The sequence below is a fragment of the Odocoileus virginianus genome, chromosome 17 (genome assembly GCF_023699985.2).
Source record: "Odocoileus virginianus isolate 20LAN1187 ecotype Illinois chromosome 17, Ovbor_1.2, whole genome shotgun sequence".
Taxonomy (NCBI): Eukaryota; Metazoa; Chordata; class Mammalia; order Artiodactyla; family Cervidae; genus Odocoileus; species Odocoileus virginianus.
This window is the reverse complement of record NC_069690.1, coordinates 7,896,656-8,040,834: the sequence shown is the minus strand read 5'-3', so window position 1 is coordinate 8,040,834 and position 144,179 is coordinate 7,896,656. Positions and strand designations below refer to the sequence as shown.

The 144,179-nt window shown below is 42.7% G+C and overlaps 2 protein-coding genes, 2 long non-coding RNA genes and 2 pseudogenes across 6 annotated transcripts; 4 read left to right on the top strand and 2 right to left on the bottom strand.

The window, feature by feature from the left end:
* Positions 1-4,027: 4,027 nt before the first annotated feature.
* LOC110152879 (olfactory receptor 4D2-like) lies at positions 4,028-4,963 on the top strand. The gene has a single exon (XM_020916694.2). The coding sequence runs from the start codon at positions 4,028-4,030 to the stop codon at positions 4,961-4,963; it is 936 nt and encodes a 311-aa protein (XP_020772353.2).
* A 35,546-nt stretch (positions 4,964-40,509) lies between these two features.
* On the top strand, positions 40,510-41,892 carry LOC139038991 (leucine zipper transcription factor-like protein 1 pseudogene; annotated as a pseudogene).
* A 6,830-nt stretch (positions 41,893-48,722) lies between these two features.
* On the bottom strand, positions 48,723-49,653 carry LOC110152988 (olfactory receptor 4D1-like; annotated as a pseudogene).
* Positions 49,654-96,701: 47,048 nt separating this feature from the next.
* Positions 96,702-114,472, bottom strand: DYNLL2 (dynein light chain LC8-type 2). Of its 2 annotated transcripts, none has more exons than XM_020912679.2 (3): positions 114,387-114,472; positions 100,924-101,062; positions 96,702-98,734 (listed from the first exon to the last, which is right to left on the bottom strand). In XM_020912679.2, exons 2-3 carry the CDS (start codon positions 101,053-101,055, stop codon positions 98,597-98,599), a joined length of 270 nt encoding a protein of 89 aa, XP_020768338.1. In that variant the 5' UTR covers positions 101,056-101,062; positions 114,387-114,472; the 3' UTR covers positions 96,702-98,596. The 2 variants fall into 2 exon arrangements, with proteins under 2 accessions (XP_020768338.1, XP_020768339.1); XM_020912680.2 differs by lacking the exon at positions 114,387-114,472 and adding an exon at positions 103,853-104,134.
* LOC110149947 (uncharacterized) lies at positions 114,238-121,381 on the top strand. Its single transcript, XR_002317585.2, has 3 exons — positions 114,238-114,669; positions 114,827-114,978; positions 120,392-121,381. It is a non-coding gene; the product is annotated as an uncharacterized lncRNA (long non-coding RNA).
* A 1,807-nt stretch (positions 121,382-123,188) lies between these two features.
* On the top strand, positions 123,189-124,774 carry LOC139038930 (uncharacterized). 2 transcript variants are annotated; one of them, XR_011492040.1, is made up of 2 exons: positions 123,189-123,494; positions 124,350-124,774. It is a non-coding gene; the product is annotated as an uncharacterized lncRNA (long non-coding RNA). The 2 variants fall into 2 exon arrangements; XR_011492039.1 differs by having other exon boundaries at positions 123,189-123,508.
* The last annotated feature ends 19,405 nt before the right edge of the window (positions 124,775-144,179 follow it).

Genomic DNA, 144,179 nt, shown 5'->3' with positions numbered 1-144,179 from the left:
AGTATGGTACTGGCACAAAGACAGAAATATAGATTAACGGAAGTCAGATAATTTTTACAGCACATCAAAATTACAATGCCAGTTAATTCCAATTTTGAGCAATTCCTCATAATGAAAAAAAAAAGTGGGTTTCCTGTACCAATCCTTGTGCCAGAGGTGGTAAGAATTCACATGTAAAGAATGTTGACATCGGTACAGGTGGTTAATCAATTTGGGGGCTTTGGTTGGCAAAATAAGGGACAAGGTTTACAGGGCAGTAAGTTAACACTGTAGTCTACAAGTATTTTTCCACCTACAAATTTCCCTAGGAAAATATCAGTTAGGCTTAAAAGTAAGAGAAAAAGATGAAAAGAAGAAGAAGGAAAGAAATCAGGCTCAAAGATTGCACAACAGAGAGCTGTCCCTGTGCAGATGAGAAAGTCCATGGGTCTCAAAGTGTGGTCCCCAGAACAGGGGCATCAGTATCATCTGAGAACTTGCTATAAATGCAAATTCTTGGCCTTATCATTGACCAATTAAATGAGAAAGTCTGGGGCAGGAGCACAGTCGTTTGTCTTTTAAGAGGCATTCCAGGTGATTGTCTCACAGGTAAGAACCACTGTTATAAGAAGTAATTTCTTTTAAAACTTTCAGAGAGTTGGTTTCTTTTGAAGAGACTCTTGTCCTTTTGAATCTTGGCCTGAGAATCCTATATTTTACAAATCTATAAAATTATACTGTCAAAAAAATTATATTGCCCTTGGTCCTTTTGACCCCAAGGGAATAGCTCTTAATGAATATATGTTTTTGAGGCATTTTGAAACTTTTTAATAACTCCCATTGCTCCCTTGCCCCCAGTGGTAATCGGCCCAGCCTTGTTTCCTGAGTGAGTCCAGTAGTTTCTCCCTGAGAGTATTCCCTCCTCCTTAGGTCACACCCCTTGTTGTACATGTGATGTATGGGCAGTGGCTGGTAAACTAAAACTAAAGCAGAAAAAGGATCTTCAAGAAGATGTTAGACATGAAGACTCTCTACCATTGTGGGCTGAAAGAAGGTAAGAGATCCAGGCTTTCCTCACCTATATATAGAACGGCTGTAAGAAGCATCCAGAAACACTTGATGGAGGGTGGAGAGAGTAAACAGATGATATAGACTTGATAGAAGTAATTCATAAATGTGATGAGGGCATCAAAAGGCAATGCAGGGAAAATGAGGTATTGAAAACAGATTCCTCAAGTTGCATGTGCAAAACCAAGCTTTTCACAACCAAGTGAAAACTTGGTCTTGTGATTTAGAGGGAGAATGCTGAAAGCAAAGGATAACAGAATACACCACAAAATTGTCTACGTGGTCACACTGAACAAGATAACACAATTACCTACTCATACATTATGTTAGCAAGCTTTTTGAGCAACTGCTAGATCAGAGTTGTTATTCTAGATGATGGGGCTACTAAATAACTGAATTTACAATCTAAGTAAGTGAGACAACAGTAAATAGATGATAAAAGCTATAACTAAGAGAACTTATAAAATATTATTGGAACCCTGAGAAGTTAGAAGTTAATTCTGCATGGGAGAAATGGAAAAGGAGTCACAGAAAAGGTGATATCTGGAGACTTCTAAGTTGAGAAGGTTATAGAAGGTATTTCAGGAAACACAATTCATTCCCAAAGCTACAGATATAACCAAGCATATGGCATATGTGAGAGACTATGGATTCCTTGAACAACAATCAGTCCTGGGTAACAGGGATACCGATGACAAAGGCAGACAGAGCCTACATTTTAAAGTTTGGTGTGACATACTGAGAGGGAGTTACATGTATGTAAGCATGTATGTCAACCCTGAATTAACCCATTAGATCACTTTTAAGAGTTTGAGTTTTAAGCTGTGGGCCCTCAATACTCATTAAAAGATTATTGAAAAAGTTGGCTTAAAGCTCAACATTCAGAAAACTAAGATCACGGCATTAGATCCCATCACTTCATGCAAATGGATGGGGAAACAGTGGCTGACTTTATTTTTCTGGGGTCCAAAATCACTGTGACTGGTGATTGCAGCCATGAAATTAAAAGACGCTTACTCATTGGAAGAAAAGTTATGACCAAATTAGACAGTATATTAAAAAGCAGAGACATTACTTTGCCAACAAAGGTCCATCTAGTCAAGGCTATGGTTTTTCCAGTGGTCATTTATGGGTGTGAGAGTTGGACTGTGAAGAAAGCTACTGCTGCTGCTGCTAAGTCACTTCAGTCGTGTCCGACTCTGTGCAACCCCATAGATGGCAGCCCACCAGGCTCCCCTGTCCCTGGGATTCTCCAGGCAAGAACACTGGAGTGGGTTGCCATTTAGTGAAGAAAGCTGAGCACTGAAGAATTGGTGCTTTTGAACTGTGGTGTTGGAAAAGACTCTTGAGAGTCCCTTGAACTGCAAGGAGATCCAACCAGTCCTTCCTAAAGGAAATAAGTCCTGGGTGTTCATTGGAAGGACTGATGTTGAAGCTGAAACTCCAATACTTTGGCCACCTGATGTGAAGAGCTGACTCATTTGAAAAGGCCCTGATGCTGGGAAAGATTGAGGACATGAAGAGAAGAGGATGACAGAGGATACGATGGTTGGATGGCATCACTGACTCAATGGACATGGGTTTGGGTGGACTCCAGGAGTTGGTGATGGACAGGGAGGCCTGGCGTGCTGTGGTTCATGGGGTCACAGAGTCAGACACGACTGAGCGACTGAGCTGAGTTGAACTGAATAAGGGAGGAAGACGATGAGATATGAGTTTAGAAAGCTTTCTGTGACAGTGACATAGAAGATGGACTGGAGTGGCTGCAGATGGAAGCAGAAGGATGAGATTAAAATGACCTCTGCTGGACAACAGATTGTAGGAGGCAGGTGAGGGAGGGGAGTGAGGCAAGACGGGGGAGTGAGGAAGCCCCTTAACTCTCACCTATCACCCCTATCTCTCATTCTCCATGTCCTTCTTCATTTTGTTCCCATTCCCACCCCTGTCTCTCCTCCTTTCCATTCCTCTTCCTTCTTCTCCCTTCCTTTTAATCCACCTTCTTTATTCCTTTGCCTATTCTGTTTCTCTTGTGTCAATATTTTCCTTTGTCTTCTCCCTTGTAATCAGTAATATCTTCTAAAATTGTTTCTTTGAGTATTCCAGTCTCCCTTGTACAAGATCCATCACCCATTTCTTAATCCAGAGAACCCCTCTCCCCCTTTTCTTGTCTCAGGACACATATCATACGTGTCCTGTTATCGCTCCCAGTAAGGGACCACCTACATCAGTCAGAGGAGGCACTCCCTATAACTTTTCACTCACCCAGAATCAACACTACATACTTTTTGAATATTGACTATCAGCAAAGTGTGCATGGTAGGGCACAAATAAATTATAAGATACATATTTATACCTCTTGGAGCTTAGAGTTGAATTATAGAGGGAAAATATAGACTTGTGAAAAGTCCATTCATATTATAATATGTTAACTGTTGCTTGATAAATGAATGGTACAAAAGATGTGTTAGAGACTGGAACATGGGTTTATTTAGATTAGGACACTACACAGAGGAGAGTGATGAACATGTATTATTCCAGGCACTGTTCTAGAAACCTTATGTGTTATTTAATTCCAAGGAAAATTTCTAGAAAGGAAAATTTCTTAGAGATGTGGAAACAGACTCAGGTAAATAACTTACTCAAGGTAAAATCTCATGGAACATAAAGTTCTGAAATTTGACTCTGGTTCTGTTGCACTCTGTTTTCCCACCTCTATATTACACTGAATCTTTGAAAAGCAGATAGAGTGTCCCTGGATGGCTTTAAGATATCTCATGAACGTGTATTCCAGCATCAACTAGTGAAATCTCCAAAGACAAGGCCACTTATATCAGAACGTGGTATAATGATCTACAGATGAAGGTGTCCATCATTTGGACTTGGACAATTGCTTTGAGCCTCTGAGCACTAGAACAGCATTTAGTAACTTCATGCATCTCTGCCTGTGGTGTGTTTTCTTTAGGTGTATGGAGAAGACATCATGGCATCAGGGAACCACACATGTGTGTCAGAATTTATCTTCCTGGGGCTCTCACAGATTCAGGAGCTCCAACTCATCTTGTTTCTGGTGTTCCTATTTGTCTACACCACCACTGTCATGGGAAACCTCCTCATCGTGGTGACAGTGACCTCTGATTCCAGGCTCCACACACCCATGTATTTTCTGCTCAGAAACCTGGCTATCTTAGACCTTTGTTTCTCCTCAGTCACTGCTCCAAAGATGCTGGTGGACCTCCATGTTGAGAAGAAGACCATCTCCTACCAGGGCTGCATGACTCAGGTCTTCTTCTTCCACTTTCTGGGAGGTGCCATGGTCTTCTTCCTCTCAGTAATGGAATATGACCGCCTTGTTGCTATATCCCGGCCCCTCCACTATGTCACCATCATGAACACTCAGCTCTGTGTGGGGCTGGTGGTGACAGCCTGGATGGTAGGTTTTGTTCATTCCATTTCCCAACTGGTCCTGATGCTCCCACTGCCTTTTTGTGGGCCCAATGTCCTAGATAATTTCTACTGTGATGTTCCACAAGTTCTGAGACTCGCCTGCACTGACACTTCTGTCCTGGAGTTCCTCATGATCTGCAACAGTGGGATGCTGGATGTCATCTGGTTCCTCCTCCTCCTGGTCTCCTACTCAGTCATCCTGGTGATGCTGAGGTCCCACTCAGGGCAGGCGAGGAGGAAGGCAGCTTCCACCTGCACTACCCACATCATCGTGGTGTCTATGGTCTTCATTCCAAGCATTTACCTCTATGCCCGGCCCTTCACCTCCTTCTCCATGGACAAGGCTGTATCCATCAGCCACACGGTCATGACTCCCATGCTCAACCCCATGATCTACACCCTGAGGAACCAAGAAATGCAGACAGCAGTGAAGAGATTAGGGAGACACCGGCTGCTTTGTAAAAGAGAGTGATAGTGGGTCACTTCTCTTTGACTTTTTTTCTATTTTTAAAGTGGAGAAAGAGCTGTCACACCTGTCCTCTTCATAGCTTGTGGATGTGCTGTGAGGGTAATTGTAGAAGTGAATGAGTATCAAAAATAAGCAACTTATTCAGATTTTCAGGAAAAAGGAAAATATCTTTTTTTTTTTATGTGGTGGATTGTTTGAACACTCCTACAACAATAAGATGCATTGCCACGGAAACATTCTGGAAAGCCACATCCTCCTTTCTGCCTTCTTGGTGGACAGTTTCCTCTTAGGATGACAGCATTTCCCCAGAAGAGCAGTTCTGTTTTCTGTATGTGACCTGTTTTTTCTGTACCCCATTTAGGTGTGAGTCTGGATTATTGGAAACTGTACAATGTTTAGAGTCTTAAGCCTTGGAGGCCCTAACCCATCACTTACCAAATAGATAAGCTTAAATGAGACACTTGGCCTCTCTTGAACTCATAACTTCTTCTTCAACAAAGTTATTGAAATTAGTATCTGACCCCACACTTCCCAGATTTATTATAAGAATCAAATCCAAAAAATAGTGAGAAAACACTGAGTAAACCATATATTTTATTTGATTCAATTTTCAAGCTTGAAATTATCATGAATATGTAATTTTTTCTCTTTACCTTTTAATATAGAATAGTTATTACAAGCAAAAGATTATGTGTAAAATGCATGTAAGTTGTAAAACACTATTATGTGGACATTCATACACCTGCTGCTCAGTTCAAGAACCATAGGGTACCAAAAGCTTATACCTACCTACCCATAGATTCTCTCATCACATCACTTTTCCACAGATGAAACTGTGTTTCTGAATTTTATGTTTATCATTCTGTTGCTTATAAAAATAGCTTTACCACATTTTTACACAGTTTATTGTAATGTTTTGCTTCTTTGAGTTTTATAAACATATCAAACTGCATATAATATTCTGTTTTTTTCACTCAACAATATGCCTTTTTAAAATTCATTTATTTTAATTGGTGGCTAATTACTTTACAATATTGTAGTGGGTTTTGACATACACTGACATGAATCAGCCATGGGTGTACATGTGTTTTAAATGCTGCATATTATTCTTCTTGGATTAGTTTTTTCATTTGTACTGCTGTATAATATCCCATTATGAAAATTAGCTTTGGGGATTGTGCCCAGTTTTCATTCTAGCCAACAGTACTATTTTGCATATTCTTTTACTTGTCTCCAGCTATTTTGTTGAGGAGCTATGGGCCTTTACCTTGAAGTGAAATTGCTGAGTCATGGCATCTTCAAACATTTACCTTTACAAAAAAAGTGCCAAATGGTTTTCCAAAGTTGTATCTCATTCATCTTCATCAGCAGTGCTGAAGTGGTCCCATTAATTCATGTTCTCCTAACAGTGAATATTGTTGAACTTCTTCATTTTTGCCCATTAAGTGGGTAGAAATGGTATTTCACAATAGTCTTAATTTGAATTTCTCTAACATTTCTTTCCATATTTTTTATTGTATTCAGGTTTCCCATGAATGCATTTTGTTCAGTTTTTCTATTAACATTTTCTAGTTTGTGTAGGAATTCTTATACAATTTGTTGATGATCTATTTTCAGTTATATTTATTACAATGTGTGTGTGCCTGCTAAGTCGCTTCAGTCATGTCCGACTCTGCTACCCTATGGACTGTAGCCAGCAAGGCTCCTCTGTCCATGGGAATCTCCAGGCAAGAATACTGGAGTGGGTTACTGTGCCCTCAACTGGGATCTTCCAACACAGGGATCAAACCTATGTCTCTTATGTGTCTCCTGCATTGGCAAGATTTATTACTATAACTTCTTCCAGTTTGTGATTTGTCTTCTCTATTTTTGTTGTTAGTTTTCATGTAGTCAGGCATATCAATCTTTTATTTTAGTATTAGTTCTTATTGAGACCAGATTTTTAAACATTTTTTTTCTTATTCAAAGGACAGAAAAATATTTTGCTACATAGTTCTTTTAACTTAAAAACGTCCACTTTAAAAACATTTTAAGCTTTTTGAAAAATGTCAGACTTACAGTAAAGTTGCAAGTATAGTATAAAGGACTATTTTCCTGACCATTTGAGGACACTGCTTAAGTTGCCAACCTGATGCCCACCATTCCTTAATATATGTCTGCATTTTCTACAGAGTCATTTCCCTCTGTTACTGCCATATAGTCATTAAAATTGATATGCTATCAGTATATTGCTATAATTTTAGCCTCTACTCAAGTTTTGCCAAATATCCCAATAAATTATCATAGAAAGAAAATCTGCTTCAAAAACAAGTGTTGCATTTAGTTGTCATGTCTCTTCAGACTTTTTTGATCTGGAAGATCTTGATTTTGATTATCTTGGAAACTTTAAAAAATTATTGGCCACTTATTTTGTAGGATATCCTTCAGTTTGGATTTGTCTGATGTTTCATGATGATTAGACTCAGGTGATGTATCTCTGTCACTTTACCAGAAACAACCCACCAGTCACGCTCTGTTCCTATTACAGCCTATGAGGTGTGAATGTTTTTGTCCTGTCACTAACGTGCCATCACTCTGACTACTTGACCAACAGGTGTTCACTAGCTTTCATCCCTGATTTTTCTTTAATTACCTTTTAATCCTCCTCCTTCTTTCTTGGGTCTCACCTCCTTTTCCCCTTCTCCTCTAGCTCTTCACCCTCCTCACATCATTAATGATTTTGAAGCTGATATAGGCTGAGTCCTGAACACAGGAAAATTATACCCTTTAACTGCCTCCATTAAGTCTTTGCTGAAACAGGATGGGAATATGAATAAACAGAGAAGCTGTATACTGCTCTGTCCATCCTCAGCTCTCCCCTCTTTCCTCCTCCCTGCTGCCACAGAGGCCCTCATCTGTACTCTTTTGCGAACCTCCTTCAGTGGCTTCTAACCTCCCTCAAGGTAAAACGTAAATGTAAGCACCTGATATCTTAACATTATTCAGAGTGATTCCGTGCCTCCTCTCCACTCTAATGTCCCACCACTTCCCACTGTGCTCCAGCCTTGTCAAGGCTTTCAGGGTTCATAAAGTGTATGCTGTACCATTTCATCTCTAGATCCCTATTCTGCCAGATACACACTTCCCCTCCTTTGTCTGCCTAACATACTTCTGTCTGAATGTTGTATCCTCTGGGAAGCCATCCCCTCTCTCCCAGTCATGGTTACTCAGTCTTTTAACCTTTCGTGTTCCTCTCGTTAAGCTATCTCCCCTGTGAAGTACATTTTTACATTTCTGGGTCTGTTTTTCCCATAAGCCTGTAAGTTTGTTGAGAGGAGAATGTATGTCTTCTTTTTGAATTCTCAGCATTAAATATTGAGGTATACCCAACTTGCCTTTTATTGCTCTCCTGCTCTTATAAAAGGATTGCTTTCAGTTATGTTAACAAATGTTGACCTAAAACAAATAGATAGCAAATATTTCTCCAGCAAAGATGGGTTTATTCAGGATCAGCAGAGAATTGCAATTCAAGCTCTGCACCCATGGTGAATGGAAGAGCACCCATGTGCAAGTCCTTCAAGGCAAGAGAAGAAGACTGTTTTTATGGAGAGGGAAAGGAGGGTGAGAAGGCAGGAATAAACAAAGAGTTCGTAACTTTACACTGGCTGAGTCCTTGTCAGGAAAGAAGAGGTGTCTTTCTTTTTCCTGTTGGGCTCTGCTATTGTCACACAGTGTGAGAGCTCCCTGCTCTGGTCTCCCAACTTTACTTAACTGAGGTTTCAGCTTATTAACCTTTTACATTTATGAACTTTCAAAATAGTCCAATACTTCAAAATTACAAGCCATATTAGAACCATTTTCTAAAACAGATAAGTTATCCACAATCCTGATCTGAAGAATCAACTTTGAATTTTAGATGTGGTTTGGTAAACATTTTATACTTATTTATGTGCCTTGAGAGGACAAATATATAAACTAGAATATACAAAGGCTATCTTACTGAGAATTAAATCAGAATCATAAGAATTAATTCAGGCAATTAATTAGTCACTTTATCAATAGTAACATCTGACGGTCAAGGAGATTGACAAGACATATTCACTTCCCTAGCATAAATTCAGGCTATCTTGTTTTTTATTTTTTCATTAGTATTTTTTTAATTATTATTTTTTTAGCTACAGTGTGCAATTTGTGGGATCTTCGTTCCCCAACCGTGGGTCAAACTTGGGCCCTTGCGGTAAAAGTGCTGAGTCCTAACCAGGGAATTCCACCATGGAATTCCTCAGTCTGTTTTACTAAATGGTTGGATATTAAAATGAACTAAAGGAATGATGCTGAAGCCGAAATTCCAGTACTTTGGCCACCTTATGTGAAGAGTTGACTCATTGGAAAAGACCCTGATGCTGGGAGGGATTGGGGGTAGGAGGAGAAGGGGACGACAGAGGATGAGATGGCTGGATGGCATCACCGACTCGATGGGCATGAATTTGAGTAAACTCTGGGAGCTGGTGATGGACAGGGAGGCCTGGCGTGCTGTGACTCATGGGGTTGCAAAGAGTCAGACACGACTGAGCAACTGAACCTAACTGAACTGAAAGCCAAGTGTGTGAGATGAGTGCAACTGTGCAGTAGTTTGAACATTCTTTGGCATTGCCTTTCTTTGGGATTGGAATGAAAACTGACCTTTTCCAGTCCTGTGGCCACTGCTGAGTTTTCCAAATTTGCTGTCATATTGAGTGCAGCACTTTCACAGCATCATCTTTTAGGATTTGAAGTAGCTCAACTGGACTGCCATCACTTCTACTAGCTTTGTTAGTAGAGATGCTTCCTAAGGCCCACTTGAGTTCACATTCCAGGATGGCTGGCTCTAGGTGAGTGATCACACAATTGTGGCTATCTGGATCATGAAGATCTTTTTTGTATAGTTCCCCAGTTTCCCCCATTGTCAGTCTCTCCTATCATGAAGCTTCCATAAGCCTCATCCTTCTCCATCAGAGGGCAGACAGAATGAAAAGCACAATCACAAAAAAACTAATCAAACTGATCACATGGACCACAGCCTTGTCTGACTCAATGAAACTATGAGCCATGCCATGTAGGGCCACCCAAGACAGATGGGTCATGGTGGAGAATTTTGACAAAATGTGGTCCCCTGGAGAAGGGAATGGCAAACCACTTCAGTATTCTTGCCTTGAGAACCCCATGAAAAGTATGAAAAGAAAACATACAGATGGCTAATAAACACATGATAAGATGTTCAACATCACTCATTATCAGAGAAACTCAAAAAACACAATGCAATAACATTTCACACTGGTCAGTATGGCTGCCATCAAAAAGTCTACAAGCAATAAATGATGGAGAGGGTATGGAGAAAAGGCAACCCTCTTAAACTATTGGTGGGAATACAAACTAGTACAGCCACTATGGAGAACAGTGTGGAGATTCCTTAAAGAACTGGAAATAGAACTGCCATATGACCCAGAAATCCCACTGCTGGGCATACACCCTGAGGAAACCAAAATTGAAAGAGACTCATGTACCCCAGTGTTCACTGCAGCACTGTTTACAATAGCTAGGACATGGAAGCAACCTAGATGTCCATCAGCAGATGAATAGATAAGGAAGCTGTGGTACATATACACAATGGAATATTACTCAGCAATAAAAAAGAATGCATTTGAGTCAGTTCTAATGAGGTGGATGAAACTGGAGCCTATTATACAGAGTGAAGTAAGTCAGAAAGAGAAACACCAATACAGTATATTGATACATATATATGGAATTTAGAAATACAGTAAATGATGACCCTATATGCAAGACAGCAAAAGAGATGCAGATATAAAGAACAGACTTTTGGACTATGTGGGAGAAGACAAGGGGGGATGATTTGAGAGAATAGCATTGAAACATGTATATTACCATATGTAAAATAGATGACCAGTATTACAAGTTTAATGCATGAAACAGGGGACCCAAAGCCAGTGTGCGGGGACAACCCAGAGGGATGGGGAGGGGAGGGCAGTGGGAAGGGTGTTCAGGATGGGGGGACATATGTTGATGTATGGCAAAAACCACCACAATGTTGTAAAGTAATTAGCTTCTGACTAAAATAAATATTTTTTTAAAAAGAAAAGACAAAAAAAAAAAAAAAGCCATCTCACTTCTTAGAGCTTTCTGAACTGTATAGGATTTCCAGGTTGGTCTGAATTCTTTGCAAATATTTATACTTGGCAAAATAAAGTATCTGCCTATGACAGATAAGAATATACTGTGAAACTCTTCCACATACAAGAGATAATAGATTTTTAAGCTATTTTTTAATTGATGTAATAGTTGCTGTATAATAGTATGTATGTTACAGGTGTACAATATTCTGACCAACAATTTTAAAGGTTATACTTCATTTATAGTTATTATAAAATATTTGTTGTATTCCCTGTGTTTTACAATACATCCTTGCTCTCCATGTCCATTCACATTGCTGAAAATGGCAAACTTCTATTCCTTTTATGGCTGGGTACTTCCTGGGTGTTCATTGGAAGGACTGATGCTGAAGTTGAAACTCCAATACTTTGGCCACCTCATGCAAAGAGTTGACTCATTGGAAAAGACCCTGATGCTGGGAGGGATTGGGGGCAGAAGGAGAAGGGGATGACAGAGGATGAGATGGCTGGATGGCATCACCGACTCTATGGACATGTGTTTGAGTAAACTCCAGGAGTTTGTGATGGACAGGGAGGCCTGGTGTGCTGTGATTCATGGGGTCTCAGAGTCGGACATGACTGAGTGACTGAACTGAACTGAATTGAACTGAGTATTCCACTATATATATATATATATATATATATATATATATATATATATATGCATAGTCCATGGAGTCGCAGAGTCAGATACAACTGAGCAATTTTCACTTCACTGCTACATATAGATGCCCAGTTTTTTCAGCACCACTTATTGAAGAGACTGACTTTTCTCCATTGTATATTTTTGTCTCTTTTGTTGTAGATTAATTGATCATAAGTGCATGAGTTTATTTCTGGGCTCTCAATTCTGTTGCATTGATCTATGTGTCTGTTTTCATGCCAGTGTCATGCTATTTTGATTACTGTAGCTTTGTAGTATAGTCTGAAGTCAATAAGTTTGACTCCTCCAGCTCTGTTCTTCTTCCTTAAGATTATTTTTGTTCTTCAGGGTCTTTTGTGTTTCCATACAAATTTTTAAATTATTTGTTCTAGTTCTATGAAAAATGCTATTGGTATTTAGATAGGGATTGCATGAGTCTGTAGATTGCCTTGGGTATTATGGTCATTTTAACAATATTGATTCTTCCAGTCCAAGAACACAGAATATCTATCCATCTGTTTTTGTCATCTCTTTCTTTCATCAATATCTTACAGTTTGCCAAGTATAGGTCTTCTTAGGTAGGTCTGTTCCTAGGGGGTTTTTTGTTTGTTTTTTTGTTTTTTGATGTAATAGTAAATTGGATTATTTACTTAATTTCTCTTTCTGATAGTTTGTTATTAGTGTATAGAAGTGCAGGAAATTTCTGTACATTAATTTTGGTTTTTGCAATTTTACCAAATTCAGTGATGAGTTCTAAAAGTTTTCTGGTGGTGTTTTTAGGATTTTCTGTGTATAATATCATGTCATCTGAAAAGAACAACACTTTCACTTCTTCCTTTCCAATTTTGAATTCTTTTATTTCTTTTTCTTGTCTGATTGCTCTGGCTAGGACTTTGAAAATTATGCTGAATAAAAGTGATGAGAGTGGACATCCTTGTCTTGTTCTTGATCTTAGAGGAGATGCTTTCTGCTTTCCACTGTTGAGAGTATGTTAGCTATGGGGGTTGGGGGTGGGGGGGATCTCTTCTTTTATTTAGAGGATTAGTCTATCTTAAAACTGAGTCACCTGGGAAAAGCACCCTGGATTGATTCTGGGGAAGGGGACAGAACTTGTCTATCTCTTTGATTATCTTATGGGTGATTTTGATTCTGATTTACCTTTCAATAAGAGAAAATTGATATGTTCCAGTTAATATATTTCCCCTGTCAGGGCACAAGTGACTGTGCAAAATGTCCCCCAGGCCTCATCTGTTCACTGCATGCCCTAGTCAATAATTGACTTCAAAAACCCTGAATGACCCAAATGGAGTAATTATGTTAAAGACCCTGTCAAGGACACTAAGCTGAGAAAATTATTTCCCTATATACTACATATGAAGGAAAATTTTTTTCAGACTTAACTTCAAACTGTTAAATTGATGCAGGATATACATGAAAAGAACTTCATTCACATCTTCACTAAGGGATCTCAGTGTCACTGATGATTAATAATTCTCCCCTTGCAAAGGTCAGTTTTATTTTATAACTTGACTAGTCTATAGTTCTCAGTTATGCAAACATGAATCTAGGTGTTGCTGTGAAGGTATTTTGTAGGTGTAATTGATTCTATAATCAGTTATTTTGATTTTACTTTTTTATTAATTTATTTTTTCTTGAAAGATAATTTCTTTACAGAATTCTGTTTTCTGTCAAGCCTCAACATGAATCAGCCATAGGCACACATATAATTACTCCCTTTTGAACCTCCCGCCCATCTCCCATCCCATCCCACCCCTCTAGGTTGATACAGAGCCCCTGTTTGATTTTCCTGAATCATACAGCAAATTCCCATTTGCCATCTATTTTACATATGGTAATGTAAGTTTCCATGTTATTCTTTCCATGCATCTCACCCTCTCCTCCCCTCTCCCCATGTCCATAAGTCTATTCTCTATGTCTGTTTCTCCATTGCTGCCCTGTAAATAAATTCTTCAGTACCATTTTTCTGGATTCTGTATATATGCGACAGAATACAATATTTATATTTCTCTTTCTGACTCACTTCACTCTGTATAATAGGTTCTAAGTTCATCCACCTCATTAGAACTGACTCAAATGCATTCCTTTTTAAGGCTGAGAAATTTTCTATTGTGAATATGTATCACAACTTCTATATCCATTCATCTGTCCATGGACATCTAGGTTGCTTCCATGTTCTAGCTATTGTAAATAGTGCTTCAATGAACAATGGGATACATGTATCTTTTTCTTTTTTTTAATTAATTTATTTATTTTTTTTAATTAGTTGGAGGCTAATTACTTCATAATATTGTAGTGGTTTTTGTCATACATTGACATGAATCAGCCATGGATATACATGTATTCCCCATCCCGATCCCCCCTCCCACCTCCCTCTCCACCCGATCCCTCTGGGTCTTCCCAGTGCACCAGGTCCGAGCACTTGTCTCATGCATCCAACCTGGGCTGGTGATCTGTTTCACCCTAGATAATACACATGTTTCGATGCTGTTCTCTTGAAACATCCCACCCTCGCCTTCTCCCACAGAGTCCAAAAGTCTGTTCTATACATCTGTGTCTCTTTTTCTGTTTTGCATATAGGGTTATCGTTACCATCTTTCTAAAGTCCATATATATGTGTTAGTATACTGTAATGGTCTGTATCTTTCTGGCTTACTTCACTCTGTATAATGGGCTCCAGTTTCATCCATCTCATTAGAACTGATTCAAATGAATTCTTTTTAATGGCTGAGTAATATTCCATGGTGTATATGGAACTGGAGGAATCAATCTGCCTGACTTCAGACTATACTACAAAGCCACAGTCATCAAGACAGTATGGTACTGGCACAAAGACATAAGTATAGATCAATGGAACAGAATAGAAAGCCCAGAGATAAATCCACGCACCTATGGTCACCTTATCTTCGACAAAGGAGGCAAGGATATACAATGGAAAAAAGTCAACCTCTTCAACAAGTGGTGTTGGGAAAACTTGTCAACCACTTGTAAAAGAATGAAACTAGAACACTTTCTAACACCATACACAAAAATAAACTCAAAATAGATTAAAGATCTAAATGTAAGACCAGAAACTATAAAACTCCTAGAGGAGAACATAGGCAAAACACTCTCCGACATAAATCACAGCAGGATCCTCTATGACACACATCCCAGAATATTAGAAACAAAAGCAAAAATAAACAAATGGGACCTAGTGAAACTTAAAAGCTTTTGCACAACAAAGGAAACGATAAGGAAGGTGAAAAGACAGCCCTCACATTGGGAGAAAATAATAGCAAATGAAGCAACAGACAAAGGATTAATCTCAAAAATATACAAGCAACTCCTCCAGCTCAACTCCAGAAAAATAAATGACCCAATCAAAAAATGGGCCAAAGAACTCAACAGACATTTCTCCAAGGAAGACATACAGATGGCTAACAAACACATGAAAAGATGCTCAACATCACTCATTATAAGAGAAATGCAAATCAAAACCACAATGAGGTACCACTACATGCCAGTCAGGATGGCTGCTATCCAAAAGTCTACAAGCAATAAATGCTGGAGAGGGTGTGGAGAAAAGGGAACCCTCTTACACTGTTGGTGGGAATGCAAATTAGTACAGCCACTATGGAAAACAGTGTGGAGATTTCTTAAAAAGCTAGAAATAGAACTGCCATATGACCCAGCAATCCCACTTCTGGGCATACACACCAAGGAAACCAGATCTGAAAGAGACACGTGCACCCCAATGTTCATCGCAGCCCTGTTTATCATAGCCAGGACATGGAAGCAACCTAGATGCCCATCAGCAGATGAATGGATGAGGAAGCTGTGGTACATATACACCATGGAATATTACTCAGCCATTAAAAAGAATTCATTTGAACATGTGTCTTTTTCAATTTTGGTTTCCTCAGGGTATATGCCTAGGAGTGGGATTGCTGGGTCATATGGTGGTTTTATTCCTAGTTTTTTAAGGGATCTCCACATCATCTTCCATAGTAGCTGTATCAATTTACATTCCCACCAACAGAGCAAGAATGATCCCTTTTTCCCACACCCTCTCCAGCATTTATTTTTTGTAGACTTTTTGATGATGGCCATTTGGACGGGTGTGAGGTGATATCTCATTATAGTTTTGATTTACATTTCTCTAATACTGAATGATGTTGAGCATCTTTTAATGTGTTTATTAGCCATCTGTATGTCTTCTATGGAGAAATATCTGTTTAGATGTTTTCCCCACTTTTTGATTGGGTTGTTTGTTTTTCTGGCATTGAGTTGTATGAGCTGCTTGTATATTTTAGAAACTAATCTTTTGTCAGTTGTTTCATTTGCTATTATTTTCTCCATTCTGAAGGTTGTTTTTTCACCTTGCTTATAGTTTCCTTTGCTGTGCAAAAGCTTTTAAGTTTAATCGGGTCCCACTTGTTTACTTTTGTTTTTATTTCTGTTACTTTAGGAGGTGGGTAATAGAGGATTTTGCTTTGATTTATGTCATTGAATATTCTGCCTAAACTCTCTAAGAGTTTCATAGTTTTGGTCTTACATTTAGGTCTTTAATCCATTTTGAGTTTATCTTTGTATATGGTATTAGGAAGTGCTCTAGTTTCATTCTTTTACATATAGCTGTCCAGTTTTCCCAGCACCATTTATTGAAGAGGCTGTCTTTGCCCCATTGTATATTCTTGCCTCCTTTGTCAAAAATAAGGTACCCATAGGTTCATGGGTTTATTTCTGGGCTTTCTATCTTGTTCCATTGGTCTATATTTCTGTTTTTGTGCCAGTACCATACTGTCTTGATGACTGTAGCTTTGTAGTATAACCTGAAGTCAGGAAGATTGATTTGGTTATTCAGGGTCTTTTGTGCTTCCATATGAATTGTGAAAGTTTTTGTTCTATTTCTGTGAAAAAATGCTGTTGGTAACTTGATAGGGATCACATTGAATCTGTAGATTGCATTTTGTAGTATAGTGATTTTCACAATATTGATTTTTCCTAACCAGGAATATGGAATATTTTCCCATCTGTTTGTGTCACCTTTATTTCTTTCATTCAGTTCAGTTCAGTTCAGTCACTCAGTTGTGTCAGATTCTAAGACTCCATGGACTGCAGCACCCCAGGCCTCCCTGTCCATCACCAACTCCCAGGGTTTACTCAAAGTCATGTCATTTGAGTTAGTGATGTCATCCAACCATCTCATTCTCTGTCATCCCCTTCTCCTCCCACCTTCAAACTATCCCAGTGAAAGGTTGTTGTTGAACATGCAAAGATGCTGGGATTCTTGGCCTCCAGAGGAGAAGAATTCAATCTGGGGCCAGAGACGAGGCTTGATCACTCAGAGCTTTTGTGTAATAAAGTTGTATTAAAGTATAAAGGAGATAGAGAAAGCTTCTGACATAGGCATCAGAAGGGGGCAGAAAGAGTAGCCCCTTGCAATTGTTAGCAATGGAATTATATTCTCTCTAATTAGTTAATACAGTGAATCAAAAGAATGTCTGGAGGTTGTAAAGACCTTGCTAGACCTACTCCCATAATATACACCTTAAGATAACAGGATTAGCCAGAAGGTTTTTCCAGAGACTGTCCTTAAGCAAGATACATTATTGTTATATAATCCTAAGGAATATAGAGGGACAAAAAAACGTTTGTCCTTTCTTCCTCCTTGAGAATTCCAGACCCCTCTCTGCTTGGGGACCCTTAGACTTCCTATCAACCTGCCTAGGAAATGACTCTCTCATTCCCCCCCCCCCCCCACCTTTTCTTTTAGGAGAATTATTTTGCCAAGGGAAAGGGGTGTCATTCTCATTCCATAACTACTTCCTGCTGTTCAGGGGTGTGGTCCCTAAATTGTTAAGGAATCATATTCTCCTAACCCTCATATTGAGGGTCTCTGATCCTGGGGCCCCTTGTAATAGTTGGAGGAAGCTGTGGCCCTCGTAGGAGCTTAGACAACCATTGTAAATTAAAAGCTTTTAGATGGTTAGAAAATCCCATTATACATTATACAGTTACATACATAAGGCAAAATAGTCATTAAACCAAGTTTATTTTTTTTTAAATCAAAGTGAAAAGTCACATTATGTCTGTAGTTACATCAGTCCATCTTAAGGTTGTTAGATGTCATCAGATGAAGAAGAGTCATCACATATGATTGTTGTTGAAGGTATTTGCAGACTTGGAGAATGCCTTTTCCTTGAAGAAGAGATGTCCACCACAGGAAGACTTCCACTGATGAAGAGGGGAGTGCTCCACAGACCTAGCAGTTAGACCGATTATTTAATGCAGCATAGGAATGAGTCCAGGACAGGAAGGCATTGTCTTGAGGATCAAATGGCAGACTCAGGGTTTTTGGAGTCAGCATAAGTAGGCTTACATAGATTATCACGCCTATCTGAAAAGTACAAAGCCAGAGAATAGAAAGTAAAGACATAAAATGAAGTCCCTTAGTTCTGTTCAGGGTGCCACCTCTTAACTCAAGTGTGATGTACCCACGAATCAATTCCTGGCACTTTGACAGCTGTGGGAGAAGAAAGAATACCCTGGTAAGGGCCTTCCCAGAGGGGCTCGAGGGATGGGCCCCCAGACCCCAATGTTTTTATGAGGACCTTGGTTCCTGGCTCAAATAGAGGCTTGCTTGACTCAGAGGCTGGGTCAGGAGTAGTCTCCCGGAGTTCTGTTAATGTCTGTTGAAAAGCTGAGAGCTGAGTTACATAACTAGTTAATTCCAAGTCTTCAGGGTCTATAACAATGTCTGTGTGTAAGAAAGGCCTTCCATAAATACATTCAAATAGAGACAGTCTCTCTTTTTGGGGGGCAGTCTGAGCCCTCATTATAGCTATGAGTAGGACTTTAAATGAATTGTCCTGTGTCTCGAGTTAATTTACTCAGATGTCTTTTGATAATGTCATTAGCTTTTTCAACCTTCCCTGAGGATTGGGGTTTACAGGAACAGTGTAAGTGATATTTTATTCCTAGAGTTTTAGACAGCCCCTGAGTTACAGCAGCTCCAAAGGTGGAGCCATTATCATTCTGAAGGCTCCGTGGCAGTGCAAACCTGGGGATATTAAAATCTTTATAACCTCCTTAGCTTGTTCACTACGACATGGAAAAGCCTCAATCCATCCAGTAAAATTATCCACCCAAACTTTTAAGCAAGAATACCCATTAGCTTTAGGCATATGAGTAAAATCAATTTCCCAGTCCTCTCCAGGATACTTTCCACTTCGTTGTAATCCAGATTTTGCTAGCTTTTCAGTCTTTGTGTTATTTTTCTGACAAACCTCACACCTTTTGATAATGTTCTTCAAAGTTTTCATTACATTTTTACCTTCAAACAAACGAGAAGCCATCTGGTAAGTACTCTCTCCACCCAAATGAAAATTCTGGTGTAAACCCTTAAGAATTTTCTATTGAGCACTCATAGGAATTATTAATTGTCCATCCTCAGACTGTAACCATCCTTTATCAGTAATCTTTGCTCCTCTTTTCTCATTCTTTCTAATTCTTCCTCAGTATGTTGTGGTTTTTCCTGTTCCACAGGACCTGTCCAGACCAAAGGCGTCTGTAGCAAGGAGATTTCATAAAGTGCCGCTTTTCTGGCTTGACTGTCAGCCAGCTGATTCCCTTCAGCTACTTTACTACCATTCCTATTGTGTTCTTTGCAATGCGTAACAGCTACTTTTTTAGGACAATATATAGCAGTTAAAAGTCTCTCAATCTCTCTGAAATGTTTAATGGGTTCTCCTGTTGCTGTTTTAAACTGTCTCTCTTTCCATATTGCAGCATGAGCATGTAAAGTCAAATAAGCATACTTAGAATCAGTGTAGATATTTACCCACTGCCCTTTGCTTAACTCTAGAGCTCGGGTCAGAGCCACAAGCTCCACTAACTGAGCACTGGTTCCCTGGGGGAGAGATTTTGCTTCTAAAACCTGTTCAGCAGTCACCACAGTGTAACCTGCTTTATGCTCTCCATCCCGAACAAGAGAACTGCCATCAGTAAATATTTCCATGTCAGGATTGTCTAATGGGGTATCCATTAGATCTTCCCGAGCTGCATAGTTTAAAGTTAGGAATTGGGAACAATCGTGATCAGGTGTTTCATTTTCCTTCCCAGAAAGGAAAGTGGCAGGATTTAAATTTCCACAAATTTTAAGCTTAGTTCCTGGTCCTTCTAACAACAATGACTAATATTTAAGAAGCCTACTGTCTGTCATCCAAATATTAACCTTAGAATTTAATATTCCACTCACATCATGGGAAGTCAGTACAGTAAGGTCTCATCCATTAATTATTTTTAAAGCTTCAGGTGCTAATAAAGCCGCTGCCCCAATTACTCTTAGGCAGTGGGGCCACCCATGTGAAATTACATCTAATTCTCTGCTTAGATAAGCAATAGGTTGCTGGTAAGGCCCTCGGGGTTGTGTCAAAACTCCCAAGGCCACACCTTTTCTTTCAGTGACAAACAAATTAAATTCTGATCCTGTGGGCAAGTTCAGAGCAGGAGCTTGCAGGAGAACAGTTTGAAGAACCTTAAAAGCCTTTTGAGTATCTGGAGACCAAACCAGTTTGTCAGTTTGGGCCTGCTGAGTTTCAGATATAAGTTTATATAAAGGCCGGGCAAGTCCCTTATAACCCAGAATCCAAATGTGACAGTAGCTTGTGATTCCCCAAAATCCTTTCAATTGTCTTAAAGTCATAGGTAAGGGATGATTTCAGTTCAGCACAGTCGCTCAGTCGTGTCTGACTCTGCGATCCCATGAATCGCAGCACACCAGGCCTCCCTGTCTATCACAAACTCCCGGAGTTTACTCAAACTCATGCCCATCGAGTCGCTGGTGCCATCCAGCATCTCATCCTCTGTCGTCCTCTTCCCCTCCTGCTCCCAATCCCTCCCAGCATCAGGATCTTTTCCAATGAGTCAACTCCGCATGAGGTAGCCAAAGTATTGAAGTTTCAGCTTCAGCATCAGTCCTTCCAATGAACACCCAGGACTTATCTCCTTCAGGATGGACTGGTTGGATCTCCTTGCAGTCCAAGGGACTCTCAAGAGTCTTCTCCAACACCAGTTCAAAAGCATCAATTTTTCGGCACTCAGCTTTCTTCACAGTCTGACTCTCACATCCATACATGACCACTGGTAAAACCATAGCCTTGACCAGACGGACCTTTGTTGGCAAAGTAATGTCTCTGCTTTTTAATATGCTATCTAGGTTGGTCATAACTTTCCTTCCAAGGAGTAAGCGTCTTTTAATTTCATGGCTGCAGTCACCATCTGCAGTGATTTTGGAGCCTGAAAAAATAAAGTCTGACACTGTTTCCACTGTCTCCCCATTGATTTCTCATGAAGTGATAGGACCAGATGCCATGATCTTAGTTTTCTGAATGTTGAGCTTTAAGCCAACTTTTTCACTCTCCTCTTTCACTTTCATCAAGAGGCTTTTTAGTTCCTCTTCACTTTCTGCCATAAGGGTGGTGTCATCTGCATATCTGAGGTTATTGATATTTCTCCTGGCAATCTTGATTCCAGCTTGTGCTTCTGCTAGCCCAGCATTTCTCATGATGTACTCTGCATAGAAGTTAAATAAGCAGGGTGACAACATACAGCCCTGACGTACTCCTTTTCCTATTTGGAACCAGTCTGTTGTTCCATGTCCAGTTCTAATTGTTGCTTCCTGACCTGTGTACAGGTTTCTCAAGAGGCAGGTCAGGTGGTCTGGTATTCCCATCTCCTTCAGAATTTTCCACAGTTTATTGTGATCCACACAGTCGAAGGCTTTGGCGTAGTCAATAAACTAGTATGGTTTAATTCTCTCAGGGCCTATGGCCCTAGTCCCTTCTGATATGATTAGGCCCAGATATCTAACAGATTGTTGACAAAGCTGAGCCTTGGAATTAGGGTGATGGTGGCCTCATAGAATGAGTTTGGAAGTTTACCTTCTTCTGCAATTTTCTGAAAGAATTTGAGTAAGATAGGTGTTAGCTCTTCTCTAAATTTTTGGTAGAATTCCACTGTGAAGCCATCTGGTCCTGGGCTTTTGTTTGCTGGAAGATTTCTGATTACCGTTTTGATTTCCTTGCTTGTAATGGGTTTGTTAAGATCTTCTATTTCTTCTTGGTTCAGTTTTGGAAAGTTATACTTCTCTAAGAACTTGTCCATTTCTTCCAAGTTGTCCATTTTATTGGCATAGAGCTGCTGGTAGTAGTCTCTTATGATCCTTTAACCATTACAGTATACTAACACCTATATATGGAATTTAGAAAGATGGTAATGATAACCCTTTATGCAAAACAGAAAAAGAGACACAGATGTATAGAACAGACTTTTGGACTCCGTGGGAGAAGGCGAGGGTGGGTTGTTTCAAGAGAACAACATCAAAACATGTATATTATCTAGGGTGAAACAGATCACCAGCCCAGGTTGGATGCATGAGACAAGTGCTCAGACCTGGTACACTGGGAAGAGCCAAAGGGATCGGGTCGAGAGGGAGGTGGGAGGGGGGATCGGGATGGGGAATACATGTAAATCCATGGCTAATTCGTGTCAATGTATGACAAAAACCACTACAATATTGTAAAGTAATTAGCCTTCAACTAATAAAAATAAATGAAAAACAAAACAAAACAAAACTGAGGGTCTCAGCAATACCACTTCTAGGCATATACACCAAGGAAACCAGATCTGAAAGAGACACGTGCACCCCAATGTTCATCGCAGCACTGTTTATAATTGCCAGGACATGGAAGCAACCTAGATGCCCATCAGCAGATGAATGGATGAGGAAGCTGTGGTACATATACACCATGGAATATTACTCAGCCATTAAAAAGAATTCATTTGAATCAGTTCTAATGAGATGGGTGAAACTGGAGCCCATTATACAGAGCGAAGTAAGCCAGAAAGATAAAGGCCATTACAGTATACTAACACATATATATGGAATTTAGAAAGATGGTAACGATAACCCTATATGCAAAAAAAGAAAAAGAGACTCAGATGTATAGAACAGACTTGTGGACTCTATGGGAGAACCCGGGGGTGGGATGTTTCAAGAGAACAGCATCGAAACATGTATATCTAGGGTGAAACAGATCACCAGCCCAGGTTGGATGCATGAGACAAGTGCTCAGGCCTGGTGCACTGGGAGGACCCAGAGGGATGGGGTGGAGAGGGAGGTGGGAGGGGGGACTGGGATGGGGAATACATGTAAATCCATGGCTAATTCAATGTATGACAAAAACCACTGCAATGCTGTAAAGTAATTAGCCTCCAACTAATAAAAATAAATGGAAAAAAAATTAAATAAAATAAAGGCAGTGCTATCCAGTAGAAATACAAAAAAAAAAAAAAAAAACAAAACAAAACTGAGGGTCTTTTCTCTTGGTGCCTTGTAACTGCAGCCTGCCAGAAAGTTTAAGAAGTCTTCTGAGGCCCGTGAACAAGCTTCCTCTGTCTCAGCACAGAGCAAAATATCATCTATATATTGTAACATCACTGCTTTAGAGTTATTAAAGTTTTGTAGATCCCGTGACAAACTTTGTCCAAATAAGTGAGGACTGTCACGAAATCCCTGGGGCAAAACTGTCCAGGTTAACTGAGAGGCTGGCTGTGTAGGGTCCTCAAAGGAAAATAGAAATTGACTTTCCTCCGCCAAAGGCACTGAATAGAAGGCATCTTTCAAGCCAATTACTGAGAAATATTTGACTCGTTTAGGAATTTCAGACAATAGAGTATAAGGATTAGGCACCACGGGGTGTAAAGGAACTACAGCCTCATTTATTATTTGTAAATCTTGACCTAGTCTCCATTTACATTTGATTTCTTTATACCCAAAATAGGAGTGTTGCATGGACTGTTACAGGGAATTAATAGTCCCTACTCCTTTAAAGGGATTTGATTTAGGCCATACCTGAATGGTCTAGTGGTTTTCCCTACTTTCTTCAATTTAAGTCTGAATTTGGCAATAAGGAGTTCGTGATCTGAGCCACAGACAGCTCCTGGTCTGGTTTTTGCTGACAGTGTAGAGCTTCTCCATTTTTAGCTGCAAAGAATGTAATCAATCTGATCTCGGTGTTGACTATCTGGTGATGTCCATGTGTAGAGTCTTCTCTTGTGTTGTTGGAAGAAGGTGTTTGCTATGACCAGTGCGTTCTCTTGGCAAAACTCTATTTACCTTTGCCCTGCTTCATTCCGTACTCCAAAGCCAAATTTGCCTGTTACTCCAGGTGTTTCTTGACTTCCTACTTTTGCATTCCAGTCCCCTATAATGAAGAGGACAACTTTTTTGGGTGTTAGTTCTAGAAGGTCTTGTAGGTCTTAATAGAACCGTTCAACTTCAGCTTCTTCAGCATTACTGGTTGGGGCATAGACTTGGATTACCGTGATATTGAATGGTTTGCCTTGGAAATGAACAGAGATCATTCTGAAAGATTGTTGCTGAATGATAAGACACCGGAATTCTTGGCCTCCAGAGGAGACGAATTCAATCTGGGGCCAGAGACAAGGCTGGATCGCTCAGAGCTTTTGTGTAATAAAGTTTTATTAAAGTATAAAGGAGATACAGAAAACTTCTGACATAGGCATCAGAAGAGGGCAGAAAGAGAATACCCCTGCTAGTCTTCGGCTGGATGTTATATAGTCACTAGCAGTCTGTTAATGAAAAAGAAGAAATGTGTTAAAACTCAGAATGGCACAAGATAATTCACCCCAGGCCATAAAACTTGAATCTTGTAGGAGGGCAGGTGACTATACAAATAGTTTCATTTACATATATTAGGGGAACAATATCTGAGTATAACATACTGGTTTGTCAAGTAGGTTTTGAGCCATTTGGCAGAACCAACTTGAAGATAGAGTCTGGGGTAAATGCATAGTACATTAACATAGCTTAAGACAAACATTTCCATAAGAAAAATGTATTGGTTAACTCAAGGTTTGAGAATAGTTAGCATCAGGTGAAACCAGGTGTCATGGCAACACAGTATTTTAAGAGAAAACACCTTTTAAATTTGTATAGAGAAGAAAAAAAATATTGCTAGTTTGTTTCCTCCTGGCGTTTAAGAAAGATAAAAATGTCTGACATTTGCAGCTTATTTCCTCCATTTGGAGACCCCTGGCCTTCCTGCCTGTTACCCTCTCAATTCTGTCATTTTTGAGATTGCATCCAAGTACTGCATTTCATACTCTTGTTGACCATGATGGCTATTCCATTTCTTCTAAGGGATTCCTGCCCACAGTAGTAGATATAATGGTCATCTGAGTTAAATTAACCCATTCCTGTCCATTTTAGTTTGCTTATTCCTAGAATGTCAACATTCACTCTTGCCATCTCCTGTTTGACCACTTCCAATTTGCCTTGATTCGTGAACTTAACATTCCAGGTTCCTATGCAATAATGCTCTTTACAGCATCAGACCTTGCTTCTATCCCCAGTCACATCCAAAACTGGGTATTGATTTTGCTTTGGCTCCTTCTGTTCATTCTTTCTGGAGTTATTTCTCCACTGATCTCCAGTAGCATATTGGGCACCTACCGACCTGGGAAGCTCCTCTTTCAGTATCCTATCATTTTGCCTTTTCATACTGTCCATGGGGTTCTCAAGGCAAGAATAGTGAAGTGGTTTGCCATTCCCTTCTCCAGTGGACCACATTCTGTCAGACCTCTCCACCATGACCCGACCGTCTTGGGTGGCCCCACATGGCATGGATTAGTTTCATTGAGTTAGACAAGCCATGGTCCTGTGATCAGATTGGCTAGTTTTCTGTGATTATGGTCTCAATGTGTCTGCCTTCTGATGCCCTCTCGCAACACCTACGGTCTTACTTGGGTTTCTCTTACCTTGGACGTGGGGTATCTCTTTATGACTGCTCCAGCAAAGTGCAGCCACTGCTCCTTACCTTATGACTATACAGTGGAAGTGAGAAATAGATTTAAGGGACTAGATATGATAGACAGAGTGCCTGAGGAACTATGGACGGAGGTTTGTGACATTGTACAGGAGACAGGGATCAAGACCATCCCCATGGAAAAAAAATGCAAAAAGGCAAAATGGTTGTCTGAGGAGGCCTTACAAATAGCTGTGAAAAGAAGAGAAGTGAAAAGCAAAGGAGAAAAGGAAAGATATTCCCATTTGAATGCAGAGTTCCAAAGAATAGCAAAGAGAGATAAGAAAGCCTTCTTCAGTGATCAATGCAAAGAAATAGAGGAAAACAACAGAATGGGAAAGACTAGAGGTCTCTTCAAGAATATTAGAGATACCAAGGGAACATTTCATGCAAAGATGGGTTTGATAAAGGACAGAAATGGTATGAACCTAACAGAAGCAGAAGATATTAAGTGGTGGCAAGAATACACAGAAGAACTGTACAAAAAAAGATCTTCACCACCCAGATAATCATGATGGTGTGGTCACTCAGCTAGAGCCAGACATCCTGGAATGTGAAGTCAAGTGGGCCTTAGTAAGCATCACTAGGAACAAAGCTAGTGAATGTAATGGAATTCCAGTTGAGCTATTTCAAATCCTGAAAGATGATGCTGTGAAAGTGCTGCACTCAATATGACAGCAAATTTGGAAAACTCAGCAGTGGTCACAGGACTGGAAAAGTTCCGTTTTCATTAAAACCCCTAAAAAAGGCAATCCCAAAGAATGCTCAAACTACCACACAATTGCACTCCTCTCACATGCTAGTAAAGTAATGCTCAAAATTCTCCAATCCAGGCTTCAGCAATACATGAACTGAGAACTTTCAGATGTTCAAGCTGGTTTTAGAAAAGGTAGGGGAACCAGAGATCAAATTGCCAACATCTGCTGGACCATCGAAAAAGCAAGAGAGTTCCAGAAAAACATCTATTTCTGCTTTATTGACTACACCAAAGCCTTTGACTCTGTGGATCACAATAAACTGTGGAAAATTCTGAAAGAGATGGGAATACCAGACCACCTGACCTGCCTCTTGAGAAACCTGTATGCAGGTCAGGAAGCAACAGTTAGAACTGGACATGGAACAACAGACTGGTTCCAAATAGGAAAAGGAGTACGTCAAGGCTGTATATTGTCACCCTGCTTATTTAACTTCTATGCAGAGTACATCATGAGAAACACTGGGCTGGAAGAAGCACAAGTTGGAATCAAGATTGCTGGGAGAAATATTAATAACCTCAGATATGCAGATGACACCACTCTTATGGCAGAAAGTGAAGAGGAACTAAAAAGCCTCTTGATGAAAGTGAAAGAGGAGAGTGAAAAAGTTGGCTTAAAGCTCAACATTCAGAAAACTAAGATCATGGCATCCAGTCCCATTACTTCATGGGAAATAGAAGGGGAAACAGTGCAAACAGTCTGACTTTATTTTTTCAGGCTCCGAAACCACAGCAGATGGTGATTGCAGCCATATCACATATAAGTGATATCATATATTTGCCTTTCCCTGTCTGACTTGCTTCAGACTTAGCTTGATAATATCTAAGGCAACTTTCCTCTATTTTGTGCATTGATCGCTGAGGAAGGCTTTCTTATCTCTCCTTGCTATCCTTTGGAACTCTGCATTCAAATTGGAATATCTTTCCTTTTCTCCTTTGCTTTTCACTTCTCTTCTTTTCACAGCTATTTGTAAGGCCTCCTCAGACAGCCATTTTGCTTTTTTGCATTTCTTTTCAAAATCACTGCAGATGGTGATTGCAGCCATGAATTTAAAAGACGCTTACTCCTTTCAAGGAAAGTTATGACCAACCCAGATAGCATATTTAAAAGCAGAGACATTACTTTGCCAACAAATGTCCGTCTAGTCAAGGCTATGGTTTCTCCAGTAGTCATGTATGGATGTGAGAGTTGGACAGTGAAGAAAGCTGAGCACCAAAGAATTGATGCTTTTGAACTGTGGTGTTGGAGAAGACTCTTGAGAGTCCCTTGGATTGCAAGGAGATCCAACCAGTCCATCCTGAAGGAGATCAGTCCTGGATGTTCATTGGAGGGACTGATGCTGAAGCTGTAACTCCAATACTTTGGCCACCTCATGCGAAGAGTTGACTCATTGGAAAAGACCCTGATGCTGGGAGGGATTGGGGGAAGGAGGAGAAGGGGATGACAGAGGATGAGATTCCTGGATGGCATCAGCGACTCGATGGGCATGAGTTTGAGTAAACTCTGGGAGTTGGTGATGGACAGGGAGTCCTGGCGTGCTGCGATTCATGGGGTCACAAAGAGTCGGACACGACTGAGCGACTGAACTGAACTGAACTGAACTGATCCTTTAAATTCTCAGTGATGGGTTTTAACCCTTCCTTAACCTCAGGTTTCAGTGTATACTGCTTCTTATGTGGAAATAAGTGTGGGTCTTTGAACTTGACAACTACAGGAAAAGCATTTTGTGCTCAACCCACAGATTTTCCAACAGCCCATACTCTAGGATTTACATTTTGTTCAATTAAAGGGAGAGAAAGGAAAAGCTCCATATTCATGAAAACAGAGGCATAGACCTTGCTCAGTATATCCCTCCCCAAAGGGGTGAGGGAGACTCTGGCACAATCAGAAACTCGTGTGAAAATAGCACAGAGTAACTCACAACTTACAGAAAAACTGAAGTAGTACCTTTTGGCTCGTCTAGACAGTCCCATTATGGAAGCGGATTGGGAAGAAAGTAGGCCAGGGTCACACGGAGTAAGTTGCTCCTGTATCTAAAAGGAAATCGACGGATTGGCCCCCTAAAGTTATTAATACCCGGTGTTCCTCAGGTGTAATTAGGAAGGGAGCTTGTGCAGGGACCCCCGGGCACCTTCAGTCCTGATTGCCTTGAGAGTCTGACCCCTGAGACCTACGCATCTGGGGGCAGTCTCTCTTCCAGTGTGGTCTTTTGCAGACCGGACATGGAGCCAGGGCGGCTTAGATGCCTGAGGACAATCCCGCTTGAGGTGCCCCTCCTTTCCACAGTAGTAGCAAGCCCATCCCTTTTCACCTGGGTCCCTCTGGGCATTTTTCTCAGGCTGTTTAAGAACGGTTTTCATAGCCATTGCGAGGGCTTCTGCCTGTTCCTTTGTCCTTTTCTGCCTTTCTTTCGTTTCCTCATATTCCCTTCCATAATAGACTGTCTGAGCCAGTTGTAACAGTATCTAAAGGCTGATTTGGTCCACACACCCATTTTAATAGCTTACAGCGGATATCTGGAGCCAACTGAGAAATCTATCCTTTAAGATCACTTTTCCCTCTTCACTTTCGGGATCAATCTCAGTGAATCTGCGAAGGGCTTCTCTCAGTCTCTCTAGGAATTTACCAGGAGCTTCCTTCTCCTCCTGTTCTGTGTCTGCCAATTTGCCATGGTTTAAAGGCTTAGCACAAACCTGCCTGAGTCCTTCAAGAATACATCTGACAAAATGACTCTGATCCCGTCTTCTTTTGTCTGTGTTGTAGTCCCAGTTTGGTTCTGTAGTTGGGACCACCTGACTCCCAGTGGGGAGGTCAGTTATCTCGTCCTCCCTTTTCCCTACTGATTCATTACCAAACCATTCATCTCCATAAGCAACCGCTTTTCCCAAAACTCGAGTCTTTGAGTTGGGAGTCAGCGTTTGTCCCAAGATATACATCACATCCTTCCAAGTAAGGTCATAAAGCAGAGTAACACCTTTAAAAGCTCTAATATATTTTTCTGGGTCCTCTAAATAGTCTCCCAGATCCTCCTTGATTTTTTTTATTTCTTGATAAGAAAAAGGCTTATTAACTTTCACAGACTGATTATTTCTCCTGGTGGGTGCTTCATGAAGAGACAACAGCTTGTGTGGCTGTTCCTCAGTCTCTCTGCTTCTCTGCACATATGACCCCAGGATAGATTGGAGAAAACTGATTTTCTTTATCTCTTTGTCTCCTGTCCTCCATCTCATCTAGCAAAGTAGGAGGACAGGAGGGAGCTGAAGGTGTCACACCCAAATCTATACCCTTAGGATGTAAGTCTGGCATATTTCACAGAGAGGAAAGGGGCAACACATATGCTACTTCTACCCATTTCCCTTGTTTTCTACAGAACCGGTCTAATTGTAAAACAGTATTATACTCAAGAGACCCTCCAACCGGCCACCGTTCACCATCCTCCAGTGGATACTGTGGCCATGCAGTATCACATAGGAAGACCAGGTGTGTCTTCTTTAAGCCCTGGGGATCAAATCTATCCCAGTTTTTCAGGATACAGTTCAAAGAAGTGAGGCTGGAATTGTTAGCTCCCATCTGTAAGAGAGAAAAAAGGGACCAGCGCCCGCTTTCTACTGGAAGCGTCCCTCCCTGCTCTAGATGGGGCTGTAGACAGATCTTACACCAAAGCTTTTCTTTCCCAGTCGGACTTAGTCTGTCCCTTACCAACGCAGGCGTCACACTCGTCCCTCCTGGTTCTACCACCCAGATGGGGTGGAGATGCACCAAGGGTAGACCTGATGGCATCCCCGACTGATGTCCAGCTCCTCACCATTAAAACCTTGCTTACCTCTGATGCCACCCGGGGTGCAATCAGAGTAACCTTCCAGAATGCCTCCCAGGCTAAACCGCTGGGGGAAATATTCGTCACCTGAGTGCCTGTGCATGACCCTGAGTATATTCCTGACCACAATAAGACCGATACAAACATAAAACTGAGATGTTCCTTCCAAGCATCACCACACCACTATAAGAGCCTCCTAAGCGTCACCACACCAGTATAAGAGTCTCCTCTTGTCCACTAACAGCCAGCGCTACCAAAAGGAAAAAAAAAAAAAAAAATCCATTGTGGTCCAATCTGAGTAAACTTTAACCTCAGAGATGATCTTGGAGTTAGAGCTCCATCTAGCTTCCAAACTTTCCATGCCTAGCAAGGCTAGGCGCTTCCTGACTACCAATCCAAGTTTGGGACCTAAGTCATAGTATGCAGTAACAGCATAGATCACAAGTCCCTTGAGAGTCTATGATCCAATAGATTAGGTTAGTACTTCTAATTCCAAGGAGTTATGAAATGGTGAAAGAGACTGAAAAGTTTGACCAAGAAAGGAGAGTTCAGTCCACACACTTTGTCCATTTCTGGTCGGTCCCTAAAGCAGATATTGAGTGCCTCTTGGCATTGGCAAGTCGGTATAAACCCCCCGACAGGGTTTTGCCGTAAGCCGAATGAGGTCACCACAGAACTGCAGAGCAGGGCTCCTCATTTGCTTCACGCAGGGTGTTTCATTCATTTACACAAGCACACCGTAGAGTTAGTAAAGTACAGCAGAAAACGTGTCCGCTAGGCGAACAAAGAACTAGAGCTCCAAACATCCTTACCTAGTCCTGAAGAATCCTGGACAAGCCCCCAGGATGAAAGGTTGTTGTTGAACACGCAAAGGTGCCGGAATTCTTGGCCTCCAGAGGAGAAGAATTCAATCCTGGCCCAGAGATGAGGCTTGATCGCTCAGAGCTTTTGTGTAATAAAGTTTTATTAAAGTATAAAGGAGATAGAGAAAGCTTCTGACATAGGCATCAGAAGGGGACAGAAAGAGTACCCCTTTGCTAGTGTTAGCAAGGGAATTATATACTGTCTAATTAGTTAATACAGTGAATCAAAAGAATGTCTGGAGGTTGTAAAGACCTTGCTAGACCTACTCCCATAATATACACCTTAAGATAACAGGATTAGCCCAAAGGTTTTTTCCAGAGACTGTCCTCAAGCAGGATACATTATTGCTATATAATCCTAAGGAATGTAGAGGGACAAAAAAAGTTTGTCCTTTTCTTCCTCCTTGAGAATTCCAGACCCCTCTCTCCTTGGGGACCCCTAGACTTCTTATCAACCTGCCTAGGAAATGACTCTCTCACCAGCATCAGGGTCTTTTCAAATGAGTCAGTTCTTCACATCAAGTGGCCAAAGTATTGGAGTTTCAACTTCAGTATCAGTCCTTCCAATGAATATTCAGGGCTGATTTCCTGTAGGATGGATAGGTTGGACCTCCTTGCAGTCCGAAGGACTCTCAAGAGTCTTCTCCAACACCACAATTCAAAAGCATCAATTCTTCAGTGCTCAGCTTTCTTTATAGTCCAACTCTCACATCCAAACATGACTACTGGAAAAACTATAACTTTGACTAGATGGACCTTTGTTGACAAAGTAATGTCTCTGCTTTTTAATAAGCTGTCTAGTTTGGTCATAACTTTTCTTCCAAAGAGCAAGCATCTTTTCATTTCATGGCTGCAGTCACCATCTGCAGTGATTTTGGAGCCCCCAAAAATAAAATCTGTCACTGTTTCCACTGTTTCCACATCTAGTTGCCATGAAGTGATGGGACCAGATGCCATGATCTTAGTTTTCTGAATGTTGAGCTTTAAGCCAACTTTTTCACTCTCCTCTTTCACTTTCATCAAGGGCTCTTTAGTTCTTTTTCACTTTCTTCCATAAGGGTGGTGTCATCTGCATTCCCAAGGTTATTGATATTTCTCCTGGCAATCTTGATTCCAGCTTGTGATTCATCCAGTCCAGCATTTCTGATGAGGTACTCTGCACAAAAGTTAAATAAGCAGGGTGACAATATACAGCCTTGACATACTCCTTTCCCGATTTGGAACCAGTCTGTGGTTCCATGTTGAGTTCTAATTGTTGTTTCTTGACCCACATACAGATTTCTCTGGGGGCAGGTCAGGTCGTCTTGGATTCCCATCTCTTGAAGAATTTTCCACAGTTTATTGTGATCCACACAGTCAAAGGCTTTGGCATAGTCAACAAAGCAGAAGTAGATTTGGAACTCTCTTGCTTTTCGATGATGCAGCAGATGTTGGCAATTTGATCTCTGGTTCCTCTGCCTTTTCTAAATCCAGCTTGAATATCTGGAAGTTCACGGTTCACATACTGTTGAAGCCTGGCTTGGAGAATTTTGAGCATTACTTTGCTAGCTTGTGAGATGAGAGCAATTGTGCGGTAGTTTGAGCATTCTTTAGCATTGCCTTTCTTTGGGATTGGAATGAAAACTGACCTTTTCCAGTGCTATGGCCACTGCTGAGCTTTCCAACTTGGCTGGCATATTGAGTGCAGCACTTTCACAGCATCATCTTTCAGGATTTGAAATAGCTCAACTGGACTTCCATCACCTCCACTAGCTTTGTTCATAGTGATACTTTCTAAGGCCCAGTTGACTTCACATTCCAGGATGTCTGGCTCTAGCTGAGTGATCACACCATCGTGGTTATCTGGGTCGTGAAGTTCTTTTTGCATAGTTCTTCTGTGTATTCTTGCCACCTCTTCTTAATATCTTCTGCTTCTGTTAGGTCCATACCATTTCTGTCCTTTATTGTGCCTATCTTTGCATGAAATATTCCCTTGGTATCTCTAATATTCTTGAAGAGATCTCTAGTCTTTCCCATTCTGTTGTTTTCCTCTATTTCTTTGCATTGATCACTGAGGAAGGCTTTCTTATCTCTCCTTGTTATTCTTTAGAACACTGCATTCAAATGCGTACATCTTTCTTTTTCTCCTTTGCCTTTTGCTTCTCTTCTTTTCATAGCTGTTTGCAAGGCCTCCTCAGACAACCATTTTGTCTTTTTGCATTTCTTACTCTTGGGCATGGTCTTGATCATTGCCTCCTGTACAATGTCACGAACAACCATCCACATTTCTTCAGGCACGCTATCAGGTCTAATTCCTTGAATCTATTTGTCACTTCCACTGTTAGTCATAAAGGATTTGATTTAGGTCATACCTGAATGGTCTTGTTTTTTCTCTACTTTCTTCTATTTCAGTCTGAATTTGGCAATAAGGAGTTCATGGTCTGAGCCACAGTCAGCTCCTGGTCTGGTTTTTGCTGACGGTATAGAGCTTCTCCATCTTTGGCTGCAAAGAATATAATCAATCTGATTTCAGGGTTGACCATCTGGTGATGTCCATGTGTAGAGTCTTCTCTTGTGTTGTTGGAAAAGGGTGTTTGCTATGACCAGTGCATTCTTTTGGCAAAACTCTGTTAGCCTTTGCCCTCCTTCATTCTGTACTCCAAGCCCAAACTTGCCTGTTACTCCAGGTGTTTCTTGACTTCCTACTTTTAGATTCCAGTCCCCTATAATGAAAAAGACATCTTTTTTCTTTGTTAGTTCTAGAATGTCTTGTGGGTCTTCATAGAACCGTTCAACTTCAGCTTCTTCAGCATTATTGATCGGGGCATAGACTTGGATTACTGTGATATTGAATGGTTTGCCTTGGAAACAAACAGAGATCATTCTGTCGTTTTTGAGATTGCATCCAAGTACAGCATTTCAGACTCTTTTGTTGACTATAATGGCTACTTCATTTCTTCTAAGGGATTCCTGCCCACAGTAGTAGATGTAATGGTCATCTGAGTTAAATTCACCCATTCCAGTCCATTTTAGTTCGCTGATTCCTAAAATGTCAATGTTCACTCTTGCCATCTCCTGTTTGACCACTTCCAATTTGCCTTGATTCATGGACCTAATTCATTCCAGGTTCCTATGCAATATCACTCTTTACAGCATCAGACTTTGCTTCCTTCATCAGTCATATCCACCACTGGGTGTTGTTTTTGCTTTGGCTCCATCTCTTCATTCTTTCTGGAGTTTGTTCTCCACTGATTTCTTTCATTAGTGTCATAATTTTCTGTATACAGTCCTTTCATCTCCTTAGGTAAGTTTATTCCTAGATATTTAATTCTTTTTGTTGCAATGGTGAATGAGATTGATTCTTTAATTTCTCTTTCTGATTTATCATTGTTAGTATATAGAAATGCAAGTGATTTCTGTGTATTGATTTTGTATCCTGCCACTTTGCTAAATTAACTGATTAGCACTAGTAATTTTTTGATACTATCTTTAGGGTTTTCTATGTACAGCATCATGTCATCTGCAAACGATGAGAGCTTCTTTTCTGATCTAGATTCCTTTTATTTCTTTTTCTTCTCTGATTGCTAGAGCTAGGACTTCCAGAACTATGTTGACTAATACTGGTGAAAGTGGACACTTTTGTCTTGTGCCTTATAGGAGGAATCCTTTCAGCTTGTCATCATCGAGATAGTGTTTGCTGTGGGTTTATCATATGTGGACTTTATTATTTTGAGGTAGGTTCCTTCTGTGTCCATTTTTGAAGAGTTTGAATCATAAATGGGTGCTGAATTTTGTCAAAAGCTTTTTCTGCACCTTTTGAGATGATCATATGATTTTTATCTTTCAATTTGTTAATATGGTGTATCATACTGATTGATTTGCATATATTGAAGAATCCTTGCATTCCTGAAATAAACCCAAGTTGATCATGGTGTATGAGCTTTTTGACATGTTGCTGAATTCTGTTTGCTAAAACTTTGTTGAGGATTTTTGCATCTATGTTCATCACTGATATTGGCCTGTAGTTTTCTTTTTTTGTGTTGTCTTTGTCTGGTTTTGGTATCAGGGTGATAGTGGCCTCATAGAATGAGTTTGGAAGTGTTCCTTCCTCTGCAGTTTTTTGAAAGAATTTTAGAAGGATAGGCATTAGCTCTTCTCTAAATGTTTGATCTAATTTTCCTGTGAAGCCATCTGGTCCTGGGCTTTTGTTTTTTGGGAGATTTTTGATCACAGCTTCAATTTCACTGCTTGTAATTGGGTTGTTCATAATTTCTATTTCTTCCTCATTCAGTCTTGGAGGATTGAACTTTTCTAAGTATCTGTCCATTTCTTCCAGGTTATCCATTTTATTGCCATAGAGTTGTTCATAATAGTCTCCTATAATCCTTTGTATTTCCTCATTGTCTGTTGCAACCTCTCCTTTTTCATTTCTAATTTTGTTGATTTCATTCTTCTCTCTTTTTCTTGATGAATTTAGCTAAAGATTTGTTAATTTTGTTTACCTTCTCAAAGAACAGCTTTTAGTTTTATTAATCTTCACTATTGTTTCTTTCATTTCTTTTTCATTTATTTCTGCTCAGATCTTTATGATTTCTTTCCATCTACTAATTGGGGGGGGCTGTTCTTTTTCCAGTTGTTTTAGGTGTCAAATTAGTTCGTCTATTTGGTGTTTTTGTTGTTTCTTCAGGTAGGACTGTATTGCTATAAACTTCCCTCTTAGAATTGCTTTGGCTGCATCCCATAGGCTTTGAGTTGTAGTGTGTTCATTGTCATTTGTTTCTAGAAATTTTTTTATTTCCCTTTTGATTTCTTCAGTAACCTGTTGGCTATTTAGAAAAGTGTTGTTGTTTTTTTTTTTTGGTTTTTTTTTTTTTTTCCCCATTTATTTTTATTAGTTGAAGGCTAATTACTTTACAGCATTGCAGTAGTTTTTGTCATACATTGAATTAGCCATGGATTTACATGTATTCCCCATCCCGGTCCCCCCTCCCACCTCCTTCTCCACCCCATCCCTCTGGGTCCTCCCAGTGCACCAGGCCTGAGCACTTGTCTCATGCATCCAACCTGGGCTGGTGATCTGTTTCACCCTAGATATACATGTTTCGATGCTGTTCTCTTGAAACATCCCACCCCCGGGTTCTCCCATAGAGTCCACAAGTCTGTTGTTTAATCTCCCTGCGTTTGTGTTTCTTACAGTTTTTTTCTTGTAATTGATATCTAGTCTCATGGCATTTTGGTCAGAGAAGATGCTTGATACAATTTCAATTTTGTGACCCAAGATGTAGTCTATCCTAGATAAAGTTCCATGTGCACTTGAGAAGAAGTGTTCTTCTGCATTTGGATGGAATGTCCAGAAGATATCAATGATATCCATCTCATCTAATGTATCATTTAAGACTTGTGTTTCCTTATTAATTTTATGTTTTGATGATCTGTCCATTGGTGTGAGTGGGGTGTTAGTCTCCTACTATTATCGTGTTACTGTCAATTTCTTCTTTTATGTCTGTTAGTGTTTGTCTTATGTATTGAGGTGTTCCTATGTTTGGTGCATAGATATTTACAATTGGTATGTCTTCCTCTTGGATTGATCCCTTGATCATTATGTAGTGTCTTTCCTTATCACTTCTAATCTTTATTTTTAAAGTCTGCTTTGTCCAATATGAGGACTGCTACTCCAGCTTTCTGTTGCTTCCCATTTGAATGGAATATATTTTTCCATTCTCTCACTTTCAGTCTATCTGCATCTTGAGGTCTGAAGTGGCTTTCTTGTAGACAGCATATATATGGGTCTTGTTTTTGTATCCATTCAACCAGTCTGTGTCTTTTGGTTGGAGCATTTAATCTATTTACATTTAAAGTAATTATTGATATATATGTTCCTATTGCCATTTTCTTAATAATTTGAGGTTAATTTTGAAGATCTTTTTTCTTCTTTTGTATTTCTTGACTATATAAGTTCCTTTAACATTTGTTGTAAAGTTGATTTGGTGGTACTGAATTCTCTTAACTTTTGCTTTTCTGATAAGGTTTTGATTTTTCCATTAGTTTTGAATGAGATCCTTGCTGGGTAGAGTAATCTTGGTTGTAGATTTTTCCCTTTCAGTACTTTAAATATATCCTGCCATTCCCTTCTGGCTTGCAGAATTTCTGCTGAAAGATCAGTTTTTAAGCATATGGGGTTTCCCTTGTACATTACTTGTTGCTTCTCCCTTGCTGCTTTTAATATTTTTCTTTGTGTTTAGTCTTTGTTAGTTTGATTAGTATGTATCTTGGTATGTTTCTCCTTGGGTTTATCTTGTGTGGGACTCTTTGTGCCTCTTAGACTTGATTGACTATTTCCTTTTCCATGTTGAGGAAATTTTCGACTATAATCTCTTAAAAAATTTTCTCATACCCTTTCTTTTTCTCTTCTTTTTCTGGGACCCTTATAAGTCAAATGTTGGGACATTTGATATTGTCCCAGTGGCCTCTGAGACTATCTCAGTTCTTCTCATTATTTTTACTTTATTCTGCTCTTCAGAATTTATTTCCACCATTTTATCTTCCAGCTCACTGATTCGTTTCTTCTGCTTCAGATAGTCTGGTATTGATTCCATCTAGAGTATTTTTAATTTTAGTAATTGTGTTGTTTTTCTCTGTGTGTTTATTCTTTAACTCTTCTAGGTCTATGTTAATTGATTCTTGCATTTTCTCCATTTGGTTTTCAAAGTTTTTGATCATCTTAGCTATCATTTTTCTGAATTCTTTTTCAGGTAGTTTGCTTATTTTTTCTTTATTTATTTGGACTTCTGTGTTTCTAGTTTGTTCCTTCATTTGTGTAATATTTCTCTGCGTTTTCTTTTTTTTTTTAAACTTATTGTGTTTGAGGTCTCCTTTTCCCAGGCTTCAAGATTTAATTCTTTCATACTTTTTGTTTCTGCCCTCTTAAGGTTGATCCAGTGGTTTGTGTAAGCTTCACATAGGGTGAGATTTGTGCTGAGTTTTGTTTGTTTGTTTGTTTGTTTGTTTGTTTTTCCTCTTATGTGCAAGGTTGACTGAGGTGGTAATCCTGTCTGCTGCTGATTGAGTTGGTATTTATGTTTAGATGAGGTGTCCTGCACAGGGTTCTACTGGTGGTTGTGTGATGCTGGGTCTTGTATTCAAGTGGTTTCCTTTGAGTGAGTTCTCACTACTTGATACTCCTTAGAGTTAGTTCTCTGGTAGTCTGGGGTCCGTGCTCCCACTCCAAAGGCTCAGGGCTTGATCTCTGATCAGGAATGAAGATTCCACAAGTGGTTTGTTATGGGATTAAATGAGATTAAGACAAATATCCAAAAATGAGAGGCCAAAGATGAACCCCAGAAAAATGGCAGTTACAAATTCAGGCAAATATTAATTAAAATAATGGAATATATACATATACACCCTATGTCAATCCTAAAGAAAATTGGTCCTTAATATTCACTGGAAGGACTGATGCTAAGGCTGAAACTCCAATACTTTGGCCACCTGATGCGAAGAATTGACTCATTTGAAAAGACCCCGATGCTGGGAAAGTTTGAAGGCGGGGGAGGAGAAGGGGATGGCAGAGGATGAGATGGTTGGATGGCATCACTGACTCAATGGATATGGGTTTGAATAAAATCGGGGAGTTGGTGACAGACAAGGAGGCCCTGCTGCAGTCCATGAGGTCGCAAAGAGTCGAACATGACTGAGCGGCTGAACTGAACTGAATATATACACCCATGAGCAAAGTCAAAACAGTCAGAAAAAAAAAAAAGTACAGTAGATTGACACAGTGAACAAGGGAAATCCAAAATTTTATTTATCAGTTAAGAACAAAACTAGCTAAAGCACAAACTGGAAACAAAACTAGAGCAGGGTACCAAATGGGGAATAAAACAATGAAAACAAAACTAACAAAGATGCTGAAAGGAAAGTAAAGAAAGAAAAGAAAGAAAGAATAGATATTCACAGTTAATTTGAGGTAGATAAAGAAGATTTATATATATTACAGATTAACTGTAAGGGGAAAAGAACAGTAGGGAAGGCAAGCAAAGGAATGAATGTAGAAAAACTACAATAGGTTTAAAAAATTAAAAACTAAAATTATAAAAAAGAGAAAAGTAAAAAAAAAATGGAAAGAGAAAGAAAAAGGAAGGGGAAAAAAGCAAAACTACACAGAACTGGCACCTTGTTTTAGTTTTGTTTTCCAATTTGTGCTTTAGTTTTGTTCTTCACTGGTAGATACAATTTTTGGTTTCCTTTCTTCACCAGGTCAATCTATTGTACTTTATTTTTGTTGGACTGTTTTGATTTTGCTTATAGCTGTATGTATAAGTGTATATTCAGACACACTTTTTATTGTTATTATAAACCTCTGTATCTACGTTGGATTTTGCAGTTCTGTGTACTTTTCCTTTTTTTTTTTTTTTCTTTCTTCTTCCATTTTTTCTTTACTTTTCTCTTTTTTATAATTTTAGTTTTTAATTTTTAAACCTACTATAGTTTTTCTACATTTATTCCTTTCTTTCCCTTCCCTACTGTTCTTTTCCCCTTACAGTTAATCTTTAATGTATATAAATCTTCTTCATCAACCAGAATTGAAAGAGACATGTGTACCCCAATGTTCATCACAGCACTGTTTATAATAGCCAGGACATGGAAGCAACCTAGATGTCCATCAGCAGATGAATGGATAAGAAAGCTGTGGTACATATACACAATGGAATATTACTCAGTTATTAAAAATAAGGCATTTGAATCAGTTCTAATGAGGTGGATGAAACTGGAGCCTATTATACAGAGTGAAGTAAGTCAGAAAGAAAAACACCAATACAGTATATTAATGCATATATATGGAATTTAGAAAGATGGTAACAATGACCCTATATGTGAGACAGCAAAAGAGACACAGATGTAGAGACTTTTGGACTCTGTGTGAGAAGGTGAGGGTGGGATGATTTGAGAGAATAGCATTGAAACATGTATATTACCATATGTGAACCAGATCACCAGTCCAGGTTTGAGGCATGAGACAGGGTGCTCGGGGCTGGTGCACTGGGATGACCCCGAGGGATGGGATGGGGAGGGAGATGGAGGGGGCCTCAGTATGGGGAACACATGTACACCCATGGCTGATTCATGTCACTGTATGTCAAAAACCACTATAATATTGTAAAGTAAGTAGCCTCTAATTAAAATTAATTAATTAAAGAAAAAAGATTTATATACATTAAAGATTAATTGCAAGGAGAAAAGAACAGTAGGAAAGGTAAACAAAGGAATAAATGTAAAAAATATATAGGTTTAAAAAATTAAAATTAAAAAAAAAAGAGAAAAGAGAGGGGGAAAAAAGGAAGCTCCACAGAATTGCAAAAGCCCAATGTAGAGGCAGAGGTTCATACCAACAATAAAAAATGTGGCTGAGGTGAGGCTGAGCTTGGCCTCTCCCGCTTTTCCAGACCGCTGACTGCCCCCCGCCTCAATGGCAGAGTTGGGTCTAAATGAGCACCATCAAAATGAAGTTATTAATTATATGCGTTTTGCTCGCTCAAAAAGAGGCTTGAGACTCAAAACTGTGGATTCCTGCTTCCAGGACCTCAAGGAGAGCAGGCTTGTGGAGGAGACCTTCACCGTTGATGAAGTCTCTGAGGTGCTGAATGGGTTGCAGTCTGTGGTCCACAGCGAAGTGGAGTCTGAGCTCATCAACACGGCCTACACCAATGTGCTGCTTCTGCGGCAGCTTTTCTCACAGGCCGAGAAGTGGTACCTCAAGCTGCAGACAGATATCTCTGAACTTGAAAACAGAGAATTATTAGAGCAAGTTGCAGAATTTGAAAAAGGGGAATTTACATCTTCAAATAAAAAGTCCATCATAGACAGCATGAAGCCAAAACTTGCTCCACTTCATGAAGGTGGAGCAGCAGAACTCCTGAACAAGGAAATTGTAAGACTTCAAGAAGAGAATGAGAGATTGAAGTCAAGACTGAAGACCATTGAATCACAGGCAACAAATGCGTTGGATGAGAAGTCAAAGCTGGAAAGAGCACTGCAGGATTTACAGCTTGAGCAGGGGAATCAGAAGGATTTTATAAACGCCCAAGACTTGAGTGACTTGGGAAACACAGTTGCTGCTTTAAAGAGTGAGTTTCAGAAGACACTTAATGACCAGACAGAAAACCAGAAATCCCTGGAGGAGAATCTAGCGACGGCCAAGCATGACCTACTCAGGGTGCAGGAGCAGCTGAGCATGGCTGAAAAGGAATTAGAGAAGAAATTCCAACAAACAGCAGCTTATCGAAACATGAAGGAGATTCTTACCAAGAAGAATGACCAAATCAAAGACCTGAGGAAAAGACTGGCGAAATATGAACCTGAAGATTAAAAACTGATGATTTCATCTGGAAGCTGCCACAGTATGAAAGTACAAGCCCTTTCTCACCTCAGGCATGTATTTGAAGCAGTTTGTTTTATTCCCTCTGTTTATTTTCCTGAGATTTAGATTTTGCTTATGATATTTAGAGCTAGAGTGCCTATTTCAGTTGCCTGACTGAGAAGAGAGAAAACCTCCTGACTGACCCTGGCTGGTCGTCCCAAACTCCTCTCTGCGAGTGCCCCAGATTCTTAGTTCAGATGCAGTGAGAATTCTTTACAGTAAAGAAAGCCTTACCGTTTTGCATTCATATAAAGAGTACAGCTTTTCAATAAATGTTAAAGCTAGCTTTGCCTACAGTTGTGCATTCCCTAGAATAAAAATATAGAATTATTAAAGATAGTTTATTATAAATAAACCTTATTTTTAAAGATGAAAAAAAAATGTGGCTGAGAAAAAAGAAAAAAAAATGCTCAAAAGCTTAATTAGATTTCATAGTGTCAATAAAATCGACAACTACAGCGGAGGGTGAAAAAAAATCCAAAAGAATCTACAGAACAAGTCAAAACATAAGACTAATAAGAGTTTTTCTTGAGTCACTGCTGTCAGAGTCCTTTCCCTCACTGGGAGTCACAGTCCACCTCATCTCCCTAGGATGCCCTCCAACACTGTGCTGATCTCTGGACCTGCTGTGGGGCAGTTCAGATTCTAATCTGGTCCTTCTCCTGTGTGTTCTTGCCTCCAACATCCACAGTTAACTAGTGTGCTTTCTTTTGTGGCTGCTCTCAATGTCCTCTTATATATTCCATAGACACAGTCTACCTAGTTGATCATGTGGATTTAATCTGCAGCTTGTACAGCTGGTGGGAAGGTTGTGGGTCTTCTTCCTTAGCCCCACTGCCCCTGGGTTTCAATTGTGGTTTTATTCCCACCTCTGCATGTGGGTCGTCCACTGGGGTTTGCTCCTGAGGCTGCCCTGGAGGACTTGGGTTTGCCCCTGTGAGGGCCAGCTGTGGAGGTGGTGCAGCTACTTGGGCTGCAGGGGATCTGGCAGCACCAGGTACTCAGGGGAGTTGGCGGCTAAGGAAGAAGGGGATAAAGTGATCTAGAAGGGTATGGCAACCAGTATTGGCCAATACACTCCTGTATTCTTGCCTGGAGAATCCCCCTCCCTGACAGAGAAGCCTAGCTGGCCACAGTCTACAGGGTCACAAAGAGTCGGACACTATCGAAGCGACCCTGCCCGTATAGATGGAAGACATTTTTTGCCTGTGGCAGCTCTGCCCCAGTGAGAGTTGAGCGAGAAGGTGGTGCAGCTGCTTGGCTTTTGGGGACCCTGGCGGTGCCAAGTGGGCAGGGACATGGACTGCCTCCGCTGAAGGACTTGTGACCTTCTCAGAGTCTTTTTTTCAGGCCTCTTGTAGCTGGCGACCAGAAGGTCTCTTTGGCCAGTCTTTCTCTGTAGCTCTGCCTGTTCAGGCACTTAGAGGGCTCCCTTGCCTGGGGTCCTTCTCTGTAGATAGGTGCATCAGGCACTTAAAGGGGCACCCTGGGTGGGGTCCTTCTCTGTAGATAGGTGCATCAGGCACTTAAAGGGGCACCCTGGGTGGGGTCCTTCTCTGTAGATAGGTGCATCAGGCACTTAAAGGGGCACCCTGGGTGGGGTCCTTCTCTGTAGTTCCCTATGTCAGGTGTTTGATTGGCCAGCCTCTATTGTTCAGCTGCCATACCTGGCGTGCGGGGAGAGAGAGGCTATGGTGATGGCTCCACCCACTACGTGTGACTTAGCGGTATCTCCTTGCTTCAGTGGCTGCCTGACTTTCCTCCACAGGCATTCCCCACCACAGTCTCCTCCCTCACATCCCCTCAATCCATCTCTGCAGTCAACAGCAGCCCTCGGCCTGGGATTGCTCTACAATCCCTCAACTCCAGCTCCCAGCCACTGCATCTTCCAGGGGACCTGCGTCCCTGTCCAGACTATGTATGGCTGCAGCAAGGACTCTGATTCTCATTCCCTTTAGTTTGCTGCAGACGAGCTGTTTCATTCTCAGCCTTAACTGTTTCTCCTCTGACTCAGACAGTTGCCCCGATGTGGGGATCAGAGTTCTCCCACCTGCCAAGGTCAGGTCGAGTCCTACTAACACTCCTGTTTTTCCGCCTGGTTCCTTCATCCTACCTAGTTTTGCATGGTTCTATATATTCTTTTCTACTTGTCAGGTACTCCTGTCCTCTCTCAGCTGGTGTTCTGCAGGCACTTTTGTGTCTGAAGGTGTAGCCCTGATGCATCCATGGAAAGAGAAGTGCTCCATGTCCACCTATTCCTCCTACATCTTATTCTCTATTTTTACTTTTTTTTATAATCAGGTAATTCTAAGTAAAGAAAATCATTCTAGCTAATCTGCATGTAGCTGATTCGATAAGTTAAAAGACCTTAAGAGCAGGACCAAGGTTTCCTTGAGAAAGATGAAATCCTGGACTGCAGCTTCATAGCTAAGAGTTTCAGCCTGCTCTTCCTGTTGGCCTGCTCTACAGATTTCATGCTTACCTCACCAGTCTCACAATCAGGAAGGAGTTCCTTGCAATGAATCTCTCTCTCTCTCTCTCTGTCTCTCTCTCTCTCTCTCTCTCTCTCTCTCTCTCTCTCTCTCTCTCTCTCTCTCTGTCTCCTCAGCATGTGGATTATTTTGAGGTGAAAACAATAAACCCAAAAGACTCAGGAAGAAACTTTGACCTTCCTCTTTAATTTCTAAACAAATTTAGATGGAGGACCTTTTCCCTGAATGGAGATACCACCAGAAACACCTGCAAATAATGTGGGCTAAATATTGAGTGGGCGGAGGGGGGTGGGATGGGGGGGCAGGCCTAGATACTGTCCACTCTGCGTTCCATTTTCTCCACATGGCCTAGCAAGCATTTATTTACCAAACACTTTCTTTTCCATCTCTGTACAAACTGTCTTTCTCCCTTTCGGAGTCCCATACCCCTTCCTCCAACACCTTCTTTTGTCTTTAGCTGATGATAGTATTTAAGTGAGGGTTCCAGCCATTTTGTTGAGAAACTCAGTTTGCCTGGATCTCTCCCATGTATACATGTTCTCAAACCTTTATTTTCTTCTGTTAATCTGTCTCATGCCATTCTCATTCTTAGACCAGCGAGAATAACTTAATAAAGTAAAATTTCTCCCTCCCCAACATTTCCATATCATACTAGTCCTGCTTCTCTGGTGGAATTCTGGCTGATACAACACTTTTAATGGATTGCATGTGAAGTAAACTTCATAGGTAAAGTTATTGAGGTTATTTCTTTCCTTACATTTAAATTACCCCTAAGCTTGATTATTAGTACAAGTGGAATGGCAAGATCAAGGGATTAATGAGGCTGTTTGTTGTTGTTAAGTTCCTAAGACACGTTTGACCCTTTTCGATTTCATGGACTGTAGCCTGCCAGGCTCCTCTGTCCATGGGATTTCCCAGGCAAGAATACTGGAGTGGGTTGCCATTTCTTTCTCCAAGGAAATTCCTGACCCAGGGATTCGAATCCACTGGCAAGTGGATTCTATACCACTGAGCCACCACAGAAACCCAATGAGGTGAGAACAAGTGAATTATTCTCTGGACCATAATTATTCAAGTAGAATCATATATAGCCTTCTCTCAGCAATTTTTAAGAGAGCTGCTTTCACTAATCATGTAAACAAAATAACTGAAGTGAAGTTCTTCATTTGATTGTTCAGATCCTGAGGAACTAGATGCCTAACTATCTTGGCTTAATATTAAAATATTGATGGGAGTTTTTTTTAATGGTGTGAATGGGAGTGTGTGAAAAATTAATACTAATTGAACACTTACTATTAATATGTGTTAAGTGCTCTGCTGGGTGTTTTACATTTACCTCATTGGTACACACCACGCTGTGAGATGAATATTATGTAAATTTTGCAGCTAAAAATGTTGAGGTTGAATGATCTACAAGGGGCTTTTTTGGTGGCTCAGTCAGTAAGGAATCCACCTGCAAAGGATGCAACCCCTGTGTTGGGAAGATCCCCTGGAAAAGGAAATGGCAACCCACTCCAGTATTCTTGACTGGGAAATCCCATGGACAGAGGAGCCTGGCAGGCTGCAGTCCATGGGGTCACAAGAGTCTGACAGAACTTAGTGACTAAAGCATCACAAGAGGAGGAAGGCCTGGGGGTATCTGAGTCCCATAGCCTCATAGCCTATAATTGTCCCACTGTACTCTTCAAGACAGATTTTGTTTTCTTAGGCTCCAAAATCACTGCAGATGGTAACTACAGCCATGAAATTAAAAATGCCTGGTCCTTGGAAGGAAAACTGTGACAAACCTAGATAGCATATTACAAAGCAGAGACATCATTTTGCTAACAAAGGTCTGGATAGTCAAAGCTATGGCTTTCCCAGTAATCATGTACAGATGTGAGAGCTAGACCATAAAGAAGGCTGAGTGCCAAAGAATTGATACTTTTGAACCATGGTGCTGAAAAAGACTCTTGAGAGTCCCTTGGACTGCAAGGAGATCAAATTAGTCAATCCTAAAGGAAATCAACCCTAAATATTCATTGGAAGGACTGTGCTGAAGCTGAAGCTCCAATATTTTGGCCACTGATGTGAAGAGTTGACTCACTGGAAAAGACTCTGATGCTGGGAAAGATCAAAGACAAAAGGAGAAGGGATGGCAGAGGAAGAGGTGGTTGGATGGCATCACCGACTCAATGGGCATGAGAGTGAACAACTCTGGGAGACAGTGAAGGACAGGGAAGCCTGGTGTGCTGCAGTCCACAGGGTCACAAGGAGTTGGACAGGACTGAGCAACTGAACAACAGAGGAGATGGCCAGGGCAATGGAATCAGGGAATTTGTCACAATAGGAACAATTAAAGGAATGTAGATGCTGCATCTGGAGAAGGGAAAAATTAGAGGATGAGAAAAGTATCATCAGACAGTTAAAGGACTTTAGTGTAGAAGGGAAAATGCTGTTTTGAGGGACACTCAGATTAAAAATGCACAGTCCATTTTCTCTCCCCTCATCTCCAAACACCCAGCATGAATGGGGAAAATGTGTGAAATGGGGCAGGGAGGTAGAGGTGGAGAAAGAATGAACTCAGAGCTGCCGTGATGGCTTGAAGAGCCTGTAACTTTTATTTCCGATGGGATGGTTGCTGGGAGGCAAGCAGAAACAAAAAAGCTCTGCATTATCTTCTTAACTTCAGATCAATATTATACATTGCTCAAGACTCTCACAAAGGAAGGATACCTCAAAGGAGATAGAGTAAATATATATAAGCTATAGAAAGATAAATGAAAAGTAGATTTGAACTTGACAGGGAAAGAACAGGGTGCAGGAAAAAGTAGAAATGCCTCTCTGGATAAGATACTGGTCAATGTGCTGAGCAAATTTAAAAGTGAATAAAGCATGGCCCCACCCTCAAGGAGCCCTCATTCCAAGGCAGGAAGTCAAAGAGAAAGGCAAAAACCCGTAAGGTGGCAGCCTTGGATTGAACCCATATCTCAAATCTGGACCACTAGTAGACATGGCTTTGTCCTCGCTGGCCTTGGCTCCTCAACCATACTACAGGATCCTCCTCTCAGCCATATTATGCAAGTGATGTGAAGATTAGGTTGGGAAACTAGAAGAGCTTTCAGATTACCCAAGGAGTTTTTGTAGAAAAGGAAAAAATCCAAAAGGAAAGTACTCATATGGGAAATAGTTAGAAAATGTTAAAAGTGAGACCACTTCCAAAATACCACAGTGAGGAAGGAGGCAGAGAGCAGGGAGCAGAAAGAAATGTGATTGTTCCAGAGTTGAGAGGAAAGTGCAGGCTATAATTAGATTGAGAGAACATCAAAATGTAAGGATTGATAGGATTATTAAAGTTGGAAAGTTTAAACGGGTTTTGTATAAAGAAGTTGTGCCTCCTTTACCTGAATATTTTAGGGAAATGGATATTGTGTTTGGCTTGGGGAACACTTCCTTTGCCTAGTATTGTAAAACCAAAATCTATTGGTTGGCCAAAAAGCTCATTTGATAAGATGTTATAGAAACTAACTTTTTCTTGGCTTATGTCTAAAATATTTAACAAAATACTTTCTATATAATGGAAAAAATATAACAAGTGTCTATGTTGGTTATCAAACATAATTACAAAAGACACATCTGAGAACCATCTCTTAAAAACCAGACAAATACCTTTGAAATGACCTAGATGTTTCCCCCTGATTGGTTGACCTATGATAAGGAAAATTCTAAAACTTGTGTTCATCATTGCACCATTTAAAAATGGTTTACCTGTATATCTTTAAGCAGTACTTGGTTTGTTTTTGAGCCTTATAAAAATGGTGCCATAATGTATATATGTGCAATGGAATATTACTGAGCCATGAAAAGGAATGAAATTGGGTCATTTGTAGTGATGTGAATAGGTGGACATAAAGTCTGTTATACAGAGTAAAGTAAGTCAGGAAGAGAAAAACAAATGTTATACATTAATGCATATGTGTGGAATCTAGAAAGATAGTACAGATGAGCCTGTTTACAGGGCAGGTATGGAGACACAGAATAGAGAATAGACACGTGGACACAATGGGGGAGGGGGCAGAAGAACTGGGAGAGTAGAATTGACATATACACACTATGGTGTGTAAAATAGATAGCTAGTGTGAAGCTGCTGGGTAGCACAGGGAGCTCAGCTCAGTGTTCTGTGACCTAGAGGGGGGGGATGGGAGTGGGTGGGAAGGAGGTTCAAGAGGGCGGGGATATAAAAATCCAATTAATATTTTGGCCAGCCCAATATGACTAAAGTCCTAACGGAGGCTACAAAAAAAAAAAAAAGAATGAAAGTGTTGAGCATTCATCACAGATATTCATCCATAGATGAGGAACTCTCTATGTGACTGTGATTAATTGAGACTCTGAATTTCAAATTCCATCCATACCTCCTGCCTCGAAACTTGGAGTCAGAGGAACCATCTCCTGGCCAAGCTCTGCCCCTCACTTGCTCTTCATTGTTGAGCAAGTCACTTCCCTCCTAGTTTTCTGGCTTGTTAAAGTGTTGAATATGATAATAGCATATTCACTGTCAGTTTTGTGAGAATTAGCCAAAAGTACAGTAGTACCTAACATAATATCTGACACAGGAGTAGGTACGTAGAAATATTAGCTTAATCTCAACTGCTGCACTCCATAAAGACTTTCTTCCACTTCTTACATGGGAAAACAAAGGTTCAGAGAGATTTGTCATTTAAATTACCTATTTTAAGTTCACTCCTTGTTGGAAATCACTAGGCACTTGCCTAATCTCTCCATGGTTGCCTGCATCTCCTGTTTCCTCAGGGTGTAGATGATGAGGTTGAGCACAGGGTTCAAGGCCCTGTAGCTAATGGATGCAGCCTTGTCTATGGAGAAGGTAGTGAAGGGTCGGGCATAGATAATAGATACAGGGAATAAAGCTCAGAGACACAACAATGATGTGAGCGGTGCAAGTGGAAGCTGCCTTCCTCCTCGCCTGCCCAGAGTGGGACCTCAGCATCACCAGGATGACTGTGTAAGAGATCAGAAGGAGGAGGAACCAGTTGAAGACCAGCATCCCACTGTTGGAGATCATAAGGAACTCCAGGAGGAAGGTGGCCATGCAGGCAAGTCTCAGCACTTGTGGAATGTCACAGTAGAAGTTATCTAGGATGCTGGGGCCACAGAAAGGAAATGCGAGCATGAGAGCCAGCTGGACAATGGAGTGGACAAAGCCCCGTACCCAGGCAGCCACCTCTAGACCCACACACTTTCAAGTGTTCATGATGGTGACATAGTGGAGGGGCCGGGAGATGGCTATGTAGTGGTCACAGGCTAACACTGGAAAGAAGACAGTCCCACCTCTCAGAGAGTGGAAGAAGATCTGGGTCATGCAGCCCTGGTAGGGGATGGTCTTGGTGCCATGCAAGAAGTCCACCAGCATCTTTGGGAAAGTGACTGTAGAATAGCAGATGTCTATGACAGACTGATTTCAGAGAAAAAGATACATGGTTATATGGAGCTGAGAGTCAATAGTCGCTGTGACCCTGATGAGGAGGGTTCCCACAATGGTGATGACATAGACAAATGGGAACACCACAAACAGGGATTTCTGGAACTCCTCCATCTGTGAGAACCCCAAGAGGACAAACTCTGACACCTGTATGATATTCTATGTTTCCATGGGACCTTCCCCACATGCCTAGAGAGAAACCATGCAAAATGAAAACTGTAACAGAGAGTCAGGATTCAGTTGATCAAAGTCACTGTTGAGTACCACTCCCCAAGTGGAATTTAGAGGAGCCTTTCAAGGAGATAAATATATATTTCAAGGCTTTCACGCTCATCTCCCTAACCACACCCTACATTGTATTACAAGCATTAATACATTACATTAATTGTACAATGCTGTCCTCGTCCATGGGTCATGTCTGATTCATACTTGCTGTGTCTGTGAGCCACAGGCTTCACAAATATAGTTGAACCAATCAATGGATTGATACACATGTCACCAAGTACCTATGACCACAAACATAATCAACCTAGGTGCATAAATCCTAAGAAGATATTGAGATTAATGATTAATGAAGTTAGATAAACAGGTAGATGTTCTTCATGGTGAATATTTGATGGGCTTCCCATGGTTCATTTGCTAAAGAAAGAGAGATGTGTACTAGAAGAAATTGATGTGTACAAATTCAGAGGAAAATGTAAAGAAAAATAAGCAGTTGATTTTGGCCATAGTGAAGCTGGGATGATTAGAGTTTCTCAAACCTTCCCACGTAAATAGTTCTCAAGTGGTGTTTGTTGTCATGGAGCCATCTGTGGGATAACTCCAAGCAGCCCAGAACAAGTGTAAAATCTTAAATCCTCCTGTGTTATATTTTAAAACTTTTGTGAATTTTCTATTAAACACATATCTCTAGATAATCTTTGGAAGTCAAATTTTGTGGCTTGTAAAGCTTTGTAAGACCAAAATATTAAAGAAAAATAGGATAGGGGAGGGAGGGGGATCAAGATGGTGGAGGAATAGGATGTGGAGTTCATCTTCTCCCACAAAAATATTAAAAACATATCTACAAGTGGAACAATTCACACAGAAGAGCTACTGAATGCCAACAGAAGACCTCAGGCATTCAAAAAGGCAAGAAAACTGGTAAATGATATTTGACTAATAAATACAAATAGGAAATCACAATGGTCAAGAACATTTAAAATATATATATATTTATAAATAATACTCTACTAGAAAAAGGAAAAATGAAAAAAAAAGGATGAAATGTCACTGACCAATATATTAAAAAAAAATAATGCAGATTCTCTATCAATCAAAGAAATCTAAATTCAAATCAACATTTTTAAAAATCCACTTATAAAGGCTTATTGAGATAGGCTTTCTCACACCCTACTGGTAAAAGCATAAATTAATATCACTTATCTAGAATGCAATTTGTCAATCTACTTCTGGGTTTTTAATATATACAAAATCTATTGTGACTTCAGGAACTTGAGCCTGTAAAAATACCAAAAATGTAAACAAACACTTATGTAAATAGATGTAAAGTTCACTATTATTTCTAGAAGAAAAACAGGAAATAATGTAAAACCTAACTACAGAAGAAACAGAAGAATCTACAATAATTAATCCCCCAGTGAAAGTTGCTCAGTAGTGTCTGATTCTTTGCAACCCCCATGGACTATACAGTCCATGGAATTCTTCAGACCAGAATACTGGAGTGGGTAGCCATTCCCTTCTCCAGGGGATCTTCCCAACCCAGGAGTCAGACCAGGGTCTCCTGCATTGCAGGTAGATTATTTATCAGCTGAGCTATCAGGGAAGCCTTAATTGTTTCTGTTTACTGAGATTTCATAACATGCCCACTTTTGTCAAGGGCTTTGTAGACGTGATATTATTTTGTCTTTACAATGACACAGAGAAGTAGGACTCTTCACATTTTATACTCAAAAGAGTGCTATCAGAGCAGGTCAGGATCATAATGGACATTACCAAACTCACACCTGGTAAGGTTTGTAGTCATGTGATTGAAAAGTGAATGTTCTTCAATATTATGTCAATACTTCTTTACTGTATAGTAATACTGTACATCCATTTTAAATGAGCTGTTTCTTTGTTGAACCATCGCTAAATTGACCTAGAAAAAAACATTGGGTCAAATACAAATGTTATTTCATTAAAGTTTGGTTATTGATACCTAAAAACAGAAAGAACGAAAATATAGAATGGGGAAGAAACATTTCTTTAGTTCAGTAAGTGAAAGTTCTAGAAGACATCTATTTGAAAAATAAACTGAGCTCTTTGGTGTTAAATCTGTTCCCCTTGGGGACTTCTCTGGTGGTCCAGTGGTTAAGAATCTGCCTTGCAATGCAGGGAATGTAGGTTCGATTCCTGGCTGGGGAACTAAGATCTCACATGCGGCAGAGCAACTCAGCCCAGGCACTCAACTAGAGAATCCTTGCACCACAAGGATTTATCTCATCACAAACTCACTTTTGTCCTCAAATATTTGTATAAAAATGTTTCAGGAACATATACATTACCATATGTAAAATAGATGACCAGTGAAAATTCAATGTATGAAGGAGGGCACCCAAAGCTGGTGCTTTGGGACAACCCAGAGGGATGGGTGGGGAGGGAGGTGGGGGGAGATCCAGGATGCAGGGGACAGATGTATACCTGTGATCAATTCGTGTTGATGTATGGCAAAAACCATCACAATATTGTAAAGTAATTATCTTCTAATTAAAATAAATAAATAAAATTGTTTTAAATGTTGTTTCAGGAAGATGCATTTTGTTCATTCTGTGCCTGCATCAACTCTCAGCACAGGACCACTGGAAAAGCATCCTCATGGGCCACCGAGACCCCTGCAAGACCTTGGGAGGGAAATGATATGATGAAACAGGGTAAAAAAGGGCTTATCCTAGCACAGTAGGGCAGGAAGCCCTGAGACAGGCAAGAGCAAAATAGTACTTCCTAGGACGTTGTCAGAACCACCCCAACAAAGGGCAATATGCTTTAGTCTAGCTTTGTGTCTTTGCTCCTCCGCATGGTGTCAAAGTCAGACTGGGTAGACAGCAGCTTAAATAGCATGGTTTGGCCTCTCAGAGGAAGTCCCTGACCCCTAACCCTTCATCCTCAACTCTCCCACCTGTTCACTGATTTCTCAAATGCCAATGGCACAGCTTTATTATACCTATTTTTGTCTTTACCCATAGTAAGTTGACAACTATCACACTTTTCTATGCCTTTATCAAAGAAATGCTAGTGTGCAACATTATAAATAAACTGACTTCCTGAAAGACATTTTCCCTCTCCTTTGAAGTTTTCTCAAAAGCATTTCCAGGGTTCTTCATTGTCTACAAGGAGAAATTTCCAGGTTTCTGGTGGGTTTTCAGGGGCTTCCATACAAACTGGCTCCTACCTTTCTTTCCAGACCCAAATGCCACTTAATAGTGGTAAAAACAGTAAACACTCATTGTAGCAGTAGTGGTCATAATTGTAAACATTTACTGTGTGTTTATTATGTGCTAGGCACTATGCTAAATATTTTATAAGCATTATCCTGTTTAATTCTCACATATCATTCTCATGCTTAAAAATTATAATAAGTACTATTAATTATCCCCACTTTACAGATAAGTAAACTGAGGCTTAAAGAGGTTAAATAATTTGTCCCATGTGACACAGAGAATAAGTAACAGAGCTGGAACTCTGAACAAATCTGCACCCTTAACTATTACTCTCTTCTTGCTTGCTCCCCTCTAAGAAACCCCTTGGCTTCAAAGAATCTGATCTTCTCCTTGGTCTTCCATCAGGCTAGTGCCCCACCTGGATTGCCTTCCCATCCTGTCCCCCTGTCTGAACTGGACCTCTCTTCAATTCCCAAGCGTAATTAGCCCCTCCATGCATTGCCATCTACTGGTATTTTTCCATTAGAATGCTTCTGCCATCTCAGGTGTGTTTGTAATTTTACTGAAAGTCTAACATGTTGAGTGCCATACAACTCTTAGGCACAGAAGACCTTTCTCATAGATGGTCCCCAAAGAATGCTTGATTGCTTGGTGTTGGGTGGAGTGCTCATATGGGCTGACTTCTGTGAGAGGTGAGAGGAGAGAGGAGAGAGAGCAGCCACTGAACAAAGGGATTCAATTTAAGGAACCTGGAAAAGAATCCAAGCATCCAAGTTCCCAGCACTGCCAGGTTTACAACCCTGGAAGCATCATCTCAGCATGGCCAGGATTCTCTACTAACTCATAAATAATCTTTGGAAATGATTCTTCCACCTGCACCCTAGAAAGAGATTTAGAGGGATTCTAGATGGGAAATCAAGTAAAGAGACAAGAGGAAGGGGCATTGTCGGGTAAGGTAAAGATTCCAGACCCTTTTCCATGGTTGCTCAGTCCCCGTCTCCCATCTGTCCCGCTCTTGGGAAGTTAATTTACACAGGACTAAGAGAGAGAAGGGAAGGAGAAATAAGTGGTTCCAAAAATGGGGATGAACCTACTCTGTGGTCATCTTGGGAACACTAAGCGTTTTTATTAAATACAAGATGTAAGAGAAAGGAAAAGATGGAGGATTAGCAGTAAAGAGGAAATGAAAACCTGGAGTGGGAGAGGCAGCGAGTAGGAGGAGGAGGAGGAAAATAGGCTTAAAAGGGAAACATTTGAGGGTGGGAAGGAAGAGAGAAAGGCCTGGTTTGTTTTCTCTTTGGTGTGGGAAGGAGCTATAGCACATGTGTGTGGGAGGTGGAGGAGAAACCAGTGGAGTCTATATACTGCTCTCCCTCCCACTTTCTGTCCTAAATTTCACCCAACACACAAGCTGGTACAGACAAAAGTCCTAGTCCCAGATAAAATCAACTGTTCTCCAAATCCCATTCCCCAGCATTCTTGCCCAAAGACGTCTCCATGGCTTCCCTTCACACCATGCTTATGTTACAGTAGGCTTTGGCGGGATTTCAGTGCCGACCTGTCCATGGGAAGGACCCTGGGGCCATGACCTACCTCCAACCCAAGGAGGCCAGGGAGACTTAGAGCTTCCCATCATCCAGGCCACCCTTTTCCTGTAGCTCCATTTACCTCCTGGCCTCTCTCAGACCAGAAGCACATATCGTATTGGTCTTAAGGGGAAGGGCAATCCTCAGAGGACAAAACTCAAGCTTAATTCATGAAATAAGGTTAGGCTTAGGCTGCTGAGGGCAAGAGCAATGGGAGTTATTAAAAAGAATGTGAGCTGTTGCATCATATGTACAGTATCACTGAGAAACTGTCTTGGGGCAAAACACTTCAGGGGCACTGATCATAGGACCAAGATGAAGAAGGATAAGAGTGCTTAAGGGAAATAAATTCCCAGGGAGGTTTACAAAAACCAGATTCCTTGAGGTCAGCACCATGGACAGTGCAAGGCCCCGCCCCTCTCCTGCCACCGTCAATGAAAAAGTGAGCTAAGTCCTAGGACCTGGTCCAGGTCATGCCCTCTATAGTGAAAACTCTATAGAGAAGCCTTTTTCACATGTACAATTGTTTAGGTATCTCTCACCCCAGCCTCTGATCTGCTGTCCTTTCAGTCAGACCGAATTTCTCAATATAAATCAACTAAGTTTACTCTCAAGATACAATTCATATACCATAAAATTTGGGCTTCCCAGGTGGCGCCAATGGTAAAGAGCCCACCTGCCAATGCTGGAAACGTAGTGAGTTCCATCCCTAGATAGGGAAGGTTCCTTGGAGGAGGGCATGGCAACCCACTCCAGTATTCTTGTCTGGAGAACCCCATGGACAGTGGAGCCTGGCGGGGTAGCGCTGTCCATGGGGTCGCAAAGAGTCAGACACTACTGAAGGGACTTAGCACGCACGCTCGCAGACCGCTATCCGAGTCCCAGACCGGTCACTAGGTGGCGCCCACCCGGCGCAGACTCAAAAGTACTGCGAAGGCTTTGAATAGCGGCTAGCATTGGAACCACCCCTGACACCAGACAGATGAGGACTCCACGGGGCTGACAGCTAAAACAACAAAGAAACAAAATCACCGTTCTGCAGAGGAGGTTGACAAGAATAAAAGTCTTACAAAAATAATATTTCCAGGATACAACACAAAATTTTCAACTTAAAAAAAAAGGATAACTTCAATAACTTAAAAGGAAAAGACAACCACAAAGAAAGACCAGTTCTAACGTTATGCTGATGCTGAAATTATAAGACTTTGAAGTAGGCATTATTACCAGGCTCCCTGCGATAAAAGTGAATACCGTTGAAACACATGGAAAGATAGCAATTCTCAACAACAACAACAAAAACATGAAAGCTGTTTTTTTTTTTTTAATGGAAATGTTAGAATTGAAAAATACAAAAATGGAAAAGAAGTTCTCTGAAGGGGTTTAATGGAGATGGCAGAGAGAAGAGTCAGTGAACTTGAGGACAGAGCAATAGAAAATATCCAATCTGAAAACAGAGACAAAAGATCACAATCATGGTTGAGTTCATGCGTGGTCAGAGTTCACCTTAGAGATAATGTGTCTGGGTCTGATGATCTAGACTCACCACCTTCCCACTTCTCCAGGGTCTCATTTCCTTGTGCCTGCATGCGTGTGTGTGTTCTCTTTTCTGCTTTAATTGTCCCTCCTTGCTGTAGAGAATGGGAGTTCATGGGAGCTCAAGAGCTCTGAGGTCTCTGAGCTTCTCTGGGCAACTGCCTTGGATTAGTTTTCCTTATCCAAAGGCTCAGCTCATTCCTGCTTTAACTTCAAGGCTATTTTACAGATTCACCAAATTTCTGCATCTGCCCTTGGATAGGTGCCTCTGCTATCTCCCTGCCACACATTATCTTTCAAAGATTGTCTCTGTTCATGAAATCAGCGTTATTCTTTTCTCACTCTTTTAAAATCTGCCTTACTCAAGTAGTGCTGGGAAAACTGGTCAACCACTTGTAAAAGAGTGAAATGAGAACACTCTCTAACACCACACACAAAAATAAACTCAAAATGGATTAAAGATCTAAATGTAAGACCAGAAACTATAAAACTCCTAGAGGAAAACATAGGCAAAACACTCTCCGACATAAATCACAGCAGGATCCTCTATGACCCACCTCTGCGAGTAATGGAAATAAAAGCAAAAATAAACAAATGGGACCTAATTAAACTTAAAAGCTTTTTCACAATGAAGGAGCAATGAGCAAGGTGAAAAGACAGTCTTCAGAATGGGAGAAAATAATAGCAAATGAAGCAACTAACAAAGAATTAATCTCAAAAATATACAAGCAACTCCTGCAGCTCAATTCCAGAAAAATAAATGACCCAATCAAAAAATGGGCCAAAGAACTCAACAGACATTTCTCCAAGTAAGACATACAGATAGCTAACAAACACATGAAAAGATGCTCAACATCACTCATTATCAGAGAAATGCAAATCAAAACCACAATGAGGTACCATTTCATGCTGGTCAGAATGGCTGCTATCCAAAAGTCTACAAACAATAAATGCTGGAAAGGGTGTGGAGAAAAGGGAACCCTCTTACACTGTTGGTGGGAATGCAAACTAGTACAGCCACTATGGAGAATAGTGTGGAGATTCCTTAAAAGACTGGAAATAGAACTGCCATATGACCCAGCAATCCCACTGCTGGGCATACACACCAAAGAAACCAAAATTGAAAGAGACACTTGTACCCCAGTGTTCATCACAGCACTGTTTTCAATAGCCAAGACATGGAAGCAACCTAGATGTTCATCAGCAGACTAATGAATAAGAAAGCTGTGGTACATATACACAATGGAATATTACTCAGCTATTAAAAAGAATGCATTTGAATCAGTTCTAATGAGGCAGATGAAACTGGAGCCTATTATACATAGTGGAGTAAGTCAGAAAGAAAAATACCAATGCAGTATATTAATGCATATATATGGAATTTAGACAGATAGTAACAATGACCCTATATGCAAGACAGCAAAGGAGACACAGATGTAAAGAACAGTCTTTTGGACTCTGTGGGAGAAGGCAAGGGTGGGGTGATTTGAGAGAATAGCATTAAAACATGTATGTTATCATATGTGAAATAGATCACCAGTCCAGGTTCAATGCATGAGATAGGGCGCTCAGGGCTGGTGCACTGGGAAGACCCAGAGGGATGGGATGGGGAGAGAGGTGGGAGGGGGTCTCAGGATGGGGAACACATGTACACCCATGGCTGGTTCATGTCAATGTATGGCAAAAACCACTACAATATTGTAAAGTAATTAGCCTCCAACTAAAATGAATAAGTTAATTAAAAAATAAAATAAAATCTGCCTTACTCAAAATTAAGAATATGTGACAAAGCTTCATTCCTTTCCCCAAAAAGTGATTTGACCACTTACCACCCAATATTTCCACCAATAATACCCTGGATCATGCTTCCTTACAGCCCAGATTTGTTCTTTTTCTTAAATCCATCCTTCCATCCCCTCCCCTTTTCCTTCCCTCCTGTCAAGTCTTTCTACCCCAACAATGGGCAGGGAAGAAGGAGATAGAAGCCACAGTACCCAGTCATCCTGGAGGAAATTCTCATGGAAGAACTCAGATTATCTGTGGAGTGATCAGATAAGCATGGCACTAGGAACCCAAAACTGGATTCTTGCCATGGTTCTGCCACAAACAAGCCACGCATCCTTGCTGCTGCTCTTGCTGTCGCTAAGTCGCTACAGTCGTGTCTGACTCTCTGTGACCCCATAGACGGCAGCCCACCAGGCTCCCCTGTCCCTGGGATTCTCCAGGCAAGAACACTGGAGTGGGTTGCCATTTCCTTCTCCACACACAACCTTGAACAGGACATAAAGTCATAGAATTTTGAAGCTCTATGAAGCCTTAAGCCTAATTAGCCTTAAGCCTAGTCCAACTTTCTACTTTCACATATGCAGACACTGAGGCCTAGAAACATGATACAACCTGTTTCAAGTGACATGACTGGCTAAGGGCATAGCTGGGCCTTACACACAAGGACAACTATAGCAATGCGTTTTCCATCACCCTTTGCTGAGTGTCTCCATCCCTCAACTAACAATGGGCAGGATGAGGATTACAGATGAGAACAAATGAGCTAATGCTGCTGTAAGAAGATGAAAAACAGAAAACAGTATTCAGATGAGAGGTTATTAACTTCATTGACAATCCCTCCTGGAAACTGACTCACTACTGTGCCTCAGTGGAAGGTCAGAACCCAGGGGAGGGCTAAGATGGCTCATCCACCTCTCTTGGGGCCCGTAAACTTTTAATGGAAACAGCGGGCAAAGAGCCATGGCCACCACAGCTAATAAGGCTCACTGGAATCACTTTAAAAGTTTTGTTCTAAAATATCCATAGTAGATACCCAGATCTTAACAACAAATATGTTAAGGGATGTGGCATTGTGGATGGTTTATCCTCTTCTTTTTTCTATTTTACAAATTGATCACAACTTGACTTATTGTTTTGGCAGATCAAACCTGGTCTATTTGGGCATTTAGCCAATTTTGTTCAGTTTGGTATTAATAAGTTGAATTTCATGAAGAGTTAAAAAGCAGTGAGAGGCAGTTGGGGTCACATCTCTCTGTTCAGTGTTGAGGGAACAAAAATAGGACTTACATTCTGCTCTCAAGGAACTCACAGGCTGATGGGGAAAACAGATCCAGAAACATATAAATGTACCTCAGGAAAGAAATAGCTCTACTAGGAGAATGCTCAAAGTTAAAGGTCTGAGCAACTAACTATGCTTGGGAGAGAGGTGAAGGTTTCCCAGAGGAGGTGACATGTGAACAAAAGGGAAGTTTATGTTTGTAGGTAGAACTGTGTTTCTGGCAGGGAGAACAGAAGTCCAAAGACTTAATGGCACAACACACTTACACTCCAGGAACCTGAAGTGTCTCAGCAAGGCTGGAGAACAGAAGCGGGCTCTGGAGAGCTTTGAGGGAGTCCGATTAATAATATAGACTTTATCCTATAGGACTGAGAAGCCAGTAGAGACCATCATATAGAAGAATGGCCTATAGACGAAGGCCCCTCTGGTAGCAGGGAGGAGGAGAGATGGGACGGCTGAGAGGATGAACATAGCAGTGAAGCTCCTCTGTTTATTCATACTCCATTTTGTTTCAGAAGAGACTTAAAGAGGGCAGTTAAGGACCTGTAACTTTTCCTGTGTCCTTGTGTCCTGCATGTCCTGAGTTCTTGTTTCAGACCATCTCAGCTTCAAAATCATTAAAGATGTGAAGAGGGTAAGAAGAGAAGAATAAGGGAAAAGGAGATGGGAGCTCAGAAAAGGAGGAGGATAAAAAGGTAATTAAGAACAATCAGGAGTGAGACCCACAGCTCACTGATAGCAGGACACGGGTTCAGTGAGTCTGTGGTGCCCTTGGCCTCTCCCTCATGAATCAAGATGGCCTCCATGCTTCATTATGGTGTGTCTCCTCACACATCTCATTCAAAGGCTGGAGGGGAGTAACGGGGAGTGGGACAGAATCTTTTTCTTTCTGAATCTCTTGCCTTTAATCATGGAAGAGAATTCTTTCCCCATAATTCTTTTCCCCTATGTCTTATTGGCTGATACTAGATTGATCACATGACTATTCCTAACTACCAAGTAGTTTGGGAACATAAATACTTGGGGTTTTGGTAGGAGGCAGGCAAGAGAGAAGGATTTTGAATGGAAGTGCTGGGTAGGCAACTTTCAGCGTCTGCCATGTTGTCATAAACTACCTGGCAACAAGAATGGATATGATTGGACAAAAACAAGAGAATCTTGAGAATGATACAAAGTCTATCTTGTACCAAAAAAAAAAAATTCTTATAATATCATGGGTCACAAACTCAAATGTAGATAACATAAATGAGAGAATGTAGGTGGGAGCTTCCTTGATTAAAACAGGACTTAGTTTCATCTCTCTCCTTCAATTCAGTTCAGTTGCCCAGTTGTGTCTGACTCTTTTCAACCCCATGGATTGCAGCAACCTAGGCTTCCCTGTCCATCACCAACTCCTGGAGCTTGTTCAAACTCATGTCCATCAGGTCAATGATACCATCCAACCATCTCATCCTCTGTCATCCCCTTCTCCTCCTGCCTTCACGCTTTCCCAGCAACAGGGTCTTTTCCAAAGTCAGTTCTTCACATCAGGTGGCCACAGCATTGGAGTTTCAGCTTCAGCATCAGTCTTTCCAATGCATATTCAGGTCTGATTTCCTTTAGGATGGACTGGTTGGATCTCCTTGCAGTCCAAGGGACTGTCAGAAGTCTTCTTCAACACCACAGTTCAAAAGCATCAATTCTTTGGTGGTCAGCTTTCTTTATAGCCCAACTCTCACATCCATATATGACCACTGGTAAAACCATAACTTTGACTATATGGACCTTTGTTGGCAAAGTAATGTCTCTGCTTTTTAATATGCTGTCTAGGTTGGTCATAACTTTTCTTCCAAGGAGCAAGTGTCTTTTAATTTCATGCCTGCAGTCACCATCTGCAGTGATTTTGGAGCCCAGAAAAATAAAGTCTGTCACTGTTTCCACTGTTTCCCCGTCTATTTGCCATGAAGTGATGGGATCAGATGCCATGATCTTAGTTTTCTGAATGTTGAGCTTTAAGCCAACTTTTTCACTCTCCTCTTTCACTTTCATCAAGAGGCTCTTTAGTTCTTTGCTTTCTGCTATAAGGGTGATGTCATCTGCATATCTGAGGTTATTGATATTTCTCCTGGCAATCTTGATTCCAGCTTGTGCTTCATCCAGCCTGGCATTTCACATGGTATACTCTGCATATAAGTTAAATAAGCAGGATGACAGTATACAGCCTTGATGTACCCCTTTCCCAATTTGGAACCAGTCCATTGTTCCATGTTGAGTTCTAACTGTTGCTTCTTGACCTGCATATAGATTTCTCAGGAATCTTTGGTCTGATATTCCCATCTCTTGAAGAATTTTCCACAGTTTATTGTGATCCACACAGTCAAAAGCTTTGGCATAGTCAATAAAGCATAAGTAGATGTTTTTCTGGAACTCTCTTGCTTTTTCTATGATCCAACAGATGTTGGCAATTTGATCTCTGGCTTTTTCTAAAGGGACCCCAGTGACCCTAACTGAAAGTGAGGGATTGGAAAAAAAGAACTCCTTGCAAATAGAAATAGAAAGAAAGCTGGGGTAACCATACTTATATCAGACAAAATAGATTTTAAAACAAGGACTGTAGCAAGAGACAAGGACATTACATAATGATAAAAGGATCAATCCAACAAGAAGATACAGCAACCATAATACATATGTATAAAATATCAGAGTACCTAAATATATAAAGTGAATATTAACAAATATAAAGGGGGAAACTGATAGTAACACATAATAGTAAAGGATTTTAACACCCTACTTATGTCAAAGGACATATCATCCGGGCAGAAAATTAATAAGGAAACACTGACCTTAGATGACACATTAAATCAAATGGACTTCATAGATACATATAGAAAGCAGAAGAATACACATTCTTTTAAAGTACACATGAAACCAGCTCAGTATAAATAACATGGTAGGCCACAAAACAAGTCTCATTAAAGAAAACTGAAGTCATATCAAGCATATTTTCCAACCATGATGATATGAGACTAGAAATTAACTACAAGAAAAATCTGCAAAAAAACACAAACACGTGGAGGCTAAACAATATGCTACTAAACAATCAATGGCTCACTGAAGAAATCAGAGGAAAATTTTAAATACCTGGATACAAATAAAAACAAAAACACAGAAAATTTTTACACAGGATGCAGTAAAAAAAAAAAAAAAACTTATAAAAGTGAGGTCTATAGTGCAAGCCTACCTCAGGAAACAAGAAAAATCTCAAATAAGCAATCTAAACTTAGCTCTAAAGAAAATACAAGAAAGAGAACAAACAATAGGCAAAGTTAGAAGAAGTAAAGAAATAATAAAGATCAGAGCAGAAATAAATGGAATAGAGACTTAAAAATAGAAAAAAATCAATGAAACCAAAAGCTGGTTCTTTTAAAGGTAAACAGAATTGATAAACCTTAAGCCAGACTCATCAAGAAAAAAGGGAGCAGGCCCAAACAAAATCAGAAATGAAAGAGAAGTTTTATCTGATACCACAAAAATACCAAAGGTCTTTGGGATTAACATACTACTATATACAAAACAGATAACCAACAAGAACCTACTGTATTCAATATCTTGTAATAGCCTATAACAGAAAATATGGTGAAAAAGAATATGTATTATTATTGTTCAGTCACTAAGTCGTGTCCAGTTCTGCAGCCCTATGAACTGTAGCATGCCAGACTCCTCTATCTTCCACTGTCTCCCAGAGTTTTCTCATATTCATGTCCATTGAGTCAGTGAGGCTATCTAACCATCTTATCCTCTGCCTCCTCCTTTTCCTTTTGCCTTCAATCTTTCAAAACATCAGGGTATTGTCCAATGAGTCAGTTCTTTGCATCAAGTGGCGAAAGTGGAGCTTCACCTTCAGTATCAGTCCTTCCAATGAACATTCATGGTTAATTTCCTTTAGGATTGACTAATATGATCTCCTTGCAGTCCAAGGGACTCTCAAGAGTCTTCTCCAGAACCATAATTCAAAAACATTGATTCTTTGGCGCTCAACCTTCTTTATGGACCAACTCTGACATCTGTATGTGACTACTGGAGAAACCATAGCATTAGATTATACAGACCTTTGTTGTATATATGTCATGTATACATATATATGTATATGTGTGCATGTATAATTGAGTCACTTTGCTGTACATTTGAAACTAACACAACATTACAAATTAACTATGTGCTGCATGCTGAGTTGCTTCAGTCGTGTCTGACTCTTTGTGACCCCATTGACTGTAGCCTGCCAGGTTCCTCTGTCCATGGAATTCTCCAGGCAAGAATACTGAAGTAGGTTGCCATACCCTTCTCCAGGGGATATTCCCTGGAGAATTAACTGTACTTAAATTAAAAAAGAAATGCTAAAGATTATAAAAGATTACTATGAACAGTTATGTACCAATTAACTTGTCAATGTAAAAGAAATCAATAAATTCCTAGAAACATACAATCTCCCAAGTCTGAATCAGGAAGAAACAGAAAATATGAACAAACCAATTACCACTATTAAGACTGAATCAGTAACTTAAAGTCCCCTCAAAAAAAAAAAAAAAAAAAAACCTCCCTGAAAGCAAAAGTTCAGGATCAAATGGCTTTACCAGTGATTTCTACTGAATATTTAAAGAAGAGTCAACACCTCTCTTCCTCAAACTATTCCCAAAAAAGTTAAAGAGAAAGAAATGATTCCAAAATCATTCTACGAGGCCAGGATCATCCTGATACCAAAAGCAGACAACTATACCACACACAAAAAAAAAAGTTACAGGCCAATATCACTGATGAACATGTATGGAAAAATCTTCAACAAACTACTAGCAAGCTGAATTCAACAATACATTAAAAGGATTATATGCCATGATCAAGTGGGATTTATCCCAGGGCTATAAGGATGGTTCGATATACGCAAGCCAATCAATGCTATACACCACATTAACAAAGTGAAGAACAAAAATCATATGATCATCCTAACACATGTTAAAAAAAAAAAAAAGCTTTTTTCCCAATAGGTCTTTTTTAAAATTGGGGTTTAGTCACTTTACAATGTTCTGTTAGTTTCTGCCATACAACGAAGTGAATCAGCTACATGTAGACACGTATTTCCTTCTTCTTTGACTTCCCTCCCACCACCTCGACCCCAGAAAAAACTTTTGACAAAATTAAGCATCCATTTATGATTAAAAAAAGAAACTTTCAACAAAGTGGGTATAGAGAGAACAAATCTCAACATAATAAAGGCCATTTATGACAAACCTATAGTCAATATCATATTCAGTGATGAAAAGCAGGAAGTTTCCTCTAAGATCAGAAAAAAAGATTCACTCTCATCACTTTTATTCAACATAGTATTGGATGATCTATAATCTTCCACAGTAATCAGACAAGAAAGAGAAATATTAGGTTGGCCAAAAAGTTCATTCTGGTTTTTACATAAGATAGTATAGGAAAACCTGAACAAACATTTTAGCCAACCCAATAATATGAATCTAAATTGGAAAGGAATAAGTAAAACCGCCACTGTTTGTAGATGACAGGATATTATGTCTGTGTGTGTGTTAGTTGCTTAGTTGTGTCCAACTCTTTGCAACCCCATAGACTGTAGCCCACCAGGCTGCTCCATCCATGGGATTCTCCAGGGAAGAACACTGGATTGGGTTGTCATTTCCTCCTCCAAAAAGAACTATAGAAAGAAAGAAAGTGAAGTCATTCAGTCGTGTCCAACTCTTTGCGACCCCATGAACTGTAGCCTACCAGGCTCCTCCATCCATGGAATTTTCCAGGCAAGAGTACTGGAGTGGATTGCCATTTCCTTCTCCAGATGCTATATCTAGAAAATCCTAAAGATGACAACAAAAACAAAAACAAAATAAAACAAAAAGATTAGAACTAATAAATGAATTCAGGAAAGTTGCAGGATACAAATTAATATGCAGAAATCTGTCTCATTTTTATACACTAACACCAAACTATCAGAAAGAGAAATTAGGAAAACAATTCAGTTTCAATAGTATCAAAAAGAATAAAATACACAGGAATGAATCTAACTAAAGAGGTACAAGACTTGTGCTCAGAAAACAGTGAACACTGATGAAAGAAACTGAAGACAATGCAATCAAATTGAAAGGTATACCCTACTCATGGATTAGAAAAATTAATATCATTAAAATTACCATAATATCCAAGGCAGTCCACAGATTCAATACAATTCCCATCAAAATACCAATGGCATTTTTCACTGAACTAGAACATAAGTCTACATTTTTTATGGAAACACAGAAGACTCCAAATAGCCAAACAATCTTGAGAAAGAACAAAGACTGGGTTATCACACTTCTTGATTTCAAATAATAAGTATGGCACTGGCACAAAAACAGTTCAATGGAATAAAATAGCCTAGATTTATATCCATACTTACACGGTCAATTAATCTACGACAAGGAGGCAAGACTATAACCTGAGGAAAATACAGCCTCTTTAATAAATGGGGTTGGGAAAACTGAACAGCTACATGCAAAAGAATCAAACTGTACTACTTTCTCACATCATATACAAAAACAAACTCAAAATGGATTAAATAATTAAATGAAAGAGCTAAAACCAAAGAACTCCTGGAAGAAAATATAGCCAGTATGCTTTTTGACATTGGTCTTAATATTTTTTGGATCTGTCTCTTCAGGCAAGGGAAACAAAAGCAAAAATAAACAAATGGGACTACTTTAAACTAAAAGCCTTTTGTACAGTGAAGGAAACTATCAACTAAATGAAAAGCCAGCCTACTGAATGGGAGGAGATATTTTCAAATATATCAAATAAGAAGTTAATAGCCAAATATACAAAGAATTCATATAACACAACACCAAAACAAACAAACAAAAAAACGCCTCTGAACAATTTGATTAAAAATGGGCAGAGAGGAACTTCCCTGGTGGTCCAGTGGTTAAGAACCCACTTTGCAACGCAAGGGACACCAGTTCGTTCCCTGGTCCAGGAAGATCCCACATGCCACAAGGCAACAAAGCTTCAACTACTGAAGACTGCATGCCCTGGAGTCTGTGCTCCACAACAAGCCACTGAAATGAGAAGTTTATGCACCTCAGTTAGACAGTAGCCCCTGCACTCCACAACTAGAGAAAGCCCAGGTGCAGCAACAGAGACCCAGTGCAGCCAAAAATAAAAATAAATAAACTTTTTAAAAAACTATTTAAAAATGGGCAGAGGACCTTAATGGACATTTTTCCCAAAAAAGACATACAGATGGTCAACAGACACATGAAAAGATGCTCAACATCACTAACCATCAGGAAAATGCAAATCAAAACCACAATGAGATACCACCTCACACCTGTCAGAATGGCTATTATCAAAAGACCATAAAAACCAAGTGCTGAGGAGGATGTGGGAAAAAAGGAATACTTGGACCTCATGCACTGTTGTTGGTGGGAATATAAACTGGTGCAACCTCTATCGAAAACAGTAAGGAGGTTCCTCAAAAAACTAAAAATATAACTACCATATGATTCAGCACTTTTGGCCATTTATCCCAATAAAACAAAAATAGCAATGAGAAAATATATATGCACTTTGGTGTTCACTGCAGAATTATTTACAATAGCCAAGACATGGAAGCAAGCTAAGTGACCATCTACAGATGAATGGATAAAGAAGATGTGGTATATATACACAATAAAATATTACTCAGTCACCAAAAAAATGAAAATTTGCCATTTGTGAAAGATGGATTTAAAGGGTATTATGCTAAGTGAGATCTCAGACAAATACCATATGATCTCACTTATGTACAGAATCAAAAGGACTAAACAGCTGAAACAACAGAAACAGAGACAGGGAACAAAAGAATGGTTGCCAGAAAGGAGTGGGGTGAGGGTGAAATAGATGTAGGGGATTAAAAGGTACAAATTTCCAGTTATACAACAAATATGTACAGAAATGTGATATACAGAATAGGGAATATGGTCAATAGGATTGTAATAACTTTTCATGGTAACACATGTTTACTAGACTTACCATGGTGATCATTTCATAATGTATGAAAATGTCAAATCATGATGTAATACACCTGAAACTAACATAATACCATCAACTATATTTCAAGAAAAATTATATTAGGTAGACATAAAAATTCTTAAATGAAGAGTTGTGTTTTTTGGTCCCGTAGGAACTGAGAAGAGCATGCGGTCATTTGTAGTATATTTGTGAACCCAGCAGCTGATGCAGTTTGTAATTATTTTGATTACAAAGATAGTTGAAATGTAGTACCCATACTAAAATGAAATGATTTAATCCAGTGGAGTTCAAGAAGGAAAATGTAAAAAAACAATGTATGGATCTATTTTGAAATATATAAGCCTTCAACATTGCATAAAGTTAATTTTAAAAGTCTTAAGAAATAGTCAGTACAAGTTGGTATATCTAGAGCACCTATACCAGAAACAACACAAAGATTCAAGTTATTAATTTTTCCTTTTTATATTTAATTTTTTTTTTACTGGCATTATATATATGAAGTTCAAAAAAAGAAAATTTTTACTCTGTGTCTCTATTTGAGCCCTTGTTATTCCTGGTTTTATTTCATGATTATCACTGTCAGACAGAGGAGTGTCAAAAAATGATTCATGGGAATTCCCTGGTGGTCAATTGTTAGGAATTGGAGTTTTCACTGCCAAGGGCAAACGGTTCAATCCCTGGCTAGGAACTAAGATCCTCCAGGTTGTAAGGACAGAAAAAATATCTAAACAAAAAGAAAAAAAGAAAGAAATTATCCAATCTAGGCGTCATATATGTATTGTGGATGTTGATTCAATGCATAGTGATGAAAATTACATTTGGAGGATGAGAAGAGGTTGCGTCTACACATAAATGTTAGGATGAGGGCGCAGTAAATTATCTAGCACCTCAACTGCCTCAATAGCAGGAATCAATGCTTTGGGATATGAATGTGATGGCAAAGGAGATCGCTGCAGGAGGTGGAAATTTGGAGCAGTGAGCCTTGGATGAATGAGTACTTGAAGCAGAGAAACGCTGTTTCATTTAGAGCCAAGTGGTAAAATTTGACTTTTTAATTATGTGCACATATTCTTTGAAAACAAGTATAAAATCAAATGAGCTTAAGGAAGGAGTAAGACAGTGTAAAAAAAAGCCAGCCTTTATTATTACTTTCTTTATTAATATTTAATGATTATTAAAGCAGTCAGCTTTAGATACATTTAATAATAATGTGGAAGTTATGATTACAGAACACAATATAAATAATATAAACCTCAATGAAAGGAAAAGCAACAGAAGTAACAAATTGGAACACAGATAAAAGGAGGAGGATGTATAATGTGCTAACCACCTTAACTTTTGTAGCAGGGAATCAATCAATACTGTCTAACACTGAAATATGAGGTTTGAAAAATCAATGACTCTAACCTCCTTATGGTTTTATGGTTTTCATAATCATTTTTCTTTATCCTTGGAGGGATCTTTTAGAAATTAGTATCTCCAGTGAAGAAAAAACATTTGAAGTACAGCATTTTCTTCAGATCTATTTCAACTTTTTGTGTTGGGTTTTATTATAAAATTAAGCTTAAATACTGATAAAATAGAGTGGGGACCATTTTTTACAATATCATTTGCCTAACCTTATCTAAAACTTCCTCTCACTTCACTCATTCTTCATTTCGCATATAAGCATAGAAAGATATTTGAAATGTTCATAAGTTTCTGTTTCCATCTTAAAATGCAGATTTATTTTTTCGCATATATATAAGCAACTTTGGAGTCTAGTGAGTTCATGCGATGGTTTCTGGGCTAGTGCCAGGAGTGAAGTAGCTGGCATTGCTGACACCTTCTGGCAAGATAAAGAAAGTGCAGCATCAAAATGCGTAACTGGATATCAGTGCTTTGGAAAAGTCCAGAGATGATAGGTGAGCACTCTTTTAAGGAGAGAGTGGGATGTATGGTGAGAGTAACATGGAAACATACATTACCATATGTAAAATAGACAGCCAATGTGAATTTTCTATATGACTCAGGAACTCAAACTGGGGCTCTGTGACAGCCTAGAGGGGTGAGATGAGGAGAGAGGTAGGCGGGCGGCTCAGGGGGAGAGGACATATGTATAACTATGGCTGATTCATATTAATATGTGGCAGAAACAAACACAACTATGTAAGGTAATATCCTTCAATTAAAAAACTAAACATAAAAAAAAAGAAATGCTGCATCACCCACATGTGTGCACATACACACACACACATGACTTGGAGTCAAAAAGTGATACAGAAAAGTTGAACTCTAAATGTGAAGATGGTTTAGAAATATATTGCTCAATGTATTTCACATATATTTTCCTTTTCATGTTTGCATAAGAATAATACATGTTTAAATAAGTCTAAGAGTCTTTCAACAAAAAGTCTAAGTGACAAAAACATTGTGTCATGGTTTAACTGGCAGCATTTTTGTATGATACAAAAAATGATTTGTCTTAGAATCAAGACCAATATTTGATGAAATATGGTATTTCTGAGTAATATAACTGAATGGTTTGCTTCTTTCATCTTTAAATTTTTCTATATATTTAACTTATAACAAATATAAAATAAGGAATTTATAACTTAATTATATATCTTTTATAATATATATTATGGACAATACATATCATAAAATTAATATATAGTATTAAACATACAATATTTCACATTATAAATATACAAATACACAATAATATGCAATGAATGTCAATTTCCATATGGCTTGATTTTATCATGAGTATGTGATTAAAAAACTATGAGCTCTTTGATGTAATAACTGATATCATTTCACTCAAATCATCTTGATATTGCTCTTTCAATCTTATCCGTATACTCACCCACATTTGCTTAGGTTGATATACAGATTTATACACATTCTTCAGGTTTTCTGTATTTTTGACTTTGTGCAGATCAAAGGTCCATCTAGTCAAAGCTATAGTTTTTTCCAGTAGTATGTATGAATTTGAGAGTTGCACTATAAAGAAAGCTGAGGACTGAAGAACTGATTCTTTTGAACTGTGGTGTTGGAGAAGACTCTTGAGAGTCCCTTGGACTGCAAGGAGATCCAACCAGTCCATCCTAAAGGAGATCAGTCCTGAATGTTTATTGGAAGGACTGATGCTGAAGCTGAAACTCCAATACTTTGGCCACCTGATTAAAAGAACTGACTCATTTGAAAAGACCCTGATGCTGGGAAAGATTGAGGGCAGGTGGAGAAGGGGACGACAGAGAATGAGATGGTTGGATGGCATCACTGACTCAATGGACATGAGTTTGGGTGAACTCTGGGAGTTGGTGATGGACAGGGAGGCCTGGCGTGCTGAGATTCATGGGGTCGCAAAGAGTTGGACACAACTGAGCGATTGAACTGGACTGAAGATGGTTTCATTTTTTAATGTTTATTTATGTATTTGGTTGAGTGGAGTCTTAGTTGTGGCGCACAGGATCTTCGTCGCATCAAGCAGGATGTTTCACTGCGGTGCGTGGACTCTCCAGTTGGGGCGCAGGGGCTCAGTAGTTGTGGCATGCCGCAGGTTCCAGAGCAGAGGGGCTTCTGTAGTCGAGGCACCTGAGTTGCTCTGTGGCATGTAGGGTCTTAGTTCCCTGACCTGGAATCGAACCCACACCCCCTGCCCTGTAAGGTAAATCCTAAACCACTGGACCACCAGGGAAGCCCCTAAGATGATTTCTTTCATGGTGGAAACACATATTTCAAAGCCTAAACTCTTTGGCACTCTCTTGGAACTGTGCCCTTCTCACAGCCTCTTGTGTTTCCTCTCTTACTCATGTGCTCACACTTGCTCTCTCCTGACTCCTTCTATTTTTTCCTTCACTTTCTTATTCCTTACCTATTTCAAGATCTTTGAGAGATGTTCCACAGAACTCACTAGTGTCCCTCAGTTAGAAGAATCAATCATATCCTAAACAGTAGTGATGATATTCATCATTCATTAAAGCAGATATATTCATTAAAGCAGAGGCATTACTTTGCTGACAAAGGTCCGTCTAGTCAAAGCTATGGTTTTTCCAGTAGCCATGTATGGATGTCAGAGTTGGACCATAAACAAATCTGAGTGCCAAAGAGTCGATGCTTTTTAATTGTGGTGTTGGAGAAGACTCTTGAGAGTCCCTTGGACTGCAAGGAGATCCAATCAGTTAATCCTAAAGGAAAGAAGTCCTAAATATGCATTGGAAGGACTGATGCTGAAGCTGTAAGTCCAGTACTTTGGCCACCTAATGTGAAGAACTGACTCATCTGAAAAGATCCTGATGTTGGGAAAGATTGAAGGCAGGAGGAAAAGGAGATGACGGAGAATGAGATGGTTGGATAGCATCAGCGACTCAATGGACATGAGTCTGAGCAAGCTCCGGGAGTTGGTGATGAACAGGGAAAGCCTGGCGTGCTGCAGTCCATGGGGTCGCAAAGAGTCGGACACGACTGAGTGACTGAACTGAACTGAGCGATGATATTCAGGACCACGGACAGTAACATGCCGCTACGCATATGCAAACAAGCTCCCAACCCTCACCCAGCAAGTTCCTCCACAGAGACGAGTCAAGTCTGGTCCCGGGACCTTGCAGGTCAAATTCACGCTCTTCTTTCACAATAGGCTTAGAAAACTCTCCTGAGCAAGATATCATATAGTGTTTGAGGAACAGCAAGAGCCCAGTGTCGATTTCCCTGGTGGCTCAGACGGTAAAGAATCTGCCTGCAATGCCAGAGACCCGGGTTCAATTCCCGGGTCAGAAAGATCCCCTGGAGAAGGGAATGGCAACCCACTCCAGCATTCTTGCCTAGAGAATCCCATGGACAGAGGAGCGTGGTGGGCTACAGTCCATGGGATCACAAAGAGTCAGACACAACTGAGCGACTAAAACAAGACCCCAGTGTAGCGACGGCAACTGAGAATGGAAGAGCATCGTAAGAAGTTATCAGTGAAGTTATGTTGATTATTTATATGTTAATTACAGCCCAGCTCTGAACCACATGGAAAATGTAAAAAGTATATATAGTCAAGTCTTCTTCACCCATGTCCTCCAGCTATGCAGTTCCCTTCCTTGTAGATAACTAATGACATTGGTTTCTTGTATATCCTGTGCAGATATAATTAAGTGCATACATTTATACAAGAATTGTCTCCTCTTACTGAAATGGCAATGTGCTATACATTGCTCTTTACTGTGCCTTGTTCCCTAAACAATACACCTGAAAATCTTCCTGAATACTTTGTTTATAGCTGCATAGTGTGAGGATGTCTTTTAACTTGTTTAGTTAATCTCCTACTGATGGATGTTTATAGTTTCAATCTTTTGATGTAATAAAAAAAAAAAACCCACCACAGCTCTACCATAAGACCCAGCAACCCATTCCTGGGCATATGCCAAGAGAAAAACCATAGTTTTAAAAGATATATGCTTCCTAATGTTCATTGCAGCACTATTTACAATAGCCAGGACATGTAAGCAACCTAAACGTGTCCATCCACAGAGGAATGGATAAAGAGGATGTGGTACATATATACAATGGAATATTACTCAGCCATAAAAAAGAACAAAATAATGCCATTTGCAGAAACATGGATGCACCTAGAGATTGTCATACTGAGTGAAGTAAGTGAGACACAGAAAGACAACTGTGATACCGCTTACATGCAGAATATTTGAAACAGGGCACAAATGAGCTTATTCATAAAAGAGAAATAGAGTCATGAGTGTAGAAAACAAACGTAGGGTTACCAGGGGATACAGGGGGAGGGATAAATTAGGATATTGAGACCGACATACATGCACTGCTGCTGCTGCTGCTAAGTCACTTCAGTCGTGTCTGACTCTGTGCAACCCCATAGACGGCAACTCCCCCGTCCCTGGGATTCTCCAGGCAAGAGCACTGGAGTGGGTTGCCATTTCCTTCTCCAATGCATGAAAGTGAAGTCGCTCAGTCGTGTCCGACTCTTAGCGACCCCATGGACTGCAGCCCACCAGGCTCCTCCGTCCATGGGATTTTCCAGGCAAGAGTACTGGAGTGGGAGAAGGCCATTGCCTTCTCCAATATATGCACTACTACATATAAAATAGAAAACTAATAAGAATCTGCTGCATAGCACAGAGAACTTACTCAATACTCTGTAATGGCCTATATGGGAAAAGAATTTTTAAAAAAAAGAATATATGTGTTTGTGTATAACTTTTGATTCACTTTGCTGTATACCTGAAACTAACACAACATGGTAAATCAACTATGTTTCAATAAAAAATTTTTTTTTAAATCACAGCCTTTAGACATAAGGCCAAGGCTCAGAGTTAGTTCAACCAAGGTTCAAATTCTGTTTTTATTTACAAGCTAAATTAATTTGGGCCAGCTATTCAGGCTCCCTGTGCCTTTCTTTCCTCATTTGCTAGATGAGGATAATAATACTATCATGATATCCTTTACGGAAGGCTCAAAGGAGAAAAAGTATGTAAAGTGCTTCTTAGCACAGTACCTGGCTCAAGAGAGTAATACTGCTAATAACAGCCACCAAGTATTGAGTACTTTATATGTACTACACTCTGTACTGAGAATTCACATGCTGTCTCCTTCCATCGTCACAACTGTAAAAGGTAGAGACCATTGTTTCTACATTTACCAAAGAATAGCAGAAAGGTTAACCAATATGCCCCTCAACTCATAGGTAAGCAGAACAGGATTCAAACTGAGGGTTTCCTGAGTCATGTTCTAAACCATTACATTCATCTGCTGGTGCTCAACAAATGTAGCTGATATCATCCTCCCTGTCACCATCATCATCATCATCATCACCACCACCATCATCACTATCCTCACCATCAGCACCATGACCTGCTTTAGACCTGTTGCTCTCTGAATTGACCTGTGCCTACCTTTGCCTTCAGGCTCCTCAGCAGTTGGTGCAAGCTTTTCCAGAAACAATTGGTTTTTGTTTATTTCAGGTTATCACTTCCTCTGATCTCAGCTTCCTGTACATGCATGTATGTGCCTGGATGCACATGCACACACTCGGGCAGATTTAGGGGTTTTTATTACCATACAACATCTGTTTGAGATGGTCCATATTTTGTGATTGTATTTGACCAACGTGACTAGCAGAGGCAGCTGAGCAAAGTGAAGTGGAATTGTGAGGTGAACGGGGAGGGTGGTCTGAGATGTTTATGATCCATCGTCTGCCTCACTCATCCACCTCCCCCAGGGATAGCAGACAGAGGAAAAGAGAAACTCAGCAACCATTAAATGACTGTCTACTATATTACAAAGGTGTGTTTTATGTGTGTTATCTCTAATCTTCAAGGTAGGCACTCTTCACTTCATTTTACACATAAACTGAAGTTCATAAGAGGTGAAGTGAGTGGCCAAAGGCCAAAGCTAGTGTGTACCTGAGACGAGTCTACGGAGATGGAGCTTGTTTGCATTCTGAGGGAATAGTCATTATGTCACCATCCCAAAATCCAGACAACCAGGGTCAGCTGGAGGGAGTCTGAGCACCTGAAAGTGGTCTCTATCTTCTTAGATCCTTTCCCTCTAGGCCTTCCCTGCAGCTGACGCACGGGCCAGGAAACACACTGACATCTCTCTGTCTTCCTTCAACATGTGAAATCCAGGCTCCTCTGCCGTATCTTCAGGACAGTTTAGGTCATGCTGCTTTAACAAATAAACCTCAGATCTCATGGTCAGCATGAGAGTGTGGGCAAGATCTGCTCATCGTCATTCCTCAGGAATCCAGGCTAAATGAGACTTTATTCAGCTGAGGGACAGGGGATTGGCAACTCAAGCCCTGGCCCCTAAAGTTTCCACCTGGAAGGGACATACGTCAATTTCACTCACATTTCATCAGCAACAGCAAGTCTCCTGATCCACCTACCTCAGAGATATCTGGTGACTAGCACTGTGGGTACCCCAGTCAGAGGTACTGCCCCCACTTGCCTGCCCACTTCTCTACCACCCTACAACCCCACTGGTGGGATACAGTGTTTTTGTACTCTCCCCCCCCCCCCCCCAAGGCCATCAGGGGCCCTTGACTTTGCTACAGAGTCCACAAGATTTTATTCAGTCACTGGAGTGCCACGTGCCTTGTCAGGGCATCATCCTTGGGCTGGAATTGCAGAGAATCCTGGGAAAGTCAGCCTGCCCCTGTCTCTGGGCTAAAAGCACCACAGTGAGACAGAGATTTCTCCCAATCCTCCTGTAGAGCCCGGACTTTCTCCTGCAGCATTAGCTGCTTTTGTACAGTAAGGCAGAATGTAGGCCAAACTGGAAACCAAGGCTGTGGATAAGAAGCACTCCCCCTCAAGGAAGAGCCACAAAGCTACCAAAAGCAGTGCTGACTGGTGGTCCCCTGAGGCCTCTGTCTCAAGGACTCCAGGAAACAGCTTCCTTTCCCCACTTGCCCCCCCAAGCCAGCCATACGTAGTCGGAGAAGTTGCCCCCTGAGGACTAGTATCTGAGGGAGCAGCAAAGAACACCCTTCTCGTCTCCGAGTGTGGCATCTTCTCTTCTCAACTTCCACCCTCTCTGAGGTTCCCACCACTGAAGACCCTTCTTGTATTTAAGGCTTCCAAGAGTCCAATAAATATTTTCCAGGAAAACTAAGAGTCACACATTCTTCCTATCTTGACCAAGATGCTCTGGACCTCTAGTAACAAGAACTTTTCTAAACTATCTTGGGCAGAAAAAAGTAATTTACTGTGAGGACACAGGTCTGCATCTCAGAACTCACCAGCTGGGCCTCCCAGGGGTGGAGAGTAAGGAGGCATGTCTCTCAGATTGTCTTTCTCTGCAGCACTTCACTGAATACCACCCGGGTACCGGGTACCACAGAAGCTCTGTGACTAGTCAAACACAAATGAGACAAGGTCTGTTCCTTCAGGAAGTTACTGCCTGAATGGAATGATAAGACATGACACATAAAAGACAGCAAAGGTGGGTAGGGATTGACCATGCAGAGATGGAGAAGGACAATCCAAGGGCTGGGCGCAGAGGGGCAAAGCCACGGTGCCCTTGGCTAAATTATGGAGACAGTGAACATGGGTCGTGAGAAACAGGCTGGAAAAATAGGTTAGGATGAGATCACGGAGGGCTGGGGTGCCAGGAATATAAATTTAGCTTTCATCTAGGAAAAAAAAATCAGAAGACACGGAAGATCTGATTACAGCAGAGTGGTGGGATCAGACATGGATCCATCTGTCTTTGACCTGAGGGAGGGTGGGGACAAATGACCGTGGAAGTAGGGAGGCTCTCAGAGCAGCCCGGAGAAGGAAGAACTGACCAGCCGATTGAGAAGCAAGCTGGGTGGGAAGAGCAGTCAACAACACCTTCGAGCTCCCACACACAGACACCAACACACAGATGTCCCTTTCAGGCATCCATCAGCCCAGAGGGCCAGAGAGAAGGGGCCCAGGCCAGGGCCTCTGTCTGGAGAGGGTGGTGGGACCATCAGACAGAATCCAGACCATGGGCACCTCCAAAGGGCAGCAGGGACCGGCGTGGGGATGAGCAGTTGATGGTGGTGAACACAGATGTACCTCATCAGAATCACACATGCATGCATACACCACACCCAGCACATAAAACAGTGACTACAGGAAGAGCTGAGAATCGGGCAAACTCTGACTCAAGTCCTGGCTCTGCCTTTTGCTAGCTGTGAGATCTTATTTGACTCTCTCAGTGTCTCTGAGCCTCAGTTTTCTCATCTGTAAAATGTTGATGGTAAGATCTACCTCCCACCTTGCTGTGAGGATTAAAGTGAAATAATAGTAACTATTGATAGACTAATCCTAAAAAAAAAGTACACATTCTTGCTCTCCAGTATTTATGCCCTGGCAATGTGACCTTGTAGCTCCTCTCAAAAAGAGGTGTGGTCTATTTCTTGAGCTCTTGACTCTAGCTAGTAACTTACTTTGGCCAAAGGGACGACAGCAAAAGTGATGCTAGAATAGACTTGAATCATGGGGCCTTGCTCTTGCGTGTTCTTGGTACCCAGACGCCCTACGAACGAGGCCAGGTTCGCCTGCTAGACGATGAGACACGTGGCCTGGTTGCCCCCACCACTCCAGCCAACAGCCACCAAATGCCCAGGAAGCAGAGTATCAGGCTGACTCATAGCTGACTAATAGGTCCATGGGTTAGCCCAGCCAAGACAGCAGGCCTGCCCAGCCCAAACCACCAACTTGCCAAATCATGAGCAAATAAATGGTCACGTCACTACATTTTGGGTGGTTTGTTATGCAGCAAAATCTAACTGATAGACTTGTGCTCCTGCCCAAGATGAAGTAGCAGGGATCAGATTTATCTTCCTGCTTGAAACAGCCAAAATAATTAAGCAAGACTCTGGACATTGGGTGGGTATTAAAGGATGATGATCCCCAAAAGACAGGAAAAACAAATGATGGGAGCCCGCAGATCACCCCAGCTTACTATCCAGGCTTCAGTTCAGACGAGGGGACCCAGATGGAGCCTGAGCTGAGACATAGCTGAGAGCCTGGAGAGACAAGGAGGGTGGAATTCTCAGAACAGAGAGCTGGAGAGGGGAGAGCTGCTCAGAGAGAGAACCCTGGAGACCTGCAGAGGCTCCCCCTCGAGTGTTCAGCAGGGTACTTACCAGCGCACACATGTCAGGAAACTACCTGGGGCCCAGGAGAGACCCATTTGAAAAAATGAGAGGATGGTAGTCTGCACTCACCCAGAGCCAGAAACAGAGGCTGCTGCCTGCAGCCAGACCATAAAAACTCAACCCACAGCGCACTGAATAAAGTACTCAGGAAGGTCATGCCTCAGTATTGGGGGAAATCCCATCCTAGACAGAACACTCCTCCAAACTTGCCTGATGAAAAGCAAGATCCCAAATGATCAGACTGTGTCCAAGTAACTTCACTGTATCCCAGAAAATCTGATGCCAAACCTAAAACTTACAGAGTGTTCATTATGTTCCAGCAACTTTACACATACATAAACATTTTACACGTATTACTACATGTCTATTACTTTATTTATTAACACTCTTTCAAACAGGTTTTTATCCCCACTGTACAGATGATAGAGCCTAAGATAACACACATAAAGTACCTGGTGTGTTCAATAAATGCTATTTCTCTCAACTCCTCAACCTCACTCCCTGCCTGCAACCATCAACAACCAGTTTTTCCCAAATTGCACATGTAGTTCAAAGAAATTATGGATTTTAAAAGCCAAATAAAAACTCTAGCTTTCAGGAGGAACTGGTTCCTGGAGAAAATCCTTAATGAAGAGTTAGGAGTCCTAGTTTCTGGGTACTGCCACTATCTTGCAAGGTGATCTTCAGTTAGCCCTCACCTTTCTGAGGCCGATTCACCCACCTGCGAGGGGGCAGGGGTGATTCCTCAAAGCAACCGTGTCGTTGCACAGACCAAGATGCCTCCGTCACACTCAGCCTAGTATTCTGATGTGGAGGATGGCAGAGTTGGAAAAGTAGCGTGGTATTTGCCATAGTTGGAACATGTGCACGTACACACACACGCACACACACACACACACGGAGCCTCTTGTCGAGCGGTATCTGCTATAGTTGGAACATGTGCGCGTACACACACACGCACACACACACACACACACGGAGCCTCTTGTCGAGCGGTATCTGCTATAGTTGGAACATGTGCGCGTACACACACACGCACACACACACACACACACACACGGAGCCTCTTGTCCAGCGGTATCTGCTATAGTTGGAACATGTGCGCGTACACACACACGCACACACACACACACACACGGAGCCTCTTGTCGAGCGGTATCTGCCATAGTTGGAACATGTGCGCGTACACACACACACACACACACGCACACGGAGCCTCTTGTCGAGCGGTATCTGCCATAGTTGGAACATGTGCGCGTACACACACGCACACACACGCACACGGAGCCTCTTGTCGAGCGGTATCTGCCACAGTTGGAACATGTGCGCGTACACACACACACACACGCACACGGAGCCTCTTGTCGAGCGGTATCTGCCACAGTTGGAACATGTGCGCGTACACACACACACACACACACACACACGCACACGGAGCCTCTTGTCGAGCGGTATCTGCCACAGTTGGAACATGTGCGCGTACACACACACGCACGCAAACACACGCGCGCGCGCGCAGAGCCTCTTGTCCAGCCTCTCCCCAGGTTTCTTCCCCATGGAGGTAGCTCTTCCTCGTCCGCCCCAGTGCAGCATTACCGCCTTACACCAGAAGATGGTGCTGCTTCTCTGTGCACTTTCAACCGCATTTCTTACGTGCGAACGCAGAAGATAACGGTATTCCTCCCCAGAAAAACACACTCCAGTCACAAGCAACCAAGGACAATTGGAAATTAGAAGGGACTTGGGACCTTTCTGGAAGGAAACTAAATATTATCAGAATGTTCCAGGCACTGTGCCAGCTACTTTACAACCCTTCTTTTAAAAACCAGGCATGCTAATGCTCAGAGACAGTAAAAGGAAGAAGCAGGTACTTAGTAAATGTTGATTTTATTTCCACATCTTTGTAGTCTTCATTACATAGGACATTTGATTGATGATCAAGTATTGATTGGTTGATTGAGTTGTAACTGCAGATAGAGAATCAAAGGCGAAGCTAGTGTAGCAGGACCAAAGAGAGCATTCAGTCCAAAACTACTATTTCTAGATATAAAATGATGCCCAGAAAGAAATGAGAAGACAATAATGTGACTGACACAAAGCAGGTTTTCATCAAACATCTACTGAACTAGCAGATGAAGTGCTTTTACCCACACCATCCCTTACTCCATTAGGCAATAGCTTTTTATCCCCACTTTACAGATGGAAAATTGAGGCTGACACAAGGAACCTGGCCAAGTCACAAGTGTCTTCAAAGCACTTTGAGGGATTTCCCTGGTGGTCCAGTGGCTAAAACTCTGTGCTCCCAAAGCAGGGTACTCCGGTTCTATCCCCTGTCAGAGAAGTAAATCCCACATGCTGCAACTAAGACCCAGTGTAGGCAGATAAATAAATAAATTTTTTTTTCAAAAGGCACATTGAGACCTGCTCCTAAGAATAATGTTTGTAAACAATTTCTATTGATCATGACATGTTGTCAAGCACTTTCATATGCACTCTTTCATTTATTTTAATCCTCATAGGAACCATAAGGAGTACATATTACTATTCCAATTTTACAGATGAGGAAACTGAGGGTTAGCAAGGTTGTCTGCCCAAGGACACACAACTGCTGAGGGTCAGATCTGAAAATGAGGTCCCTAGTCTCTGAGTCTACCCTTCATCAGTAGGGGATGTTCTTCCCAGTACAAGAATTCACTAGAATAATTTTTCACTTTTTTTTTTATTGTTAACTTTCTTCCCAGCTTTACTGAGATATAATTGACATAACATTGTGTGAGCTTAGGGTTTCCTGGGCGGCTCACTGGTGAAGAATTCACCTGCCAATACAGGAGACACAGGTTCGATCCCTGGTCCAGGAGGATCCCACATGCCACGGGGTAACTAAGCCCATGTGCCACAACTACTGTGCCTGTGCTCTAGAGCCCAGGAGACGCAACAACTGAGCTCAAGCTCCACAACAAGAGGAGACATCGCAATGAGAAGCCTGTGCACAACGCCTCTGCTCTCCACAGCCAGGGAAAAGCCCATGCAGCAACAAAGACCCAGCACAGCCATAAGCAAATAAATAAAATTATTTTTAAAAAACAACATCGTCTGAGTTTAAGATGCACAATGTGATGATTTGATACCACTACATATTGCGAAATGCTTACCACAGTAAGGTTAGTCTTCCACCTCACATAGTTACCAGTTTGTTGCTGTTGTTGTTGCTATGGTGACAACATTAAAGCTTTATCGTCATAGCAACTTTTAACTATACAAGATAGCATTGTCAACTATAGTCACTACACTGCACCTTGGACCCCAGAACTTACTCGTCTTTATTTGGAAGTTCATACCCTCTGACCAACATCTCCCAGGTCCCCCACCCCCCAAGCCCTTAGCCACCTTCATTCTACTCTCTGTTTCTCTGAGTTCAGTGTTTCTAGATTCCACATATAAGTGAGCTCATACAATATTTGTTTTTCTCTGTCTGACATTTCACTTAGCACAATGCCTTCAAGGGCTATTCATATTGTCACAAAAGCTTTTTTTTTTCTAATGAATGGGCACTTTAAAACTAATAGCTGCCTCCCAATTTCAGTGCCCTTGTTTATATTTTCCAATGGCTTCAGCCACTTTAATTATTCAGGGCCAACGAGAGAAAAAAAGAGAGAGAGAGATCTAATACCTAAATGATGCACTCATACCACGTGAAAGTCAAATGGTTCCAAGATACATTGTTAGAAGGGAAGATTTATAGGGGTTTAAATCAAGGCAAGGTTGGAGAGGCGTGTGAGCTGCCTGGCACACCCCGGGGCAGCATGCCCCGTGCTGTGGCTGGTGGGTACTGGTGTCTGTCGGAAAGTCTGACTTGGATGTAGAAAGAAAAAAATAACATTAGTGTCACTCATTTGAATTTTAGGAATGTTGTAATTCTGTATTTAATTTGTAAATTTGCTTTTGGTGTCATAGTCGCATAAGAGCTATAAGCATATGATTATACCTAGTTTCATGCTTCTACATGCTTAAGTAATATTATAATAACATTAACTTGTCAACACAGAGTCCCTGGGAGTATTTTTCCCTTTAAAAGGATTGTGCACACAGTCAGGTTAGACCTGACTTCCACAATTCCTGCCCTCAAAGGTGGGGCCGGAGCCACGGATATCTTTTTTCTCTGGTTGGGAAGGAGCTCTCTCCCTAGAGGACAGGCAAGAGTTCACTCCCAGGCCAGACGCAGGGCAGCGGGGAGGCAACCCCTTCTTTCCTCCCCAGCTCTTCCCTGCCGGTGGGCGCAGGGACAGGGAGCGTTTACTTTGAGACTAAGAGGAGGGTCCTGGCAGAAGCTTGGCCGCTCTCACCTGGTTCAGTCAGGAAGGCAAGAGGCTGGTGGACCTTAAAATTAGGGTGAAGTGTATTCGCGTTCCTCACACCTGACTCACTAGTAAAACAACTGGGATTCACCTCCAGGCAAATGAAGGTGGCAACAGTTAGGTCCAAGTTCTTATTGTAGGTTTCCTTTAGAATTTTAATAAACTCTTCAAAAATCGTAACAATAACTTACGCTGATTGCATTCAATGAGACAACTGTATAATATTCCCCTAAAAAAAGAATAAGTGATTAATCTCTTCCCCACCTCCCCAATGCTAGCTACTCAATGTGATTCTCTACCCACGTCGCCATACTCACACAGCCATATCCAAACACACACATCCTGCTTAGAGGGTGCTTTGGTCATTGTTTGACAACACAGGATCATGCCACTTGCTTATCTCCCCTAACATCATCTTAAATTTTCAGGTCAAAGGATAGACCCTCAGCTCATTCTCCTTGAAGAACTACATGACATTGCAGAATATGGATGGGACACAATTTGCTCACCAAGTGCCTTGAGGATTGACAGGTTGTTTCGAAGTTTTCCTTCCTGACCATTTCGAGAAAGGCTGCAAATAACCATCCTTGGACACATGGCTTTCTCCTTCACACTCCTTTCTGATAGATCCTAGAAGTGAGCTAGGTCAATATCCGTGGGTCACTCTTCTTTGCTTCAACAGTTATTCCCCATACTAGCATTCATGTGTCGTCTTCTGAGATCTGCACTCAGCGTCTGCTATGTGCAGAGCACTGTGTTGGATGTGCAGAAGCAAATGAGACAGGGCTCGGCTCTCAGGCATGTGAATACTGAGGAGGATTTACACAGCTGGCATATACCAGTTACATAAGCAATTGTTAGAGATGTGCTAGTTACATAGTATATAACTAGCACTTACATTTATACAACAGGCAAAGTGGCAACGCCCTAACGGAGGTAAACACAGTTAAAGGGCTGAGGGACTCTATATGTACCTGTGTCCTCTTACTCCATTTGTATCTGTGTCCTCTTACTCCAGGGCAGCCAGAGGGTGGGCGTGACCCGAGGGGGCTCTGCCCAGCACGGGCAAGTGCTGGGGCCTTTCCCCTGGGTCCACCCTTCTCCTCGTCCCTGGTTGCCCACAAGAGACAACCAGTGGGACTGGAGGACAGCTTTCCCACTCACACCAGCCACCATTTATCACAGTGGCCCTTCTACATGTCAAACATCTCACCTATATTCCCCTATGCACACGAATCCTTACAAACCCACTGCATTCATCAGCTATTGTGTTGTGTTTGTGTGAGTAGCTCAGTCATGTCCAACTCTGCGACCCCATGGACTATAGCTCTCCAGGCTCCTCTGTCCGTGAAATTCTCCAGGCAAGAATACTGGAATGGGTAGCCATGCCCTTCTCCAGGGGATCTTCTCGACCCAAGGATCTGCACTGCAGGTGAATTCTTTTTTTTTTTTTTTTTTTTTAGTTTTCTGACTGTTGAGTTTGTTTTTTTTTTCCATTTATTTTTATTAGTTGGAGGCCAATTACTTTACAACATTGCAGTGGTTTTTGTCATACATTGAAATGAATTAGCCATGGATTTACATGTATTCCCCATCCCGGTCCCCCCTCCCACCTCCCTCTCCATCTGAGCCACCAGGGAAGATCTACTAGCTATTATTACGTAACAAATTACTTCAAAATTTAGTGGCATAAGCAATAAACTTCTGTTATCTTACGGGTTTTATGTGGCCTTTTCGGTCCAACTTCTTTCACTTAGCATAACATTTTCAAGGTTCATCCATGTTATACACATGAATCCACATTCCATTGTTTTTTATGGCCAAAAAAATTGCATGGTACGGATATACCACTTTCCTTCATCCATACATCAGTTAACAGACATTCTTTTAAAGTTGCCTTCAGTTCAGTTCAGTCGCTCAGTCATGTCCGACTCTTTGCGACCCCATGAATCACAGCACGCCAGGCCTCCCTGTCCATAACCAACTCCTGGAGTTAACTCAAACTCATGTCCATCGAGTTGGTGATGCCATCCAGCCATCTCATCCTCTGTCGTCCCCTTCTCCTCCTGCCCCCAATCCCTTCCAGCATCAGGGTCTTTTCCAATGACTCAACTCTTCGCATGAGGTGGCCAAAGTATTGGAGTATCAGCTTCAACATCAGTCCTTCCAATGAACACCTGGGACTAATGTTCTTTAGGATGGACTGGTTGCATCTCCTTGCAGCCCAAGGGACTCTCAAGAGTCTTCTCCAACACCATAGTTAAAAAGCATCAGTTCTTTGGCGCTCAGCTTTCTTCACAGTCCAACTCTCACATCCATACACGACCACTGGAAAAACCATAGCCTTGACCAGACGGACATTTGTTGGCAAAGTAATGTCTCTGCTTTTTAATATGCTGTCTAGGTTGGTCATAACTTTCCTTCCAAGGAGTAAGCGTCTTTTAAATTCATGGCTGCAATCACCATCTGCAGTGATTTTGAAAAGAAATGCAAAAAAAGCAAAATGGCTGTCTGAGGAGGCCTTACAAATAGCTGTGAAAAGAAGAGAAGTGAAAAGCAAAGGAGAAAAGGAAATATATTCCAATTTGAATGCAGAGTTCCAAAGGATAGCAAGGAGAGATAAGAAAGCCTCCCTCAGCGATCAATGCAAAGAAATAGAGGAAAGTTGCCTTAGATATTATCAAACTAAGTCTGAAGCAAGTCAGACAGGGAAAGGCAAATATATGATATCACTTATATGTGAAATCTAAAAGAAATTGATGCAAATTAACAAAGCAGAAACAGACTCACAGATAAAACATATTTCTGGTTACTAAAGGGGAAAGGTAGGGAGAGGATAAATTCGGAGTTTGGGATTAACATATACACACTAATGTGTATGAAATAACCAACAAGGACCTACTATATAGCAGAGGGAATTCTACTCAACATTCTGTAATAATCTGGGACTTGCCTGGCAATCCAGTGGTTGAGACTCTGTGCTTCCACTGCAGGGGCCACAGGTTTGATTTCTGATCAGGGAACTAAAAGCCCACATGCCCTTTGGCAAATGTGTACGTATGTATATGTAGGTATATATATACACACACACATACATAAATATATATATTCTGTAATAACCTATATGGGAAAAGAACCTGAAAAAGAATGATATATGTGTATGTATAACTGACAACTTTGTTGTACATCTGAAACTAGCACAATATTGTAAATCAACTATACCCCAATATAAAATAAAAATTCAATTGAAACAAAAGAAAAATTTAAGCAAGAAAAACACCTAAAAATATTCTGGAGAAGAATAATGGCAAGTAACTCTCTCTACTGGATAGTAAAATATTTTTTTAAATCTATGATAATTAATGTTGTTGACATGTTAAATAAATATATAAATGCAACAGAATAAAAATTCTACATTATTCCCATGTAAAAAGTACTATTATAATAGCAGAGAAAAAGGAAATAGATATAAACTAATAAAATATATATAGAATCTATATGCTGAAAATTACAGAACACTTATGGGAAAAGAATCAAAGAAGTCCAAAAAAAGTAGAAATACCAGGTTCGTGGATCAGAAAACTCAGCATTGTTAAGATGTCAGTTGTCTTCAAATTGATCTATGAATTCAGTGCAATTCAAACAAAAATCCCAGAAAGATATAAGTATTAACAACATGATTTTTTTTAACATGATTCTTAAACTTTTATGCAAAGGCAGAGACGAGAATACCCAAATTAATTTTGAAAAGGAATAATCTTGGAGGATTTACATTACCCAAGTTCAAGACCTACTATAAAGCTACAGTACAATGTTGGCAGACAGATAGACAAATAAATGGATGGAATAAAACGCAAAGTCCAGAAATAAAGATATGGCCAATTGAATGTTTACAAAGCTGCAAAAGCAATTTAATGAAGAACAGAGTCTTTTAAAAAATGATAATGAAACAATTGGAAGGGACAACAACATACAAAGGGAGGGAGGGGAGGGAGGGAGAGAGGGAAGAGAAATAAACCAAGATCCATACCTCCTATTACATATAAAGTTAATTCCAAATGGATTATAGATCGATATGTAAAACTTTAAAACTTATAGAAAGAAAAAAAAATAGGAGGAAACCTTTGTTACCTTGGGTTAAGCAAAGTGTCCTTAGATACACCAAAAGCACTATGCAAAAAAGAAAAAAAATTAGACTTCTCAAAATGTTTTAAATGTTTTCTCTATAAAAGATGAAAATGAAAAAACAAGACACTAAGAGAAAATATTTGCAAGTCACATATTTGACAATGGACTTGAATCCAGAACACATAAGAAATTTTTAAAACTCAACAGTGAGAAAACAAACAGCCCATTAAAAAGATAAACAAAGGTATACAGGTAGCAAATAAGCACATGAAAAGATGCTCAATATCTTTTACCATTTGGGAAATATAAATCAAAACCACAATGAGGTATCACCATACTGTTACTATTCAGTCACTCAGTTGTGTCCGACTTTGCAACCCCATGGACTGCAGCACACCAGGCATTCCTGTCCTTCACTATCTCCCTAAGTTTGCTCCAACTCATGTTCATTGAGTCAGTGATGACATCCAACCATCTCATCCACTGTTGCCCCTCCTCCTCCAGCCCTGCACCTTTCCCAGAATCAAGGTCTTTTCCAATGAGTTGGTTCTTCAAATCAGGTGGCCAAAGTATTTGAAAAGTTAAAATTAAAAAAGAAAAACTGACAATAGCTAGTGTCAACAAGGTGGAAGCAAATAAAACTCTCATATATTGTTGATGGGCATGTAAAATGGTGTGGCCACTCTGGAAAATAGTCTGGCAGCTTCCTTTATTAATTTTTATTAGGGTATAGTTGCTTTACAATACTGTTAGTTTCTGTGGTACAGCAAATTGAATCTGTTATACATATACATCTATCCCCTCTTTTTTGGATTTCCTTCCCATTTATGTCCCCCCAGGCAATTTCTTTTAAAGTAAACAAACTCCATAAAATACAGTAATCCCACTCTTATTTATCCAACATTAGCATTAAACCTGTACACAAACATTTATATTAATAGCAGTACTCGTAATCATCGAAACAGAAACCCAAATGTCCTTCGGTTGGGGATTAGATTAACACATCTTACATATTCATACACTGGAATATTTCTCAACAATAAAAAAAGAATAAACTATGATACACAGAAGAGCAACATGGATGAATCTCAAAATAATTACACTGAGTGAAAGAAACCAGACCCAAAAAGAGTACAGATTGTATGATTCCATTTTTATAAAATTCTGGAAAATGCAAACTAACCTATAAGTGACAAAAAGCTGATCAGTGGTTGTCCGGTGAAGGGAGTTGCAAGAGCGGCAAGGAAGGGGAAGGGCAGGATGACAGGGGTTATGAGCAGACTTGTGGGTGTGATGGGCATGTTTCTTAATTGCAGTGATAGTTTTAACAGTAGCTACCTATGTCAAAACTTATTAAATTGTTCACTTTAAATGACTGCAACTGGTTTTTCCAGTTGTCATGTATGGATGTGAGAGTTGAACTATAAAGAAAGCTGAGGGCTGAAGAATTGATGCTTTTGAACTGTGGTGTTGGAGAAGACTCTTGAGAGTCCCTTGGACTGCAAAGAGATCCAACCAGTCCATCCTAAAGGAGATCAGTCCTGAATATTCATTGGAAGGACTGATGCTGAAACTGAAGTTCCAATACAGGAGAAGCTGAACTTCTCCTGATATGAAGAACTGACTCATTAGAAAAGACCTTGATGCTGGGAAAGATTGAAGGCGGGAGGAGAAGAGGATGACAGAGGATGAGATGGTTGGATGGCATCACTGATTCAAGGGAGACGAGTTTGAGTAAACTCCGGGAGTTGGTGATGGACAGGGAGGCCTGGTGTGTTGTGGTTCATGGGGTTACAAAGAGTCAGACACGACTGAGCGACTGAAATGAACTGAACTGAACTACTGTATGTCTGTTACACTAAAATAAAGCTGTGGTTTTTTGTAATGACCTCCCTCTTTGAACATGTTTGGATTCCTCTATGAGAAGTTGTAACTTTCTCAGTTTACAAACTCTGTTGGTTTTGTGTCATCATGGTTGGGTTATGGTACTCAATTATTCAATCAAATATTAATAATAATGTAGATGTTGCTGTGAAGGTGTTTTGTAGATGAGATTAATATCAGTTGAAAGAAAGAAGGAAAGGAGATTATCCTAAATAACATTGATAGACCTGATCCAATCAATTGAAGGAATTTCCCTAAGGAAGAAGAAATTCTGCTAGTACACTGAAGCTTCAATTCCTATCAAGAGTCCCAGCCTTCCAGGCCACAGATTTCAAACTTGTCTAGCCAGCCCCCCAAAAGACACAAGCCAAGTACTTACAGTAAATCTCTTTATACAGAGCGAATATATTACATATTAATATATTGTATATCTTACTATATCTATTATAATGGCAATATATATGTATGAATGTATGCTATATGATTGGATATATATACACAAGTATCTCAGTTCTTTTTCTTTGGTATGAAGGAGCCCAAATATACATAGTCACTACTCCTGCCACATTACCTTTTCTCTCCCAGTCTGCCCCTACTACCTCATGCTGAGTTCCCTATAACCAGCTGACTGAGGAAGAGAAAACTCAGGACTGGCTTGAAACCATTCGTCTCAGATTGGGACTTGAACCCACATGCCTGGACTCAAACCCAACCAAAACCCTGTTTGGGACTCTAACCCACTGTCTTTTAATTAGAGTCACTCACCTGGTGTCTGGACTCACTGAGGCTGAGGATCTTCGTGTCTCAGCACAGAAGGAATTCAGCCAGAGGCAAAGTGATAGGCAAGAAATAGATTTATTAATATGGGATGCTTGTAAGAGATGCAAGCAGACAGGCGAGGGAGCTCTGCCCCAAGGATTAAGAGGGCTACACTTTTATCGTCAAAGAAAAGGGGCAGGGGTAAAGACCGCCCTCTTCAAGGCTCATAGCACTAGCCCCTTCTTTGTATCAGACAGGAGAGTGGCTGACCCTCAGGTCAAACTGGGATTATTATAGCCTTATTCAAATCAGTAGAAGGATGGTGACATTTTTCTTTTTCCTAACGACCTGAAGCACATCTCATGCTTTTATTTATAGCTTAAGAGTTAAGCAGGGCTTCCCTGGTGGCTCAGCTGGTAAAGAATCCACCTGCAGTGCGGGAGACCTGGGTTCAATCCCTGGGTTGGGAAGATCCCCTAGAAAAGGGCATGGCAACCCACTCTTGTCTGGAGAATTCCCATGGACAGACAAGCCTGGCAGGCTACAGTCCATGGGGTCGCAAAGAGTCAGACATGACTGAGCGACTAACCCAGCATAGTTAAGCGAGCCTACTTCATCCCACAAAGTTCCAATAGCCTTCCGAAGCGATCATTGACTTATGATCTCCCAAAGTTTCCTAGATTTCCCTCTCTACCTATAGTCCACTCCTGGGACTTCTACAACTACCTGTTATTGTTCAGTCACCAAGTCCTGTCCAACTCTTAGTGACCCCATGAACTGTAGCCCACCAACGTAGCTCCTCTGTCCATGGTATTTCCCAGGCAAGAATACTGGAGTGGGTTGCCATTTCCTTCTCCAGGGGATCTTCCCAACCCAGGCATCGAACCCACATCTCCAGGCTAGCAGATTTTTCACCACTGAGCCAGCAGGGAAACCCGACAACTATCTGTGTATCTATCTTGTTCTACCACTGTCAGGTTTACAAATGGTTTCACACAATATGTAGGCACCTCCCCAAAAAAGTGAACAGCTACAGCACTATAGCGGTGGTACACCCCTTTCTAGTGCATTCTGAAGGATAGTAGTGAGAGTAAATCTCCCCAGTGGGCAAAATTCTGATCAGGGCACCTGGCTGTTCATTTTGAAAAGAAATGGCCAGAGGCATAAGTTTGACTCATGCCTGTGGCCAATGGTTTGGCTAGACAACCAGGGACTTGGAAGGAACATGATTGGAAAATCGGTAACAATTTTCACTATCTAGGTCATAGTCCTGTCTGAATGAGCAAAGAATGTGAAGACATTTATATCTGGTATGAATGCTTACCAAAGGTGATTTTAGCAATCAGAGGTGGATTTTAGTAATCAAGTAGTAGGGTGGCCAGCCATCCCGTCATTGCCCACTGGCTTATGAACAAAGTAGACAGATGGCAGGATGAAGGTTATGCAGGGGCTCAGCAGCGTAACTTCCACTCACCAAGGCCTGACTGGCTACAGCCACTGCTGAGTGTCCAATCTGCCGGCAGCAGAGACCAACGCTGAGCCCCAGCACCTTCCCTGGGGTGACCGGTCCGCCACCTGGCAGACTGATTACACTGGACTACTTCCACCAGGGAAGGGACAGTGCTTTGCTCTCACTCTGCACGTGGATTTGCTTCCCATGCATGAACTGCTTCTGTGGACTTCTGGAATGCCTTATCCACCATCATAGTATTACACAGCACTGCTTTTAGTCAAGGAATTCACAACAAATGAAGTGCAGGAATAAGCTCATGTTCACGGACTTTACTGGTTTCACCATGCTGCCCACCATCCAGAAGAAGCTGACTTGATGGTTGAATGGCCTTTTGAAGACCCAGTTACAGATGTAACTAGGTGGCAACACTTTGCAGGGCTGGGGCAATGTCCTTCTGTCTGTACTCAGATTAGCATTCCGTGTATGGGGCTATTTCTCCCACAGCTAGATTCATGGTTCCAGGAGTCAAGGAGTGGAAATGGAATGGCAGCATTCAATATTAACCCTAGTGATTCATTTGAAAAATTTTGTTTCCTGTATCTGCAACCTTATGCTTGCTGATCTAGAGGTCTTCAAAGGGAGGAATGCTTCCACAGTCACATGAGGATTCCCCTGAACTAGAAGTTAAGACTGCCACTTCCATTTGAGACTCCTCATCCCTCTGAATAAACAGGCAAAGATGGGAGCTACTACACTGGCTGAGGGGACTGATACTGACTACCAAGGGGGAAGGGGGTTGCTACCACATCATAGAGATAAGGGGAAGCATGTCAAATACAGGAGATCTCTTAGGGCATCTCTTAGTACTATCATAGCCTGTGACTAAAGTCAATGGAATACTGTAACAATCCAATTAAGGCAAGATTTCTAATGGCACAAACCCTTCAAGAATGGATGTTTGGGGGCATCCCACCAGGAGAAAACAAAACAAAACACACAACCAGTAATGAGGTGCTTGCTGAGGGTAAAGGAAATATGGAATGGGTAGTAGAAGAAGGTAGTTGTAAATACCAGTTATGACCACCTGACCAATTTCAGAAATGAGGACTGTATGAGTATTTATTCCTTATTTTATCATGAATGTGTCTGTGTATTTTTGTTCCCTCTCTTATCTCCTTGCCATCTAATATAAAATGTATTAATAAAAGCTAACTTTACATTAGTGAAGTTACAGGATTATTAACGTCATTCACGGACTTGGCCTCCTCTTCAGGGGAAAGTGATAGTGTATTTTCAGTCACACACAGGATAAATGTATCATGTTAGGTGGAAGCATGACCTTTTTGCTGTCTTTATAAGATTAAATGTGGTTTAAGGAGATATGTATTGATGTCAGGTTGACTGGATATGATCTGTGAGGATCAGTTTTGTTTTTTTTGTGTGTGAGGATCAGTTTTATGTGTTCAATTGGCTAGGCTCTAGTACATAGATATTCAAACACTAATCCAGATGTTGCTGTGAAGATATTTTGTAGATGTTGTAACATCTACAATCAGTTAACTTTATGTAAAAAAAAATTTCCTGGATAATATGGGAGGACCTTATCCAACCAGTTGAAAGGCCTAGAGGTTTCCCTGAAGAAATTCCACTCCTGCCCAAGTGTTTTCAGCTTGATCTTCCTTATGGCCTGCACTACAGATTCCAGACTTGCCAACCTGATCCCTACCAGTGCAAAAGCCAATTCCTTGCAATAAATACAGATTAATAGATAAGACGATTGATTGATAGATAGGAGAGAGAATAGATATCCACAGATTGGTCTATCTCCTCTGTGGTGGACACACAAACTACCGAAGAACATCTTGCATCCCTTGATGCAAGGCATGTACCCTAAAATTCCTGGGGAAATCCCAGGAGTTGAAACGATTATTCTAATGGAGGAGTCTATTGGACAGGTCAGGGCAACACTCCTAGTGTTCCTTCAGGGCATGCCTTCAGATATGTTAAGTCCTTTCATATTTATTAAACTATCTGTAACACGTCGGAATGCTACACAGTCACTTAAAAATATGTTGTTTATCAACTGTCTCTGAAAGGGGATACAAAACCTCACACGAGTAATTGCTTCTAAGGAGGGAGCCCAGTGGCTTGGGAATAGGAATGTAAGGGAGAATTTTCACTTTTTGTACTTTAGGAATGTTGAATTATGTGAATCTATCATCAAAGCTAGGGATTGGCAAACTGCAATCCACAAGCCAAACCTAACCCACTGCCTGTTTATAGTTTTGCTGGAACGCCTTCATGCCCATTAGTTTATATACTGGCTATGGCTGCTTTCATTCTGCAATGGCAGAGTCCAGTCATTGAAACAACTACATACACTACATACATTTCATCATATGGCCCACAAAGCCTAAAATATTTACTATCTGACCCTTTATGGGAATTTGCTGACATCAATTTAGATTTTCTAAAAATAGAAAAGTAAACTGACATTAAAAAATTAAAAGATGCCCCAAAAGAACTGAAAACATCTGTCCACACAAAAACTTAAATGTCAATGTTCATAGCAGCGCTGGTCACAATAGGCAAAAAGTGGAACCAACCCAAAAGTCACTCGACAAATGAATACATTAAACAAAAGATGATGGAACATTGCGTGGCCAGAAAAAGGAATGAAATGTTGATAAATATTACAACACAGATGAACCCTGAAAACATTATGCTAAGTGAAAGAAGCCAGACACAAAAGGCCACCTTTCATTTATGTGATATAATTATGATTTCATTTATGTGATATGTACAGACAAGGCAAATTCACAGTGACAGAAAATACATTAGGGGTTTACAGGGGTTGTGGAGGAAGGAAGAACAAAGAATGGCTGCAACTGGGTTTCTTTGAGGAGTGATGAAAACGTTCTGGAATTAGATAATGGTGATAGTTGTATAACTCTTTGAATATATTAAAAACCACTGAATTGTATACCATCACCACGTAGAAGGCATTTCACAGTAGGGGAAAGTTATACATCCCAATTACTCCAAACATCCATGAGATCTTAGGTAAGTTTCTTTCCCTGTCTGGTCCTTAATTTCCTTCTCTATAATACAGATGCAATAGGACAACGTGGGAAAAGGCCAGTAGAATGAGATGTGAGGGGAGATTTGGGGGGCCTGACTTCCCAGAATCCTTTGTTCTTTCCCCAAGATTCATAATCACTGACTCTAAAAACCACTATTTTCAACATCATCATGTTCCAATTTCAAAGCACTTTCACATACATGTCAGTTGATATTCATAACCACCCTTTAGGGAAAATAGGTATTATCCCCATCTTAAAGATGAAGAAATTGAACTTCAGAGTCGAATGACTTGCCAAAGTTCATACAGTGGTTAAATGCAGGAGGTGGGACTCAGTCCTAGGTTCTGTCCACACCACACTGGCCTCTCTAAAGGCCTAGACAGCAGTGTCCAGCAGTCTCATTACAAACTATACATCGCTTGGATAAAGCAAGGAAGAAGACACACAAGGACTTGGGCCCTCCTTGGCCTTTTCCTAGGAACCTCTCTATATCGGCACGGCAGCCGTCGGTGCATGAGTATACACGTACACTGTGTGGACACCAAGCCCATGGTGTCACAAAGATGTACATAAAGGCACACAGGACCTGCTCAACAGGTGACAGGTCACTCCTCGTTACCAGAATGGTGGCAAAGCTGTACCTTTAGTTCAGGGGAGGCCTGAGAGTTCAGAACTCTGGGGGTCTGCTCTCTCCTAAATCTACAAGACTCATTAACCCTTTTCATGAAATTTCTAGAAGGGACAGCTCCTCAGTGCTTAGCAGACAAAAGAAATGAGACAGGAGGGCCTGGGAATTATCCTCATTGCCCTTGCTGAAGTAGAGACTAGGAAAGGGAATAATAGTGAAAAAGGGCATTCAGTCCTAAGATCAGAGAACTGGACCTAAATCTCAAGGAGAGAGACGACTGCTGTCAAACCCAGGTCAGCCCTTGTTAAGTCAGCGTCTGAGCACCAGTAACACCACCAGCTGTGTGTGCTTCAGCAGGTCACTCGCCCTCCCTGATTCAGTTTGCTTATCCAAAAATGTGGCTAATGACTCCTGGGGTCTAGCTCAGAGGGGATTTCAGTGGCATAAACTGAAATGCTTTAAAAATAAAATGTACTTTATGAACACTCTTTCATTCTCCCACAGCTGCCAAGGAAGAATGGCTGAACACACTTGGGGAGTAACCCATTGACGGCTTTCCAGGGCTTGCCAGCAAGGGGGAGTCAAACCAAAGGCTAAAGTCTCTTCAGGAAAAGCCAGGTTGCCCATGTTTGCTTGCACTTTTTTTTCATTTTACCAATAACATTTATCAAGTATTACCTACAGCATAGATGTTGTTCTGGGAGCTTGAACATAAAGCAGTGAAAAAGAAGAAATGGTTCTGCTCTCAAAAAGCTTATTTTCTACTTGTGAAAGATTAATAAATTAATGAATGTCAAACACTGGCAGGTGCTGTGAATTTAACTGGGTAAGGTTAACAGTGAGCGGGGAGTGGTACTGTTCCTATAGGATGTCAGCAGGCCCCTCTGATAAGAGGGTGTTTGAACAAAGACCTGAAGGAAGGGGATACTTTGGGAAACAGCCACAACAGCTTAGACAGTTCTCTAGGTCTAAGCTAGAGACCACTTGAGTTCTGGGGAGAGGTAAGACACATTGTCAAGGGAAACAGAATTTTCTACCATGCTGGTTCAGTTTGCCCTTCTTGGATTCATTCTCTACTCTTCTTCCTGCTATGCTCCCTGGGGAGAGGGGGGGCTGACCCCTAGACTGGATCTCTGGGTCATCCTTGCCATCTGCTGCCTTTCTGTTAGGTTCAGCCAAAAGGAGGCCCCAGAAAATTGGAGTACAGGATGAAAGAAACGGGATACTGATGCTCCAGCTTTCTCGGCCTGGCCACAGTTCTGACAGTGGCTGCATCCCTCTGCCACAGCTCCCATCAGCTTTCCACAGCCCTTTTGTAGTCCATCCTCCCATGCGACCCTCCTGGGTCCCAGTGGGTAGGGGCTCATCAGGCGTATTGCCGGATTAACCTAGGTGAGCACCAACTACCTACCTGTGCCCGAGTGCGTTGTACATAGTTGCCACCTAGACTGCCCCTCCCATCAGGATGAGGGATTTGACCCCAGAGGCACCCATCATAGATAAATTGTGGACCGCGGCCTCAGTCTCCTCCCTCAAACTCCAATTCTGTTGAATTATTCAAAACCAGCAAAGGTAGGGACAGAAATTGAGGTTCTAGAGTCCCCCCTATTACTTCCTTAGGACCTCACTGCCCTGGGGGTTTTTCTCCCTAAGATCCAGCCCATAAACTTCCTATGTGAAGGAACTTGACCTACCTAACTCCCAACACCAACAGCTCATTGCCCAGTTCATTTCCTTGATAGTATTTATCACTACTTCCCTGTAGCTCAAATGGTGAAGAATCTGCCTGCAACGCAGGAGACCCAGGTTCAATCCCTGAGTCGGAAAGATCCTCTGGAGAAGGGAATACCCATTCCAGTATTCTTGCCTGGAGAATCTCATGGTTAGAGGACCCTGGCAAGCTACAGTCCAGGGGTCGCAAAGTCAGACACAACTGAGTGACTAACTCTACTATTATCCATCACTACCGGCTTTTCATTGCATATGTCAGCTCTGTCCACTAGAATGTACATGTCACAAAAGACAAGAACTTCCCTGTTTTATTCTTTGTGAACAGCATCTTAGGCTCAAGTATAAAACTCAAATGTTTCTCAGTAAATGAGAACAGAAATGAGTATAAAGCATCTCTGCTCCCTAGCACCCTCCACAAGGATTATAGCCGTAAGCCTAGACAAATGGCTTAGGGTCACCGGCCTGGGCAGCTACTCTCAGAAGCATCTCAGTACTGCTGGCTTCTCCAGGTGTATGTGGGCAGGAGCCCCAAGCTAGACAAGCAGATAACCCAGGAGTCAGAGAACCACTCAGGTTCCATCTTGCTAAAGGCCCTCAGCTTCTCCATTCCTGAATGGCTAGAGGAGGATTTAGCTAAGAGACATGGTCTTCCAGTCTCAGCATCTATCATACAGAAGAATCAAAATGCAGCTCACTAAACCATCTCCACCAATGACCCAAGAAATCTTGTGGGTGAGTGCTGCTGGTTATTTTCCTTCACTTAAGGGCCCCAAGCCTTGGCCCTCCAACTAAGACCGGATTCAGACCAATCAGTATCTCTTTAGCCCCATTCTACTCCACACTATATACCCACCCCACCCATGTGGCACCACTGCCACCAACCAAACCATCCCCCCTTTACCCCCAAAGAAACCCAAACAGCTCAGAAGTGCATCAATTGACCTTTAATGTCCAAAAGAGGCGTGGATGCAGAGCACAGGAGATGTGGCGGGGTCTCAGCCCCTGCTCCAGAAATGAGGGAGAGATGAACACAAACTAGACATTTCCAAATGGCCACACAAGTCTGGGAGGGCAGGGGGAAACAGATCTAGACATTCATAAAAAAATAAAACCTAAAATCAAGCACTCAGCATTGTGCCCACCAAACGATTTGATATGGGGAACTCACTCACCATCCAAGTCCCCACCCTCCCCTGTCAGCATCAAAAAGAAAGCTCAGTACACACTAAAGGCTTGGGAAGGGGGCATTCTCCTGCCTCCCCACCAACCCCAAGGATGGACTTGGAAGAAAAAGAGAATGAGCTGGATCCCAAACCCCCCACAGCATCAACCCTACACATGAGAGTTTTCAATGCAATTTATAAGAATCAATAGCTCAATCAGCAATGACTTCCCCCCCCGCCCCATCCCCCACCCCATCCCTTTTGATCCACAGATTTCCCCAGCACTCCCCTTGGAATCTCCTACCACTAGTGACCCTGCTCCATCTCCAAATTCCTGGCTTCACCACTGCAAGACTGACCTCCTCTGAAGTTCCCCCAAAGCCCCTCAACAGCCCTTTATCACTTCCATCCTGCCTCCCAAAAGAGGCTGCCACATTTCACAAAGTCACTTTCCCTCACCACTGAGACTAGGCTCCAGAATAGATGGTAGCATGGCCACCTCATAATGGGCTATCCTCCTAAAGCCCTCCTGGGAGCAGATGGCCATAGGGCAAGCGGTGTCTAGGCCAGATGGCTGAGGGGGGTGATACCCATACTCACCCCCAAAACAGATGCCCCAGAGGTTAACATAGGTCCACTTATCTACCCATATACCGGAGAGATTCCACAGTCCTGCCCCTCCCTCCCCTCTACCCCAAACCAAAATACACACATACATTCACACACATATACACAGAGCAAAATCAAGGGAAACATTGATTTGGTTTGATTGCTAAGACCTAACTAAGAACTAGTCATCAGAAATTCCCTTGCCAGCCAACTAACAGGGGCTGCTCTAAGAGAACTCCAGAGGAATGAGAAAACCAAGGGCTAAGCAGGGAGCAGACAGAAGGAGGGAAGAATGAAAACAAAACAAACAAAATCCAGCTAATCCTACCCTCAACATCCTCCAAGCATGAGCTCTGGCAGGAAGAATAAAAGAAGGTAATCCACAAAGACACAGCCCTTACTTAGAAACTCTTCTGACAAAGACAGCAAGACAAGTCTGCTCCCCACTCCCACACACCACAGACAAACACGTCTCAGGGCCCCTTAAAGAATCCAGCCCCAACCCCTGCCCCAAGCCGTGGAATCACAGTTCAGTGGAATATTCTCCCTGGTACTAGATCAATCCCCCTACCCTCCATTCTATCCCTCTCTCCTTGTCAATCCTAACACTGTCCCTCCCACAGCCTCCCTGGCCCTCCTAAAGCAGCATCCACCACCAGGAAGAGGCAGCTGCAGTTTTAGTTCCACCTCCAGAAACCTATTTCTTTTCCCCAGCCCTCCTAGTCTTACAGGCCTTGTTGAGGGCTTTTTATTTGTATAGGGAGAGAAAGAGAAAAGGGAGGAGTGGGAGAGATTTCCTAGTGCAATACAACCCAAAAAAAAATTTAAGTCTTGAAAAATAAACATAAAGCAGCCTTCTTCCCCAGGCAACTAAACAGAAAGAAGTTTGGTTTTGTTTACTGCGACATACACATGAAATCGAGTATACAGTCCATGCAGTAGCACAGCCATTGGAGAGGACATCCTGATGCTGGCCCCAGTGCAAAACAGTCCCAGCAACGCTGCCTGCTTGCCATTGCTGCCGCCGCCACTGACACCTTCACTGTGGCCACCTAGCCTGACTTGAAGAGGAGGATTGCAACTTGACCCAAGTAAAAATAGATGAAGTGCTTTGTCTCATGTGTAACGTAGCTGCCAAAATTTCGGCCCACGATACAGTGCCAGGTAGGATTATATTTCTTGTCAAATTCCTAAAAGAAGAATAAAAAGAAGAAAGGTGATTAGGACAGCTGGAGGATGAGAAATCAGAATAAGAGTCTGATTGGTTTAGCTATCACCCGCACCCCACCCCCAGTCTATGGCCTCAGTTCTCTCAACTTCAGGAGCTCAGGTTCTAAGGTTGGCTAGGACACTCCTTCGTTAATAATATAATACCACAAAGGTTCCATTATTTCTCTCTAGAACTTTACACCCCTAACATCTCTTGTCTCTCTAGCTACAGTACTCAAAAGCCCACCCCGCGATTCTTCAGCAAGGGAACCAGAAAAACCAGCAGAATTAAGAATCACTCCAGTGATGTCACACAGCATTGAGTAAGAGAAGCATGTCTCCCTGACTTGCCACTCACATTTCACACTACTAAACTAGCATTTCCAAATGCCAAAAACCAAGACACTAGAGCAAAATGAGGACTGAACAGGGAGCAATTCTGTCTAAGCCAACTTTAAAGGCACTGCAGTGCGCCAGGCACTATGTGAGCTGTAAGCAAAGAACAAGGGCCTCAGTCATGAGAAGGAGGCAATTCCCTCACTTCTCTCAGGGATCTAAGTTCAACATCAAAAGCCAGCAAGGAAATCCTCAGGACCTAATCAGACAGGCCCTGCCACCCTGTGAACCCAGCAGAAAACAGATGGCTCGGTTCTAGATGCATCCTGCCATGACTGTGAAAGGAGACAACCCTCCACCACAGGCTCAGCAATGCTGCCAACCCTGGAGCTCTGTCTGCCAGGAGCTCAACCAACAACTTGTTTAGTTTTCTCACAGCCCCCATACCACATGACTCCAAAAGGTATTGGCAAACAGTGGAAAGGGCATGGATCACCACATAGATCTTTACTCCTAACTGAAGACTGAGTAACATAGGAGATCCATAGTTGCTTCTCCATAAGCAAAACAAGGAAGCAGGACTGGATATAATCTAAGGATTTTCCTGAGAGTCCCTGATTCTACACTTTCTCCCTGAAAAGAACAGAAAAAGCATCACTCAACAAGGAACCAGCACCCCTAGCAGCTTTGCTGGCTCTGCATCCCTTGGCTACACACACAGAAAAAGTCTCTCAGAACTCCAGTTTCCACTTCTCATACCACACACAGACAACAAAGAGCGCTGTAAAACCCAAGGACACTATACCACCTGTATGGACCATAATGCCATGGCTCTTAGGCATCCTTGGGATACTAGAGCTGACATTATCAGACTGGGACTATGCCACCAATGCACATGGACCCTGACTGGAAATTAGGGACCCTGAGTACCACCTCTCACCTCTAGCTCAGCAGCTTCCTCACTATATACATGTTAACTGTATCTATTCACCCATTCATTCAGGGATTAAATCTACTGCCCCAATAATGCTTATCTATTCAAAAAAAGAAAAAAATATATATATATATATCTCTGCTAAGTCACTTCAGTCGTGTCCAACTCTTAGCGACCCCATGGACTGCAGCCTACCAGGCTCCCCCATCCATGGGATTTTCCAGGCAAGAATACTGGAGTGGGGTGCCATTGCCTTCTCCGATATATATATCTACTGCCCCAATAATGTTCATCTATTAATTTTCAAGCACACCCCTTCCTTAAGAAGGTAGGGAGAAGGTAATTAGTACTTGAGTCCATTTTTTATGGGGGGCAGGGGCGCACAAGTCGACTTGTGGGATCTCAGTTCCCTGACCAGGGACTGAACCCAGGCCACAGCAGTGACTGCGCTGAGTCCTAACCAGTGGACCACCAGGGGTCCTTTTAAAGAGAATAAAAGGAAATCTCTTACATAATGAGAATTACTATAGGGCTACCCCACTTTAAATGATGCAGCTCCCCAAAAATTTGTTTATGATCTTATCCATTCAAAAATCCCTGATCTTCATTTTGAATAGTTCTGAATTGGGACAGTTATATTTAATCCTGAAGTTTCACACCCTGTTGTTCTGCAGTCACATAATTATCTGTAAACACACACACACCCCAGCACAGTTCCTATTAAGAACTCTTAAGGTGAATGCTTTAGGAAATAAGATTCATTTCCCAATTTACCTGCTCTGCAAGTTCCCAGGGTTCTGTCTGCATGGAATGTACCTACTTTCCTATGTTCCCAGCTCCAGCCCTCCCTGGGGCATAGGTGAGCTATCCCAACCACCAGCCACAGTTCTCCCAGCACACCTTCTTGATATAGGCAGCAATGTCCTTCTCTATGTTGTACTTCTCCATAGCCTGTGTGGCACAGTCAACAGCATCTTGCTGCATGTCCTCAGACATGTCTGCATTCTTGATCACTGCCTTCCGGTCAGACATGGTGACACTGCAGAAGAAGCAGAGAGGTGAGGCTGCAACCCTGTGCTCCTGGCAATGAACAGGAACAGCTGGGTGTGGGGCCTCAGCGGGAGAAAGCATCACAAAAGGTAAGGGCAACAGAAAATACAGACACGAAGCATTGTAAGAGGGAGATCCTAAGATTTTAGCAGAGATGACGCTGCCAAGTCTGGGAAACACAAGGCAAATAGTTAAAAAGATGTAAGCCGTCAGTTTTTGTATGTAAAATGAGGCTTTTCCAACTCTAAATTTATCTATTTCTAGTATTCTGAACAGCATCAACAGCCAAAATACTACAATATACCAGCTCCCAGCTATATCCTTGGGCAAGTTACTTAACCTTTGTGCTCTGTTTATCATCTTAAAATGGGGACTTGAGTTAACCTGAGGGTAAACCAGGTGGTATAACACCTGAACATAATAAGCCCTTGATTTAATGACCATTATTATATCATTGGCATCACAGTAGGAAGATGAATTAGGTCTGGTCCTTGAACAAGTCACTCAGCCTTTCTGCATTTGATTACTTCCATTTTAGCAATGAGGATAGCTCTCTATCAGGAGTTGTTATAAAGAATTAAAAATGAGGTTATATGAGAACACTGTGAACAAGGGCAGTCTACACAGTGGTCTGTCCCATTAACCAGATTCAGCCCACCACCTGCTTTTATAAATAGCTTTATAGAAACACCCTACAACGGCAGAACAATGGCAGGGTTGAGCAGTTGCAAGAGATGATATGGCTTGTAATGCCTAAAATATTTACTATCTAGCCCTTCACATAAGAAGACTGCTAAGTCCTAGGCTACCAATGCCCAATGGTGACAGAGACAACAAAACGTAAAGAATTACTATTTTAACTGCACTGCTTGATAACCCTGTCATCTAAGCCACTGCATTCACCCTATAGCAATCAAAGTTCCAGGGCAGACCTTGCATAGTCCCTCCCTAGGATAACAAGAATTCCAAGTGGGCTGCCCAGGGCCTGCCTAGCAGTCTATGGCATGTGAAGTGCTTTGCAGGAACAGAGATGAGCTGCAAAATCCTGTCCTCTGTCCTTGACCACAGTCCCTGCAGCAAAAATCTATATCCCCCCTCCCAGGTACTATTCCCCTAAGCACCACTCTGCGATCAGCCCAGTGGGCAAAAGATGCTGCTGTTTCAGCCCTGTCTGATACAAAGCTACACCTGTCTGCTCAAGGAGAGATCCCTGGTATATCATTCCAGGCCACCTTGATCTGAGTCCACACTAACCTGTGGGTTGGATGGGTGGAAAGGGAAGCAGAATTCATGACTACTTCAGCCTGCACCAGATGCAAAGGATGCACACATACCAGCTGCTAACCAGGCAGCCCTTTAGTGCATCCAAAGTACCACCTTTGTCTCGCACTGTCAAAATAAGCAGGGCTGGTTCTACTTCAGCAAGAAGTGGCAGAGAAATGGCTTAGTGCCCCAGCGCCCTCTGCTCCCACACTTCTGAGAGAAATAGTCAAGAGCCTCAAGAGGAGTCTGTGAGTACCACCTGGGGCTGAAGAAGAGGTCAGGAGAACCCAGTTCAAGGCCTACCTATTATGACCTGAGGCAAATCAGCATCTTTTTTTAAAAAACAATGGTTGAAATAAATGCAGCACCTTCAATGGGTGTGAGCAAAGGTACAACAGCAACACAGAGAATATTCTAAGGCTCACTAAGTGTGGGGAAAACTAGTGTCACCTGGTGGCCTATCCCAGGTTACCACTCAGAAGGGAGCACTGTTCACAAACCCAAGGGTGGGAGTGCGGCCCGGTTACAGTATGAAATCAGCATCCCTTTTCCCAGCAAGCTAACCTGCTCCACTGCCTCATCCTCAAAAGTCCAAAGGAACAACTTTGTCACAGTGATTAAAAGCTACCTTACCCTCCAGGAGAGCCTGCAGTTACATAATGTTGGTCTTGTGACTACAATGCCACGATTCTTCACCCCTGGCCCCCCAGGCGTCAGAGAGGTGGCCTAGCCCCAGCCTCCCCTGTCCAAGGTGCCAGGGAGAAAAAGGGAAGGGAGGGGCCAACGTAGCCCTTCCCCCCGGGAGAGGGGAGGGGGGAGAAGCTAGAGACCTGGGCCTCCAGACTGAAGGATGACCAGAGGGCCCCAGGCCAGCTGCCTCAGTCACGAGCCAGGGGCTCCTCTAAAAAGCAAAGAGGGCACTCCAGGACAGCTCCCCCTCCTCTATTCCCGGCCTTGCGACAAAAAGGACAAGCTTTCGAACGACACGACCCGCCCTCCCCAGCCCCCAACACGCACAACGCTTGTATTTCCTCCCTTCGGAACCCCAAGGGGCCGTCTCCCTCCACTACCCCATCCTCCAGAGGGCTGCAGTCCCGAAGGCCGGCACCTGGGCGATGAGAAAGCATCCTCCCCGCCACCTCCACCCGGCCGGCCGGCCGCCCTCCCCCGCCCGGCCTGGAGCAGCGCCGGAGTGACGGGGCGTCCTCGCTGCAGGAAGGACGCCCCAGAGGGTGGCGGCGGGAGGAGCCGCGTCACGCCCGAGCCCGCTCCGCCGCTCTCCCTCGGCCCCGACACCATGGCCTCCGTGCGCACAGGAAGATCCCGGGGGGCTGGAGGCCTCACAGCTGCAGCCGGGGGCCCCGGCCGCGCCCCGAGGTCCGAGGGTACAGGGTGGCGCAACCCTTGGCCAGAGAGGCGCCGGGGGCGTCACGCCGAAGCCGGACCTGCTCCGGGCCTCGAGGCCGAACCTAGCGCGTCGGGCCACCGCCCCGGGGCGCCCCCATCCACCGCTCACCTTCACAGAGGCGAGTTCTCGCGGGGCCCCGGGGGAGCAGCGATGGCCTGAGGCAGAGCGCGGGCAGGGCGGTGTCCCTTCGGCTCCTCCGGCAGCAGCCGCCGCCGCCGCCGCGGTCTCCGGCTCCCGCAGGCCCGGGCCGAGCGCTCGCGCCGCCGCCGTCCGCCCTAGAGCTTTCCCGGCCGCCCGCGCTCCACCTCGCGCTCGCCGATCCGCCTGCTCCGCGCTGGCGCCTCACAGCTCCGCTCCGCTCTGCCGCTGCTCTGCCGACGCGCGGTCCCCACTGAAATAGCGCCCCGCCCCCGCCCCCCCGCCGCGCGCGCCGCCGTCCGCGCTCCCCATTGGCTGGGCCCGCCCGGCCCCGCACTGCGGGCTTCTCCCCGCGCCGCTCTCGCCCCACATCTTGTTTCCTCCCACAATGCCTCGGGGCGCAGGGTGGGGGTGGGGAAGGGGAGCGGGAAAGAGTTGGGGGAGGGAGTCGTGGCCTTCAGAAGAGAAAAAAGAAGTATGCAGACCCCTCTACCCAGGGCTGGAGAGGCCAGGCCTAAAAAGGAATAAAGAGGCAAGGTTCAAAGTGAGGGAAAAAGAGGGAGGGGCCGCAAGACCCCAATCCGAAGAAGAATAAAAAGGAAGAGTGGGATGGAAATTTCAAATGCTGGGAGCAGATGGGAAAGGGGTAGAGATCCTAACCTTTGAAAGAGGAAAGGAAGGAGGTGAAGTCATCAGCTCTAAGGAAAACCGGACTCCTTCCCTCCCCCCAAAACTGTGGGAAGGAGAGGACAGCCGGCACCTCGGAGAGGTGAAGCCATAAACAGCCCCAGGGCTCCCCTCCCCGCACTTTCTGGGAAGGCCTCTTCCCTTCTGCTCTTTGTTCCAGAGTCTTAAGGCCCCGAGACCTAAGCTCCCAGCTGGGACTCCAGCTGCTGTTTAGCTTCAAAAGCGACGGAGGCAGACCCTACGCACAATTGTGAGAGGGGAGGTTTGTCTTCGATACACAGGCCCATGGAAGAGAGATGAAAGTAAGCCATTTTTGGTCAGTCAGCCCTAACCGTCTGGTTAGACGGGACCGGAGGGAGAATGAATAGAACCTTCTAGAGGTACAAACCAAAGTACGTCAGGACTGCCAGGACTCTTAAAATTCACCCCATCCATATTCCTCATCTTATAAACAAGGAACAGAGACGGGGGAGCCCTTGGCATACCACCATGTTTTAGGCCCGGACCTGGCCTCTAGGCTGAAAAGTGATGCTTGTAGGCAGCAGTCCGCCTGGTGTTTGTGGGTGGGTGTGTAAAACACCTGTGCACGCTGGGAGAGTGTGCGCCCTCCAGGCCACCCCGCCCACCGCCAAAGGAGAGAGAGAAACAGCTGCTCTTTTCCCGTCCACCTGCTTCACAAAGGAAGTATCTACTGTAAGGGTTGGTGAGGGTCTTTTGTTGTTATTTAGGCAGTAAGTGCTTTCTGACTCTTGTGACCCCATGGACTGTAGCCAGTCAGGCTCCTCTGTCCGTGGGATTTCCCAGGCAAGAATATTGCAGTGAGTGGCCATTTCCTTCTCCAGGGGATCTTCCTGACCCAGGGATTGAACCGAGTCGCCTACATTGTCAGGCGGATTCTTTACCACTGAGCTATCAGGGAAAACAGAGAGTCTTTATTGGGAGCCAAGCATTTGGCCCACACAGTGTGATTAAGAAGCTTCCATTCATTCCTGTCAGTTTCCCTTCATTGCCCCAAACCATGGTCAGGAAGTTGGACTTTTTCTGGCCCTCTCCTGCTCTTTGGAGCATCATAATTTAGTGTTCATTATGAGTCAGGGGGAACGTGGAAAATCATCCCCTTTCAGTCCCGCTTTTGCAACGTGCTCTATCATCTTCAACCTCAGTCAGATTTCAAAGAAACAGGCAAGACCTGTGGTAGCCCCTCACACCAAGGGTATTCTGATGTCAGCGTCAGTGTGAATGAATGGAGGGTGGGGCATATATAGTCCGGAGGAAACTACCTCAAAGAAGTTCAGTGACTTGCCCCAAATTACCTAGCTGGTCAGCGGCAGTATTTAACCCCAGGCTGTCTGTTCCCAGTGCCTACACTTTTAGCTTTTCCACTATCCTAACAGAGAAAAAAATTAAACTATAAATAAGGCATTGGGTGCCCTATTTAATTATACCAGCATTTCCTAAGCTCATCTGACTCCAAAGACCTTCTTTATGCAGACTTTTTTTATTAACATCTCCAGGAACTATTCCACAGAACACAGTTTTGGAAACTTGTGCTATACTAATTACTACTATTTATGTAAAGTGCTTACTGTTTAGGATAATTACTATACAGCCTAGTAACTATTGTAATTAATGTATCTGCTTAACTTGGTGGACATTTCTATTTGATACTACTACAGGTTCATGATTGACCAGTTTTCGGTTGCGCGGATAGCAGAGCCATGTCTTCAGATTTAAAGATCATCTGGGACTTACGTTTTTGTCATATCTTGTGAGCCCCTTACCCACTGGCTACTTCTTTAACTTAAGGATTCCCCGGGGGACTGTGGTCAACTTAAGTAGTTTACACCATGGTCTAAGTCTTGATGGGCTCACTAAATTCCAGACCTCCACTGTGGGTGCCCCACAGGCTCTTTGGACTCTTTGCATACACATATATCCTGCCTGGTCATTAAGAGCATTGGCCCTGGAGCCAGAATGCCTGGATTTTAAACTCTTCCCACCACGCAGCCAGCTGTGCAGATCTGGCCAACCCATTTAACATCTCAAAGTTTCATTTTCCTCATCTATAAATCAAGAATAATAATGCGTACTTTATAAAGTTATGAGAAGATGCATGAAAAACTCTTGGCACAATGCCTGGTCCATATAAGTATTTAATAAATGTTAGCCATCATCAACATCTCTCTTACAGACTTATTTTCCTTTCCTGTGTTTCTTCCCTCAGTTCCTGGCCCCATCAACCACCTCAGAAACCCACAAGCCCGCCTGATTTCCCTACCACATTTCTATCTCCATCGTCAGTCACCTCCTGGCCATTTCTCCAGTCCATGTCCCTTTCATTAGGAGTGCCTCATTCTCATTGTGTACACCCTGCAACTGGCACTCATCATCACTTTCAGTAGGTTCCCTGCCCCCCCCGTTCTTGACTCTTGCTCCCCAAATCCACATGGCAGTGGCAGTGACCTATCTAAAATGTGAATCTCCCAGGCACTTTCCTCTTCCCTGCTCAGAAAAAAAGACCCTGTTCTTTCCCATAACTTACTTCCCCTCCTCTCCCTCCATTCCCCACCCCCAACAAATGAACTCCGGCCTCTCTGCCCTATCTCCCTCTTCATGCTCGAGTAACAGAGTAAGCTGTTACCTGTGGCTTCCCCTACACCCAGATTCCACACCTTTGTTCATGTGGTTCTCTTGCCTGTGAGGCTTGTGGCTTTCTTTCCTGGCTCTTTGCCCCTAGGAAGACTTCCCTGAATCCCTGGTGGGAAGCATGCCCCTACCCTGTTTCAGTAACATCCAGGACTTATCACCAACCCCATTTAATTAAACTGGTCTGTCTTATGTTTGTAGTTCCTTGCACACAGGGATCACTTCTTATTTATGTGTGGGCTGCAGAACCTGACACAGTTCTTAGAACACGGGAAATTCTCTGTATAGGTATTAGTTAAACTGATCATGCGCATTAATGACTGAAAAATACAGCTTGGAAGGGCACATTTCATCTCTTTTCTGCTCAAAGAACTGGGTCCTTACTGCCCAGTGCAAGTTGCGAGCTAAGGTAAGTCATTGTCAGCCCTGGGGAAACGTCAAGCCTGATTTCTGAATTGATTTCCTTCTCACATTCTCTGGGTATTTGCCTGATATCCTTACACTGTAAGGTAAAGACCATCAAGGCTCTTTCACTTCAGCTGACAGGGTCGCCTATAGGGAAGAAACCATGGCAGTGACAGAGATCATTTCACCAAGCCCTTTTGCTATTGACTTGTTTCAAGGACACCAGGAGGATGGAGAAGAAGGGTGGGAACAAAAACACATATCATATTGCCGTGCAAACTCTGGTCCCAGTTCCTTCTGCCAAGTCCCCACTGGGAAAACTTAAGGAAAACAGTCCAACTAGAACTACTGGAATTTGCTGATTTTTTGGGTGGCCTTGCAAGACATACTTCCCTAAGCAACCATTTACTAAGTCCCAAATATTGCCCCTCCTCCTCCCCAGTCCCTTGAAACTTAGAGGAGCCAGCCAAGGTCAACCACATGGCTGGAAACTGAAGAGATGAGCACTGGACTGGGAGTCAAAGATGAAGTCTGAAACCCAACTTGGCTCTAGTCAGGTCATTTCTGTAAGGTCCCTGTCAGCCCCAAAGTCTGATTCTCTTGTTTCAATGCTCTATCCCAAGGGGCATCTTCCCTGTGGATGGAAGAAATTTCTCAGGCTAAGAGCCTCTCCCTTAGGTTAAGTTTAAATGCTTCTTTCCTGTTCTTTGTCTATCCATTGTAGTCTGAATTCAAAGAGCATTTCGCTACACTCACACCACCCACCAAAGGTGGGATATGATTTTGTTTGCCTTTTATTCCCTCAACTAACAAAGCAACTTAATATAGCTAAGAGTCAATTAATGTTTAGAGCTTCAATTAAAATATTAAAGCAAACGGTCACCAAGAAGGAACCAAGAAAAAGATGCTCCAATGGAAGTAGTGGTTTCCTTATGATTTAGGAAACCACTAAATCATAAGGAAACCACCAATTTTTCCTTCATTGTCTGGACAGTCCCAAGGAATCCTGCCCCTGCTGTGGAAGAACCAAGACAATGGTACAGATTGTGTCAGCTATTGAATATCCAAAAGGCCAAGTTAGGATTCTTGGGTGCAAGAAATACCTGAAGAAAAAAAGCAGGACCCGAATACCTCCTCTGACTCCAGGGACCTGCAACCATGGAACTGTCTCCTCAGGGCAGACCAGTTGTGACAAATCTCCAGGTTTTTCTTTGAGTCATCCCACTCCTGATCCAAATTCCCGAAGAATGGCATCTGATTGGGCAGATTGAATCGTAAGTCCGCCTTTTGACCATGGACATAAACAGCAGCCTAACAGACCTTCTGAGATGGATGGGGTTATAGATGAGAGGAAAATCTACATGCATTTACAAGAGGCAAGAGAGTGGGTACTGGGTGAGCAGAAACCACAGAGAGCCTCAAGAGTGGGAGCTAGAGAGGACTTCTCTGGTGGTCCAGTGGTTAAGAACCTGTCTTTCAAGGCAGGGGACACCAGTTCGATCCCTGGATGGGGAACTAAAATCCCACATGCCATGCCGCAACAGAGACCCAGTACAGCCAGTTGTTTTTTTTTAACTAAATGAATTTTTAAAGAAGAATGGGAACCAATGTTATTTATGAGGGGATTCTCATCTCCACTGTTACAAAAAAATACACTGTGATTTCTCACCCTAAACCCCTTAGAGTGAGGTGGGAAATGGTGAGAGGAGCTCTAAAACTTGAGGCCTGCACCACTTTGCCTTCCTTTCTGAAGACAATTTTGGAGAAGAAAACTTTGCCTTGTCAGGCATATTATGGCATATTCCAGTTGGAAAAAAATTTACCCTTCTCACCAGGAAATGGAGGCCTACCTTACATTTCAACACAGTAATGTATATGTAATCTGAATAGACCTAAAAGAAACTTTTATGTATATATATTTGTGTATATATATACACACACATATATTTTATAGTTCATATACCATAAATTCACCTTTTAAAATTGCACAATTTGGTGGGTTTTATTTTATTCATAGAGCTATGCAACCATTGCCACCATCTAATCTTAGAGAATTTGCACCACCCCAAAGAGAAACCCCATACTCGTTGACAATCCTGCCTCCCTTTTCTCCAAGTCCCTACTAATTTACTTTCCATCTCTATGGATTTGCCTGGACATTTCATATAAGCTTTTAATAATGATGTTTCATATAAACAATTATAAAATATGTGGTTATAGCCTTTTGTAATTGTCTTTTGTATAGCCTTTCATTCTTTTTATGACTGGTTAAAACTTCACTGTATGAGCATACTATATCTTGTTTATCCATTCATCAGTTGGTGAACATTTGGGTTATTTCCACTGTTTAGCTACTATGGATAATGCCTCTGTGAACATTCATGTATAAGTTTTGCAATGATATATATTTTCACTTCTCTTGAATATACACTTAAGTGAGGAATTGCTGGGTTTTAAGGGGCTTCCCAGGTGGCACAACCCATCTACCAATACAAGAGACATAAGAGATGTGGATTGAATACCTGGGTCAGGAAGATATCCTGCAGGAGGGCACAGCAGCTCATTCCAGTATTCTTGCCTGGAGAATCCCATGGATGGAGGAGACTACATGGTGAGCTCCAGTCCTTAGATCACAAAGAGCCAGACAGAACTGAAGCATCTTAGCACACAGCTTTTTGAGAGCACACTTAACTTTTTGAGAAATGGTCAGACTATTTTTTTTAAAGCTGCACCATTTTGTATTCCTACAAGCACTGTGTGAAGAATTGTGATTTCTCTACATCTTCACCAACACCTATTATTATATGTCTTTTTTTATCACAGCTGGCCTAGTGTGTGTGAAGTGGTTTTCATTTGTATTTCATTGTGGTTTTCATTTGTATTTCCTTGGTAACTAATGATGTTGAGCATCTTTTCCTATGTTTATTTGCAATGTGTATTTTCTTTGGAGAAATGTCTATTCAGATCCTTCGCTCATTTTTTAAAATTTGGATATTTTTTATTGTTGAGTTGCAGGTGTTCTCATCTTACAGAGAGACATGGTTCACAAATATTTTCTCCCATTCTCTGAACTGTATTTTCACTTTTGTGCTTCACCTTTGAAGCACTATTATTTTTAATTTTGATGAAGACCAATTTACCTATTTTTACTTTTGTCCCCTTGTGCTTGCAATGTCACACCCAAGAAATCATTGCCTAACCTGAGATCACAAAGGTGTGTCCTGTGTTTCCTTCTAAGAGTTTTAGAATGATCCATTTTGAGTTAATTTTTGTGTGTGGTGTGAGATTGTTTTTGCATGTGGATATCTAATTGTCACACATGTTTAATGGAAGAGACTATTCTTTCATCACTAAATGGTCAAAGATCAGTTGACCATAAATAAAAGAACTTATTTCTGGACTGTCATTTCTTTTCCATTGGTCTATATATCCTTATGCCAGTACTGTACTGTCTTCTTTACTGTAGCTTAGCAGGAAGTTGTGAAATCTGGATGTGTAAGTCTTCCAACTTTGCTCATCTTTTTCAAGATTCTTTGTTTAATCTAGGTCCCTTTCATTTCCATAAGACTTTTAGGACCAGATTACCAATTTCTGTAAAAAAACAAACAAACAAACAAACAGCTGGGATTTTGGTAGAGATTGTGTTGTATCATAGATCAATTTGGGGAGTATTGCTATCTTAACAATATTAAGCTTTCTGGTCCATGAACACAGAATTTCTTTCCATTTATTAGGTCTTCTTTAATTCTTTCAATAATGTGTTATAATTTTCAATGTATATACCTTATACTTATTTTCATAAATATATTCCTAAATATTGCACTCTTTTTGATGTTGTAAATCAAATTATTTTCTTAATTTCATGTTCAGGTTTTTCATTGCTAGTGTATAGAAATACAATTGGTTTTCATTTATTGTATTTTGTATTCTGCAACCTCGCTGATCTCATTCATTAATCCTTAAAAGTTTGTGTGTGTGTATTTTCTTTAAAATTTTCTGTATACAAGATCATATCATCTATGAATAGAGATAGTATTACTTCTTTCTGTCCAACCTGAGTGCCTTTTGTTCCTTTTTCTTGCCAAAGTTCCTAGCTAGAAAGTTTAGTGTAATGTTGAATAGAATTGGTGAGGGCAGACATCCTTGACTTGTTCCTGATCTCAGGGGGAAAACTTTCATCTTTCACACTTAAGCCTAATGTTAGATGTGGAGTTTTTGTAGATGTTCTTGTCAAGTTAAGGAAGTTCACTTCTATTCCTAGGGGGTTTTTGAGTATTTTTATCATGAAATGTTATTGAGTTTTTTCAAATACTTGCTTTGCATCTGTTGAGATGATCATATGATTTGGTTTCTTTAATGTATTAATATGGTATATTACATTGATTTTCAAATACTAAACCAATATTGCATTCCTAGGATAAATCCCATTTGGTCATAACATGTAATCCTTATCATATGTTGCTGGTTTCATTTTGCTGGTATTTTGTTGAGGATTTTTGTATCTATATTTGTGATATTGATAATATAGTTTTCTTGTGGTATCATTTTGATATCTGAATAATACTAGACCCATGGAATGAGTTGGAAGTGTTCCTTCCTATTCTACTTTTTGGAAGAGTGTGAAGGATTGTCATTAATTAAACATTTGGTAGAATTCACCAGTGAAGCCATCTAAGCCTGGACTTTCCTTTGTGGAAGGTTTTGAAATTACTGAGGTGTTTTGAGGGGTTCCCTGGTGGTTCAGATGGTAAAGATTATGCCTCCAACACAGGACACCAGGGTTCAATCCTTGTGTTGGGAAGACCCCCTGGAGAAGGAAATGGCAACGCACTCCAATATCCTTGCCTGGAGAATTCCATGGACAGAGGAATCTGGTGGGCTACTGTCTGTGGGGGCACGGAGAGTCGGACAGGCCTGAGTGCCTAACACTTGAGAATACTAATACAATCTCTTTACTTCTTTTAGGTCTATTCAGATTATCTAATTCTTGACGCAGTTTTGATAGTTTGTATCTTTCAGAGAATTTGTCCATTTATATATATTATCTAATTTAGCATATACTTATTCATAATGTTTCTGTATAATCATTTTTATTTCTCTAAGGTCTCTTTCTTCATTCCTGGTTTTAGTAATGTGAGTCTTCTTTTTTTTTCTTGGTCAGCCTAGCTAAAGATTTGTCAATTTTGTTCATCTTTTCAAAGAACCAACTTTTTAAAAACTATTTAGTTACTTGGTTAGCTGTGCCTTAGTTGAGGCCCTCAGGATCTTTATTTGCAGCATGCATACTTTCAGTTGTGGCATGCAAACTCCTGCTTGTAACATGTGGGATCTAGTTCCCTGACCAGGGATCAAACCCAGGTCCCTCGCATTAGGAGCTTAGAATCCTAGTCACTGGGCCACCAGGAAAGTCCCAAAGAACCAATTTTTAATTTCACTAATTTTTTTCTATTGCCTTTCTGTTAATAAGGTGATTCTTGAGCACCTAGATGATAAACAAGCTGCTTAGGTCAGCATAAACTCAGACTGGGACCCTGCCTTTGAATGGCTAGATTCAAACCCAACTCCTTGTCTATTTCTTTCTTAAATCAGGATGCTCTCCATTTTAGTGTCTCCCTCATCCTCCCTGGAGTAACATGACAGAGAAGACAGAGACTGCATTGATATTGGGGGCTGTGTGAGGGACAACAGTTCCGTTAAATCCATAAGCATTTTTTATATTTGTATATGTGTAGCTTGTGGGATCTCAGTTCCCTGGCCAGGAATTGAACCCATGCCCTCAGTAGTGAAAGCGTGGAGTCCTAACCACTGGACCACCAGGAAATTCAATAAGCATTTTTTAAACGTCTGTTACACGCTCCGTGGAAAGGAGGCCACCAAGAGGCACAGGGATGAGAAGCCAGAAGCAGCCTCAGGCTGTCCAACCTCACTGTCTAGTTGAGGGGGGAACACATGGACACAGCCAACCTTAACATAAGCTAGATTACCATGAGGGCTGTGATTGAGAGTGATGAAAACGCTCACAGGGGCCTGGGGCTGGAGGAGAGCAATTAATCAGTCTAGAAGAGTCAGGAAGCAGAAGAGCTGGCATTTAAAGTAAGTCCTGAAGCATGACAGGATTTGTAGGGGGAGGGAAGGAAGGAAGGAAGGTTCTTCAGTCGAGAGAAGCACACGTGCCAAGGCAGGGAGTGGTAGGAACAGGCCTGGCATGGACAGTGTGCCGGGGAAAGGACAGGCTGGACAGAAAAGCTAGGCCAGACTTTGGAGGGGCCTGAAGGATGTGCTGGGCTTCCCTGGTGGCTCAGAGATTAAAAAAAAAAAAAAATCCCCCTGCCAGGGCAGGAGACAGCTTCGATCCCTGGATCAGGAAGAACCCCTGGATCAGGAAATGAAAACCCACTCCAGTATTCTTGCCTGGAAATCCCATGGACAGAGGAGTCTAGCGGGCCACAGTCCATGGGGTCGAGAAACAGTCGGACACAACTTAGCGAGTAAATAGCAACAGCAACAAAGGATGTGCTCCAGAAACCAGAACTGAGTCAGCTGCATGGAGCCCACTGAAGGGTGAGCTGAAGGATGACATGACCAGCCTTTATTGAAGACAGAGACCGCAACAGAAATCTAGTTTGGTTTATGTGGGCTCTCCGATGCCTCCCTCACCTGGAGAGGCAAGCAGAGACAGCGGTCTTTACCCGTGTTGGCCACCTGGTCCTGGGGACTCTCGTCCCTATGCTTCCATGGAGCAGCTCTTCCCTGATTTTCTTCCTACCTGACTGGTGGCTCCTTTCCAGTCTCCTCAGCAGGCTTCTCTTCCTCTGCCCATCCTAAGTGCTGCTGTTCCTCAGAGTTCTGTTCTAGATCCTTTTCTTCATCCCACAAGACCATTCTTCCTTGGAGATCTCATAGGTTACCATGGCTTCAAGGGCCAGATATGGATTGGGAACTCCCAAGTCGCTATGTAGATTTCTCAGGTCTCTCTGCTTATTTAGACCCATCAGATCTGTCCATTGGACATCTCCATTTAGCTATTTTCATTAAAATTAGGTCCAGCCGTAAGTAGAGGGAAAACTCCAAGTAAAATGGCCCAAACAAGATAGTTTATTTCTCTTTCAGATAAAGAGAGTCCAGAGGTATTATTTCCTAGCCTGGTATAACAATCTGGGAGTCACGTCTCTGAAATCTGTCCCTTTGTCTCTATCCCCAAGCCAGGATCCTCCCCCTCGGTCACCGGCAACAACCTCACTGTTCTTGCGCCTCTCAAATGCATTGTCCACGTCTACACTGACCAGCATGGTGGCCATCAAACACATGTGGTTATTACCAAGTACTCAAAAGGTGGCTAGTCCGAACGGAGGTGCGCTGTAAGTACAAAAGGCACACTGGATTTCAAAGGTTTAAAAATGAAAAGTGAAAAAAAATGTAAAATATTAAGGTTTCTCTACTAATTATATGATAAATGATAATAGTTTTGATAGATTAGATAAAATATATTATTTAAGATTAATTTCATCTGTTTCTTTTCACATTTTTACTAGAAAGTTTTAAATTACATTTGTGGCTCTTGTTATATAGCTATCAAATAGCACTGCTCTACACCAAAGCAAAAAGCGTCCTTCTAAAACACAAGTCTGAACATGTCACACATCTAAAAAACCTTTCAGTGGCTTATCAATTGTCTTTAGGCTAAAGTTTCATCCACTCCATATGGCTTTCCAGTCCTCCGTGGCCCAGCTCCTGCCTCTCCCTCCAGCCTCATCTTCCACCATCTCCTCCCTTTGCCTTCCCCTTGCCTGCCTTTCAGTTCTGAAACATGACAAGTGCTCTCCAGCCTCTGGGCCTCCACACATGCTTTTCCCTCTGTCTGGGACACTCTCCCCTCTTGCATGGCTTCATGCTCCATTCATCTCTTTCTCACCTCGGCTTAGATGCATCTCCTCCTGGGAGGCCTTCCCAGTCCCCTGCTTCTCAGAGTTCCCTTCACCTCTCTACCCTGACCTCACCCCACCCCACTCACAAAAGACTGTGCCTACTTACTGTGTCTTTTACCAGATTGATTAGAACCTTGTGTTCACTGTGGTACCCCCCACCCCCCCGTATCTCACCACAGCACCTGGATCTGGCACATGGTCAGTAGTCAACAAATATGTGCAGGATCAATGAATGACTCACCTCAAAGCCAGATAAAGTTTCAGGGTAGGGCCTGACTAGCTGACTTCTAAGCCTCATCAGCCAGTGACCGTTAGACTCCCAGTTTGGGAGATGGGACACAGGGCCTGCACAGGCCTGTTATGTGGAGACCCAGCCCGCCACTATCCTATGCTCCTTCCCAGCAGAGGCAACAGCAGTAACTCTCCTCCCAGGAAAGTTCCCTGGCAAGTCCCCAGCATTTTCAGAACAAGTTATGCTGAGAATTCTCTCAGAAATGAGCTTCCTCCTGGGTGGGGTTAAGAGGTGTGGATGGGGGAGGAATAGAGGGAGGAGGGTGTCTGTTTACCCAGCACCAAGAGAATTCACATTGCTCATGAAGTGTGAGCCTGTCTGTGGAGATTCTCTTTCAGGGGTCAAGAGATGGAGATGGGGAGGGGGGGGGCGTGCGGAGATGGGCACCCAGAACTGAAGACACAGGTGGGTTTACATGAAGACAGAGCTGGAAACCATTCTCCCAAGCCATGGCCCAGTGGCCTGACCTGCTTGTTCTAAACTTGGACCAGAAAAGCTGAATCTTTTTTTTTTTTTTTTACTTTTTATTTTGTATTGGGGTATAGCTGATTAACAATGCTGTGATAGTTTCAGGTGGACAGCAAAGAATCTCAGCCATATAGATACGTATATCCATTCTCCCCCAAGCTCCCCTCCTATCCAGGCTGCAACATGACATTGAGCAGAGTTCCCTGTGCTACACAGTAGGGCCTTGTTGGAAATCCATTTTAAATATAGCAGTGTGTACATGTCCATCCTAAATTCCCTAACTATCACTTCTCCTCATCCTTCCCCCGCCCCTGTAACCATTAGTTCGTTCTCTAAGTCTGTGATTCTGTCAGAAAAGCTGAGTCTTGGACAGAACCTGGCAGAAAGTGTGCCCCGGTGGTTCCCTAACCTTGGGGCCTGAAAGAAGCTCAAGTCACATTTTGACTTCCCTCGTTTCCCCTGACACGCTCAGGCAAGGACAAACACACAGGCACACACAAGCACACACACTTTGTAAATGATTCTCTGCCCAGTGCCTTACACCCAAGAGCCTCCTGTTACTCTTCCTCAACTGAGAAAGTCTCCCAGGGGATTGACCCTGCCCTTAATCCAGCTAGAGGCCACCCCGCCATGGGCTGTTTCATATGGAGTCCCTGATCCCTGGAAAATTCTGTGGAAAATTCTGAAAGAGATGGGAATACCAGACCACCTGACCTGCCTCTTGAGAAACCTGTACACAGGTCAGGAAACAACAGTTAGAACTGGACATGGAACAACAGACTGGTTCCAAATAGGAAAAGGAGTACGTCAAGGCTGTATATTGTCACCCTGCTTATTTAACTTATATGCAGAGTACATGATGAGAAACGCTGGGCTGGAGGAAGCACAAGCTGGAGTCAAGATTGCTGGGAGAAATATCAATAACCTCAGATATGCAGATGACAGCACCCTTATGGCTGAGAGTGAAGAGGAACTAAAGAGCTTCTTGATGGAAGTGAAAGAGGAGAGTGAAAAAGTTGGCTTAAAGCTCAACATTCAGAAAACTAAGATCATGGCATCTGGTCCCATCACTTCATGGCAAATAGATGGGGAAACAGTGGCTAACTTTATTTTCCTAGGCTCCAAAATCACAGTAGATGGTGATTGCAGCCATGAAATTAAAAGATGCTTACTCCTTGGAAGGACAGTTATGACCAACCTAGACAGCATATTAAAAAGCAGAGACATTACTTTGCCAACAAAGGTCCGTCTAGTCAAGGCTATGGTTTTTCCAGTGATCATGTGTGAATGTGAGAGTTGGACTATAAAGAAAGCTGAGCACAGAAGAACTGATGCTTTTGAACTGTGGTGTTGGAGAAGACTCTTGAGAGTCCCTTGGACTGCAAGGAGATCCAACCAGTCCATCCTAAAGGAGAACAGTCCTGGGTGTTCATTGGAAGGACTGATTTTGAAGCTGAAACTCCAATACTTTGGCCACCTGATGGGAAGAACTGACTCATTTGAAAAGACCCTGATGCTGGGAAGGATTGCGGGCAGGAGGAGAAGGGGATGACAGAGGATGAGATGGTTGGATGGCATCACCGACTCAACGGACATGGGTTTGGGTGGACTCCGGGAGTTGGTGATGGACAGGGAGGCCTGGCGTGCTGTGGTTCATGGGGTTGTAAAGAGTCAGACACGACTGAGCAACTGAACTGAACTGGTCCCCAGAGTCTGACCCAGAAAGGGTGGCTACAGTCCTCTGAGCCCAGCAAGTGGGCCTTGAAGGTAGGATGCACGCTGGAGGCCTCTGCTTTCAGGGCAGACCCTGCCCCGGGCAAAGCCATCGCTCCCAGGATTTATTATCCTCTCCTCTCTTTTCCTTTCACTGCCATGTCAGCTCACACAAAGCAATAGGTAGTACCTGCAGTTCCCAATCTGGAGAACTGAAAACACTTTCCCCAGCGTGCTGCCAGGAGCAGCGGCTCGCAGAGGCTCTGTAATTACAGACATGCAGGAGTTTGCGCTACTGTTCTCACTCACCTATGAAACGCTTCCGTTCCCTTCATTTCCCATGGTGCCTTTAAAAAGGAAACGTGAAGCTGGGACCTTCAGAAAAGTGACTTCCAACTCCCTACTCCACCGTGGGCAGACACATTAGCCCTCACTACAATTCAGATTCATTCGGTCGTGTATTCATTCTTTCATCCGAAACAGATTTAATGGCCCCCTGCCATGTGCTAACACTGGGCCTGTGCTGGGGACACACCAAATGTGACCCAGGTCGTGCTTTTGAAGACTCACAGTCTAGTGAGGAAGTGAAAGCATATGATCTAAGCAGTTACAGTCAAAATTCAAAAAAGTGATGCGAGAAAAGGAAAATGCAGATAAAATCCTAGCGAAGAGAAAGATAAGTTTGGAAAGTGTCGCTGTTTCTTGAGAGGTAATCAAGTGTACTGACTGAAAATATAGACCCTGGAGACTACAGTGAGTACATGCATGCTGAGTCACTTCAGTTGTGTCTGACTCTTTTACAACCCTATGGACTATAGCCCACCAGGCTCCTCTGTCCATGGGATTCTCCAGGCAAGAATACTGGGGTGGGTTGCCATGCACTCCTCCAGGGAGTCTTCCCGACCCAGGGGATGAATTCGCCTATCCTTCATTGCAGGCAGTCTCCTGCATTGCAGACGGATTCTTTACCACTGAGACACTGAGGAAGCCCCAACTTGTGGAGAAATAGGGAGAACTTTGAGGTTAGAATGAAAACAAAGTGCAAGTTCCAGCACCTGGTAGAGCTCAATTGATGTCAGTTGCTAGAATCAGGGAAAGTGTCTTAGGACATGGGTTTTCTGCATGTGTAGAGCAGGCATTCTAGACCAACTGGGACACAGGGAGAAAATGTGGTGCTTGTATGGAATTCTTTTTGGGTGCAGCCTGTGAGAAGGGAAGAAAGAAGAAATGAGGCCAGAAAATCAGGTTAGGGTTAAAGCTTGGAACATTGAATGCCAAATATCAACCTAAGGAGAAGTACAATGACATCAACAACCTTAAGAAGATAGTGCCCACCTAGCCTCATGCAATGGTCCTCATCTTTAAAGCCATGTTCAGTTGGGCCAAACTTCAGGGTCTTCAAAGATGGGAGCCAGCCCATGGTGCTTGATGCAGTTTTGCCCTGTCTCCTGATTCTATCCACCTAGAAAAGCCTGTTTCTGCCTCTCTGGAAAACTGAGCTCTGGAGTCAAAGCCGAGGGAGAAGAGCCATCTTCATTTCAAGGATGAGTAGACACGGGCATCTCTGCCCCACGTGAAGGCTGGTGCTGGGGCACAAAGGCTGGGACAGGCCTCATGAAAGGGGCCAACCAAGAGAGAGGAGGAAAAGCAGGGCGTTTAAGGCCGGGCGAGGCCGAGCGGGCGCCCAGTCATTATCACCAGCCTCTATATTTTCCCCTGCAGTCATACAGAACCTTTTCAATCCTATTTTCCAGAGGGGCAGACCGAAAGCAAAGATTTCATCAAGTACAAAACAAACTTAGGAGCGGCCCTGCTGGAAGACTGTAAATGGGGTGGGGGTGGGGGGCGGGCGGCAAAGGTCTCAGAGAGCAAGTCCCAGCTCAGATGCACTCCCGTCTCTGGGTTGCGGGGCCAGATTGGGTGGCAACGCGGCACAGCTCAAAGGCACCTCACCTGAAGAATTCGGAGGCCCAGCCTCACTCTTGTCCAGGTTGTCTCTTGGCCGCTTTGGGGAAATCGCTTCCCCTTGGCCTCTGTCCCTTCTCAGTAAAACAAAAGATCTTTGCTGGGAGGATCTCAGAGGTCTTTTCTAGCTTGAAAATTTAATGTGTAGTTGAATGAAGCAATGCCCTGCTGTTAGAATGTGGGGTGCCCGAGTGCATTCTAAACAATGGAAGGAACCCAGAACAGCCAGACTTCAGAAAAAGAAGAAACTGGAGGGGTTGTCTGGAGCCCCCAACCGTCAGGGCACACAGGGGTGAAGGGCAGAAGGGGTGAGGAGAGCAGGGGGAAGGAGGGGAGGGTGGGGGCCGCCTATCTGAGTGCCTGGCCTCTCAAGGGCAAAGGAGGCTAACATGAGGTTTCTTCTCCCAGCTCCAGCTACCTCGGGAGCCTGTGGAAAAGCTGCATTCAAATCGATAGCCTCATCAATAAATAAAGAGTCAACACATCCCGTCTCCAGCTCAGGGCTCCTTCAGGAAAATTGACCCTCGACCCACTTCTGTTCACCCATTTCTGGATTTCTACAGAGGCTGCCAGAGGGAAGGGACCCTTACAGGTCATCTTGGGCATCCCCCTGCCTCCAGGCTGGCCTGCCATGTACCCCATCCAAGAAGGTCTAGGCCAGGCCCATGCCCTCTGCCCGCCACCCCCACCACCTCTCCTGGCCAGCTCCTTCCTCCCAGTCCCCTGGGGCTACTACCTTCATTCCCTCACCGCCAGTCAACTCTCCCCTTTCAGCTCCGGCTTTGCGTCTCATCTCTTCCGACTCCATGTCTTTCGTCTGACTACTGCTTCTCATCAAATGGAATCACCAGCAGGAGAAGAGCTCCCCACTCCCCTGCAGTCTCCCCTCTATATCCGCCCATCAGACTCCTTGTCATCCACTAAATGAGCCCCTCGGGGTCGGACAGAGAAAATGCATCTCTGGGAGCAACGGATAGAGACCTTGTAACTTTACAGAACAGATAATGTGTCAGCAGGTTGACTGCGAGGCAGCCCTTTCTCTCTCTGACTTCTGTTACAACAGAGACTCTTCTAGGAAACGCAAGTCTCCAGTAAAGCAAGTTCATTGTTTCAGACCCCAGAGACCAACAGAGTGGTCACCCACGTATGACGATGGGTGGCTGCCTTCTGGGTGGGCCTTGCCACACCTCAAGGCCTCCCCTCTGCTTGGCTGCCTCGGTCTCCCCTCACCCTCCCTAGCCTGAGCAGAGAACATTCCCCCACCTAAGGAGGCCTACGGGCTGCTGGGGTAGTTAGCGCAGAGAAGGGAGTTGTAGGGTTGTGACAGCCTCTCTGTTCTGAGTACTTGGCCACTACGCTCCAGCAGATCCCTGGGGACTGAACATTCCTTTAATTAAAGGTTTCCGACAAGAAGAAATCACATCCCTGCTTTCTCTGTTCTAAGTATAAAATGTAGACGATTTCATCTCCTCCTGAGTTATCCATGGCAAAATTTCAACTCCAGCTTCCCAACCCACCTGGTCTCCTCCTGTCGGTAGTCATTACGTGAAGGAAACGATTAGGAGGTGAATCTGTAGCCAGTGTACCCACCATGCTTCCTGGCACACACACCTAAGCAGGACAGTGTTGTTCTGAGACGTCTGCTCTGAGGTTTTTCCCCTCCGTGATACCTCGGGCTCAATCATCCCCAGGGGCAGGGATGGGGGTGGGAGATGGGGGTGTGGGGGGCACTCAGGCCTCGGAGGTAATCAGTATTCCAGGCTCCTGGCTCTAGCTTGACCACCTCACAGCTAACTGGAGGCTCATCTGGCCTCCCAGAAAGTGGCAAAGGATTCATTCCCCGTATCTCCTAAGAGGCAAGGGTGGCCAGCAGCAGAGCTTGGTGGTCTTGGAAAGCTGGTTATTAATTTGCAAGGGGGCATTAATGACTCTCCTCCTGAGTCAAGAATGGGAAATGTGTTGATGAGATGGACTACCTATCCTGGGAAGAGGCCGTGCAGGAGCACAACCACCTTCAGGCACAGCTCTTAGAACCAAAACGGCCTCAAAAGTCATTTGGCCCAGGCCTCCCCCTTTCACCAGTCCCCGAAGCCCAGCCTTGCAGTGACCGGCCCAGGGTCTCCTGCAGGAGACTAGGGCCTGGCTGCCAGCTCTCCTCACAGCACAGCCTGGGCTGGCGCTGAGCAAATGGGTTGTGGCTGTCACCAGAGAGGAGCTGGCAGCAGACACAGCAGACTATGTTTTCTTTGCAGACTGAGGGTAACTAGAGGAAGCTGAGAATTCCGCTGTTCTGCTCCGCTCTGCCTCCGGCAGGCAGGCAGCCGGCGGGCGGGAGGAGGGGAGGGGGAAGACCAGCCGCTCTCATGCCAAAGGAGGAATCTTCCCTCCTAGGATAAGCAAGGTCATACAGGCCAAAGATGGAAGGGAAGACCACCTTAGGGCCCCATGGCATCCCTGGGGAGGATGTCAGAGCCTGGGTCCCATGTCTGGAGCTGCTCTGGGGGTGTCAGGTGAGAGCTCACATCCATGAAACACTTGCTCTGTGCCAGGCATGGCACTACAAACTCAGTTGCACTGTGAAGGCAGTTCGTGTGAGGCCTGGGGAACATGGTCTAAAGGGCACAAGAGTGGGTTCAGCTTTGATAATCACCAGCTCTGTGATATTGGGCAAGTCACTTAACCTCTCTGGGCCTCAGTTACTTCATTAATAAAATGGGAGCAATAATAGCACCCACCTAATGAAGTCATTGGAAGATTAAGTGCATTCACACACACACAGCTCTTCAAACAGTGTCTGCCATGGAGTCAGCAGTAGATAAGTTATTGCAATTTCTGCCGTGTTGAAGCTGACACAAAGCTCTGAAGTAGATACTCATCCCTGAGGCTCAAAGAAGTCCAATGACTTGGCCCAGGTCCGTTTGATGGACAGCACAGGCACCCTCCTTAAATCCTCTTTGGTAGGAAGCAGCTTCCGCTCCCCAGCTCCCCACCTCGAGTCCATTCCTGTTTGGAAACCTCTTCAACCACAGCGGGAACAAAGGTGGACTCTGTCCTGCCTCTGGGGGCTAGGCTGGTTGGTGGCTTCAGGCCCAGCCAGAAAGTCCCTCCCTCACACTCCGGCAGCCCCTGGACCTGGGAGCCTCCCAGACACGTCATCCCACACCCCCGCCCCAAGCCTCCCCTGGGGCCTCCACCCTCCTCCGCAGTCTCCCTCCCCGCGCAAGGTGCTGGCTGCCAGCCTGGAGCGGGGACCCTCTGGATCCCAGGATAAACAGACTCGCTGTGGCCCAGCCCTCCGCCGGCGCGCGCTCCCCGCCCCTCCTGCCGCAGTGCACAGCCGCTCTGCCGCTCTGCTCCGCTGCCAAGTTGGCAGCTGTCTCTGCTGTTACTATCAACACCTCCGAGGGAAAAGAGAGAGAACTCAGCTCTCTCTGATCGCCTGGCGCACGGAGCAGCGAATTCGTGTCAGAGCCAGCCCTGGAATAGCTCCCAAGCTCCCAAGGCTTCCTTGGTGAGGAAGGAAAGGTGGGAGAAGCCCTTTCAGCAAACCAGCCTCCTAGCAGAGCCGCCGGGCCTGGCCAGGGCTGCAGGCCTCCAGGGAGCAGGCAGCTCTGATAGAAGCGGCTGTAGGAGGATGCTTCAGGCCAGGCAGGTGCATAGGAGAGGGCTAGGAGGCCTTCTCTCTCCAGACTGTGAGGCCCTGAAAGGCATGGACTGTCTTCCCTCTACCCCCACTGGATGCGTGGGCAGAACTCTGGTCATATTCCCCTAAGAGATGACGGTTTCCCCATCAAATGGGAACTTCCCCCAGGCCGAAGCCACCTTTGCCCTTTCCCAACCCGCGCCCCAGCCTCTCAGGCCTCTCCCACTGGCTCCCTAAAGCAGCTGATGGCCGTCTATGGCTCCTGCCAGGACTCCAGCCTAAAAGAATAGAGAGCAGGTACCTCCAGGAACCCAGTGCCCACAGCGCAGTGTCTGTGGTCAGTCACCTACCCCTTGACAGGTCCAAGGTTGGAGGAATTTCCTTTGTAGCTTTCTCTCTGCTTGACAAGGGAAGGCCTGCATTCTCTGCTCCAGAGCTTTTGGCATCAACCAAAGTGGTGGGTTCAGGGTCATCAGCTTCCTAATTCTACATCACCCAGCCACTTAATTTCCCCAGGGATGCAGGTGTCAGCTCCCACTCTGGATGCTGCCAGCCTGTTTCCTTCCCTGTAACATGGAAATAACCTTTTATAACTGACTGGGTTACAGCTGATAGTGTTAAAGACATGAAGACTATGGTATAAGCTCCTGAAAGTGCTTAACACTTAGAATCAGTATGTTTCCCTCTCCTTCCTTCCCTTCTTTCTTTCTCTACTCCCTCCAGGAAGCCTTCTCCCAGATGTGAAACTGATCTAAGACCCCCTCTATTCCCCTCTCTGGATGTCTGAAGATGACCACCAAGAGAGACACAACCAACTTTTCTGGTAAGTGGATCTGCCCCCAGATCCCCGAAGGCCAGCTGACTTTCCAGTGGCCAAGAGGAACAGAGAATTCATTCAGTGTGCTGGGTTGTAAACAAGCCACGAAGGACTGTGCCATTCCAGGCTGCACCTGTGAGCATCCTTCTGCTGAAGCCCTGTCAGCGTTTCCATGACAAATTCGTGTTTCCAGATGCCTCTCTCCCAGCTTCAAGAGGATGCCTTGCAATGACACGCAACACTGAAAATGCCTTCATAATTTTTTCCCTAAAAAAGGTTGCATGCTCTAAAATTCCACCTGCCTGTTATATGTGTTTGCTTTTTATTCTGAGACTTGTGTTGGTATTCTGTTTATACTCTATACCTGCAAGCATGTGATATCCACGTGGGAGTTCTGTGCTGGAGAGCTATCGTGGCAAATACACCAGCACACGGTGTGATGAGACATCTCTCTTCCCTAAAATGTCTCCCATCCCAAAGCCTGAAATGCCACCACTAGGGATTTACCACATTTGAACTTGAATGATTATCCATCCCTAAGAGTCTACTGTGACAATGTACCAACCCCTCATAGGGACTAAGCTACCATTTGATGGGGGGCTAGCCAAGGAACCATGAGACATCAGGAAGGATGACCAAAGGGTGTGTACATACATGCTAAGTCACTTCAGTTGTGTCCAACTCTGCGACCCCATGGCCTGTAGCCCTCCAGGCTCCTTTGTCCATGGAATTCTCCAGGCAAGAATAGTAGAGTGGGTTGCCATGCCCTCCTCCAGGGGATCTTCCCCAACCAGGGATCCAACCCGTTTTTCCTATGGCTCCTGCAATGCAGACAGATTCTTTACCACTGAGCCACCAGGGAAGCCCCCACCAAAGGGTTTTTCTTTTAAGAGAAGATGAGAGGCATCCAAGACATGTTACCTACTTTACACATTTGCAAGGCTTGCCTGTGGGAGGACACATGGTTGCATACACATGCATGCATGCACACGCACAGTGCTCTTAATAGAGAGCAATTTGTCCTAAAACCTAAATAGTGTTCAGATTCACCTGTTGTTGGGCAGTCGCTATCATATCCGACTCTTTGCTACCCCATGGACTGCAGCACACCACGCCTCCCTGTCCTTTACTATCTCCTGGAGTTTGCACAAGCTCACATCGAGATTCACCTGTGATGCTTCCAAAAATGCAGAGACACAGGCCCTGACCCATTTATACTGAGTCAAGAGTTTCTAGAGCTGGAGCAGGGCCTGAGACTATGTAGGAAAGCGTCCAGGAGCTGCTGCTGATTGGTCAGGCTTAGAAACCACTACGATAGAGCAGCGTCGCCAACCGCCAGGGCCCAATGCCTGATGACCTGAGGTGGAGCTGATGTAATAATAACAGAAGTGAAGTGTGCAATAAATGTAATGCTCTTGAATCATCCCCAAACCACCCCCCTCCCCCATCTGTGGAAAAATTGTCTTCCATGAAACTGGTGCCTGGTGCCAAAAAGGTGGGGGGCAGCTGCTAAAGGATAGAGCCCCAAGAGAGGAAACAGAACACCTGAATTGGGGTCACAGCACCACCCCAGGCATTGCACTCTCTAAACCCTGGGGGAAACATGTGAGACCTGGCTCCCATGGTCTGGCTGAGGCGAGGGTTATGGAAATACCCACTGAAAGTCATCAGACATTGCCAGTGCTATCCCATTCCTATGACGTGTGCAGCACGTGTGGGTGTGTGTCCACGTGTATCCGTGTATCTGGCTTTCCTGCAGAGAGGGCAGAGCTGATCTTCGTTGCTCTCCTTCAGCGAAGGTCATGGCTGTCTTTACATCCAGGTGGACTTTCTCTCTTCAGCACTTGCCCCCTGCTCTCCTCTCTCAACCTCTTGGCACAGTCCCTGATAATGCTGTTTGAAGTTTCTAATAGGTTTATCTATCATCTATGATCCCTTCTAGAGAGGAAGAAGGAAGAGAAGTCGTCACTCCCGCTTTACAACAAGCGGAAACCCAGGCAGGGGGCATTAGAGGGCTTTATACCATTTAAACATAGAGCAGCGACACTTCCCTTTTGAAAACCTGATGAAAATGGTACACACACATTTCCCATACAGTTTCAGGGTTTCATGGGCTTTCTGGCACCTTTCCTAGGAGTCCAGGAAGCCCAGATAAAGAACATCTGCCCCACCTGGATCTGACCTCTGAGCTCCCCGACGGTCACATTCAAGCTTGACTAACATGTCACCCCCTTGCCCCAGGGTGCAGGACGAACTTGCCTGGCCTTCCCTCTCTCCCCAAGAAAGAGGGTTAAAATCCAGTGATGCATTGACACATCATCTGTGTCAAGACAGGATCTTCTCAGACCAGACTGGGCCTCCCCTTGCCTGAGCCTGCAGTACAAAGTCTGAGCTGCTATTAGGTATCTGAAGGGTGGATGATCTTTACTGCAATAACAGAAGATACAGCTCAAACTGACTTAAACAACGAAAGGAAATTTCTGGTCCCATGACAGTTAAAAAAAAAAGGTTCCAGGTGAGCAGGCTTTACACAAGGTCTGATTCATCAGCCCTGTGCTGGGTCTTTTTTGTCTCTCCACCCTCCTGCATGGTGAAAGGTCATCCCAAGACTCTTAGCCTTCAAGGTTGCAACATGGTCTCCAGCAGCAACCAAAGCTGTTTATTCATTCTCAGAAGAGACAATGAGCTGCTTTTTTTGATAGTTCCCATGAATGAAAGTGGAGGTTTCTTTCCAGAACCCCTCAGTCAGTAGCTCCTCACATCTCCTGAGTTCATGTTGGGAAATAGCTGATCCTGATCAGAGCCTCTGTCATTGGAGCGTCGCCTGGCTGGGAAATTCAGAACATGGTGTAGAAGGCTTGCCTCGGTGCACAGACTCCCATGTCCCTGGGCTTAGCCTCCTCTGCACTTTAAACTGCTTCCAAGAAAGGGGTTAAGGACTCAAAAGAAATGATTTTATAAATACTCAGGCTCTGGTCTTGTCCCACAGAGGTCCTGGACAAAAGCCTTCTCAGGAAGGAAAGAGGAGATGGATTTCCACTCTCTTGTTTAAAGATTTCTCTATTGATTGATTGATTTTTGGCTGTGCTGCATCTTGGTTGCTGAGCGGGCCACTCTCTAGTTGCGGCGCTCAGGCGTCTCGGTGTAGTGGCTTTTCTCATTGCGGAGCATGGGCTCTAGGATGCACAGGCTTCAGTAGTTGCAGCATGTCGGCTCAGTAGTTGTGACTCCCCAGCTCCAGAGCACAGGCTCGATAGTTGTGACACACAGTCTTCGTAGCTCCACAGCAAGTGGGATTGTTGTAGCCACGCATTCCGGGAAACAAACTCACTCAGAAGGACAGTGCAGATAGTGGAGTGCAGTTTATTACACCGGCGGGCCCAAGGCAGAGTCTCCTCTTAGCCAAGGACCCCGACCAGCATTTGTGAAAATCTTTTATACCCCATGTGTACATGTCCAAACCCACCACCCCAAATTCCTTGAGACTTACATAAATTAAGGAAGGGTAAATACAATCCCAATAACCCCATCACTCATGTGCCATGTGCTCAGACAGTTAAACAATTAGCCAATAATCAATAAGCACGAGGTTACACTCTGACAGGTACAGAAAAATTTATGGCCTGTCTGGAGGAAGGGGTGATTAGTGTATGTGTTCTCTTAGGCAATGAGTAACCTGGATACGATCTTCAAGATTCCCCTGTCCAGAGGGGTCTTATCCTTCTGTTGTCGTTATCATAGGCACTAAACACAGAATTCAGAGTCCATTGGAGAGGTGGCCGAGCATGATCAGCATGAACAGGCCTAAGATGGAGTCCAGGCCCTATGAATTCCTTCTTCAGGATCTTCCCGGATCAGGGATCGAAACTGTGTCTCTTGTATTGGAAGGCAGATTCTTTACCACGGAGCCACCAGGGAAGCCCCAGATTTTCACTTTCTAAAAAGGAAAAGCAACAGAATCTGCAGTCAGTCAGTTGAGGGGGATTCAGGTCACACAGGTGTTCAGAGAGCTGGGATATACCTCCTTCCTCCTTAGAAGCCTTGGATGATCATCAACATCCTGTTTATCCTCTCTCACCTCTGTCCAAAGAGAGAAAAATGGTCATCCCTTCCCTTTTACAGTGACCTGTGTAAGGCACGACAGCTTGGAACGAAGCTGAGTTCTCAGAAGTTTCCAGGCTTTTGTGCTGCACCACAGAGGATCAAAAGTGTGGTGTGTGCAGTGGTTTTCAGCCAGTTCTCAATTGCCAGAACCATCCAAAAGGTTTTTTGTAACTCCAATAAAACTACAGGTCCCATGTGGCTCTGGATCTGTTTGGGGTTCATATAAAGAAACATTGCTCAGCAATTGAAAGTCTTTTATCTTTTATTTTTGGCTGATCTGGGACTTTGTTGATGTGTGAGCTTAGTTGCCCTGAGGCAATGTGGGATCTTCATTCCCAGACCAGGGATCAAACCAGCATCCCCTGCATTCTAAGGTGGATTCTTCACCACTGAATCACCAGGGACGTCCCTGAGAGTCATTTAAAAAAAAAAAAATCCAATTACTTATTTATATCTCTTGAAGAGATATAAAGGCTTGGTAAAGTTTTTCTAAAGCCCCTTTTACTCCTCCCCAGTTCTCTCCCATCCATAGCTACTCAAGGGCCTTCTGCATGTCAAAAGCTCCCATGCCCTCTCAAGCACCCAAATATCTCCCCTCTTTCTCAGTTCTTTATTATGAAAGGTGATTTGGCCTCTTGTGTCAGGTCTTATTCCTTGTCCTCCAGGCTCTCTTCCCACTCATTCTCCCAGTTCTACATCTCAGAAGATCTTTATCAAAGTTGAGACAGAATTCTCCTTAAAATGCTCATTAAAATGCTCCTTAAAATACTCATACACTTCAATAAATCTGTCCCTGTCTCATAAGCATTGTTGGGGAAACAGATTTACAGTCTCATATGTTAATACTCATAGGTTATTCTAATACTGTGTCTTTCAGAGAAACAGAACCCATAGGATTTATATAGAGAGATAAACAGAGTAGATACAGATATGAGATTTATTATAGGAATTGGCTTACTTGGTTATGGAAGCCAAGAATTCACATGATCTGCCATCTGCAAGCTTAAAAACCAGGAAAACTAGCTGGTGGTATAATTCTGTTCAAGTCCCAAAGCCAGAGAATCTGAGGAGCCGCTGGGTGAGTCCTGGAGTCCAAAGGCCCAAGAACCTATGTCCTATGTTGCAGGAAGTTCCTATGTCCAAGTGTTGTAGGAAGAGGGACCCCTTCCGGGGCCTGAAACCGGGCTCTTGTCTAACACTTGGAAATGAATTGTTCGAGAAGACACATGTGCTGGCAAAGCAAGAGATTTTATTGGGAAAGGGCGCCTGGGTGGAGAGCGGTAGGGTAAGGGAACCCAGGAGAACAGCTTTGCCACGCTCGGCTGCAGTCACAGGTTTTATGGTGATGGGATTAGTTTCCGGGTTGTCCTTAGCCAATCATTCTGACTCAGAGTCCTTCCCAGTGGTGCCTTGTTCAGCCAAGATGGATGCCAGAGAGAGGATTCTGGGAAGTGGTCAGACATGTGGTGTCTCCTTTTGACCTTTCCAGAACTCTTCTGGTTGGTGGTGACTTATTAGTTCCATGTTCCTTACCAGGACCTCCTGTCGTAACACAACTCATGCAGATGGTTACTGTGGTGCCTGGCCAGGGTGGGCGGTTTCAGTCAGTGTGCTTCCCCTAACAGAGGGCGGGAGAAGGTGGATGTCCCAGCTCAGGAAGAGAGGGGGAATTTGCCCTTCCTCCACTATGTCACTCTTTAGTTGAATTGGGTTTTGCCCACCCACCTTGGTGAAAGCAGATCTTCTTTACTCATTCTATTGATTCTAAATGCTAATCTCTTCTGGAAACATCCTCACAGACACATCCAGAAATAACATTTTACTGGCTATCCGGTCATCCCTTATCCCAATCAAACTGACATATAAAATTAACCATCACACATTCCATCTGTCTTGCTTTTTTTTTTTTTTTTGGCAGGCATGTAGGCTGTCTAGTTGTAGCACATGGACTTAGTTGCCCTGCAGCATGTGGGATCTTAGTTCCTGGACCAGGGATTGAACCTGCACCCCCTGCAGTGGAAGCATCAAATCTTAAACACTGGACCACCAGGAAAGTCCCACATAACCCATCTTGAAGTAGAACATCAGCTTTAGTGGTTTTGGCTGGTGGGAACAGGGGGTCATGAACCATCCCCCTTACCTTCTCAATGCTTCCACTAGTTGTTATGTGGAACAAGTCAACAGGATATTCTCCACTGGCTCCTCCAGCTTCAGTTTCCAGCTTTCCTGACCCCGCTCTGAGATCCAGGAAGCTGACCTGTGGGGTCTATATCAAGACCATCCCTTGCCCTTGGTTCCTTGTTGGGCTTGGCCAGTGGGAGCCATTGACAAGAGATGGGAAGGCAGAGGTCGGGATGTTTATTCTGCCAGTGCCCCCATTGCTGGGCTGATGGTTGGCCCAGGCTCCAACCCTAGGCCCTTTGCCCGATACTCTCCTCCCCCGGGCTCTAGTTGCTACTCCCCCCTTTCCCCTGCAGCCTGGAGGTGCTAGTGAGTTCCTGTAGTTGCCAGTCCCTGGGTGTCTTACCACCTTTCCAGGCTTCCTTACCCTTGTAGCTTCTCTGAAGCCTGTAAACAGCTCCCTCATCCAGCTCTGCTCATTGCCTGGAGTGACAGGACATGGACTGATTCAGTGCCCCTGTCTTATACAGTTTTATCACCTCATGGAATCTCATCATGTGAATTGGAGAGGTGAAGGAGGATTACACTCTTATTTTGTTGAGGTTCTGACATATAAAACTTTCAACAGTGATTCAGCCAGATGTCAAGGTCTAACTCGTTCCTTTGGCCTGGAACACCTATTAATACTATTTTGGGCCAAGTTAAGGATTTAATCAGTGGCTAAAGAACAGTGTCTTTCTGCAAAGTTCAGTGGACAATGAATACACCGGTTGTCACCACTGTGATCTAACTGTGGGACAACCCCAATTAGACAGGAACCACGAAAATTCAGGGTGAGACCCTGCTGCACTGTCCAGCCAATTTACCTTACCCTGACCACAACAAGACCAAGAAAGATAAAGAAATGCCCAGTACACGCCACCGAAAGACTGAGTCAGCAATCAGCATGAGCTGAGCTATTCTGAAAAAGCTTCTCATTCCAAAAAAAAATCTACCCACATCCCCCATTTCCATCCCAGGCCTGATTAGAATGAAATCATATCTGCTCATATCTGAAATTTCATCACTGAAGACTTACAACTTTGACTTTAGGACAAATGTAAATATTGCCCTGAAAGGAGTCATTTAGTTATATTTGATGAATATTTCCAAATTCTGTGCAAGGCACTCCTGAACACTATTGAATGTTTTAATCCTACCAGTCACCCTTGAGTAGGAATAAGCCAAATATTAGGAGAAGAAGGTGAAACCACAGAGAGGTGGAGACAAATAAGCTAAAAAGAGAGGAAGTTGCCTTTATTCATACTGGGCTCTGGGGAGAGACTCTGGGTTAAAGACATAAATAAGGGGTCTGCAGCACATGGATGGTGTTAAGCCATGGGGCTATATAAGCACCCAGGAGGAAGGACGAAGAGGAGACGAGAAAGGCAGGGCATTAAAGAGAGGAGGGGAGAGGACAGAGGAGAACTGGGCCTTGGGGCCCTCCAGTCTTAGAGCTTGTGGAAAGGGGGAAAGGGAATCCAGGAAGGAAAATGGAAAAGGAACAGCTGGTGAAGTAGGAGGAAGATTGGAAAACCCTGGTGTTTGGAAGAAACTGAGAAACTCTTTCATGAAGTGAATGATCAAATGAATTGTTGCTGATGAGTCAAATGAGAACAGAGAATTGACCATTGAACCCCAGAAGTCCCTGGAGACCTTGAAAAATGTGGTTTTACTGTCATGGTAGGGACATGAGCCTCACTGAAGGGTATGTGACAGAGAACAGGAGGTAAGGAAATAGAAACAGTCCAGATCATTTTTTAAAATTTTGCTGTGAATGGTTAGCAGACAAATGTTGAAGTAATTGGAGAGGAAATTAGGATCAAAGATTCTTTTTTTAAAAAATAAAAGTTATATACCATAATGGAAACGGTCCACTAGAGAGAAAATTTGACAATGCCTATGAGACAGCAGATAACTGCTGGAGTGATGCCTTTTAATAGGCAGGAAGGAAAGGATCCAGTGCACAAGAGGAAGGCCTGACCTCAGATAGAAGCACTGGATGGTCCATTCATCATAAGAGGATGGGGGCGGAGTTAAAGGTCCTGAATACTGGAGGTTGGTATTTTTTATGGAATGATAAGGACTTATTTTTTTCTGATTTCTTCTATTTTCTTGGCAGGGGAAAAAATCATATCACTGGTTGAAAGTGAGAAGCAAGGAGAGTTGTGTGAAAGTCTGAGAAGGGAGGAGTATAATACAGTTATCACAAAAAGTAGGAGAGTGATTTGCCTGGGGAGAGACTGTAGGATTGCTGGGCAACAACATGGTCCTCCTGAGGTTTAAGTCCATGATTTTTAAGGGAGACCTTTCAGCACAGTCACGTCTATTTCTCTAGCCACATTCAGCAGCTGGAATGCAGGTGTGTGATAGGTGGAAGTTAGATTTAACCAGTGTTGGGGCTTCACTGGGCCCACAGGTTGGAAGGGAAGAAGGTCATGGTGGTCGTTGTTGTTCAGTTGCTCAGTCATGTCAGACTCTTTATGACTTCATGGACTGCAGCACACCAGGCTTCCCCATCTTTTACCATCTCCCCGAGCTTGCTCAAAGTCATATCCATTGAGTTAGTGATGTCATCCAGCCATCTCATCCTCTGTCGTCCCCTTCTCCTCCTGCCTTCAATTTTTCCCAGCATTAGGGTCTTTCTAATGACTCTAATCAGGTGGCCAAAGTATTGGAGCTTCAGCTTCAATCCTTTTAATGAATATTCAAGATAGATTTCCTTTAGGATTGACTGGTTTAGTTATCTATTGCTGTTGAAAAAAAAATTCCCAGCACTTAATAGCTTAAAACAATAGACATTATCTCTTAGTTTTTAAGAGATAGAACTTGGAATTTGGAGGGAGCTTAGCTGGGCAGTTCTGGGAGCTCTCATGAGCTTGCAGTCAAGATATTATCAGGGGACTTACCTGGTGGTCCAGTGACTAAGACTCTGCGCTCCCAATGCAGGGGGCCTGGGCCCCATCCCTGGTCAGGGAACCAGATCTTGCATGCCGCACCTAAGACTCAGTGCAGCCAAATTAATAAATTAATTAACTTTTTTAAAAAAGATTTTGTCAGGACTTTGATCATCTGAAAACTTGACTGGAACTGGAGAATCTGCTTCCACTGTGGTCCACACGCTTGACTGGCAAACCAACAATGGTTGTTGGCAAAAAGACCCAGTTTCTCTTTGTGTGAGCCTCTACACAGGCTGTTCAGGTGTCCTCAAAACATGACATATGACTTCTCACAGAGCTAGCAATCCAGGGAGAGAAGAACTAAGCAGAAACTATATTTTTATGACCTAGACTCAAGTCACAATGCAATGCTTGGCCACATTCTATTTGTTAAAAGCAAGTCACCAAGTCCAGCCTATGTTCAAGGGGAAGGGATTTAGACTCCACCTTTTGAAGAGAGGAGTGTTGTTATGAATGGAATGTTTGTGTCCCTGCCCCAAAACTTACATGTTGAAGCTCTGACCCTCAGCATGGCTATATTTGGAGATGGGACTTCTAAAGAAGTTATTAAGGTTGTATGAGGTCATGAAGATGGGACTGTGATCTTATAGGATTAGTGTCTTTATAAGAGACACAGCTGCTTGATATGCTATAATAACCTAAATAGGAAAAGAATTTGAAAAAAGAGTAGATATATGTATGTGTATAACTGAACCACTCCGCTGTACATCTGAAGCTAACACAACATTGCTAACTGACTGTGTTGTTTAGTAGCTAATTCAAGTCCAACTCTTTTGTGACCCCACGGCCTGTAGCCCACCAGGCTCCTTCTGTCCATGGGATTTCCCAGGCAAGAATACTGGAGTGGGTTGCATTTCCTTCTCCAGTAACCAACTATATTCCAATATAAAATGAATTTTTAAAAGTATATATTTAGAACTAAATTAACAGTGCAGAAAAGGTCTTAACATTTTCTTAGTGATTAAAAGAAAGAAAAGAAAAAAAAAACAGAAGAGACAAAGAGCTTGCTGCTTCTGAAAGCCTAAAAGAGACCCTTGAACTGAATTGGCCAGAACTTTGATCTTAGACTTGTGGCTTCCAGAACAGTGAATGAATTAATTTCCATTTAAGTCACCCACTCTCTGATATTTTGTTATGGCAGCCCAAGAAGACTAACACAAGTGTCAGAGAACTTGCAGACATATTTTAGTGTCATTACAAAGAGCAAGAACATATGCAAATGAGTCTTTTGTGATGGACCAGGAACTCTAAACCGTGAACTGAGAGAACTGATGGCCTAGAGGGATGAATGAATGGGCTAGAGAATCACTGAATGGAAGAGAGGTCACTAAGAGGGTGGAAAAATCTAGGAGTGGGAAGCAAATGGAACAGATATGAGGTAGCAGCCAGGGAGAACTGCTTGAAATGAAGGTTTTTGGACTTGGTGCAGTTGGTCCTGGCAACAAGGTCTCAGAGAGGATGACAGAAGCAGGTGACTCAGGTGGGAGGAGGTTAATCAGCGGAAATGCAGAGCGTTGGAGAGATCATCTCATAGACAATGAAGGGAGCAGGAATGATGCCGAGTGTAGGGATGCTGGTGACTCAGAGAACTAAGGATAACACTTTGCTTACATTTATTGAGTAAAGAATACAAGTGAACAACTGGACGAAGAGGTACCCAGGGTAGGTCTGGAAGGCTCTTGACGCAGGAGCGTCTATCCCATGGAGTTGGGAGGCACCACCCTTCCTACACATGGATATATTATTCACCAGACCAGAAGCTCTTTGACTCTTGCTGTTCAAGAGGTTTTTTTTTTAAAGTCCATTTTTTAATATTTTTATGACAAAAAATTCCAATAATGTCATATGAAGAAAACCCTGGATCCCATCACTCTGGTCTCCTAAACTTTTAGAATAACCATTATCAACAGTTTAGAATGTATTCTTCCATATTTTTTCTACACATGTACCTGTGTGTGCATCTATACAGTATCAAACATTGTACGCATATATGCATGATGATTTTTCTGATGCTATTATGCTTACCATCTGTATTTTCTAAAATAATTTGTTTTAACTGGAGAATAATTACAATATTGTGATAATTTTTGCCATACATCAACATGAATGGGCCATAGGTATACATATGTCCGCCTATCCTGAACGCCCCTCCCACCTCCCTCCCCACACTATCCCTCTGGGTTGTCCCAGAGTGCCAGCTTTGGGTGTCCCGCTTCATGCATTGAACTTACACTTGTCATCTATTTTACATACGGTAATGTACATGTTTCAATACTATTCCCTCAAATCATCCCACCCTCTCCTTCTCCCACCGAGTCCAAAAGTCTGTTCTTTATGTCTGTGTCTCCTTTGCTACCCTGCGTGTAGGATCATTGGTACCATCTTCCTAAATTCCATATATATGCATTAATATACAGTATTTGTCCATCTCTGACTTACTTCACTCTGTATAATAGGCTCCAGTTTCATCCACCTCATTAGAACTGACTCAAATATGTTCCTTTATATAGCTGAGTAATATTCCATTGTGCATATGTACCACAACTTCCTTATCCATTCATCGGCTGATGGACATCCAGGTTGCTTCCATGTCCTGGCTATTGTAAAAAGTGCTGCAATGAACATTGGGGTACATGTGTCTCTTTCAATTCTCATTTCCTCGGGGTGTATGCCCAGCAGTAGAATTGCTGGGTCATATGGCAGTTCTATTCCCAGTCGAATCTCCACACTATTTTCCATAGTGGCTGTACCAGTTTGCATTCCTACCAAAGTGTAAAAGGGTTCCCTTTTCACCACACTCTCTCCAGCATTTATTGTTTGTAGACTTTTGATGATGACCATTCTGACTAGGATGAGGTGGTTTTGTAGTTTTGATTTGCATTTCTCTAATAATGAGTGATGTTAGGCATCTTTTCATGTATTTGCTAGACATCTGTATGTCTTCTTGGGCACCTGATTTGAAGAACTGACTCATCAGAAAAGACGCTGATGCTGGGAAAGATTGAAGACAGGAGGGGAAGGGGACAACAGAGGATGAGACGGTTGAACGACATCACCAACTCAATGGACATGAGTTTGACTGAGATCCAGGAGTTGGTGATGGACAGGGAAGCCTGGTGTGCTGCAGTCCATGGGGTCACAAGAGTTGGACATGACTGAGCAACTGAACTGAACTGATTTGATGTCTTCTTTGGAGACATGTCTGTTTAGGTCTTTTGCCCACTTTTTGATTGGGTTGTTTGTTTTTCTGGTATTGAGCTGCATGAACTGGTTGTTTATTTTGGAGATTAATTCTTGGTCAGTTGTTTCATTTGCTCCCATTCTGAGGGCTGTGTTTTTACTTTGCTTATAGTGTGCTGTTCAAGAGCTTTTATCTTGAACAATCTTGGGCCCTCCTCTTTCTCCAGAATTTGGAGGATGGGACTGAAAACTTGTATCCTCTTATCTTGCTTCTTAGGTCTTTCTCTCAGCCAAGCTCCATCCTAAAGCTATCTAGGGCCTTCACTCTGAATCATCTCATTAGCATAAACTTAGATGTGGTCAAAAAGAGCTCATTATGGATGACAAAAGACACTATCATCATTCAGGAAATTCCATGAGTTTTAGGAGTTCTGTGCCAGAACCAAGGACAAAGATCAAATAAATTTTATTATACCACAGTCTGTCTTGTAATAAGCACTATATAAGTATTAATAATCCCTTGTTACAAATAAAGCCACTGAGGTACAGAGAAGTTCAGTAACTTGGCTTATGGGCATATAGCTAGTAAGGGCCTCAGTGAGGGACTCAGAGTCACTGTTTTTTTTTTTTTTTTAATTTTTTATTAGTTGGAGGCTAATTACTTTACAATATTGTAGTGGTTTTTGTCATGCATTGAAATGAATTAGCCATGGATTTACATGTATTCCCCATCCCGGTCCCCCCTCCCACCTCCCTCTCCACCCGATCCCTCTGGGCCTTCCCAGTGCACCAGGCCTGAGCACTTGTCTCATGCATCCAACCTGGGCTGGTAACCTGTTTCACCCTAGATAATATACATGTTTCAATGCTGTTCTCTCGAAACATCCCACCCTCGCCTTCTCCCACAGAGTCCAAAAGTCTGTTCTATACATCTGAGTCTCTTTTTCTGTTTTGCATATAGGGTTATCTTTACCATCTTTCTAAAGTCCATATATATGTGTTAGCATACTGTAATGGTCTTAATCTTTCTGGCTTACTTCACTCTGTATAATGGGCTCCAGTTTCATCCATCTCATTAGAACTGATTCAAATGAATTCTTTTTAATGGCTGAGTAATATTCCATGGTGTATATGTACCACAGCTTCCTTATCCATTCGTCTGCTGATGGGCATCTAGGTTGCTTCCATGTCCTGGCTATTATAAACAGTGCTGCGATGAACATTGGGGTGCACGTGTCTCTTTCAGATCTGGTTTCCTCGGTGTGTATGCCCAGAAGTGGGATTGCTGGGTCATATGGCAGTTCTATTTCCAGCTTTTTAAGAAATCTCCACACTGTTTTCCATAGTGGCTGTACTAATTTGCATTCCCACCAACAGTGTAAGAGGGTTCCCTTTTCTCCACACCCTCTCCAGCATTTATTGCTTGTAGACTTTTGGATAGCAGCCATCCTGACTGGCGTGTAATGGTACCTCAATGTGGTTTTGATTTGCATTTCTCAGAGTCATTGTTAAATGAGAGAAAGAGCCAATCTACTGAAGGAGAGGATCTTAAGTGGACTCTCCCTGAGGCTCCATTGGTCAGTTCTGCCTGAATCCCCCACGTCTAACAGTATCTGCTACCATTCTTTTCTCCTCCTTCTTCTTGAGACAGTCTGAGCTGCTGCTCTGTCATAGCCTATGTGACCAGTGAAAGCCAAGAGTGGCTGGAAACCATATTTAAAATACCGATGGCAAAATTTCTCTTTGGAAAGAACTGTTTGAATCTAAAATAAAGGCTTTTAGGCAAAATCTGAAAGCAGAGGGCAGAACAAAAGGAGAGTTGAATTACTTTGCTTAAAAATCAAAAGGAATTTGTTTTTTTCATTTGGCCTCCCCAGGAGAAATTTTAGGTTGTCTTTAACCTGATTTTATTATGAAGCTGTCAAGAATAAGTACTCAAACTTTGATCACACTTCTTGCTAATTATTTCCTTAAGACCAGATTCTAAGAAATGTAATTATATTGTCTAAGGGCACGGATAGCTTAAAAACATTTTTTAACTAGTTGGTCTCCAGAAAGATCAAAATAGTTTATATTTTGACCAACTGTGTATGAGTGCTGGCTTCCGTGTGTGTGTGTGTGTGTGTGTGTGTGTGTGTGTGTGTGGCTGTGTCATGCCGCACAGTTTGTAGGATCTTAGTTCCCCTATCAGGGATTGAATCCACACCCTAGGAAGTGAAAGCGCAGAGTCATGCCCTCCTCCAGGAAATCTTCCCATCCCAGGGATGAAACCCAGGTCTCCAGCATTGCAGGCAGATTCTTTACAGCCTGAGCCACCAGGGAAGCCCCCTAACCACTGGACCGCCCGGGAATCCCCTATATATATTTAAATCTTTGACAAATAGGTGAAAGTTGCTTTAGTTTGTATTTGATATTATCAGTAAATTTAAATATTTTAAATGTGTTTATTGGCCTTATCTAGTTCTTCTTTGAAGAATTGCCTTCCCACAGCCCTCTGGAAAGATGTTTCCCATCTTTCTGGTGAACAAACTGTGGCAAAGTCTTTTTTCCTTCCCACTCTGCCCACATGGGTTTACTCATCACAGCCCCTTATAGGGTGATTGACTTGTCTGATCTTAAAACTTAAAATCCCCATGTTATAGAAACCCCTCATTCCTAGGCAAACTGAGACAGCTGGTCACCCTACCTCTAGGCCTTAGACCTTTACCTGGAAAATGAAGATCAGATGCCCTTTCATACCCCTCCCAGATCCTCACTCATTCACCTCACAAGTATGGACCATATTCTGCTGCTCTGGATAGGCATTCTGCTTTGGGAGGCACCAGAGATTCCTCCGTGATCAGGACCCAAGTATTCCTCATGTTTATGATGATGGTTCCTGGAGGGATACCCCCTTGAAAGATTTTCAACGAAGACCTTCATGTGATGGGTTGATAGCAGATTGCTGTTGTTCAGTCACTAAGTCGTGTCCAACTCTTTGTGACCCCATGGACTGCAGCATGTCTGGTTTCCCTGTCTTTCACTATCTCCCAGAGCTTGCTCAAACTCACGTCCACTGAGTTGGTGATGTTATCCAACCATCTTATCCTCTGTTGCCCCCTTCTCCTCCTGCTTCCTCTTTCCCAGCCTCAGAGGCTTTTCAATAAGTCGGCTCTTTGCATCAGGTGGCCAAAATATTGGAGCTGCAGCTTCAGCATCAGTCCTTCCAATGAATACTCAGGGTTGATATCCTTTAGGATGGACTACTTTGACATCCTGCATGTCCAAGGGACACTCAATAGTCTTCTCCAACACCACAGTTCAAAAGCATCAATTCTTTGGCACTCAGTGTTCTTTATAGTCCAACTCTCACATCCAAACATGACTACTAGAAAAACCATAGCTTTGACTAGATGGACCTTTGTCGGCAAAGTGATGTCTCTGCTTTTTAATATGCTGTCTATGTTTGTCATAGCTTTCCTTTCAAGGGGCAAGTGTCTTTTAATTTCATGGCTGCAGTCACCATCTGCAGTGATTTTGGAGCCCAAGAAAATAAAGTGTCTCACTGTTTCCATTGTTTCCCCATCTATTTGCCGTGAAGTGATTGATGGAACCAGATGCCATGATCTTAGTTTTTTGAATGTTGAGTTTTAAGCCAACTTTTTCACTCTCCTCTTTCACTTTCATCAAGAGGCTCTTTGGTTCCTTTTTGTTTTCTGCCGAAAGGGTGGTGTCATCTGCATTTCTAAAGTTATTGATTTTTCTCCTGGAAATCTTGATTCCAGCTTGTGCTTCATCCAGTCCAGCATTTCACACGATGTACTCTGTATACAAGTTAAATAAGGAGGGTGACAATATACAGCCTTGATGTACTCCTTTCCCAATTTGGAACCAGTCTGTTGTTCCATGTCCAGTTCTAACTGTTGCTTCTTGACCCACATACAGGTTTCTCAGGAGGCAAGTCAGGTGGTCTGGTGTTCCCATCTCTTTAAGAATTTTTTGCAGTTTGTTGTGATCTACACAGTCAAAGGCTTTAGCGAAGCCAAAGAAGCATAAGTAGATGGTTTTTATGGAATCCCCATACTTTCTCTGCTGCTGCTACTAAGTCACTTCAGTCGTGTCTGACTCTGTGCGACCCCATAGATGGCAGCCCACCAGGCTCTCCCGTCCCTGGGATTCTCCAGGCGAGAACACTGAAGTGGGTTGCCATTACCTTCTCCAATGCATGAAAGTGAAAAGAGAAAGTGAAGTTGCTCAGTTGTGCCTGACTCCTAGCAACCACATGGACTGCAGCCTACCAGGCTCCTCTGTCCATGGGATTTTCCAGGCAAGAGTACTGGAGTAGGTTGCCATTGTCTTCTCCTTGCTTTCTCTAGGAAGTCCTAATATGGAATCAGCGAACACCAAAAGGATGTTAGATATCAGGGAGAGTGAGTAACAGGCAAATCTGGCCTTGGAGTACAAAAAGAGGTAGGTCAAATGCTAACAGAGTTTTGCCAAGAGAACACACTGGTCATAGCAAACACCCTCTTCCAACAACACAAGAGAAGACTCTACACATGGACATCACCAGATGGTCAACACCAAAATCAGATTGCTTATATTCTTTGCAGTCAAAGATGGAGAAGCTCTATACAGTCAGCAAAAACAAGACTGGGAGCTGACTGTGGCTCAGATCATGAATTCCTTACACTGCCAAATTCAGACTTAAATTGAAGAAAGCAGAGAAATCCACTAGACCATTCAAGTATGACCTACATCAAATCCCTTATGATTATACAGTGGAAGTGAGACATAGATTCAAGGGATTAGATCTGATAGACAGAGTGCCTGACATTGTACAAGAGGCACGGATCAAGACCATCCCAAGAAAAAGAAATGCAAAAAGGCAAAATGGCTGTCTGAGGAACCCTTACAAATAGCTGAGAAAAGAAGAGACACTAAAGGCAAAGGAGGAAAGGAAAAATATACCCATTTGAATGCAGAGTTCCAGAGAATAACAAGGAGAGATAAGAAAGCCTTCCTCAGTGATCAATGCAAAGAAACAGAGGAAAATAATACAATAGGAAAGACTAGAGATCTCTTCAAGAAAATTAGAGACACCAAGGGAATATTTCACACAAAGATGGGCACAATAAAGGACAGAAATGGTATAGACCTAACAGAAGCAGAAGATATTAAGAAGAGGTGGCAAGAATACATGGAAGAACTATAGAAAAAAGATCTTCATGACCCAGATAACCACAATGGTGTGATCACTCACCTAGAGCCAGATAGATGTCCTAGAATGCAAAGTCAAGTGGGCCTTAGGAAGCATCACTATGAACAAAGCTAGTGGAGGTGATGGAATTCCAGTTGAGCTATTTCAAATCCTAAAAGATGATGCTGTGAAAGTGCTACACTCAATATGCCAGCAAATTTGGAAAACTCAGCAGTGGCCACAGGACTGGAAAAGGTCAGTTTTCATTGCAATCCCTAAGAAAGGCAATGCCAAAGAATGCTCAGACTACTGCACAGTTGTACTCATCTCACATGCTAGCAAAGTAATGTTCAAAAGTCTCCAAGCCAGGCTTCAACAGTACATGAACTGTGAACTTCCAGATGTTCAAGCTGGATTTAGAAAAGGCAGAGGAACCAGAGTCCAAATTGCCAACATCCATTGCATCATAGAAAATGCAAGAGAGTTCCAGAAAAACATCTACTTCTGCTTTATTGACCACGTCAAAGCTTTTGACTATGTGGATCACAACAAACTGAAAAATTCTGAAAGAGATGGGAATACCAGACCACCTGACTTGCCTCCTGAGAAATCTGTATGCTGGTCAGGAAGCAACAGTTAGAACTGGACATGGAACAACAGACTGGTTCCAAACAGGAAAAGGAGTACATCAAGGCTGTATATTGTCACCCTTCTTATTTAGCTTGTATGCAGTGTACATCATGTGAAATGCTGGACTGGATGAAGCACAAGCTGGAATCAAGATTGCCAGGAGAAATATCAATAACCTCAGATATGCAGATGACACCACCCTTATGGCAGAAAATGAAGAAAAACTAAAGAGCCTCTTGATGAAAGTGAAAGAGGAGAGCGAAAAAGTTGGCTTAAAGCTCAACATTCAGAAAACTAACATCATGGCATCTGGTCCCATCACTTCATGGCAAATAGATGAGGAAACAGTGGAAACAGTGACAGACTTTATTTTCTTGGGCTCCAAGATCACTGCAGATGGTGACTGCAGCCATGAAATTAAAAGACACTTGCTCCTTGGAAGAAAAGCTGTGACCAATCTAGATAGTATATTAAAAAGCAGAGACATTACTTTGCCAACAAAGGTCCATTTAGTCTAAGCTATAGTTTTCCCAGTAGTCATGTATGGATGTGAGTGTTGCGCTATAAAGAAAGCTAAGTGCCAAAGAATTGATTCTTTTCTACTGTGGTGTTGGAGAAGACTCTTGAGAGTCCCTTGGACTGCAAGGAGATCCAACCAGTCCATCCTAAAGGAAATCAGTCCTGAATATTCATTGAAAGGACTGATGCTGAAGCTGAAACTCCAGTACTTTGGCCACCTGATGCGAAGAACTGACTCCTTGGAAAAGACCCTGATGCTGGGAAAGATTGAAGACAGGAGGAGAAGAGGACAACAGAGGATGAGATTGTTGAATGGCATCACCGACTCGATGGACATGAGTTTGAGTAAGCTCTGCGACTTGATGATGGACAGGGAGGCATGCTTCACTCCGTGTGGTAGCAGAGATTTGGACACTACTGAGAGACTGAACTGAACTGAACTAAATAGAACTGAAGAGGCAAAAGATAAGCCTGCAGGACTTTGAAGTTTGGCTAGGAACAGTAAACAATGTACATTTCCTAGAGGCAGATTCTCTACAGTCTGAGGCTATTTCTTTGTACCCTTCCCAAAGCCCTTAAAATAGGCATTTGAGGGAATTCCTTGGCATTCCGGGGTTTAGGACTCCTCACTGATGAGGGCCTTGCTTCAATCCCAGGTCAGGGAACTAGGATCCCACAAGCCTTTGGGTGCGGCCAGAGAAAAGAGAAAGAAAAAGACATTTGAGAAACTCTCCCGGGTTCCCAGGCTATAGTGGCTATATGGGTCTCTCTTGCTGATCCAGGTTTACATGTCCCAAGGTTTGGACAGAGTCCCTCTCCATGGGACATCCTGTAGCAATGAGTACCACTAGAGATCATGTACACAAAGCAACTACTTTTCTGTCCCATATTATTGAAGGGCAGAAATATAGTCTCACTGTCCCCAAGAAAGGGCCTGAGAGAGAAGCCGCCAAGGACACAAAGCTGACCAAAACCTCTCTCCTCTCTGCCAGGCTAAAATAGGC

Bases quoted from the DNA above. Each gene is read 5' to 3' on its own strand.
- LOC110152879 (XM_020916694.2), top strand. From the start codon at position 4,028: ATGGCATCAGGGAACCACACATGTGTGTCAGAATTTATCTTCCTGGGG.
- DYNLL2 (XM_020912679.2), bottom strand. From the start codon at position 101,055: ATGTCTGACCGGAAGGCAGTGATCAAGAATGCAGACATGTCTGAGGAC. The intron at 98,735-100,923 runs GTGTGCTGGGAG...TTCTTCTTTTAG, and splicing joins TTGCTGCCTATATCAAGAAG to GAATTTGACAAGAAATATAA.